At 42.6% G+C, this 144179-nt stretch overlaps 5 protein-coding genes, 1 long non-coding RNA gene and 1 pseudogene across 11 annotated transcripts in view; 6 read left to right on the top strand and 1 right to left on the bottom strand.

Moving 5' to 3' along the window:
* The first annotated feature begins 21439 nt into the window (after nt 1-21439).
* On the top strand, nt 21440-29472 carry LOC139535579 (eukaryotic peptide chain release factor subunit 1-like). Its single transcript, XM_071335134.1, has 11 exons — nt 21440-21593; nt 21941-22049; nt 24554-24729; nt 24939-25078; nt 25357-25495; nt 25582-25772; nt 25901-26030; nt 26176-26358; nt 26475-26539; nt 26771-26918; nt 27801-29472. The coding sequence occupies exons 2-11, from the start codon at nt 21964-21966 to the stop codon at nt 27881-27883; spliced, it is 1341 nt and encodes a 446-aa protein (XP_071191235.1). The 5' UTR covers nt 21440-21593; nt 21941-21963; the 3' UTR covers nt 27884-29472.
* Nucleotides 29473-32107: 2635 nt separating this feature from the next.
* On the top strand, nt 32108-64119 carry LOC139535568 (F-box and WD repeat domain-containing 11-B-like). 3 transcript variants are annotated; one of them, XM_071335102.1, is made up of 13 exons: nt 32108-32265; nt 43843-43902; nt 44408-44630; nt 50233-50419; nt 50623-50713; nt 50825-50962; nt 51143-51261; nt 51405-51654; nt 58360-58478; nt 58633-58743; nt 61983-62061; nt 62153-62317; nt 63176-64119. In XM_071335102.1, the coding sequence occupies exons 1-12, from the start codon at nt 32227-32229 to the stop codon at nt 62312-62314; spliced, it is 1578 nt and encodes a 525-aa protein (XP_071191203.1). In that variant the 5' UTR covers nt 32108-32226; the 3' UTR covers nt 62315-62317; nt 63176-64119. The 3 variants fall into 3 exon arrangements, with proteins under 3 accessions (XP_071191203.1, XP_071191221.1, XP_071191212.1); XM_071335111.1 differs by lacking the exon at nt 32108-32265 and adding an exon at nt 38687-38809; XM_071335120.1 differs by lacking the exons at nt 58633-58743; nt 61983-62061; nt 62153-62317; nt 63176-64119 and adding an exon at nt 57676-57889 and having other exon boundaries at nt 58360-58476.
* Nucleotides 64120-67584: 3465 nt separating this feature from the next.
* LOC139535584 (fibroblast growth factor 18-like) lies at nt 67585-69523 on the bottom strand. Its single transcript, XM_071335148.1, has 3 exons — nt 69360-69523; nt 68099-68205; nt 67585-67980 (listed from the first exon to the last, which is right to left on the bottom strand). The coding sequence occupies exons 1-3, from the start codon at nt 69469-69471 to the stop codon at nt 67699-67701; spliced, it is 501 nt and encodes a 166-aa protein (XP_071191249.1). The 5' UTR covers nt 69472-69523; the 3' UTR covers nt 67585-67698.
* A 19080-nt stretch (nt 69524-88603) lies between these two features.
* On the top strand, nt 88604-95541 carry LOC139535602 (uncharacterized). The gene is made up of 2 exons (XR_011667162.1): nt 88604-88829; nt 92508-95541. It is a non-coding gene; the product is annotated as an uncharacterized lncRNA (long non-coding RNA).
* LOC139540005 (protocadherin-10-like) lies at nt 89836-93203 on the top strand (annotated as a pseudogene).
* A 13376-nt stretch (nt 95542-108917) lies between the features above and the next one.
* On the top strand, nt 108918-117692 carry LOC139535592 (protocadherin alpha-C2-like). Of its 3 annotated transcripts, none has more exons than XR_011667159.1 (3): nt 108918-111546; nt 113324-113385; nt 114671-117692. XR_011667159.1 is itself a non-coding variant. In XM_071335171.1 (3 exons), the coding sequence occupies exons 1-2, from the start codon at nt 109093-109095 to the stop codon at nt 113333-113335; spliced, it is 2466 nt and encodes an 821-aa protein (XP_071191272.1). In that variant the 5' UTR covers nt 108918-109092; the 3' UTR covers nt 113336-113360; nt 114671-117692. The 3 variants fall into 3 exon arrangements, 2 of the variants coding, with proteins under 2 accessions (XP_071191272.1, XP_071191264.1); XM_071335171.1 differs by having other exon boundaries at nt 113324-113360; XM_071335163.1 differs by lacking the exon at nt 113324-113385.
* An 18167-nt stretch (nt 117693-135859) lies between these two features.
* LOC139535608 (protocadherin alpha-C2-like) overlaps nt 135860-144179 on the top strand; it is a 71589-nt gene continuing 63269 nt past the window's right edge. Inside the window, exon 1 of one of the 2 annotated variants that reach the window (XM_071335203.1) lies at nt 135860-138430. In XM_071335203.1, coding sequence (XP_071191304.1) covers nt 136046-138430 — 2385 coding nt within the window. In that variant the 5' untranslated portion in view covers nt 135860-136045. Of the gene's footprint in view, nt 138431-141808 lie in introns of those variants that run through there. The other variant, XM_071335220.1, reaches the window with a different exon arrangement.

The raw sequence follows: 144179 nt of genomic DNA on the forward strand, positions 1-144179 counted from the left end.
GTTTCATTGTTATCTGGTAAATATTGTATATCTAATAAGGTGAAAGAAGTATCATACAAACTCATTCATAGAATCTACCCTGTAAAGACTTTATTATACACAGATTTAAAATAGCTATTGATAACAAATGTGTATTTTGTGATTGTGACCCAGAGACTCTTGACCATTTCATTTTGGTACTGCTCTTATGTCAGAAGATTTTAGTGTGAGTTAGAAGATTTTATTTTAAAAGAAACAACTATTAATGTTAATTTGAAAGACTCTGATATTATGTTTTATTTTGAACCAAATGATACGGACACTGATTTAACTTTCATTGTTAATTTGTTTATCTTTCATGGAAGATTCTTTGTCCATAAAATGAAATGGGCAGAGAACAAACCCCCTTTCACATTATTTAAGATAGAATTAAAATATTATTTTGAAATGATCAGTAAATGTAAAAACAAAAAAGCAATATGCACCATAAAAGTATTTACTTACTTACTTACTTTATTGTCCCCATGGGGAAATTTTGTTGCAGTGTCATGTACACATTTAAAGTGGCGTTAAATACAAAACAAGATTGACAATACAACTTTCAATAACAGTCACGCACCAATAAATAAAATAAAATTTAAAATTTAAAATTTAAAAAAGAAGAAAAGACTAGCATGCTGGCCTTACGGGGTCAATGGGAACATTTGCCCGAGCTATTTAAGAGGGATATCACACCTGGCACAAATGATTGTCTCGTTCTATTTTTCCTGCTGAGGGGTGCCCTATACCTGCGCCCAGAGGGGAGTAATTCAAAGTCCAGGTACAGGGGGTGACTTGGGTCTAAAATGATTTTGTGAGCCTTACGGAGGGCCCTGACCTTAAAAATCTCATCCAGGCCTGTCTGTTTGACTCCAAGTACCTTGCTTGCTGTGGTAATAATCCTTCTCAGCATGTTTCTCTGACTGACAGTGGCATTGCCAAACCAACAAACAATACAAAAAGTTAAAATACTCTCAATAAAGGATTTGTAAAACAGAGTCAATATAGTACAGTCTATATTAAAAGAACCCAACGTTTTTAGAAAGTACAGTCTCTGTTGGCTCTTTTTGTAGATCTGGTCTGTACATTTACTCCACTGAAGCTTACTGTCCAAAAAGACACCCAGATATTTATATTCCTCTACAATTTCTATGTTCTGACCTCTGATAGATGTTGCAGAGGTAGGTGTTGTACGCTTCCTGAAGTCTATGCACATCTCTTTGGTCTTGTTGGTATTGAGGACCAAGTGTGATTCCTCACACCACTCTACAAAGTCATCTAGGACCGGGCCATGATGTTCCTCGTCATCATGCAACAGGCTGATCAAGGCAGTGTCATCAGCGAACTTAACGAGGTGTCTGTCAGTATGGGAACTAGTACAACTATTAGTGTACAAGATGTACAGAAGTGGGGACAAAACACATCCCTTTTGGCAGTAGAATTGAATTTAACAAATTGAAATTAACAAATAGAATTAGAATTAGATAGAATTTAACAAATTGAAAATGAATCTTGATATGTAATACCCGTCTGTTAGGTTTATGTATTCTTGTTTGTATATTTCAGTTTTTTTTGTATTTGTTGTGTTCATCAGTTTTTTTTTAAGAAAGAAAAAAAAGAGGATGAACATGTGAAGAAAAAAAAAACATGACCAAAAGTATGTGGACACCTGCTCATTGAACATCTTATTCCAAAATCATGGGCATTAATATGGAGTTTACACCACTCCAGCCAACGCTTGGCATTGCGCAAGGCTTGTGTGCGGCTGCTCGGCCATGGAAACCCATTTCATGAAGCTCCTGATGAACAGTTCTTGTGCTGACGTTGCTTCCAGAGGCAGTTTGAAACGTGGTAGTGAGTGTTGCAACCGAGGACAGATGATTTTTATGCTCTTCAGCAGTCCCGTTCTGTGAGTGTGTGCAGCCTACAACTTTGTGGCTGAGCTGTTGTTGCTCCTAGGCTTTCCACTTCACAATAGTAGCACTTACAGTTGACCAGGACAGCTCTAGCAGTGCAGAAATTTGATGAACTGACTTGTTGGAAAGGTGGGATCCTATGACGGTGCCACATTGACAGTCACTGAGCTCTTCAGTACAGGCCATTCTACTGCCAATATCTGTCTAAGGAGATTGCATGGCTGTGTGCTCACATTTATACAGCTTTCAACAACGGGTGTGGTTGAAATAGCCAAATCCACTAATTTGAAGGGGTTTCCACATACTTTTGTATACAGTGGGGAGAACAAGTATTTGATACACTGCCGATTTTGCAGGTTTTCCTACTTACAAAGCATGTAGAGGTCTGTCATTTTTATCATAGGTACACATCAACTGTGAGAGACGGAATCTAAAACAAAAATCCAGAAAATCACATTGTATGATTTTTAAGTAATTACTTTGCATTTTATTGCGTGACATAAGTATTTGATCACCTACCAACCAGTAAGAATTCCGGCTCTCACAGACCTGTTCGTTTTTCTTTTAGAAGCCCTCCTGTTCTCCACTCATTACCTGTATTAACTGCACCTGTTTGAACTTGTTACCTGTATAAAAGACACCTGTACACACACTCAATCAAACAGACTCCAATCTCTCCACAATGGCCAAGACCAGAGAGCTGTGTAAGGACATCAGGGATAAAATTGTAGACCTGCACAAGGCTGGGATGGGCTACAGGACAATAGGCAAGCAGCTTGGTGAGAAGGCAACAACTGTTGGCGCAATTATTAGAAAATGGAAGAAGTTGAAGATGACGGTCAACCACCCTCGGTCTGGGGCTCCATGCAAGATCTCACCTCGTGGGGCATCAATGATCATAAGGAAGGTGAGGGATCAGCCCAGAACTACACGGCAGGACCTGGTCAATGACCTGAAGAGAGCTGGGACCACAGTCTCAAAGAAAACCATTAGTAACACACTACGCCGTCATGGATTGAAATCCTGCAGCGCACGCAAGGTCCCCCTGCTCAAGCCAGCGCATGTCCAGGCCCGTCTGAAGTTTGCCAATGACCATCTGGATGATCCAGAGGAGGAATGGGAGAAGGTCATGTGGTCTGATGAGACAAAAATAGAGCTTTTTGGTCTAAACTCCACTCGCCGTGTTTGGAGGAAGAAGAAGGTTGAGTACAACCCCAAGAACACCCTCCCAACCGTGAAGCATGGAGGTGGAAACATAATTCTTTGGGGATGCTTTTCTGCAAAGGGGACAGGACGACTGCACCGTATTGAGGGGAGGATGGATGGGGCCATGTATCGCGAGATCTTGGCCAAAAACCTCCTTCCCTCAGTAAGAGCATTGAAGATGGGTCGTGGCTGGATCTTCCAGCATGACAACGACCCGAAACACACAGCCAGGGCAACTAAGGAGTGGCTCCGTAAGAAGCATCTCAAGGTCCTGGAGTGGCCTAGCCAGTCTCCAGACCTGAACCCAATAGAAAATCTTTGGAGGGAGCTGAACGTCCGTATTGCCCAGCGACAGCCCCGAAACCTGAAGGATCTGGAGAAGGTATGTATGGAGGAGTGGGCCAAAATCCCTGCTGCAGTGTGTGCAAACCTGGTCAATAACTACAGGAAACGTATGATCTTTGTAATTGCAAACAAAGGTTTCTGTACCAAATATTAAGTTCTGCTTTTCTGATGTATCAAATACTTATGTCATGCAATAAAATGCAAATTAATTACTTAAAAATCATACAATGTGATTTTCTGGATTTTTGTTTTAGATTCCGTCTCTCACAGTTGAAGTGTACCTATGATAAAAATTACAGACCTCTACATGCTTTGTAAGTAGGAAAACCTTCAAAATCGGCAGTGTATCAAATACTTGTTCTCCCCACTGTATGTAGCATATCTAATGTTAAATGAGTAATATATTTTCCGGCAGCCTAAACTGACCACTGCAAACAATATATACATATGTATCTATCTACATTCTCCCAAGATAAATGTGTATACATTTTGTCCAGTCGGTGACCATCAAAGTGTTTTTTGATTTCTTATTCTGGTCGCAAACTTGTTGAAAAGGGGTGGAGTTTTTTTAAGGTATTTTTACTGACCAGAATATAGGACGTATTTTGGCCATAACTGTGACCTCTATCTGACCAGCTTGTCATAATTCTGACCACTATATTATGTGCTATATTATGTAGCCTACCGGTCATAGTTAAGACCGCATCATAACCTGGTACTGACCACCTGAATACAGCTTACACTCTTAGAAAAAAGGGTTCATCGGCTGTCTCCATAGAATAACCCTTTTTGGTTGCAAGGAGAAGCCCTTTTGGTTCAACGTAGAATCCTTTTGGTTTCCATGTACAACCCTCTGTGGAAAGGGTCCTACATAGAACTCAAAAGGGTTCTACCTGAAAACAAAAGGATTCTACCTGGAACCAAAAGGATTCTACCTGGAACCAAAACGTTTTTTTTAAAGGGTTCTCCTATGGGAACCGCCAAATAACCCTAAGGTTCTAGATAGCATATTTATTTCTCAGAGTGTACTGCAAAGTTTTTGCAGAGGATAAAGTTGGATATTGAAAACATTGTTCATTGCATTTCTATTGGTTTTCATAGTCACCAATTAAAGTTAATCTGCAACATATTCTTACATTTAATTTTTTTTTACAACTGCATACAGTAATTGTTTCATAATTCACCCACCGATATTACATGCATAGAAAGACTGGGACAGGGTAAATACAGGCCCATAGCTTTATTTGAGTAATGACTAATAAGAGTGGTATGATGGGATAAATACTCATCAAGGACCTCTGAGCGCAGAAGGTGATCTGGAGCGTAGTGGCCCTCTTGAAAAGTTGTGTGATGGGTCAGATCTGCAGTGAAGAGAATCAGCACTTTACAACTTTATCGAACTAGAAAAGGGCATTATTGAAAAAACTTCGTGGACTCTGCTGGCGAAAAGTATTTCGATGGTACTAGTTGACGAATGTTGTGGCAGCTTAGTCCATACTCTGCGTCCTTCTCCACCATGGCGGTCAGGGGTATATTTTATTACTTTCCAGAGGGCCCGCAACACATCGACCTCCTGAGATTTCTGACTTTTTATGATACTTACTGTAAGAATAAAAAGAGAAGAAAATAAACGATTGGCATAATGTGGGCATGCAGGACACGACAGAACAGTAATACACAGTAGAATCTCCCAAAACCTGCGGGCTCTCCTTCACTGCAGCCAATGTGAGTAAAACATTTAAACGTATTAACCCTCGCAAGGCTGCAGGCCCAGACGGCATTCCCAGCCGCGTCCTCAGAGCATGCGCAGACCAGCTCGCTGGTGTGTTTACGGACATATTCAATCAATCCTTATCCCAGTCTGCTGTTCCCACATGCTTCAAGAGGGCCACCATTGTTCCTGTTCCCAAGAAAGCTAAGGTAACTGAGCTAAACGACTACCGCCCCGTAGCACTCACTTCCGTCATCATGAAGTGCTTTGAGAGACTAGTCAAGGACCATATCACCTCCACCCTACCTGACACCCTAGACCCACTCCAATTTGCTTACCGACCCAATAGGTCCACAGATGACGCAATCGCAACCACACTGCACACTGCCCTAACCCATCTGGACAAGAGGAATACCTATGTGAGAATGCTGTTCATCGACTACAGCTCAGCATTTAACACCATAGTACCCTCCAAACTCGTCATCAAGCTCGAGACCCTGGGTCTCGACCCCGCCCTGTGCAACTGGGTACTGGACTTCCTGACGGGCCGCCCCCCAGGTGGTGAGGGTAGGTAACAACATCTCCACCCCCTTGATCCTCAACACTGGGGCCCCACAAGGGTGCGTTCTGAGCCCTCTCCTGTACTCCCTGTTCACCCACGACTGCGTGGCCATGCACGTCTCCAACTCAATCATCAAGTTTGTGGACGACACTACAGTGGTAGGCTTGATTACCAACAACGACGAGACGGCCTACAGGGAGGAGGTGAGGGCCCTCGGAGTGTGGTGTCAGGAAAATAACCTCACACTCAATATCAACAAAACAAAGGAGATGATTGTGAACTTCAGGAAACAGCAGAGGGAGCACCCCCCTATCCACATCGACGGGACAGTAGTGGAGAGGGTAGTAAGTTTTAAGTTCCTCGGCGTACACATCACGGACAAACTGAATTGGTCCACCCACACAGACAGCGTTGTGAAGAAGGCGCAGCAGCGCCTCTTCAACCTCAGGAGGCTGAAGAAATTCGGCTTGTCACCAAAAGCACCCACAAACTTCTACAGATGCACAATCGAGAGCATCCTGTCGGGCTGTATCACCGCCTGGTACGGCAACTGCTCCGCCCACAACCGTAAGGCTCTCCAGAGGGTAGTGAGGTCTGCACAACGCATCACCGGGGGCAAACTACCTGCCCTCCAGGACACCTACACCACCCGATGTCACAGGAAGGCCATAAAGATCATCAAGGACAACAACCACCCGAGCCACTGCCTGTTCACCCCGCTATCATCCAGAAGGCGAGGTCAGTACAGGTGCATCAAAGCAGGGACCGAGAGACTGAAAAATAGCTTCTATCTCAAGGCCATCAGACTGTTAAACAGCCACCACTAACATTTAGTGGCCGCTGCCAACATACTGACTCAACTCCAGCCACTTTAATAATGGGAATTGATGGAAATTTATGTAAAAGAAATTCACTAGCCACTTTAAACAATGCCACTTAATATAATGTTTACATACCCTACATTACTCATCTCATATGTATATGTATATACTGTACTCTATATCATCTACTGCATCCTCTATATCATCTACTGCATCTTGCCATCTTTATGTAATACATGTATCACTAGCCACTTTAAACTATGCCACTTTATGTTTATATACCCTACATTACTCATCTCATATGTATATACTGTACTCTATACCATCTACTGCATCTTGCCTATGCCGTTCTGTACCATCACTCATTCATATATCTTTATGTACATATTCTTTATCCCTTTACACTTGTGTGTATAAGGTAGTAGTTGTGGAATTGTTAGGTTAGATTACTCGTTGGTTATTACTGCATTGTCGGAACTAGAAGCACAAGCATTTCGCTACACTCGCATTAACATCTGCTAACCATGTGTATGTGACAAATAAAATTTGATTTGATTTGAAAAGTGAGAAGAATAGTTGGATAATTACAAATTTGAACTAATCTCTAAATAGTAACCTTATGCTTAATCCTAATACATGTTATAATATTCAAACAACTTTTTACAAACACACCGCTCCATAATCCTGAGGACGTTGTACCTGACAGAGGTTCCCCCAATTGAGGACAGCTTGCCAGTCTTAAAAAAAGAGAGCTAAATGCAAAAATGTAGGTATGTGTAAAGCGGCAATAGAGACAATAAAATATTATCTTGTTCAAAAGTTGTCTGTCATATCATTCCTGCAACAAACATTGTTAAAAATGTATGTATTTCGCACATTTCTTCCTCTTCTCTGCAACTGTGCACATGTGTGAGTTTGAGTGAGCGACAGGGAGAATGAGCAAGAGAGAAATGGGAGAAACCTACATTACTTTATTTATTTTATTTCACCTTTATTTAACCAGGTAGGCCAGTTGAGATCAAGTTCTCATTTACAACTGCAACCTGGCCAAGATAAAGCAAAGGAGTGCCGACACAAACAACACAGAGTTACACATGGGATAAACAAACGTACAGTCAATAACACAATAGAAAAATCTATATACAGTGTGTGCAAATGTAGTAAGATTAGGGAGGTAAGGCAATAAATAGGCCATAGTGGTGAAATAATTACAATTTAGCATTAACACTGGAGTGATAGATGAGCAGAAGATGAATGTGCAAGTAGAGATACTGGGGTGCAAAGGAGCAAATAAATAAATAACAAAATGGGGATGAGGTAGTTGGGCGGGCTATTTACAGATGGGCTGTGTACAGGTGCAATGATCGGTAAACTGCTCTGACAGCTGATGCTTAAGTCATTGCCGAAGTCAAGGATCGGTAGGATAGTCAGTTTCACGAGGGTATGTTTAGCGGCATGAGTGAATGAGGCTTTGTTGCGAAACACACACATTGAAATTATATGATGTTTTACCCTGATGCCTGTTTATTCATAAAAAGCAGAAGATGGTAAATAACATTCATTACAATAGTTAGGCTATGCAAATGAATAGGAATAAATGTATTCTAATTGGTAACAAATATGAAGTGGGGGAAAGTCAGGATCCTAGTCAGGCTTTTGTTTGTCAAATCCAGATTAAATATAGGTCTTCATGTATCAAATCTGGAGGCGATTGTGGGCTAAATCAATGACAAACAGCTGAAATGTTCAGGCTTGATCATGATCTGTAATCAAAACAGGCTGGGGTGTTTTCGGTTCCGTTTAGTCTAAGGATATGCATAAGAACGCAAGTGCACTGAAATGAATAGCCTGATTCAATGGGATTCTCCAGAATAATAAACGTTTTTTATCTGTTAAGCTGTTAGGTCTATGAATAGACCCATACCGATTCTAACTTTTTGGTGTTTTGCAGTAGGCATAGCTCTAAATCGCAGAGCATTTAATAAACCAACCACATTTTCCTGCGATGTTGAGTCTGAGCAAGACCTATAGGCTAGTAGACTATGCGGAAGTAATTGTGGAGTTAATCATTGTTATAGCCTAGATCGCTTTATATAATCTGGAACGTTGCTTTTCCTATGGCTAAGAAAACAAGTGGTAGCATATGCTTTTTGCCGGTCTCTATAACAAGGGTTAGGTCTATATCCTCACATACCCCCTCAATTCGAACCCTGCTTTTAACCATAAGACATCTCCACAGAAATGTATAGCCTAAGAATTGCATGGTGACAGTAATTGTGTCTATTAATCCGGTAAACTGGGGGGAAAAACGAGGTCAAATCATGACATCAGTGATTTGAAGGTCAGAGAAAGATTCTGAATTGGAATTCCGAGTTGGATGACCGTTCAAAATACAAAAAAATCCAAGTTTGAGTTTGAGTTCCCGGTTGTCTTGAACGCTCCTTAGTCGGAAGTCAGAGATTGACGACTTCCAGGATGATTTGAATGCTCCACTAGAGACCTAGGTTACCTCTTGTTTCTGAATAGGGCTACCTACAACAAAGAAGCCCTTGTGTCTGTATTGATGTGAGAAATAAGCATATCTACACAGTAGTGGTGGCTGGCTGCGATATCAACTAGCCTAATAAGTTTTGTATTGAGGTGATAGCCCTATTTTTGCTAAATCAACAAATGAAATTGATTAGATTACTCTAGCAGTGAAAAATATGTTTTGCAAAATCATGTACATGTAGATGTTTGTAAGCCGTTCATGGTAAGATCTTTAATAATAAACTAAACAGACACTTAAACACGTGATGCGTAACACATGTAGACGTTTTTAAGGCATTAATGGTAAGATCATTCATAACAAACTTACACGCAAACTGACACGTGACGTGTCAGTGACACGTTACGCGACGTGAACACCATGTCTACATGACGTGTATCTGTCACGTGACGTGAACGCATCGGGAGTCTTGACGCAAACTTCCCAGCTAGCACAGTGGATCTGGGCTGATTCCGGCTGAGAGTCGGGGCAGTCGGCTGAGAGTCAGACCCGGCCGACGTCATGTGGCCCGAGTATGGGCCGCCTTCAGCAGTATTACTTATGGTTAGGATGCGTGGATGGAGCTCGGGCCCATTCCGGTGTGAGTCATCTGGCCCAAATGTATATATTACTTGGGGCTCGGGCCGATTCCGGTGAGAGTTATCTGGCCCAAATGTATTACTTTGGGGCTCGGGCCGATTAGGGCTACTCTCTGGCAGATGATTACACGGGCTGCTTTATATAATTAACATTTCATTATTTATTTTTCCATATTTTCTCATTGTTTATGTGATCAAAAAATACAATGGACATTTAAATTAAATTCTTTAAGAGTCCTGTGTAGTATTTTGATACTTTGTGCAAGGAAATTGATAAGCATTAAAAACTTTGTGGATGGAGCCTCCCGAGTCCGCAGTGGTCTAAGACACTGCATCGCAGTACAAACTGTGTTGCTACAGATGCTGGTTCGAGTCCCGTGCCGGCCACGGCTGGGAGACCAATGAGGCGATGCACAATTCGCCCAGCGTAGTCCGAGTTAGGTGAGGGTTTGGCCGGCCGGGATGTCCTTGTCCCATCACGCTGTAGCGACTCCCGTGGCGGGCCAGGTGCATGCATGCTGACATGGTCAGCAGGTATATGGTGTTTCCTCCGACACAACATCTTTTTTTGTGGATGGGTATAATTTGTATGTATAAAATGTATAATACTAATATTTAAAATTACTAAATTGGGTAATTTTGTATACATTCATTTAAATTTGCATCGGGCCACTGTACTTGGGCTGATTCTGGGCAGTCATTGATTTTGATTCTGGGCCGAGTCCCGACACCCGATTCTGTCCCGATTCAATCAATTCCTGCCACCCGGAAGAGGGCCGCTTCTGGTCCAATTCCTCATTGCTAGCTGGGTTGTCTCCATTGACAGTCCATGTTAATTCATGGTGGTATTTTATGGCGCTAGGAAGACATTAGGTGACTTGAGAGGTATCAGTAGCTTCACGAGGCTTAATTCTGGCATTAATCACCCCCCACAGAATCCTACTAGAAAGGCTACATTTGTGTTCTAGAGGACTGGCATGAGCATGATACTGCCCATTTCTTCATGAACTTAGCCTATAAAAGGCCTATTTTGTTTCAATATAAAAGGTGATGTGTAGGAAATACAATATTTCAGTGATATTTCTGCTGTTTCCAGCCTTGTTAGATCCCTTGGTTTGATGCCCAGAAGCCTATGCCTAGGCTGATAAACCTATTATATGCCATGTTATAGCCCCTGGTATTACTAAAGACGTTGGTTATGTCATTATCCAAGCATGTGCATTATTCCAGAGAATGATTCACACAGGATTAATTTTTCCAAACTGCCCCCTGTAATTTTTTAAAAATTTAATGAACTTTTATGACGGAAGCCTGGAGGTTTTTACTAGGCTTGAAGATATATCAAAGTCATGTCAAAACTATAATAGGCGACACTGATAACTCGTGCTTGGCTGCCAAATGTATAGGTGTCCCCATAATATTTAAATGATGTGTGATCATAATCATTATTTTAGCGATCCATGGTAGACGTCATTCCCCTAATAACAATGCCCCCAATACTGTTGATTTGAGCTGCTGAACCGTATTTCCACTTGACATGCGTTTATATGGATGAGAAGGTGAATTTGACATTCCTAAAAAGTTTAGCCGCGATGCCCTGTTTTGCGATCTATTGCCAAGGACAGGCCTTGACCATCCGGTTCGGGGAGAGCTACCATCCGGTAGGTTTTCACTCCAATCCTAATCTAGCGCATCTGATTAAATAATTATTTGATGATAAACTGAATCAGGTTAGTTATCCTGGGGTTGGCGCGAAAACCTACAGGAAGGTAGCTCTCCACCCTGACCTAGGACATAAACAGTCAGTGTTTCATTAAATAAGCAGGGTTGGGTAGGTTACTTTCTAAATGTAATCCGTTAAATCAAATCAAATCAAATCAAATTTATTAGTCACATACACATGGTTAGCAGATGTTAATGCGAGTGTAGCGAAATGCTTGTGCTTCTAGTTCCGACAATGCAGTAATAACAACAAGTAATCTAACCTAACAATTCCGCAACTACTACCTTATACACGCAAGTGTAAAGGGATAAAGAATATGTACATAAAGATATATGAATGAGTGATGGTACAGACGGCATAGGCAAGGTGCAGTAGATGGTATAGAGTACGGTATATACCTATGAGATGAGTACTGTAGGGTATGTAAACATAAAGTGGCATAGTTTAAAGTGGCTAGTGGTCCATGTATTACATAAGATGGCAAGATGCAGTAGATGATATAGAGTACAGTATATACATATACATAAGAGATGTGTAATGTAGGGTATGTAAACATTATATTAGGTGGCATTGTTTAAAGTGGCTGGTGGTACATTTTTACATAATTTCCATCAATTCCCATTTTTAAGGTGGCTGGAGCTGAGTCAGTCTGTTGGCAGCGGCCGCTAAATGTTAGTGGTGGCTGTTTAATAACCTCTACTGCCTCAGAAACCCGGATCCGGGAGCACCCCCCACCCCCCACACACTGATTAGCATAGCTAGCATAGCTTCACAAGTAGATAGTAGCATCTAAATATCATTAAATCACAAGTCCAAGACACCAGATGAAAGATACAGATCTTGTGAATAAAGCCACCATTTCAGATTTTTAAAATGTTTTACAGGGAAGACAAAATATGTAAATCTATTAGCTAAACACGTTAGCAAAATACACCACTATTCTAACTCCATCAGTTTCTTACTCCTTCAGGTGCTATCACCAATTCGGCTCAACTAAGATATTGATAGCCACTAACCAAGAAAAAACCTCTTCAGATGACAGTCTGATAACATATTCATGGTATAGGATAGTTTTTGTTAGAAAAAAGTGCATATTTCAGGTAGAAATCACAGTTTACAATTGCACCGACCATCACAAATCGACTAGAATTACTAGATAGAGCAACGTGTATGACCAATTTACTCATCATAAAACATTTCATAAAAATAGACAAAGCATAGCAATGGAAAGACCCAGTTCTTGTGATTTCAGACCATATTTCAGATTTTCTAAGCGTTTTTCAGCGAAAACACAATAAATCGATAAGTTAGCATACCACATGTGCAAACGTTACCAGAGCATCGATTCCAGCCAAAGAGCGCTATAACGTAATCACCGCCAAAATATATTAATTTTTTCACTAACCTTCTCAGAATTCTTCCGATGACACTCCTGTAACATCATTTTACAACATACATATACAGTTTGTTCGAAAAGGTGCATATTTAGCCATACAAAACCGTGGTTATACAATGGAAATAGTCACAACTCAAGCCTCAAAATGAGGAACGTCAGCTTTCAGAGTGATCTAGTTTAATCGAAAGCTAATCATATACTTGACTAAAAAATACAGGGTTGACAGGAATCGAAAGACAAATTAGTTCTTAATGCAACCGCTGATTTACATTTTTAAAATTATCCTTACTTTTCAATACAGGGTTCGCCAAGTGAAGCTATACCAAACAAAATGGCGAAATATGCGTTTAAAATATTTCGACAGAACAGCGATTTATCATATTAAATATTGCTTACTTTGAGCTGATCTTCCATCAGATTCTTGGGCAATGTATCCTTTCTATGTTATAAACGTCTTTTGGTCGATAGATGTCCTCTGTCCTTCGAAATGTCCACCACCAACGACCGACACCCCGAAACGTTTCCAAAGCTAAAAAGTGCACGACAAATAAATTCCTCAGAATCGCACTAAACGGATATAAATTGCTATAAAACGGTTCAAATTAACTACATTATGATGTTTTTAACAACTATAACGACTGAAAACATGACCGGAGAACTATAACTAGTTACATAACGATTTGGAATGAGGCAGGTCCGAAGTCCATCTTGCTTGTGGCGCGCGGAGAGAGAGAGAGGTCATCCCACGTTTTGTGGTTTTATATGGGCTGGGATTGTGCAATAGACTCCATTCAAAACGTGATGACGTACAGACACCCAGAGGAAGACGTAGGCAGTGTCGGTTTCTTCATAGCATTCACTGTCGCCTTAAAAACAGACTCCAGATCAGGGGTAAAAATTTCTGGAATCTGACCCCTGTCATGAAAAGTGCTGTAGATATTGTTCTGTACCACTCAGAGACAAAATTCCAACTTCTATAGAAACTAGAAGGTGTTTTCTATCCAATAATAACAATAATATGCATATTGTACGATCAAGAATTTAGCACGAGGCAGTTTAATTTGGAGACCCAAATATGCTAATGCGGAACAGCACCCCCTATAGTTCCAAGAAGTTTAACAGTCTGATGGCCTTGAGATAGAAGCTGTTTTTCAGTCTCTCGGTCCCTGCTTGGATGCACCTGTACTGACCTCGCCTTCTGGATGATAGCGGGGTGAACAGGTAATGGCTTGGGTGGTTGTTGTCCTTGATGATCTTTATGGCCTTCCTGTGACATCGGGTGGTGTAGGTGTCCTGGAGGGCAGGTAGTTTGCCCCGGGTGATGCGTTCTGCCGACCTCACTACCCTCTGGAGAGCCTTACGGTTGTGTGCGGAGCAGTTGCCGTACCAGGCGGTGATACAGCCCGACAGGATGCTCTCGATTGTGCATCTGTAGAAGTTTGTGAGTGCTTTTGGTGACAAGCCGAATTTCTTCAGCCTCCTGAGGTTGAAGAGGCGCTGCTGCGCCTTCTTCACAACGCTGTCTGTGTGGGTGGACCAATTCAGTTTGTCCGTGATGTGTACACCGAGGAACTTAAAACTTTCCACCTTCTCCACTACTGACCCGTCGATGTGGATAGGGGGGAGCTCCCTCTGCTGTTTCCTGAAGTCCACAATCATCTCCTTTGTTTTGTTGACGTTGAGTGTGAGGTTATTTTCCTGACACCACACTCCGAGGGCCCTCACCTCCTCCCTGTAGGCCGTCTCGTCGTTGTTGGTAATCAAGCCTACCACTGTAGTGTCGTCCGCAAACTTGATGATTGAGTTGGAGGCGTGCATGGCCACGCAGTCGTGGGTGAACAGGGAGTACAGGAGAGGGCTCAGAACGCACCCTTGTGGGGCCCCAGTGTTGAGGATCAGCGGGGTGGAGATGTTGTTACCTACCCTCACCACCTGGGGGCGGCCCGTCAGGAAGTCCAGGACCCAGTTGCACAGGGCGGGGTCGAGGCCCAGGGTCTCGAGCTTGATGACGAGTTTGGAGGGTACTATGGTGTTAAATGCTGAGCTGTAGTCGATGAACAGCATTCTCACATAGGTATTCCTCTTGTCCAGATGGGTTAGGGCAGTGTGCAGTGTGGTTGCGATTGCGTCGTCTGTGGACCTATTGGGTCGGTAAGCAAATTGGAGTGGGTCTAGGGTGTCCGGTAGGGTGGAGGTGATATGGTCCTTGACTAGTCTCTCAAAGCACTTCATGATGACGGAAGTGAGTGCTACGGGGCGGTAGTCGTTTAGCTCAGTTACCTTAGCTTTCTTGGGAACAGGAACAATGGTGGCCCTCTTGAAGCATGTGGGAACAGCAGACTGGGCTAAGGATTGATTGAATATGTCCGTAAACACACCAGCCAGCTGGTCTGCGCATGCTCTGAGGACGCGGCTGGGAATGCCGTCTGGGCCTGCAGCCTTGCGAGGGTTAACACGTTTAAATGTTTTACTCACCTCGGCTGCAGTGAAGGAGAGCCCGCAGGTTTTGGTAGTGGGCCGTGTCAGTGGCACTGTATTATCCTCAAAGCGGGCAAAAAAGGTATTTAGCCTGTCTGGGAGCAAGACATCCTGATCCGCGACGGGGCTGCTTTTCTTTTTGTAATCCGTGATAGACTGTAGACCCTGCCACATACCCCTTGTGTCTGAGCTGTTGAATTGCGATTCAATTTTGTCTCTGTACTGGGACTTAGCCTGTTTGATAGCCTTGCGGAGAGAATAGCTACACTGTGTGTATTCGGTCATGTTTCCGGTCACCTTGCCCTGGTTAAAAGCAGTGGTTCGCGCTTTCAGTTTCACGCGAATGCTGCCGTTAATCCACGGTTTCTGGTTTGGGAATGTTTTAATCGTTGCTCTGGGTACGACATCGTCAATGCACTTCCTAATGAACTCGCTCACCGAATCTGCATATTCATCATTGTTGTTGTTGGACGCCGTGCGGAACATATTCCAATCCGCGTGATCAAAGCAGTCTTGAAGCGTGGATTCAGATTGGTCGGACCAGCGTTGAACAGACCTGAGCGCGGGAGCTTGTAGTTTTAATTTCTGTTTGTAGGCTGGAATCAACAAAATGGAGTCGTGGTCAGCTTTTCCGAAAGGAGGGCGGGGGAGGGCCTTATATGCGTCGCGGAAGTTAGTATAACAATGGTCCAGAGTTCTGCCAGCCCTGGTCGGACAATCGATGTGCTGATAGAATTTAGGGAGTTTTGTTTTTAGATTAGCCTTGTTAAAATCCCCAGCTACGATGAATGCAGCCTCAGGGTGTGTGGTTTCCAGTTTACAGAGAGTCAGATAGAGTTCGTTCAGGGCCATCGATGTGTCTGCTTGGGGGGGAATATATACGGCTGTGATTATGACCGAAGTGAATTCCCTTGGTAGATAATGCGGTCTACATTTGATTGTGAGGAGTTCTAGATCAGGTGAACAGAATGACTTTAGTTCCTGAGTGTTGTTATGATGGTCACACCACGTCTCGTTAATCATGAGGCATACCCCCCCGCCCCTCTTCTTACCAGAAAGATGTATGTTTCTGTCTGCGCGATGCGTGAAGAAACCAGCTGGCTGCACCGACTCCGTTAGCGTCTTTTCAGTTAGCCATGTTTCCGTGAAGCAGAGCACGTTGCAATCCCTGATGTCTCTCTCGAATGTTACCCGTGCTCGGATTTCATCGACCTTATTCTCAAGAGACTGGACATTGGCGAGTAGTATGCTAGGGAGTGGAGCGCGATGTGCTCGTCTCCGAAGCCTGACCAGGAGACCGCTACGTTTGCCCCTTTTTCGGCGTCGTGTAGCTTCGCCGGCTGGGATCAGGTCCATTGTATTGGGTGGAAGGCAAGACACTGGATCCGTTTCGGGAAAGTCATATTCCTGGTAGGAAGGGTGGTTAGTTGACGTTAATCGTATATTCAGTAGTTCCTCCCGGCTGTATGTAATGAAACTTAAGATCACCCGGGGTACCAATGTAAGAAATAACACATAGAAAAACAAAATACTGCATATTTTCCAAGGAACGCGAAGCGAGGCAGCCATCCTGTTCGGCGCCGGAAGTCAGGCGTTAGTTACTAGTTACCTGTCCAAAATTGAAATCAGTACTCAGAACTCAGTAACGTAATCTAATTGCATTCCATTACTTTTAGATTACTTTCCCCTTAATTAAGAGACATTAGAAGAAGACAAACATGTATGTTACCAATTGAACGACATCTATTGCAGGATAAATCAATGTTAAAGTTTACATAGCTGGCCATATATGGATGTTACATTTTACTTGATGGGTTGGTTATGTAGGCTTCTTCTAACCCATCGCTTTCTAATACATATATTATTAAATTATATCTGTACATTAAAAAACAAAAAGTCTATCAGAATTCCAGTCATTCCAATAAATGTTATACCCTTTGATTTTTAAGAATTGAACTTGGAAATATGGAAGTATAGATTAGCCAAATAGTTTTACCTGAGCATAACACAAAAACTAAGGACTTATTAGCCAGCCCTACTCTGTTGTTTATGATTTTGTTGTCATGGAGGACTGATTGGGCTCATTGATTCGAGTTGTTTTTTTCAGAGTTCCCAGTTGTCTTGAACTCACTGAAGTCTGAGATTTCACAGTTCCGAGTTTCCAGATATTTGAACGTGGCAGAAGTCATGCTGGATTGACAGCATGGCCAATGTTGAATGTTTATCCTTTTAAGCTTGGAAAAGAGACCCTTAAACCCAGATTTAAATCACACACCTACTCCACTGAATAGCAGGCTAGTGATTGATTTGCAATGAATGCTTGCAGTTAGCCACTGATTCCTTACAAAACACTCATTGTTGAATTTGATTTCCAACTTGTTGTGTAATGTTTTTGTCCAATGAGCACCGTTTGGTTTTATCTATAATTTCTCTTCATATGACAAGGGTTGAAAAGGATTTGCCAGTAGATTGTCGACTTGATTCATGATGATGACTGCTTGACTAGCTAAGTTTTGAAAGTATGATGTTGACATGATCAGTCCAATCAAAACTACAGTAGATATAACGTGATTCAACGTAGTTTTATCTGTGGCCAATGACCTTGAGCCTTCTTGGATGGGCACTTCTAATGTAACTCTATGGCAGCACCCAAGGGGCTTGAATTTAAGCTCTCCCGGTAGGTTTTGCGTTGACATAGTGTTCTGTCACTCATGGGGATACTGAGCCAATCAGTGCAACTAGAGATCATTAGCAACCCCTACGCTCTGTATTTTCCTCTGGCTGCCCCACCACCACAGAAAGAACTGAGATAGGCTGAAACACCTGTATTTTGGAGCTGCCTTAATCAAGAAAGCAAAATAGAGACCATGTTTGTATGCAGCTTTATTAAGTCAGTGATTTTATTTTTTACATTGTATGCAAACTGATGTGACACATATTAATGCAAAAATATCACGCAAAACAGGCAACAACAAAAAAATATAATAACATACAGTATCAGTCAAAAGTTTGGACACACCTACCCATTCCAGGGTTTTTCTTAATTTGTACTATTTTCTACATTTTGGAATAATAGTGAAGACATAAAAACTGTCAAATAACATACATGGAATCAAGTAGTAACCAAAAAAGTGTTAAACAAATCCAAATATATTTTATATTCTTCAAAGTAGCCACCCTTTGACTTGATGACAGCTTTGCACACTCTTAGCATTCTCTCAACCAGCTTCATGAGGTAGTCACCTGGAATGCATTTCAATTAACAGGTGTGCCTTGTTAAAAGTTAATTTGTGGAATTTCTTTCCATCTTTATGTGTTTCAGCCAATCAGTTGTGTTGTGACAAGGTAGGGGTGGCATACAGAAGATAGCCCTATTTGGTAAAATACCAAGTCCATATTATGGCAAGAACAGCTCAAATTAGCAAAGAGAAACAGTCATTACTTTAAGACAAGAAGGTCAGTCAATGCGGAAAATTTCTTTGACAGTTTCTTCAAGTGCAGTCCCAAAAACCATCAAACGCTATGATGAAACTGGCTGTCATGAGGACCACCACAGGAGAGTAAGACCCAGAGTTACCTCTGCTGCAGAGGATAAGTTCATTAGAGTTACCAGACTCAGAAATTGCAGGCCAAATAAATGCTTCACAGAGTTAGTAACAGACACATCTCAACATCAACTGTTCAGAGGAGACTGTGTAAATCAGGCCTTCATGGTCGAATTGCTGCAAAGAAACCACTATTAAAGGACACCGATAAGAATAAGATACTTGCTTGGGACAAGAAACACAAGCAATGGACATTAGACCGGTGGAAATCTGTCCTTTGGTCTGATGAGTCCAAATGTGAGATTTTTGGTTCCAGCCGCCGTGTCTTTGTGAAACACAGAGTAGATGAACGGATGATCTCCGGAAGTGTGGTTCCCACCGTGAAGCATGCAGGAGGAGGTGTGATGGTGTGGGGGTGCTTTTCTGGTGACACTGTCAGTGATTTATTTAGAATTCAAGGTACACTTAACTAGCATGGCAACGACACCATTCTGCAGCAATACGCCATCCCATCTGGTTTGCGCTTAGTGGGACTAACATTTGTTTTTCAACAGGACAATGACCCAACACACCTCCAGGCTGTGTAAGGGCTATTTGACCAAGAAGGAGTGATGGAGTGCTGCATCAGATGACCTGGCCTCCACAATCCCCTGACCTCAATCCAATTGAGATGGTTTGGGATGAGTTGGACCGCAGAGTGAAGGAAAAGCAGCCAACAAGTGCTCAGCATATGTGGGAACTCTTTCATGACTGTTGGAAAAGCATTCCAGGTGAAGCTGGTTGAGAGAATACTACAATGTAGAAAATAGTACAAATAAAGAAAAACCCTTGAATGATTAGGTGTGCCCAAACTTTTGACTGGTACTGTATATATAAATTGTTTTATTCAATGTTTTGCTAAATAGGTGGGGCTCAAAACAGGTGGGGCTCTGCCGCACCTGCCCTGAATGACTAGTTGCCACTGACTGTCGACAGTCTGAAAAAAAAGCTAATAAGAAATACACATTAACCTTGGCTAGGCTACTGTAGGGTCGTAAGTAACCACAGCCACAAAGTTATAAAATACGCCCATTTATTAAATGTAGCTTATTAAAATTGTACTTTAACCTAACCACACTACTAACCTTATGCCTAATCCTAACCTTAAATTGTTTTCATACATTTTGACGATATAGCCAATTTTGACTTCGTGGGTGTGCTATCTAATGGAAACCTGTGGCAAGGCTGATACCTTGGATCGCAGTTGTCTTAAAGGGGCAGCGTCCTATTATTCTCAAAATTACATACTTCAGAAACAAAGCTGAATGCAACTAATGCAATTTTTCAAAACATAGATGTATGGCTAAATTACATTAAACAGCTAATACATATCATAACCAAATATAGCCTATTAATAACTGCATATAGAGAGAAAGGATGCCAACGTAGAGCTTGACAGCTTGTAGTTCTAAAAAACGGAAATTAGTTACCTCTGGTTCGTTCAGAGGAAAGAATAGGTTTTGGCATTAACGCCGAAAGACAGGCTTAGGAGATCTTATACGTTTAATTCTATGAGATAATATCAGTCAGCAAATATGACCTTTAAGAAATGTAAATCTCAGTGGAGGCTGTTTAAAGGAGGATGGCTCATAATAATGGCTGGTAAGGTGCAAATCGAATGGCATCAAACACATAGAAACCATTTGTTTGATACCATTCCACTAATTCCACTCCATTTTCAGCCATTACAACGAGCCTGTCCTTCCCAATTAAGGTGCCCCCAACCTCCTGTGGTAAAGCCTTGTGTTTTATTTGATTACATAAATGCTTCAAAATTCACATAAGTGACCTTAGCTGATGAAGATGATCTCATAGATCAAAACGTATCAAATCTCCTAAGCTTGTGTTTACCACAGACCTTATTTTTAGGCTATTATCCAAAAACCCTACAAAAACTCCATTCATTTCCACATAGGCCTTGGCCAACAAGCCTTTGTGGATTTAGTATCTACAAAAAGACGCCATTACTATTGCTCTCTATAGGCCCTTCATGATCCCAATGCATTTAAAAACTACAACATGTCAAGTCTAGTAGAAATTGTGATTGGGACAGTGAGAAAAACAGTTAACATTGGACCCTGTCATAGCCTATGAATAGAACACAGAGTTTTACCTTACCAGGTCAAGAGAACAGGAAAAACTCCAGCCCCCTGAAAAGACGTATGAATTTTGCACAATCACTTTTGAACCTGTGGTGCCAACTCTGAGTCGGTTGCTTCAGCGTTACCACGCAAACGAGCGCATTGATTACTCTTCTTAACATTGGGTTTTAAACCTAAACCTGACCTCAACCCTAACTTTAACCACACTACGAACCTTATGCCTAACCCTAAACTTAAATTAAGCCCAAAAAGCACATTTTTGTTTTCATAAATCTTTACCATTTTGCCAATTTGACTTTGTGGTTGTGGTAGCTAGTGGAAACCATTGGTATTGGTACTTATTTTTTCTCTGCTCCACCCACCCACTGTTTAGCCCAATGAAAAATCTCCAAATCAACCGTAACTATGGCGTTTCCAGGAAGTGATCCCCAACCGGAATTATTCCAACCGCCTCCCCAACATGACATGAGGGCCCATCGCACCATGCGTACTAGCAAGAACAAACCGGCTTGAGTAGAGCTACTACTCAACAACGTCAGGGCTGACGACAACTACTAAATAGCTGTCATTTGAGAGATAAAGTGCAGACAGAACGGCGCTTTGGGGCAAGTACAGTTGCGTGTTTTTGAGTGGTCATTTTGGGGATTTGGTGTTTGGTCCATATGCATCATTATCTTTCTAATAACTTTGACATTATTCTGCAATACTTGAGCAGGTGGACTCTAGGGCCTGAGTAGGATTTTAAAGCCAGGACATTTTCCAACCGAGACAGACACATCACCCGGTTGCTGACTAGATCAATGTGACCAATATTATCGTCCTTGCAGTTGTGGAAATAGTTAGATTTTTTTTAAATGTTGCTATATTTGTCTTGAGCCTTACCACAAGTCGCCCGTGTTTACTCGTTATCGCAGTCCATCTTTTAATGCTGCTACTACTACTACCCTTCCAGGTCCAGAATAGACAACGGAAGAAATGGCGGACGACCCCAACGCAGCGGATAGGAACGTGGAGATATGGAAGATAAAGAAGTTGATCAAAAGTCTGGAAGCTGCTCGGGGGTACGTGTGGACATGACAAGTGCATGGGGTTGTCAGTGACTTGATTCGTCTCATTGAACCACTAAACAAGGGGCTAACTTAGTAGCTAACTAGCTACTACCTATGTAGAAGCTAGTACAAGGCCCATACAAATTAACGTTATCTAGCTAGCAAATGACGTTAATAGTTATAGTATTTAGTTCAACGCATAACTAGCTAGTTAGCTAACCAACTAGATAACTTGGCGTTGATCTACGTTACGTAACGTTAGCTAGCTTGCTATTAGTTGTGTAACTAGAATGACTTCTTTACCTTCAGCTACCAAGCTGGCAATGCGTACTAGGGGTATCTGACATTCACAGTTCGCTAGCTGATAATACAATCTGAATCTACACTTTTTTTGATTTTAACAATGTCATAGCTGATGGCCAACGCTATCTAGCTAGTCTTTACATTAAAACAATTAGTGACAGTGGGCAATTTTGCTGCTTTAAAGTAAAATGTGATGTAATTTCAGGCAGGTTTTTGCTGACCAAGTCTTTACCAGTCAGTGTCACATAAATAGCCCTTTATTAGCTGGCAATAGACCTGTCACCCAGCCAGAGTAGCTGACAATGTAGTTTAATTTAGAGCAAAGGGTCAAGCAATTCCTAAGCATAACTTTGACCTGCTTGACCCTGCATCCAACTCGGGAACTTCGCTTAGCCAAATTCCACACCTGACCTGTGCATGAGCACTCTTTCGCCCTGGGTGGTTATCTATATAGTCCAGTGGGTCAAATTGTTTAATGAACTCAGTCAGTGTACAGAATAATGTGACCTTCACCACCTTGACTAGGAACAGCAACAAGTTTGTATTGTCAACATGGTGGGCAAAACAAAAATGTGGAAGTATGAAGACTGGGAAGGTCACGCTCCCATTAGGCCTGTAGTAATGTCCTCATCTGAACCTGCCATAAGAACTCGCCTTAGAGCGGTCGGGTTTGATGCTATAGTTGAATAAAAAGGACATGCCTGGCTTGCTTGGAAAAACAGGATATATCTACATCTAGGGCAGGTTAAGCAAGTCATGACCTGTGGTTTCTGTATAGCCCAGTGGGTCAAGTTGTTTAATGAGTTTACTCAGTGCACAAACTACTGTGACCTTCACCCTCTTGACTAGGTACAGCAACAAGTTTGTAATGTCAACATGGTGGTCAAAACCCAAAAAACGTGGAAATACTACTTGGGCAAGGTCACACTCTCACTATAAAAACGTCCGTATCTTTTTACAATCAGGGCCAAGTCTTAATGCTGTGTATGTTTTTGTAGGTATGTGTTAGTGCTTTAATACAGTACTAACAAGTAATTGTTCAAATATCGGTCATGCAAAAAATCTCTGGTTGGTAATTAAGTCAGGCTGGACGCGCACACGCGTGCATGTCTGTACATACGCGTGCATGTCTGTACATACGCGTGCATGTCTGTACATACGCGTGCATGTCTGTACATACGCGTGCATGTCTGTACATACGCGTGCATGTCTGTACATACGCGTGGGAGATATGACGAGGAGGAAAATCGCTGCTGGGCTTAGATATGTTCCCTGCAAGCTTGATCTGATTGATGTTAATTATCTTGTGTTGAGTTCACCTTGTGTAGAACTACCTGATTTCAAAAGCATTTGCAGAAACCTAATATATTAAAACTGCTCACATTCTTGTGTTGAGAACATTTGTAAGGCTGTAAAAAAATATAAAAAAAATATGTAGATGCTAGCCATGGTGTGACCTTCACCTACTTTAGTAATTTCCTCAACTGAAAACCGGTCTTAAGAACTTGCAGTCCGTTTGATGCTATACTTGTATGAAAAGGACATGCTTTGCTAAACAGGACTCTACATGAAAGGCAGGTTAAGCAAGACAACCTGTGGTTCCTTTTTGAAAATATATTTATATATTGTTTTTGTGTGTACTTTTTTGTGAAATCCAATTGGTAGTTAGTCTTTTCCCATCGCTGCAACTCCCGAACAAACTCGGGAGAGGCGAAGGTAGAGAGCCATGCGTCCTCCGAAACACGACTCTGCCAAGCCGCACTGATTCTTGACTCCGTGCTCGCTTAACCCGGAAGCCAGCCACACCAATGTGTTCAAGGAAACACCGTACAACAGGCGACCGTGTCAGCATGCATGCTAGAGCTCGATGGGACAAGGACATCCCGGCCAGCCAAACCCTCCCCTAACCCGGACAGCGCTGGGCCAATTGTGCGCCGCCTCATGGGTCTACTGGTCGCGGCCGGCTGTAACACAGCCCGGGGTCGAACTCTAATCTGTAGTGACGCCTCAAGCACTACAAATCAGTGCGTTAGACCGCTGCGTCACTCGGGAGACCCATGTTCCCTGTTTATACAAAGTTGTAAAATGTAAATAAATAGCTTGCAGACATAATTTTGCCTGAGTTACTTTGCAGCTTATTTTACAACTCAAAGGAAGTGTTAGAATATGCCTTGTTTTTAAAAGTGGGTTTAATGCAATTGATCTCCTCTCAGGAATGGCACGAGTATGATATCCCTGATCATCCCGCCAAAGGACCAGATCTCCAGAGTGGCCAAGATGTTGGCTGATGAGTTTGGCACTGCATCCAACATTAAAAGCAGAGTCAACAGGCTCTCTGTGCTTGGAGCCATCACCTCTGTACAGCAGAGACTCAAACTCTACCATAAAGGTGTGTGAAGTCAGGTTGTAACTACTATCTCTCCTGTATGAAGTAATTTGGGGTGGTCCTGGCTGGGTTATGGCCATTTCTCCATTCATTCTAGTGGTCTAGAATACAAGCATTTCGCTACACCCGCAATAACATCTGCTAAACACGTGTATGTGACCAATACATTTGATTTCATCTCTGAGCTCCAACTTATTTTTTTTACCCTGCAGTGCCTCCCAATGGCTTGGTTGTGTACTGTGGCACCATTGTGACTGATGAGGGCAAAGAGAAAAAAGTCAATATCGACTTTGAGCCTTTTAAACCCATCAACACTTCTCTGTATCTCTGCGACAACAAGTTCCACACAGAGGTAAGGTTGTTCAACACCCCTCTGTCCATTATTTTCCCACCTCACTATATATTTCTCATTGGCCTATTTGACTGGGAAATACGGAGTATTGCATTGCACTATCGAAACAACACTTCTGACGGTATCAAGATTGTGTTGCTTGTTTTGGTGAAGAAACTTGGCTTTGTGTGTGTGTAGCGTGAAGTTAGGTATAGCCAAAACAGTCAAAATATTGACCACCTTTCTAATTAGATTTTTTTTTTTTATGATATTACATGCATCTTCCGTCTCTCTCCCAGGCTCTTACAGCATTGCTCTCAGATGACAGCAAGTTTGGTTTCATTGTGATTGATGGAAGTGGCGCCCTCTTCGGAACCCTACAGGGCAACACCAGGGAGGTGCTGCATAAGTTCACAGTGGACCTACCCAAGAAGCACGGTAAAAGCCCTACATTCACATACACTCATGAACACAATTACAGCCTGTCCCCACACAACCATGTATAACAAACAGTTTTCTTTCAGGCAGAGGAGGACAGTCTGCCTTGCGTTTTGCTCGTTTGAGGATGGAAAAGAGACATAACTATGTGCGGAAGGTGGCAGAGACGGCAGCCACGCTTTTTTTGTGCAACGACAAGGTCAATGTAGCAGGCATGGTCTTAGCTGGTTCAGCTGACTTCAAGACGGAGCTCAGCCAGTCAGACATGTTTGACCCGGTCAGTAAATCCAGACCCACCATTCCAGGTCTTTCTGGTGCCATTGTCAGCATTGCCATTGTAGCATTTATATGGCTGATATGTGATCTGTTTGTTGACTGATGAATGTCTGACTTGTGTCCATTCAGAGGCTTCAAGCAAAGATCCTGAAGCTGGTTGATATATCATATGGTGGGGAGAATGGGTTCAACCAGGCCATTGAACTGTCCGCAGAAGTGCTTACCAATGTCAAATTCATCCAGGAGAAGAAACTAATAGGTACTTGTATTCAATACAGCTGATCTGTTGTTAATTTGCATGAATGTCTACTCTGATATCTGTCATGAGTGCTTGAGTGTCTCTCTGGCATAGACATGATCCATCCTGTTGTCATATTGATAATATAGAGGACCTTTTCTCCCAGGACGATACTTTGATGAGATCAGCCAGGATACGGGGAAGTACTGCTTTGGGGTGGAAGACACACTGAAAGCCATGGAAATGGGTGCTGTTGAGATCCTGATTGTTTATGAGAACCTGGATACCATGAGATACATCCTACGTTGCCACGGAGCAGAGGGACTTGCTATGGCGGAGAAGGGTACCGGTATGTAAATGTGCTCGACACGCACTACAAAATGCATCCAGTTGAGGGATTCTTGTCTTAACATGTTTTTATTTCTTGCCCCTTTCTGTTCTGTTCAACCCCTTCTACTGATCCAGATGAGAAGACGTTGTATTTGACGCCAGAGCAGGAGAAAGACAAGTCTCACTTCACAGACAAAGAGGTCAGTGAGGAGTCATTCTCTTTCCATAACCAACACAAGTGTATGAAGGAATTTCTGTTGTGGTCCCAGATTTTCTAGAGGACCTTGTAAAATGTGATGTAAGCAAAATTGAAAAGAAATTACATCTACTTCCTGTGTTCGCATCCACCACTTTTACATGGAGAATTCTCATCACAAAAGGATCTCCAATTTTTCCTGTTCGACTTTTTGATTGTGGGTTTATTTCTACAGACTGGTCAGGACCATGAGCTGATCGAGAGCTTGCCATTACTTGAATGGTTTGCCAACAGCTATAAGAAGTTTGGAGCCTGTCTGGAGATTGTCACTGACAAGAGCCAAGAAGGATCCCAGTTTGTCAAAGGCTTTGGTGGAATTGGTGGTAAGGGTTTAAGTATACATTCATAACTAAATGCTTTTACTATTTTGGGTGGGTTTATTCTCGGTTCATGCAAATGAATAAAAATGTCAGTGTAGATTGGCAGTGTAATGCACCTCTGCAGAACAATTATACTGAACAAAAATATAAATGCAACAGTTTCAAAGATTTTACTGAGTTACAGTTCATATAAGGAAATCAGTCAATTTAAATGAATACATTAGGCCCTAATCATGGATTTCACATGACTGGTAATACAGATACCTTAGAAATGGGCCTCTCAAAATGCAATTGTTTTTGTTGTCTGTAGCTTATGCTTGCCCATACCATAACCCCACCATGGGGCACTCTGTTTACAATGTTGACATCAGCAAATCACTCGCCCACACGATACCATACACGTGGACTGCGGTTGTGAGGCCTGTTGGACGTACTGCCAAATTCTCTAAAACTACGGAGGTGGCTTATGGTAAAGAAATGAACATTCAATTCTCTGGCAACCGTTCCGGTGGACATTCCTGCATTCCGCATGACAATTGTACGCTCCCTCAACTTGAGACATCTGGCATTGTGTTGTGGAACAAAACTGCACATTTTAGTGGCCTTTTATTGTCCCTAGCACAAGGTGCATCTGTGTATTGATCATGCTGTTTAATCAGCTTCTTGATATGCCACACCTGTCAGGTGGCTGGATTATTTTGGCAAAGAAGAAATTATCACTAACAGGGGTGTAAACAAATTTGTGCACAACATTAGAGAGAAATAAGCTTTTTGTGCGTATAGATTTCTGGGATCTTTTATTTTAGCTCAATAAACAAGGGACTTTACATGTTTGTTTATTTTTATTGTAAGACTGACTATTCCTTTTTAATTTAATTTTTACAGGGATCTTGCGGTACAGGGTGGATTTCCAGGCCATAGAGTACCAAGGAGAAGACGATGAGTTATTTGATTTGGATGACTACTAGGTAGTTGAGACTGACGCGAGGGGGAAAAATTATTCATCAATTGGAAGGCTTTCCCTGATTTGACCGAGACTGGTGGAGGGAAAGCAAGTCGTCAGGAGAGAGACCTAGACCTTCAAACAAAAGAGATAGACGTGATACCGTATATCAATGGATCCCTGACTTGAAGCAGTGACTCCATCTCCTGTTTGGAGGGAGCTTATCTTGGTTTGTTTCTCTCCACTTAATGACGGATTCAAAGTGACTGACAGCAAGGCCATGCTCCTCCTGCCTGCTTGGCCTGCTTTAGGCCACACTGATAGAAACCTGTTTTTCTCATCACTCCCTACTTTCTTCTTACCAACTCAATTTCCTTATCTATCTTTTTGTCTTTTTTTACTGGTACTTGCTGCTGTTGTGTTTTATGAGATTCTGATTATTTAGTTTTCCTTTTTTAAATAAAATGTATGTAGTGGGCAGGGGAAAAAAATAATTCAATTGGAACTGCTTGACTTCCATATCCTGCCTCCTATCTTTAATTCAGTACCTGCTTTGTTTTGTCCCATTTTCCCCTCTGGTAATTGATCCACTGTTACAGGTGCTGTACTCTGAGCCTATACTGTTCTCTTGTACCTGTTTTCATTTCGAGGACCTGTGTCCTTTATTACTCATACAGACTTCCCAGAGCTGAGATTTAGAATTGTACAGCTACATCGTCTGTTTTTATATTGCCTTGTACACTACACACCCTCACCAATCTGTCTCATTCAGTATAATGAACCATGCCCTCAGTGCTGTGCACCATGCATACTTTCATGTTCCCCAGAGGCATCTGTGTCCAATGTTAACTGTGATTGATTGTCTGAATTGCACAGTGACAGAAACTGACCAATCTGAGAGCTAGTGTGGTTGTTGTCAGGCAGTGTTGTGTGTGTGGCTTGACTTCCAGGCATATTACTGGTATGAGTAATCCTCTAGTACTATCGACATAAATTGAAACCTGTCCAGTTTTATTATTTTGAGTATGATTGTACTGGATGTGAACTGTACTGGCTCTAATTGTCTGAGTTTTGTTGATTGGCTATCCTAATTTGAATGTGGATACTGCCAATACAAAAGTTGAGTGCAGCCCCTGAACACTGTGAGAGACACAGGAGCCCCCCTCCCCCCCCAAGAACATCTGAACACTGTCTCTCATCTTTCCCCTACTGTTGCATACTGTTGGGTTGGAAGACTCCTGCCTAGCTCTGTTTCTTCCTACCAAAAAAACTTAAGTCACAGAACATTTTGGTCAGAGGCACTGGATGTTTATTTGGGGGTCTTTGTGGCTTGCATGGTCTAAAAAAAGAAATTGTCAGCCTGAATGTGAGCTATATAAAAAGAGAAAAAAAAGCTTTAAGTACCTTGACTATTGTCTGAATCTGGCACGTAAGAATGGTGTGTTGTGATGGTTCTCCATAGTTCCTTTTGGGGCACAGTGAGCAGTTTTATCTAGTTATGAATGTGATGTCTACTTTGCAACATCAAGCCCATATTATGACATTTTCTAGATTTCATCTATTCATCTGTCACCATTTTGTATGAGATGTATTAAATGTCCTCATTGTTTGCAAGTCTGGTGTCAAGACTTTTGGTTGTCCCAGTGGATGTCCTATATTTTCAGAAAATTAAGATTGTGGGAGCTATTTCTGTATATTACCATTTTTTTTAACCTTTATTTTAGACAAGTCAGTTAAGAACAAATTCTTACAATGACTGCTTACCCTGGACAAACCCTAACCCAGATGACGCTGGGCCAATTGTCCGCTGCCTTATGCGACTCCCAATCATGGCCAGTTGTGATACAACCTGGAATCGAACCAGGGTCTATATTTTTTTCCCACCTTTATTTAACCAGGTAGGCCAGTTGAGAACAATTCTCGTTTACAACTGTGACCTGGCCAAGATAAAGCAAAGCAGTGCGACACAAATAACACAGTTACACATGGAATAAACAAACATACAGTCAATAACACTATATATACAGTGTGTGCAAATGAGGTAAGATAAGGGAGGTAAGGCAATAAATAGGCCATAGTGGAGAAATAATGACAATTTAGCAATTAAACACTGGAGTGATAGATGTGCAGAAGATGAATGTGCAAGTAGAGATAATGGGGTGCAAAGGAGCAAAAAAAAAACAGTATGGGGATGAGGTAGTTGGATTGGCTATTTACAGATGGGTTATGTACAGGTGCAGTGATCTGTGAGCTGCTCTGACAGCTGGTGCTTAAAGTTAGTGACGGAGATATGAGTCTCCAGCGTCAGTGATTTTTGCAATTCGTTCCAGGAGGAATTGGCTTTGGGGGTGACCAGTGACACCTACTGGAGCGTGTGCTACGGGTGGGTGCTGCTATGGTGACCAGTGAGCTGAGAGAAGGTGGGGCTTTACTTAGCAAAGACTTAGATGACCTGGAGCCAGTGGGTTTGGCGATGAATATGAAGCGAGGGCCAGCCAACGAGAGCATACAAGTCGCAGTGGTGGATAGTATATGGGGCTTTGGTGACAAAACGGATAGCACTGTGATAGACTGCATCCAATTTGCTGAGTAGAGTGTTGGATGCTATTTTGTAAATTACATCGCCGAAGTCAAGGATCGGTAGGATAGTTTTACGAGGGTATGTTTGGCAGCATGAGTGAAGGATGCTTTGGTGCGAAATAGGAAGTCGATTCTAGATTTAATTTTGGATTGGAGATGCTTAATGTTAGTCTGGAAGGAGAGTTTACAATCTAACCAGACACCTAGGTATTTGTAGTTGTCCACATTATTCTAAGTCAGAACTGTCCAGAGTAGTGATGCTGGTCGGGCGGGCAGGTGCGGGCAGCGATCGGTTAAAGAGCATGCATTACGTTTCTACTTGCATTTAGGAGCCGTTGGAGGCCACGGAATGAGTATTGTATGGCATTGAAGCTTGTCTGGAGGTTATTTAACACAGTGTCCAAAATAATGGCCAGAAGTATACAGAATGGTGTCGTCTGCGTAGAGGTGGATCAGAGAATCATCAGCAGCAAGAGCGACATCATTGATGTATACAGAGAAAAGAGTCGGCCCGAGAATTGAACCCTGTGGCACCTCCATAAAGAGACTGCCAGAGGTCCGGACAACAGGCCCTCCGATTTGACACACTGAACTCTATTTGAGAAGTAGTTGGTGAAGCAGGCGAGGTAGTCATTTGAGAAACCAAGGCTGTCGAGTCTGCCGATAAGAATGTGGTGATTGACAGAGTCGAAAGCCTTGGCCAGGTCGATGAATACAGCTGCACAGTATTGTCTCTTATCGATGGCGGTTATGATATCGTTTAGGACATTGAGCGTGGCTGAGGTGCACCCATGACCAGCTCGGAAACCAGATTGCATAGCGGAGAAGGTACGGTGGGATTCGAAATGGTCGGTGATCTGTTTGTTAACTTGGCTTTCGAAATCCTTAGAAAGGCAGGGTAGGATGGATATAGGTCTGTAACAGTTCGGGTATAGATTGTCTCCCCCTTTGAAGAGGGGGATGACCGCAGCAGTTTCCCCTTTGGGGATCTCAGATGATACGAAAGAGAGGTTGAACAGGCTAGTAATAAGGGTTGCAACAATTGTGGCGGATAATTTTAGAAAGAGAGGGTCCAGATTGTCTAGCCCGGCTGATTTGTAGGGGTCCAGATTTTGCAGCTCTTTCAGAACATTGGCCAAATTGAGTAGTGACACCGCTAGCCCTTTCTTGTGTTTACTTCAGGGGTGTGCTGTTTAATTCAGAGCTTATTCAGTACACACCAAGTAAATATTGCCTTTTGCATTGTTTTCAATAGAAATTGTTCAGTGTATTTGTACATCACTGATCTTTGAATAAAACACTATTCTCTTCACTGCTAAAAGGGAAATGTGTTATATTAATCAATGTCCAGCCCTTGCCAACATAATAATTGGTAAGTAGAATACATCATTATACTACTATAGCTATAAAGAGTTAAGCCAATTTGTATTTATTTAATGATCAATCATCTCCCCAATCCCAGGCGCTACTCTTTACATCCTGAAGGATTGTTGTAACTAGTCTTTTCGAAGTGGAAGTCATTTATAGATCACACAATCTGCGCAGCACCATGCTCAGGTAGACCCTCGAACAAGCACACAACATCTATGGCTTAGCAGCAGAAAAGAGCCAACCACGAAATAGCACATGACAACAACACCTTCATTATAATGTTTCGACCAACCAAGTGCATCTATGCTTGAGTGAACCCCTCCCCAATCCTGTCTTCTGTGACGTCATATCAGCTGCAGGCCGACGCAGGGCTGGGTTTCCATTTTTCGCAGCGAGTGAGTTTCGGGGAACAAGAATATGGAGCTGGAGATGGAGGACAAAACGTTGGAGCAGATGGTGAGTTTTGAATCGGATTACTCGCTGCCTCATATTTATGTGAACGTGTGTCGGAGGACGTAATATGGTAGTATCACCCGAGAGCGGTTTCGATCGAAAGGATTTGGAACCGACCGGAGGGTCGAGATGACAGACAAAATAGATGCTAACTAGCGTTAGCTAGTAGTTACCTAGGCTAGCGAGCAGAGGTAGGGCCCAATGTCCGTGATCTAACATTAACCAGTGGCTTATGATTAATTATTCTAGTTAACAGCATAATGTTTTTGGGAATGACTGGGAACCGAGTGATTATCATCCGAATGGTAATTTAAAGGTCGACATGACGAAGATTGAGTCGGCAAGTAATAATAGAGAGGGCCGTGAAGTGGCCCCGTCAGATGCTAGCTAGTTACAGTTAACCAGTTTAACTCGTTATTTAGGAAAGTAAACTAGGCGATTGGATCTCACGGAGTCTCCGCTGCGCCATTTGTCTGGCTCAAACAAGTTAACGTTAACCACAGCACAAGTTATCAGATCAAACCTAAAGTTAGGCTTCAGATTAATGTACCGGTTATTGAGCACCTAACTAACGATTTGTCTCGTTAGGTAAGATAGCTACTCAGAAATGTATTACTTGCTAATCTTAGCTTAAACAGACACTGTCCACCCGAGCACTGGAGTTCAGTATCTGGCATTGTGAATAAGTGGCATTTTAAAGCTGCGCAGAAGGAAGTAACGTTGGTTAACTACCAGTAAAGCGAACGTCAATTAACTAAGTCACTACTACGTTATGTTGAAGCAAACGGACGGAGTTACAGCTACATTTTACGAGTAGGTAGGTAGCAAGTCCGTATGACAATCTTATCAGGGAAAAATTAGCAAGGCTAACTGGGTTTGTTATTCAGAATGATACAAAGGGTTATTTGGATCGTGGATGTTGCTTGTGGGACAACTTCCGCCGCCATACCAGCCGACGACGTGGTATGTCCACTTTCCCGCAGGAAATTCATAATTTTCACCGGAAAAAAGCGTCTACACAATATTTTTTCCATACTACTATTTGGTTTGCAACAGTTGGGTTTGTCTCAACCTACCTGTTTATCACTACGACCTTTACATACGTGTTCTCTCCCACTGCAGTAGGCAAGCTAGCCCAAGAATGAAGGTGAAACTAATAATTCGAAGGGCCTGGACACCAGTATCTCAATACTATTTAGTATAGTGATACTATTTAGTATCGCTCCAACAAAGCGGATGTGGATTTAACTTCTTTAGGAAACAGCCCTATGTTGTAATCTAGGCTGCAGTCCATGCACTTAAAAGACACCCTATCCCCCCAGCCCTCAAATTAAGTGGAGACTTCTGATGACGTCTGACGAGTATACACTTGCAGAGGGAGGAAGGAATGATCAAAAAAATGTATTAACAAATATCAACAGATAAAATGAATACTCACATGCAAACAAGCATACATACAACATATTTACATTGCCAGGAATCATAAACAAACAAATCATATTCATTAATAATACAATAAGTTTTACTTGCCTTTTTGTTTTTCATTTTAGTTAAAGTAGTGCTTAGTAGTGCTTAGTAGTATTGTTTAAATGAATTTATATAGTGAAAAAAGTTAGGTTTTGAATTGGACCATTTGCATTTATGAATATGAAATTTACCTAATATTATTAGCAGTTCAGTTAAATATACTACATCTTTATCAATGTCAGAATTTCTGAAATAATCATATCAAAACCATTAACTTGTACAACCAGTCCTATTTAAAAATAAAAATTCTATGTCAATCCATAAAAATCTACAATGAATACAGGCAAAAAAACAAATGCAAAATTGTATCCTTCTCCATTCCACAGAAATCACATTTATAGTCAATATTCAGCTTGAATCTTTCCAAAACATGTTTCACAGGATAAATTCTATGTATCAATTTAAATGAAACTTCTTTTACCTTGTTACTGATACAATATTTGTTAGCAATTTTCCATGCTTTCCCCAATTGTATATCACCATAGATATTTGACCAAAATAATCTTGCTGAGGGAATTGTAGTATCACAAACAATATTCCTAATCTGTATATTACTACATTTATCTTTGATGTTAATATTGCCAATTCATTTATTTTTATGTAAATCTATGTTACTTACATCAACCACAGAGGAATTCAAAAATATACAACCCCCCCCTGGGAATCGCATCAAAAGCAATTGCATATTTTTTCAGGGGTTTTGGAATTTTAAACTTATCAAGAAATTCCCCATATGAGAGTGGATATTCATCCTCATTCAGTAACTGACCAACCAAAATAATTTTTTCTCAAACCAGTTATGGAAAAAAATACTTACTTTTAAATCGTATATCTCTGTTGTTTCATAGAAAGTATCTGTGAGGGAGAAAATTGTGTTTATCTGCTAACATCCAAGCTAAAATTGCCTGCTTATGGAATTTGGTCAATTTTACTGGGATTTTATCAACATCAAAATGACATTGAAGCAAAAATTCTAAGCCACCAACAGAGTCAAATAAATACTTAGGGAAGACATTCCAAATACTGTTCTGGTTCTTAATATACTTCAGAATCCAATTTATTTTAAAAGTATTATTTAGAGTATTGAAATCTAAAACCTCAAGACCTTGTTCTTGGGTATTAGTGATAATATCTTTCTGTAGATAGTGAGGTTTGTTCCTCCAAATAAAATTATAAAGAATCTTATCTAAGTCCTTTACAATTTTAGGGGATAATTCAAGTGATAACGAGACATAAACCGATCTGGATAACCCTTCAGCTTTAGACAATAAAAACCGACCGTATAACAAAACATTTCTCAGTAACCAGAGGTTCAATTTCTTTTTAGTTTTTTTCAATAGGGTTAAAGTTTAATTCACTCCTTTGTTTTTCATCCTTGCATGTAACAATTCCAAGATAAGTAACCTTATCTTTAATTGGGATACCATATACTACCTGTAAAACACAATCCTTCAGTGGAAATAAGACTGACTTATTGATATTAATTTTCAAACCCGAAACTAAGGAAAAGTCTTCAATACAGGAAACTGCTTTAGAAACCTCATTCCTGTCTCAAAATATGGTGGTATCATTAGCCAGTTGATATAGTTTAAATTCATTGGCAAGTGCTGAAACGCCTTGAAAATTCCCTTTCTTGATATGAAGAGCCATAATTTGAGTAACCAATACAAATTGACTAATTGGGCAGCCCTGCCTAATACCACGCCCAATATTACATATTTTGGATGTCCCGTGAGCTAATTTTACAGAGCTAGTACAATGACAAAATAAAGTTTGGACTGCTTTCAAAAAAAAGTCACCAAACCCCCAAAAATCGTAGAGCTTTGAACATAAACTCATGTTCTACAGTGTAAAAAGCTTTATAAAAATCAACAAACATAAGAAAACTATCATCAAGGATGAGGTCATTTTAGTCAATCATATCTAAGATCAACCTGATGTTATTACTAATGTGTCAACCATGCATAAAACCAGATTGTTCTTCATCAATTATGATGCAAGCCTTGTTTCAACCTATTAGCAAATACAAGGGCAAATTGTTTCCCATTATTCAACTAATGGGTCTCCAGTTGTCTATATAAAGACTATCCTTATTAGGTTTGGGAATCAAAGTAATTACACCTTGCTTTAAGGAAGCCGGTAACTCCCTTTTTTCTATTGATTCTTGGAACATAGCAAGAATGAAAGGGATCAATTTATCATTGAATGCTTTATAAAACGTGCTTATTAAACCATTTCCAGGGGACCTATTGTCCTTAAGGCTTTTAATACAGTCTCATCTCAATTTCAGATAACTCTTCACAAAAATCCCTGAAATCATTATCTATCTTAGCAATGTTCACTATATTGTCTAAGAAAATATCCGTATTGGAAGTTGACTGGGCTGATGTATCCAGATTCTGATAAAACTGGGCAACATGCTGAGAGCTTTCTTTTGGATTTTCATTGGGAGTATTATTGATCAGTAATTTACATATGGAAGTCTTTTTGTCTGCCCTTTTTTCTAAATTAAATAAATATTTTGTATTTTTCTCTCCCTCTTCCATCCAATTTTGTCTTTGTCTTACAAACGCTCCCCGGGCCTTTTCCTTGTAGATACAGTCTAACTGCATTTGCAATGATGATAGCTCCAGTAATTCCTGATTAGTTCCGTTTTTTTAGTATAATCCATTATTCCCTTTTATGATGTCATATTCTCTCTCGGCACAAGCAATTTCTTTCCCCATTAAAATAGCCAAAAGCCTTATATCAAATTTCATTAGCCCACAGTAACTTCTAAACGTATTCATAACACAGGCACAATTCCAGTATTTATCAGGAATTCCTGCTACATCCTTCTTAAATACTTAATTCTCTAGAAGTCTTATTCATTTTCCAGTAACCTTTACAAACTATTTTTTGTTTACAAACCATGCATCTTTATTGAGATCCTTTTGTGGTCTGTTAAAATCGATGGTTCAATTGAGTCTGTATCAACCTTGTCAGCCAAATCTTCAGATATCAGCCAGAAATCAATACGGAATCTTTGGTACTCCATGTAAACATCATCTTATCTGGGTTCTTAGATCTCCAAATATCTAGAACACCTAACCGTAGACGTATATTCCTTGTCTCACAAACAGAATTGCTATCCTTAGGAGGCCATCTATCTAGATTATCATGTAATACTGTATTAAAATCTCCACCCTTTTACTTTGGCCAATGGAAATTTAGACATAATTGTACTTATTTTCCTCTCAATGTCTCTAAATAAAATAGTTACTTGACTTGTTATTGGTAGCATAAATATTTACAACAATGAATTGAATGTGGTTGACACCAATAATATAATCCATCTCATTATCTGCTTCATGACTCAATATATCACCCTTAAAGTTGCTTTTTAAAATAGCGACACCGGCAGACCGATTAGTACCAAATATCATTCCCCCATTGACACTTCCAAAACACAGTATCTGTGGAACAGGCATGAGTTTCTTGAATGAAATACAAGTCGGCACTCGTACCCTTACAATACAAAAATAAAAATGTCCTTTTCCAAATATTATGGATTCCCCTGGCATTAATAGAAAAAACAGAAATGGACATTTACTATTACAGTGACTATATGAAGAATATTAAACTTGTATAGGTTCACATGAAGCGGGTTCTCACAAAGAAAAGTTCTTACTAGTTGCAAATAAAAACAGTCCTTTGCGTGGTTGACCTACATTTTATATATATATATATATATATATTACACACATACATACAGTTGAAGTCGGAAGTTTACATACACCTTAGCCAAATACATTTAAACTCAGTTTTTCACAATTACTGACATTTAATCCTAGTAAAAATGTCCTGTCTTAGGTCAGTTAGGATCACCACTTTATTTTAAGAATGTGAAATGTCAGAATAATAGTAGAGTGATTTATTTCAGCTTTTATTTCTTTCATCACATTCCCAATGGGTCAGAAGTGTGCATACACTCAATTCGTATTTGATAGAATTGCCTTTTAAATTGTTTTACTTGGGTCAAATGTTTCAGGTAGCCTTACACAAGCTTCCCACAATAAGTTGGGTGAATTTTGGCCCATTCCTCCTGACAGAGCTGGTGTAACTGAGGCAGGTTTGTAGGCCGCCTTGCTTGCACTCGCTTTTTCAATTCTGCCCACAAATTTTAAATGGGATTGAGGTCAGGGCTTTGTGATGGCCACTCCAAAACCTTGACTGTGTTGTCCTTAAGCCATTTTGCCACAACTTTGGAAGTATGCTTGGGGTCATTGTCCATTTGCAAGGCCCATTTGTGACCAAGCTTTAACTTCTTGACTGATGTTTTAATGTTGCTTCAATATATCCACATAATTTTCCTCCCTCATGATGCCATCTATTTTGTGAAGTGCACCAGTCCCTCATGCAGCAAAGCACCCCCACAACATGATGCTGCCATCCCCGTGCTTCACGGTTGGGATTGTGTTCTTCGGCTTGCAAGCCTCCCCCTTTTTCCTCCAAACATAACGATGGTCATTATGGCCAAACAGTTCTATTTTAGTTTCATCAGACCAGAGGACATTTCTCCAAAAAGTATGATCTTTGTCCCCATGTGCAGTTGCAAACCGTAGTTTGGCTTTTTTATGGCAATTTTGGAGCAGTGGCTTCTTCCTTGTTGAGCTGCCTTTCAGGTTATGTCGATATAGAACTAATTTTACTGTGGATATAGATACTTTTGTACCTGTTTCCTCCAGCATCTTCACAAGGTCCTTTGCTGCTGTTCTGGGATTGATTTGCACTTTTCACACAAAAGTACGTTCATCTTTTGGAGACAGAACGCGTCTCCTTCCTGAGCAGTATGACGGCTGCGTTGTCTCATGGTGTTTATACTTGTGTACTATTGTTTGTACAGATGAACCTTCAGGCGTTTGGAAATTGCTCCCACGGATGAACCTGATTTGTGTAGGCCTACAATTTTTTTCTGAGGTCTTTGCTGATTTCTTTTGATTTTCCCATGATGTCCAGCAAAGAGGCACTGCGTTTGAAGGTAGGCCTTAAAATACATCCACAGGTACACCTCCAATAGACTCAAATGATGTCAATTAGACTATCAGAAGCTTCTAAAGCCATCACATCATTTTCTGGAATTTTCCAAGCTGTTTAAAGGCACAATCAACTTAGCGTATGTAAACTTCTGACCCACTGGATTTGTGATACAGTGAATTATACGTGAAATAATCTGTAAACAATTGTTGAAAAACATAGTTGTGTGATGCACAATGTAGATCTCTTAACCGACTTGCCAAAACTATAGTTTTTTAACAAGAAATGTGTGGAGTGGTATAAAAACAAGTTTTAATGTCTCCAACCTGAGTGTATGTAACCTTCCGATTTCAACTGTAGATATACATATTTCCATACAATTGCAAATAACGTTGTGCCATTGATTGGTGAAACGAATAGCCATCAAGCTAACATTAAGTGTCGGTGTGAATTCCCCTGCCATAAAATAAACACTTGGCTCACACGAACAATGCTCTTCCTCAAGAAATATAAAGTTTTATCAGATGCAAATAATACTCAGTCCTGCACAACTCACTTGATAAATCCAGTAGTCAACAAGCTAGGCGTCAGCGTGAATTTCCCTTCCATTAACAAAATCCTTGGCTCCCGCAAAGTAAGCACTTTTCCCCTCCTTCCTTGTTCTCTCAATCATCGGCCACAGACGATTCCGAGCTTCTTTGTCAAATGCTGTCAGATCCTCCTTGAACCTCAGCTTGTTGTTCTTTAAATAGTAATTTTCCTTTGCACTTTTCCGTGTCGGATTCCTCGCTGTCCTGGAGATGAATCTCATGATCACTGGTCTTGGTGGCTGGTTGTTTTCCCTATCTTTTAGCCTATCCAGGCGGTGCACTACATCCAGAGAACCTGCAACAACGTTTTGCCCCCTCCTCCAGGACTATTGCCCAGCAAATGTCCTTCACTCTTGCTTTGATGTTCTTGTCAGAGTTTTCTGCTATTCCATAAATTCGAAGATTCCGTCTCCGACCATACCGGTCATTCCCGTTTACCTTTGACTCCATTTCAGTGAGTTTCTGCTCCTGATTTGCAACCTGAATTTTCAATGTTGTGTTCTGCTGCTTCAGAGTTTTTACTTCCTCAGCATTGAAATCAATTGCTTTCTTCAGGTTAACGATGCTGATAGTCTTCTTTTTCACCAAATCCATGATCTTTGATTTTTGCCCTGAGGACGCGGACGATGTTGTCCTGTAGCTGGCTCAGTGATGGTTCACTTCTCAGCTTCTTTGGAAGTTGCTCCTTGGTTGGGGTATTCGGGTATGAATCACACTCACCCCCCTTTTTTACACTGCAAGCATATGAGTGAGTTTCAGCAATGTCTCTTTTCTCCTTGGAAGTTTCAACATCCATTATCCCAGCAACAGTTTGGTCATGTCCTGATTCCATGATGCTAGCTAACTTAACTAAACATGCTGAAACTTTTCGATAGCTATTTTGTTTGTTGGAAATCGTCAAATATATTTCAATGGTTTGATTAAGTACAAAATTATTCAAATAGCTACATTGTATGGCTAGACAAAAAAATGCAGCTGAGAGAAGCCTAAAATTGTTCCTCAGCTAGAAATGTTACACCCTCTCATGCCGGCATCTTGAGCCCCCTCAAGGAATGATTTTTAAATGGACCGCCCTTGCTCAGAAATTCGTCACTCGTTCATCCCGCGATGATTGTGTTTTCAGCCACTGGTAGCTTGTGGGTGCTTTCTATGCGCTACAGTCAATTATGATTGCATGTCTACTTATTTACTATATAATTATTAATATACTCCTACTGTATGATAGCTAACTAACGTTATTCTGCCTAGCTGGAACTTCTGAAGAGAAATGTTTTATTTCTACAATTTCCGAAAGCTAACCAAACATTACTTTTACGAGACGTATTTGTGCATTAGTAGCACAATTTCTAACCTTTTTTACATGAGCTTTTACTAACACTTGTATGTTGTCTTCTCCATTGATGTTATTTAAAAAAAAATATTTAGCAGATGTTCCATTGTTGCGAATTGAATTATGGGCCGTTTCAGGCCCCGGAGTGAACATAATTGTACACTCGCAAACTCTACTAAAAACGAGGGCTAAGGGGCTTACGTTGCAAACTTCCCTTGCTTGGCTAATCATTTGGACCGCCCTACAAGATGGTGATGGGGATTCCCCCAAGGGCATAAGGCGAGGGTAAGTTGACGAGGTTGGGTCTTTTATGAGTTTCAACCACTGCCCCAGAGTCATATGTTGGCAGGAGTTTGGTTGCTTCGTGTTTACAATTTAGCCCTGGAAAGAATATTGCATTACTGCCATCCCCCTACCCCTAAGAAACCATGAACACTCAGAATTCCATTTTATTAATTAACCAGCACAGTGCATCCTGTGTAGGCCTATTGGATACGATTAGAATGATTTAGAATTAATGACTGGGTCAAAATATGAGAAAATAACTAACGACCAGCCAGCTTGGGTCGCAACTTCAGAATCCAAAATGTATCCGATACGGGCCTGGAGGCAAGGGAAATAATGTCTGAGTTTGTGTTAGAGCTCACTTAATAGTTATTGGCAGCCCCTAACATGGAGATCGGAACGTGATGGAGTACCATTTTAGCTGGCAATGGTATAAGTGGGACATTCCATTCTGCGCCAAAGAAGAGGCAAGTGCTGGCTGTCACCAACCAGCTTCAGTACCATGGATAGTTCTTCCAGTTTTGTGCCATCAATGGAAATGTCACTAACCTCACCAACTAGCTTGGTTAGTTCTGACTCGCTAACCGTAGTTGTTGCCTATGTAGGCCTATTGGAAATGTATTCTATCATTATATATTGAAGTTCTTGTCTCATCATTGAATCTCTGCTAGCTAGCGACATGACAATGATTTGTTTAGCATAGCAATGTTGAATGAATACAATTAGAATTGGATCAAAACATGAGGAAATAACTAGCGAGCAGCCTGCTTGGTTAGCAACTTCAGAATGCAAAAACAAATTTTACCTTAACTTCTCACTTGGTGGGCAAGAAATATGCCGCCTGCTGGAGAAGACAGATTTTGGGCCCAGTTATCTCTCTCGCTTCACCTCTTCCTCTCTAACAGCTAGCTAGTTTATTTTAGGCCTGCTATGTTAGGTTAGCCAGGCATTAATATTAGCTAGCTACCTGTAGATAATATTTTTGATTTAGCCATCCATAGATTGCTGTCATCCACGTATATTATAATCTAGCTAGCTACTGACAGTGGTTATGCACCTCCATCGGTGTGTTTGTTCCAGCCAGTGTTCTATTTTCTCACCTTAGAAAATCTTTGTCCATGTCGATCATTCCTCTGTTTCCACACAATATGTCACTGGCACTATCTTAGAAAGTAACGTTAGCCGCCTAGTCCGGTGCTTTTGTATTGGACAGAGCATGCCAGTCTAAGCTTGTGACATATGTTAGGCTAGTGTCATATGACACTCAGTTGCAATATGTAACTTTTTTGGGGGGCGACCTGACCAAATTCACGTAAAAATGTGTTATAGAGCTGTCGTTCTCATTGAAAGAAAATCTAAGTGGTACATCTGTTCTATGTGCACTATTTCTATGCTTTGCGTTAAGTTTCATTTTTGCATCTTACTTTTGGTTTTGTACAAAGCTTCAAACAGCTGAAAATACATTTTCCGTAACCAAAAATATTGTATTTCACAGCGGTTTCGATGGTACATTGATACTTTACACTATACTTGCTTGTTTTGTCACAAACTGAAATTAGGCTAACTATTTGATTTATAGCAACCAGGAAATGGTGGCGCGAATTATTATTATGATTTATTTTATTTTTTATTTTTGTGGATACAGGCAGGAGTAATGTATGCAACATCAACTGCATGTGTTTTGGCAACACGCATATACTGGGAGGGTCAGTTGTAGGTCATTTGTCGCTCCAGACAAACACCTTCACATTTCTTAGGAGGACAGTGAGGCTAATAACATTTAGACACAGCCAGGACACACACACACACTCATAAAAATGGGGTGGAGGGGCCTCCCGGGTGGCGCAGTGGTCTAGGGCACTGCATCGCAGCGCTAGCTGCGCCACCAGAGTCTCTGGGTTCGCGCCCAGGCTCTGTCGCAGCCGGCCGCAACCGGGAGGTCCGTGGGGCGACGCACAATTGGCCCAGCGTCGTGAGGGTTTGGCCGGTAGGGATATCCTTGTCTCATCGCGCTCCAGCGACTCCTGTGGCGTGCCGGGCGCAGTGCGCGCTAACCAAGGGGGCCAGGTGTACGGTGTTTCCTCCGACACATTGGTGCGGCTGACTTCCGGGTTGGAGGCGCGCTGTGTTAAGAAGCAGTGCGGCTTGGTTGGGTTGTGCTTCGGAGGACGCATGGCTTTCGACCTTCGTCTCTCCCGAGCCCGTACGGGAGTTGTAGCGATGAGACAAGATAGTAATTACTAGCGATTGGATACCACGAAAATTGGGGAGAAAGGGGGGTTATTTTTTAAAATAATAATACTTTTTTAAAAATGGGGTGGCAATGAAACCCCTCAGGATACAAATGTTGCCATCCATAGCATTTCCCAGTTGTCCATATATTTTTATTGTATATTTTAAATGCTGTTATTATCAGTCCATCTGGTATTATTAGGCTAAATCATAAATTACCTTGCACAGCCAACCTAACAAGGTCTGAGTTCATGTCAATCTTTTGAATACAGATTTCAGATTGACATTGCTTTGCAGGTCTAGAGAAGGGGCAGCTGTTGACCAGCCATGGATTCTTCCCTCTCCCTCATATCCAAAAAGCATCCCCTAACATAAATTCAATCCAGCTCCTGACGCTCAAGGAGTTAGTTTACTTTGACTGACAGTTTCTTCAGATGAGAAATTATGGCAAGCCTCCTAGCCTGGCATTGTAATTTGGTCCCCATAGTAAATTGGATGTTGTGCAGTTTGGACCAGCACGTTTGGGCTGGCTGTTAATGAATAGTATGTGTCTCTTGATGTACTAATGGCCTGTGTGTCTCTCTCTCTCCTCCCCCTCAGAACTCCACTTTCATGGACTCCCAGACAGATGAACGATCAAAGAAAACCATATTGTTCAAGGTGAGCGAACTGTCCACGGCCAGACAGTCATTCACTGAAGTGTAATGGAAGCTTATTAGCCTAGTCCACCTCAAAGAGCACATACACTAATGGTTTATCCACACTTTTTTGTCTTCATACTTCTCTTAAAAGCGTGCTATCAATTTTGACAATCTAGCCATTGTTTACAGTGCTCGGTGAAACACTGAGTGTACTAATGCTAGACTACAGTGTAGCCCTTAGTCAGAAAAACACTTTTCTCATAGCACAATGTCTTCTTAGCCAGCGATTTGAAAAGGCAATCCACATGTACCAAAACCATACTCAACATATAAAGCCAGTTTCCCAGACACAGATTAAGGCAAGATCTGGACTTAAGAATGCACAATAAGATTGTCAGGGAAACCGGCCCACAGAATTCTGTACACTGTTTAGCAGGATTAAGGCCCAAAGCCCATCCCTCATTTGACAAGAGAGCCATGTAGACTGAAGCTCTGGTTTATAACCTATCCTCCTCTGTGTTCAGACGATCACGAACGGTCCGATGACGGGCTCAAGGAAGCGACCATCGGAAGGGAACTATGAGAAGGAGAAGGAAGTGTGCATCCAGCTGTTTGACCAGTGGTCTGAGGCTGACCAGGTGGAGTTTGTGGAACACCTGATCTCACGCATGTGCCACTACCAACACGGCCACATCAACTCCTACCTCAAACCCATGCTCCAAAGGGACTTCATCACTGCACTGCCAGGTATGGTACACACTTGCTCTCGAGAACCCATGATGCCTTATGGGACCATGTGAACTACAATCCCGACGCTCTGTTTTAATGTTTAGAAATGTCAGTCATTGCTTTCCATACGTTTTTCGAAACGTATGGAACTAATCTTTCATATCAGTGAGAAATAATCTTTCAAATAAGAAATATACACTAACTGTAGCAGGTTTGCACAGATCCATACGGCTGTGTGTACCTCCAGCTGACGAACTACACTTCTCCAGTTACGCTTACACATAGGTGTTCATGCACGCTAGATTGCTATTTAGCACAGGTTGTCGCCTCTGTCTTCCTTAAACAAGCAATATAACATGGAGATATGTCCGTGTGGGAACCCTATAAAGGTGTTTGTAGTAATTAGGGCTGACCCCCAATTAGTTGACTGGTCGATTGTTTGGTCGTTAGGCTGTTGGTCAACCGAGATTTGTTTTAGTCGAGGAGTAATATATTTAAGCAATAATGCACGAGGTGTGGTATATGGCCAATAGTGCCTGCATACAGCCCTTAGCCGTGGTATATTAGCCATATACCACAAACCTCCGAGGTGCCTTATTGCTATTATAAACTGGTTACCAACGTAATTAGAGCAGTAAAAATAAATGTTTTGTCATACCCTTTGTATATGGTCTGATATACCACGGCTGTCAGCCAATCAGCATTCAGGGCTCGAACAACCCAGCTTATAAATAAATATATATCGCACACACACACTCCACCGGTCAAACGTTTTAGAACACCTACTCAGTCAATGGTTTTTCTTTATTTGTACTATTTTCTACATTGTAGAATAATAGTGAAGACATCTCAACTATGAAGTAACACATATGGAGTCATGTAGTAACCCAAAAAATTGTTAATCTAAATATATTTTATATTTGAGGTTCTTCAAACTAGCCACCCTTTCCCTTGATGACAGCTTTGCACACTCTTGGCATTCTCTCAACCAGCTTCACCTGGAATGCTTTTCCAACAGTCTAGAAGGAGTTCCCACATGCTGAGCACTTGTTGGCTGCTTTTCCTTCACTCTGCGGTCCAACTCATCCCAAACCATCTGAATTGGGTTGAGGTTGGGTGATTGTGGAGGCCAGGTCATCTGATGCAGCACTCCATCACTCTCCTTCTTGGTCAAATAGCCATTACACAGCCTGGAGGTGTGTTTTGGGTCATTATCCTGTTGAAAAACCAATGATAGTCCCACTAAGCCCAAACCAGATGGGTGGCATATCGCTGCAGAATGCTGTGGTAGCTATGCTGGTTAAGTGTGCCTTGATTTCAAAATAAATCACTGACAGTGTCACCAGCAAAGCACCCCCACACCATAACACCTCCTACACATGCAGATACACATGCAGAGATCATCTGTTCACCCACACCGTGTCTCACAAAGACACGGCGGTTGGAACCAAAAATCTCAAATTTGGACTCCATACCAAAGGACAAATTTCCACCGGGCTAATGTCCATTGCTCGTGTTTCTTGGCCCAAGCAAGTCCTTCTTCTTATTGGTGTCATTTAGTATAGGTTTCTTTGCAGCAATTTGACCATGAAGGCCTGACAGTTGATGTTGAGATGAGTTTGTTACTTGAACTCTGAAGCATTTATTTGGGCAGCAATTTGAGGCAGGTAACTCTAATTAACTTATCCTTTGTAGGGGAGGTAACTCGGGGTCTTCCTTTCCTATGGCGGTCCTCATGAGAGCCAGTTTCATCATAGCGCTTGATGGTTTTTGCAACTACACTTGAAGAAACTTTCAAAGTTCTTGAAATGTTCCGTATTGACTGATCTTCATGTCTTAAAGTAATAATGGACTGTCGTTTCTCTTTGCTTATTTGAGCTGTTCTTGCCATAATGTCGACTTGGTCTTTTACCAAAAAGGGCTATCTTCTGTATACCACCCCTACGTTGTCACAACACAACTGATTGGCTCAAACGCATTAAGAAGGAAAGAAATTCCACAAATTTACAAGGCAAGGCACACCTGTTAATTGAAAAGCACTCCAGGTGACGACCTCATGAAGCTGGTTGAGAGAATGCCAAGACTGTGCAATGCTGTCATCAAGGCAAAGGGTGGCTATTTGAAGAATCTGAAATATAAAATATATTTGGATTTGTTTTACACTTTTTTTGGTTACTACATGATTCCATATGTGATATTTCATATTTTTTATGTCTTTGTTGTACAATGTAGGAAATAGCAAACTTGACTGGTTTTGTGTGTGTTATTATTATTTGGACTCATCTCAGTGAACTAATCCATTGCGGAGGCCTAGACATAAAGCAAATGTATTCTTGATTCGAAAATGTGGTCTGAGGCTCCATATGGAGGGTGTGATGCAATTGCTGAGGCATCCGGAGGCCAAATCGAGCTCTGTACTGCATTGCCATGCGCCTCCCAAATTTTGTGTCAATGTGGCTCTATAGCTCCACATTGACATGATTGGTTGATGGTAGGTGGGGGCGGTATGTCTTGTATGAACACGCAGTCACTTCCTTGACAACAGCTCTGCACTGCTCTGAGAAGCGCAAGAAATATGAATGCCCTGACTTCTGCTGAGGCCATATCACCGAAAATGCTGCATGGCCAATGCAGATGTCGGATTGACCATGGGCCCAGATGCACAATGCACTTCTCTCCAGAATGGGATTTCTCCAATTTGTGCATATTCAATGTTTCATAACTTCATTGTGGGAATTGTTGGTTCATATCAATTCCCCATTACATATATTACCAGTAGTACATTTACCTTTTAATTCCTATAATTTCTCATCTACAATGTTTGTTACTTTATTTACAGTTATTTTAATGCATTCAATATTATTATTCCTGTCTTCCTGTACTCATTGACTGAGTGGACACATTGTTTGCTGAGTGCACAACCTATGCTACACTTCTGAGAAACAAGTTTTGTTTTTTTAGATTCCATTTATGGATTCTGTCAATTTGGTCATTGTCTTTTGTTTGGAGCACTCCTGTCAATGTTGAGTAAGGACGCCCACGCATAGAAGTAGGTCTATAGGCTACCTGGCCTGCGCGCACATGTAGGCATATAAATGTACCCATTTGAGGATATGTTAGCATTTCTGATTAGCTTAACGCACTATTGAACTGTGGAGCCTCGCAAAGTAATATTTTCTTCACCTCAAACACCAAGCAAACAAAGTCTCTATTTTTACATCCATTGAGAAATACAATAGTTCCTCAATATATTTGAAAAATCTTTCCAGCTCTCTTTCTTTCGATAACCACTCAGCGTGAAAGGGATAAATGTGAAGCTCTGATCCAGTGGAAAAGTCATAAAATAGGCTTCTTGTCAGTTCTTGACTTGGACTGAAATATGTTCCGGTACTCCTTTTGGGTGCCTGTACTGTTTTATATTTAGGTTCAGGAGCTCCACAATACTTTTGAGCTAATATTCTAAAAGAGGAAGAGGAGCTCACAGTAGAACATTTGAGGTGCCGGTACTCTGCTTCGGTGAGCTCCTGTCCAAGTCAAGCACTGCGTCTTATCCCTTGCGCAAATACCCTACAGCTGCGCCTGTCCTGAGCTCACTGGTGCAGGGAACTTTGAGGGCCCAGAATATTTTATACAATGTTGCAAGCTTTGGGCCTGAACTAAGTTAATAGTTGATACAATGTTTCAAGTTTGGCTAGACATGGCCTGTCTGCAACAATGTGATTTATAGGATATTTTATTTTTCAGGATATTTTCTACCTGCAGGCTGCAATGTTTTTATTTGTTGGCTATATGGAGGCTATTTTTACCTAGTTGGCAATATAAGTAACTTTTTAGGTTAATAGTTTATTTGGATAGAATATTGATTAATCACATGACAATGATTTTGTGAAATGAAGATGTTATTATACATTTAAATCTGTTTCATGAAAATGTGCATATTGAAAACCATAACTGTCACGCAGATCGGTAGAAATTGTAAGACAAATTGGCATTCCACATGAGAAAGGTTACTGCACTACTGGCAACTTCAGGAGAGTAATGGCAGAATCTCTGAAAGCCAGCAGGAGAGAGAGGAGAATAGTTCAGTTAAGTGTTTTTTTTGTTTTTTTATTCTGGTTATCTAGATCTCTGGTGGCCTCCTTGAGGTATCAAACCATAAGCTGAGAGCACCAGACAAACTCAGTGCATCTAGTTGATTTTCTTAAAACACATATGGTGTGTCTATATTTGGAAAAATACGCATTTAAAACTTCTTATTTTTTAAAGTCTGGGACAGCCCTAATAGTAATTTAACTGTTTGTTTTTAGAACATTTATTTCTTGCTGATATGGAAGATGCATTCCTTATGTTTCCAAAACCTTATCGTGCATGATGCGTGTTAACCTTCAGACCCTTAACAGAAAAAACAGCTAGAAGATACCTTCGTGAATAAAGATGGTATGAATGGGCTTGGTACACACTGCAGTTTTGATATTGCGTTGTTAGCATTACCATATTATAGCTAGGGCTGTTAAACGATTCAAATAATTGAGTTAATCCCATGGTTTTCTGTAGTCAACTACGATTAATCATGTTTTTTATTGTTCAAATCTGACCTTAATTTAACTAGGCAAGTCAGTTAATTAAGAACAAATTCTTATTTTCAATGACGGCCTAGGAACAGTGCCTTGTTCAGCGGCAGAACGACAGATTTGTACCTTGTCAGCTCGGGGATTTGAATTTGCAACCTTTCGGTTACTAGCCCAACGCCCAGATTATTAACGATGTTTCAATTTTAAATCACATCATGTTGGTTTGTAGGTAGTACCTATTTGGATTATAAGGGAAGAAAACAGAAAATAAACTCTTCTAAGACAGTAGATCAGCCAGGTTGATGAAAAATATCATACCACTATTAGATCTAGTCTTGGCTACTTCTCATCCATGTTCTTCAACATGAACAAGTCAAGCTGCTGCCTGCTACTAGTATTGGGACAAGTTGCTTAAAACTTGACCTGAGAACTACAACAAAAACTGTAGCTAAATGGAATGTTAAGTTCTGTTTTTTTTATTTTTATCATGTGAATAATAGAGTTGAATCTCTAGAGGCATTCAGCCATGGTATTCTAACCATTCTCGTTTGGTTAGGAAGCTAGCTAACATTAGCATAACTAACTAGTTACTTCTGTGCAAATAATTTTTCCTGTTATCTAAAGAAATGCTTGTGAATGTGTTTTATGGTTGAACTTTCTGTAAGTTTTCCTTCAAATGTGTTATTCAAAGCTGCGCACATAGTGGATGTTTTAGCACCACAAGAGACTGTAGCTACTGCCAACGAAGAGGACAGAGTGCATTGTGTTGCGCTTAAAAGGGTCCGTGTGGAAACAGACTTTTGGGTGAAAAAATGGAGATGGAATTAAAAGTTTATTTTTATTTTTATAATCACTCAAGACTTTCAACAGCTAATTGTATTTAGTGCCCCAAATTAATGCACATACACATAATATATAACCTCACCACCACTGCATGCTCCAAGGGAAACCGCTTTACAGACTCGGTTCATCCAAACATTCGCAATACACACATGTACTTCTAATCATTGTGTTAAACTGTGTTGCACTGTCTCTCCTTGTGGTTATAGCTCAGGGTCTTGACCACATAGCGGAGAACATCCTGTCGTTCTTGGATGCGCGTTCTCTCTGCTCGGCAGAGCTGGTGTGTAAGGAGTGGCAGAGGGTCATCTCAGAGGGAATGCTGTGGAAGAAACTCATAGAGCGTATGGTCCGTACAGACCCCCTCTGGAAAGGCCTGTCAGAGAGGCACCAGTGGTGAGTACGGACTGGGACCACTGGCTGGGCCACCATGGATCACAATATCTTTCCATTTGTTCTCAAGAACCTACATGATAGACTGTTTCCAAAACTGTATCCAAGTGTCTTCACCTTAGAAAAAGACAATTTATGTTGTTGAGATTAATATATTTGTGCATTTAAAAAACAAAAATTCATAGTGAATGTGTTCTCTCTCCTAGGGAGAAGTACCTGTTCAAAAATCGAACCACAGAAGTCCCACCAAACTCCTACTACCGCTCCCTTTACCCCAAAATCATCCAGGACATAGAGGTGAGTTCTGCTGCTGTTCCCCTTGCCCACTCTCATTAACCTTACTCTCACTGATCTTTCCTGTGGTTCCCATTCACTGACCTGGCTCCACGCCCCTCTCCCTCCATGCAGACAATCGAGGCTAACTGGAGGTGTGGTCGGCACAATCTGCAGCGGATCCAGTGTCGCTCAGAGAACAGTAAGGGGGTTTACTGTCTGCAGTATGACGACGACAAGATCATCAGCGGCCTCAGAGACAACTCCATTAAGGTTGGTGTTCCTGTTTATTCTTGACTGAAGGGGGGGAAATATTCTAATGCCTACTGGATATTTTGAATACAAGATCCATATTTTGAACACAGTGCCTTAGAAAGTGTCATTACAACGTCTAGTCAATTTTTTATAGATCATATTTTGGGATAAAAACATCTCACCGCCTTGTCTGTGTAGATCTGGGATAAGCAGTCTTTGGAGTGTCTGAAGATCCTGACGGGTCATACAGGCTCAGTGTTGTGCCTGCAGTATGATGAGCGGGTCATCGTCACCGGCTCCTCAGACTCCACCGTCAGGTCAGCACCACTTCCTCTCTTCTGCTGTTGTCCTCTGCCCTCTTATCTGTGCTCCGGAAGCTCCAAAACTTTTTTTATCGAAGAGGAGTGGCATATGCATGTTGTATATTGTGTTTGATATTGATGATTTCTCTTTGTCTCAGGGTGTGGGATGTGAACACTGGGGAGGTGCTGAACACTCTGATCCACCACAATGAGGCGGTCCTCCACTTGCGGTTCTGTAACGGTCTGATGGTGACATGTTCTAAGGACCGTTCCATTGCCGTGTGGGACATGGCCTCACCCACCGACATCAGTCTGCGCCGCGTGCTGGTCGGCCACAGAGCAGCAGTCAATGTGGTGGACTTCGATGACAAGTACATTGTGTCAGCATCCGGTGACCGTACCATCAAGGCAAGTCTGCCCCGAAGACCCAGGGTCAGCTCACTAGAGCCTCAAGCATGTCACCATCTCAGCAAGCATATGTTCTAGTACTTTTGCGGTGACACAAGACTTGGTCTTCTTCGTCCGTATTGGGACCTAAGACCTCGATCTCTGCCACTAGTCTCTTGCTATAGCTTGGGTCCCCTGAGAGATCCAGCTCAGCCACCACTGTCTGTCGCCACATTGTCTTTGGTGTGCCTTGTATTTTACAGTTGGTGTCCATTTGTGCGCTACTTTATGGATCCTTTCTTGAGACATCCTCAGCACCTGTCCAACCCAATGGATCCTGTGCATCTGCATCTCAACAGCCATATTTTTACATCCTGTCTTACATGCTTTAGAGATCTTGTTCGGCCAGTAAATGTTGCAGATCTTGCAAAGACAAGCGTTTGGCATCAACCCTGTTCATGTGTCTTAGTGATCCTCCAGCACTCTGCTAAAGCATTGTAAAGTCACTAGTTTTGTATGGTTCAGAGTCTACTGACTGCACATCCTGCCTTATATTTAACCAGGCTTTAATTTTTTGGGCTTGTCATATAGTGTGTATGGTACTTCCTGTAAGTTAAATTGATGGGGGGCTTTAGTTCTTTCCCCCTGCTCTGTATGTGAGCATGGCTGTTTTAATCCAAAGCTAGTTACCTTCCCCATCACTGCTTGTCATCATTCATTCACAGAAGATACTTGAATTAAAAGCCAGCCATGCTTATGAAGTGCCCCCTACCCAAACTTACCAAATCCTCTCATTCTAGTTGAGTGCAGTTGTTCTGTGAAGTGTCCAGTTGAGTACAGTATAGAGGAGATAGCCCACCGTGTGATGCAGGCTGTGGGAAGCACTGACTAAACCCAGAGTTCAGAGCTGACGTCTCTCCTCCTCCTAGGGCAAAACTGTGGGCCTGTCTCCTCACCTCAGCCCCATCCCCAGTCTCAGCCACAACCCTAGTCTTAGCCCCAGCTCCGGCCCTGTACCTGCTTGCCCCTGTCTTCCAGACAGTGGATTTGTGGGCAGCCAGGAACAAAGAGACCCTAGTTAGCCCACCCATGGCCCTGGGAGACGGGCCAAGGCATTCCGTACTGAGCTGCCTCCCACACACAACGTCCCAGTGCTCTGAAAACATTCCCCAATAAATAATTGAGGGACTGCAATATGTGTGCGTTTAGGAGAGTGAATGTTACTCTACACCCAAAATATGGGTGTTCCTATTATACCTACAGTACCAGTCAAAAGTTTGGACACCTACTCATTCCAGGGGTTTTTCTTTTCTTTTTACATTGTAGAATAATAGTGAAGACATCAAACTATGAAATAACACACATGGAATCATGTAGTAACCAAAAAACTGTTAAATCAAAATATATTTTATATTCTTCAAGGTAGGCACCCTTTGCCTTAACAGCTTTGCGCATTCTTGGCTTTTTCTTAAACAGCTTCATGAGGTAATCATCTGGAATGCATTTCAATTAACAGGTGTGCCTCGTTAATTTGTGGAATTTATTTTCTTCTTAATGCTTTTGAGCCAATCAGTTGTGTTGTGACAATGTAGGGGTGGTATACAGAAGATAGCCCTATTTGGTAAAATACCAAGTCCATATTATGGCAAGAACCGCTCAAAGCAAAGAGAAACGACAGTCCATTATTATTTTAAGTCAGTCAATCCGGAAAATTTCGTATTGAGTGCAGTCGCAAAAACCATCAAGCGCTATAATGAAACTGGCTCTCATGAGGACCGTCACAGTAACGGAAGACCCAGAGTTACCTCTGATGCAGGATAAGTTCATTAGTTACCAACCTCAGATATTGCAGGCCAAATAAATGCTTCACCGAGTTCAAGTAACAGACACATCTCATCAACTGTTCAGAGGAGACACTGTGAATCAGGCCTTCGTGGTTGAATTGCTGCAAAGAAACCACTAGTAAAGGACACTACGTCATCAGAACGCAACATGTTTTTTGTTACACGCTGGAGAACGCTGAAACCTGAACTAACGACCTCGGTTTAAAAGCTGACAGTATTTTTCTATACTTTTATTTTATTTTGAAACCTTGGGCTCTGTTGTGCAAAATTGCTCTGAGCGCTGCTATCTGTCCCAGGATCCTGCCAGATTCCGTCTAGATAGATAATACCTTTTGATGATACAGTGGTAGCAATGCATGGTTAGAACATCTACCGAAAAGACAGAAATGCCAACGAGGCGGTGTTGCGGTCTATATTCAGAACCACATTCCTGTAACGTAATATGGCTACAGGTTCATCTGCCTCACCTAAAGCCCATTATTGTGGGAAGCTATAGACCACCAAGTGCTAACAGTCAGTATCTGGATAATATGTGTGAAATGCTTGATAATGTATGTGATATCAACAGATGTATTTTTTCTGGGTGATTTAAAAAATAAATAGACTGGCTATCATCAAGCTGTCCACTCAGGAAAAAAATTAAAACTGTAACCAGTGCCTGCAACCTGGATCAGGTTGTCAGTCAACCAACCAGGGTAGTTACAAACAGCATAGGAATTAAATCATCAACATGTATTGATCACATCTTTACTAACGCTGCAGATATTTGCTTTAAAGCAGTATCCAAATCCATCGGATGTAGTGATCACAATATAATAGCCATATCTAGGAAAACCAAAGTTCCAAAGGCTGGGCCTAATATAGTGTATAAGAGGTCATGCAATAAGTTTTGTAGTGATTCATATGTTGTTGATGTAAAGAATCTTTGCTGGTCTGTGGTGTGTAATGAGGATGAACCAGACGCTGCTCTTGACGCATTTATGAAACTACTAATTTCAGTTACTAATAAGCATGCACCTGTTAAGAAAATGACTGTAAAAACTGTTAAATCCCCTTGGATTGATGAGGAATTGAAAAATGGTATGGTTGAGAGGGATGAGGCAAAAGGTATGCCAATTAAGTCTGGCAGCACAACTGATTGGCAAACGTACGGCATATTGAAGAAATCATGGGACTGAACTAAATAAAAAAAACTACAATATGAAACAAATACATTATATAAAGAATGATAGTAAAAAGCTTTGGGGCACCTCTTAGGGATTGCGGACCGCTAGCGGTCCACCTGTGACAACATCCGGTGAAATTGCAGAGCACCAAATTCAAAATAAGAAAATCGAAATATTAAACATTCATGAGCATACAAGTGTCTTACATCATTTAAAAGCTTAACTTCTTGTTAATCCAACCGCTTTGTCAGATTTCAAAAAGGCTTTATGGCGAAAGCATACCGTGCGATTATCTGAGGACAGCGCCCCACATAAATACTTTTTCAACCAGCACCGGTTTCACAAAAATCACAAATAGCGATAAAATAAATCACTTACCTTTTTGAAGATCTTCCTCTGTTAGCAATCCCAAGGGTCCCAGCTACACATTAATGTTCGATAAAGTCCTTCTTTATATCCCAAAAAGTCAGTTTAGTTGGCGCCATTGATTTCAGTAATCCACTCCTTCAACATGCATACAAAGGAATCCAAAAAGCTACCGGTAAACTTCGTCCAAACAAGTCAAACAATGTTTCTAATCAATCCTCAGGTACCCTAATATGTAAATAAACAATATTTCAGATGGAATGAACAGTGTTCAATAGAAAAGGAAAATAACGAAGAGCGCGCCCTCATTCACGCTGGCCAAAAGCCTACCTTTCCTGTTGAGAACACCTTGGATAAACTACACCTACTTGTTCGTTTTTCAAGAAACAAGCCTGAAACCATCGATAAAGACTGTTGAGATCTAGTGGAACCCATAGGAACTGCAATCTGGGAGCTATTTTTTTTGTATATCCCATAGGCTTGCATTGAAAAGGCCTGTGACCTAAAAAAAAAATAATAATAATCTGGATGGATGGATTTTCCTCGGTTTTCACCAGCCATATCAGTTCTGTTATACTTGCATACATTATTTTAACAGTTTTAGAAACTTCAGTGTTTTCTATCCAATTCTACCAATTATATGCATATCCTAGCTTCTGGGCCTGAGTAACAGGCAGTTTACTTTGGGCACATCAGTCATCCGGAAATTCAGGATACTGCCCCCTAGCCTTAAGAAGAAGAATTACATTTTTTGGGGAAAAAGCCACTCTGCTCCATTCATTGAATCAGATGGCTCATTCATCACAAAGCCCACTGATATTGCAAACTACTTTAATGACTTTCATTGGCATGATAAGCAAAGTTAGGGATGACATGCCAGCAACAAACGCTGACACTACAAATCCAAGTATATCGAACCAAATTATGAAAGACAAGAGTTGTACTTTTGAATTCTGTAAAGTCAGTGTGGAAAAGGGGAAAATTGTTGTCTATCAACAATGACAAGCCACTGGGGTCTGACAATCTGGATGGAAAATTACTGAGGATAATAGCAGATGATATTGCCACTCCTATTTGCCACATCTTCAATTTAAGCCTACTAGAGAGTGTGTAACTTCAGGGGAAGCTGAAGTCATTCCGCTACCCAAGAATAGTAAAGCCCCCTTTACTGGCTCAAATAGCCGACCAATCAGCCTGTTACCAACCCTTAGTAAACTTCTGGGGAAAAATGTGTTTGACCAGATACAACGCTATTTCACAGTAAACAAATTGACAACAGAATTTCAGCATGCTTATAGGTAAGGACACAAAACAAGCACAGCACTTACACAAATTACTGATGATTGGCTGAGAGAAATTGACAAAATGATTGTGGGGGCTGTCTTGTTTAGACTTCAGTGCAGCTTTTGACTCTATCAATCATAATCTGCTGCTAGAAAAACTTGTGTTATGGCTTTACACCCCCTGCTAGAATGTGGGTAAGGAGTTACTTGTCTAAGAGAACACAGAGGGTGTTCTTTAATGGAAGCCTCTCAAATATAATCCAGTTAGAATCAGGAATTCCCCAGGGTAGCTGTTTAGTAAAGCCTATGTATGCGACTCTACACTATACACGCTACTACAGCGACTGAAATGACTGCAACACTCAACAAACAGTTAGTTTCAGAGTGGGTGGCAAGGATTAAGTTAGCCCTAAATATTTCTAAAACTAAAAGCATTGTATTTGGAGCAAAACACTCACTAAACCCTAAACCTCAACTAAATCGTGTAATAAATAATGTGGAAATTGAGCAAGTTGAGGTGACTAAACTGCTTGGAGTAACCCTAGATGGTAAACTGGCATGGTCAAAACATATTGATGCAGTAATAGCTAAGATTGGTCTGTCTAATAATTCTGTCTAATAATGCCATGCGCTGCCTTAACAAGGCAGGTCCTACAGGCCCTAGTTTTGTCGCACCTTGACTACTGTTCAGTTGTGTGGTGAGGTGCCACAAAAAAAGGGCTTAGGAAAATTGCAAATGGCTCAGGACAGGGCAGCACGGCTGTACACAGAGAGCTAATATTAATAATATGCATGTCAATCTCTCCTGGCTGAAAGTGGAGGAGAGATTGACTTCATTGCTACTTTTATTTATGAGAGGTATTGATGTTGAATGCACCGAGCTGTCTGTCTAAACTACTGGTACACAGCTCAGACACCCATGCGTACCCCACGAGACATGCCACCAGAGGTCACTTCAGTCCCCAAGTCCAGAAGAGACTGTGGGAGGCACACACTACTACATAGAGCCATGACTACATGGAACTCTATTCCACATCAAGTAACTGACACAAGCAGTAAAATTAGAATTAGAAAACAGATAAAAAAACACCTTATGGAACAGCGGGGACTTTGAAGCACAAACATTGGTGCACACACACACACGATAACATACGCACTATACATACACATAGATTTACTACTGTAGACATGTGGTTGGGGCCTGAGGGCACACAGTGTGTTGTGAATGTATTTTTTTATTGTATAAACTGCCTTAATTGTGCTGGACTCCAGGAAGAGTAGCTATTGCTTTGGCAGCAGCTAATAGGGATCCATAATAAATACAAATGAGGACAAGAGACTTGCTTGGGCCAAGAAACACGTCTATAATTTGTTTTTCAACAGGACAATGACCCAACACACCTCCTGTCTAAGGGCTATATGACCAAGAAGGAGCATGATGGAGTGCTGCATCAGATGACCTGGCCTCCACAATCACCTGACCTCAACCCAATTGAGATGGTTTGGGATGAGTTGGACCGCAGAGGGATTGAAAAGCAGCCCACAAGTGCTCAGCATATGTGGGAACTCCTTCAAGACTGTTAGAAAAGCATTCCAGGTGAAGCTGGTTGAGTGCCAACAGTGTAAAGCTGTCATTAAGGCAAAAGGTGGCTACATTGAAGAATCTCAAATATAAAATCTATTTTGATTTTAACACATTTTTGGTTTCTACATGATTCCACGTTATTTCATAGTTTTGATGACTTCACTATTATTCTACAATATATAAATGAGTAAAAATAAAGAAAGGCCCTGGAATGAGTAGGTGTGTCCAAACTTTTGACTGGTGCTGTATATGTGTTTACATTGTGTTCATCCAGCAGCACGGTATCATTCTCTCTGACATGTGAGTGTGTGTCCAGACAGTGACTAGTACAGATGCATTCTAATGAAGGAAAACCAGAAGGATGAGGTTTCAAGAGATGTGAAGTTTGTCGACATGAAGGATTATGTAGGCCAAATGCCTGTTTGTGTTGGCCCCATGGGGTTGTGTGTGTTCACTCATGTTTTGCCTTGTCTCCCCTGCAGGTGTGGAGCACCAGCACGTGTGAGTTTGTTCGCACGCTGAACGGCCATAAGAGAGGCATTGCCTGTCTGCAGTACAGAGACCGACTAGTGGTCAGTGGCTCATCTGACAACACTATCCGGTGAGTGTGTATGTTTGTTCATGAGGGCGAAATCTGTCAGCTGTGTTGATACACTGGTCTATATTTATAGAACTGTAATCTGGAGTTGAACATAATTTGTCATGACTGTTCTCTCAAATGTTACTAAACTAACACTGATTATTTTTCTCCTCAGGTTGTGGGATATTGAGTGCGGGGCATGTTTGCGCGTATTGGAAGGCCATGAAGAGTTGGTCCGCTGCATTCGATTCGACAACAAAAGGATCGTTAGTGGAGCCTACGATGGGTGAGAGGCTTTATCCCTTTGTGACAGGCGTTAGCCTGAGCTGATGTCTCACTACTAATGGAGATCTGACCCTGAATGGGTTTATTCCCTCACTCTAATCCTGCACTTGGCCATTGTTTATCCTTGTTATTCTCTCACTGCTAATCTGACTCTTGGTCTCCCAATATCAATCCCAGTCTCGGCCAGTTAATCATAATAAATCCCTTAGGCTGTTAGTCAAACTTTTTAAAAGGACAGAGTAAGGGATAACAACTTCGTCTCAAGTCTATTGCGTACAGCTCATAAACTCAGCAAAAAAAGAAATGTCCTCTCACTGTCAACTGTGTTTATTTTCAGCAAATTTAACATGTGTAAATATTTGTATGAACATAACAAGATTCAACAACTGAGACATAAACTAAACAAGTTCCACAGACATGTGACTAACAGAAATGGAATAATGTATCCCTGAGCAAAGGGGGGTGTCAAAATCAACAGTAACGGTCACTATCTGGTGTGGCCACCAGCTGCATTAAGTACTGCAGTGCATCTCCTCCTCACGGACTGCACCAGATTTGCTAGTTCTTGCTGTGAGATGTTACCACACTCTTCCACTAAGCCACCTGCAAGTTCCCGGACATTTCTGGGGGGAAATGGCCCTAGCCCTCACCCTCCGATCCAACAGGTCCCAGATGTGCTCAATGGGATTGAGATCCGGGCTCTTCGCTGGCCATGGCAGAACACTGACATTCCTGTCTTGCAGGAAATCACGCACAGAATGAGCAGTATGGCTGGTGGAATTGTCATGCTGGAGGGTCATGTCAGGATGAACCTGCAGGAGGGGACCACATGAGGGAGGAGGATGTCTTCCCTGTAACGCACACCGTGGAGATTGCCTGCAATGACATCAATCTCAGTCGGATGATGATGTGACACACTGCCCCAGACCATGACGGCCCCTCCACCTCCACATCGATCCCGCTTCAGAGTACAGGCCTCGGTGTAACGCTCATTCCTTCAACGATAAACGCGAACCCGACCATCACCCCTGGTACGCGAACCCGACCATCACCCCTGGTGAGACAATACTGCGACTCATCAGAGAAGAGCACTTTTTGCCACTCCTGTCTGGTCCAGCAACGGTGGGTTTGTGGCCATAGGCGACTTGTTGCCGGTGATATCTGGTGAGGACCTGCCTTACAACAGGCCTACAAGCCCTCAGTCCAGCCTCTCTGACAGTGAGCACTGATCGAGGGAATGTGCGTTCCTGGTGTAACTCGGGCAGTTGTTGCCATCCTGTACCTGTCCCGCAGGTGTGATGTTCGGATGTACCGATCCTGTGCAGGTGTTGTTACACGTGGTCTGCCACTGCGAGGACGATCAGCTGTCCATCCTGTCTCCCTGTAGCGGTGTCTTAAGCATCTCACAGTGCGGACATTGCAATTTGTTGACCTGGCCAAATCTGCGTTCCTAATGCCTCCTTGCAGCATGCCTAAGGCATTTTCATGCAGATGAGCAGGAACCCTGGGCATCTTTTCTTTTGGTGTTTTTCAGAGTCAGTAGAAAGGCCTCTTTAGTGTCCTAGGTTTTCATAACTGTGACCTTAATTGCCTACCGTCTGTAAGTGGTTAGTGTGTTAACGACCGTTCCACAGGTGCAAGTTCATTTAATTGTTTATGGGTCATTGAACAAGCATGGGAAACAGTGTTAAACCCTTTACAATGGGTATCTGTGAAGTTATTTTGATTTTTACGAATTATCTTTGAAAGGCAGGGTCCTGAAAAAGGGATATTTCTTTTTTTGGTGAGTTTGTAAGCCTGCAATCTCAACCACTCAATGTTGGCCTTAGTAGGAGTGACCAGAACATTCTATGGGAGTGACCTACTGTGTAAAGTATTTGTCATGTAACTTTAGCAAATCGCACGACTGCAAGGCGTGGCTCTGTTCTTGTGGTGTGCTAGCGCACGGGGAGGGTTAGGCATTGGCTTAATCTACCACAACACCTTTATCCCATCTCCCAGCTCTCTGTATTGGCAAACGAAGGCCAAGTTTGACTCGTTGGTCCACCAGACTCTTCGCATTTGGGCAGAGGTGTCTGGGAATGAGATTATCCACTGACAAGACTTGGGAGACTGTTGTTCAAATCAAATTTTATTTGTCACATACACATGGTTAGCAGATGTTAATGTGAGTGTAGCGAAATGCTTGTGCTTCTAGTTCCGACCATGCAGTAATATCTAACAAGGAATCTAACCTAACAATTTCACAACAACTACCTTATACAAGCAACTACCTTACACAACTACCTTATACGCACAATCCCTCCACTACTGTCCCGTCGATGTGGATAGGGGGCTGCTCCCTCTGCTGTTTCCTGAAGTCCATGATCATCTCCTTTGTTTTGTTGACATTGAGTGTGAGGTTATTTTCCTGACACCACACTCCGAGGCCCCTCACCTCCTCGCTGTCGGCCGTCTCGTCTTTGTTGGTAATCAAGCCTGTCGTCTGCAAACTTGATGATTGAGTTGGAGGCGTGCATGGCCACGCAGTCATGGGTGAACAGGGAGTACAGGAGAGGGCTGAGAACGCACCCTTGTGGGGCCCCAGTGTTGAGGATCAGCGGGGTGGAGATGTTGTTACCTACCCTCACCACCTGGGGGCGGCTCGTCAGGAAGTCCAGGACCCAGTTGCACAGGGCGGGGTCGAGACCCAGGGTCTCAAGCTTAATGACGAGTTTGGATGGTACTATGGAGTTAAATGCTGAGCTGTAGTCGATGAACAGCATTCTCACATAGGTATTCCTCTTGTCCAGATAGGTTAGGGCAGTGTGATTGCGTTGTCTGTGGACCTATTGGGGCGGTAAGCAAATTGGAGTGGGTCTAGGGTGTCAGGTAGGGTGGAGGTGATATGGTCCTTGACTAGTCTCTCAAAGCACTTCATGATGACGGAAGTGAGTGCTACGCGGCGATAGTCATTTAGCTCAGTTACCTTTGCTTTCTCGGGAACAGGAACAATGGTGGCCCTCTTGAAGCATGTGGGAACAGCAGACTGGGATAAGGATTGATTGAATATGTCCGTAAACACACCAGCGAGCTGGTCTGCGCATGCTCTGGGGATGCCGTCTGGGCCGGCAGCCTTGCGAAGATTAACACGTTTAAATGTTTTACTCACGTTGGCTGCAGTGAAGGAGAGCCCGCAGGTTTTGGTAGCGGGCCGTTCAAATTATGTTAAGGTAGTATGTCTGTGTTCTTTCTTTGTAGTAAAATCAAAGTATGGGACCTGCAAGCTGCTCTGGACCCTCGTGCCCCTGCCAGCACCCTCTGTCTGCGCACACTGGTGGTGAGTCTAGCCTGGATCTAGAACATGGCAATTGTGGCAATGATTATAAGGATAGTTATTGTAGATGATACTGATGAATGTTGTTTTTCAGGAGCATTCTGGGCGTGTATTCCGACTACAGTTTGATGAGTTCCAGATCATCAGCAGTTCCCATGACGACACCATCCTCATCTGGGATTTCCTGAACGTGTCGACCAATGGACAGACTGAGGGCCGGTCGCCCTCTCGCACGTATACATACATCTCCAGATAGCAGGTATTCATGACTTGCACACATTCAGTAGAGTACACACCTGCATACACTCACTAGAACTAACACAAACTGGAGATGAAAACAAAACATTTGTGATTTTTATTTTTATTAACAAGATTTGGATCTGATTCAAAATGTGGCATTTCAATAGATGTCTAGTATGCACGCTTATGTCTTACTTTATTTGGCTGGATATGTTAAAAAATAATCAAAAATAATCTGAAATGTAATAGATTAATCTATTGGCCCTAGCAACCATCAACTAATCGATTTTTAAAAACTTGAACTCATCCCCAACACGCATGTTGTCCTACAGACATGTAAATGAAGTGACACACCAACAGGATCAATAGTGCAAATGGGGTGCACACGCAAAAAAATACAAGTTGCCTTTTCTGAGTGTCTTATTTGTTGACACTCATCAATATGCCATTGCCAGTAGCAGCAGGATGAACTGCAGATATTTCAGATGGGTGCGATGCAAGACGTAAAAAAATATCTGTGCATGATAGCTGTGGGTCCATACCAGCCTCTCAATTTGTATTATTTCCGTAAAAGCCAATTTATACTTGATCCGAAAAGGGGATCGGAGGCTTCGTATGGAGGGTGTGATGCAATTGCGGAACATGCAGAGACCAAAGCCTTTAAGTCTGCTCTATATTTCTGTTTACTTTATACGTTGATGACTCTACCTTTTTAAGGCAGCCATCCTATTTATTCTATTGATCTTCTTTGGGTAAGCTCTGCAGCTCATGTACAACTCCAAAATGTTTTGCTTGGTGGCGGGACTACTGACCTAAATCTAATACACCTACAAGAATACATGAATAGTGTGCTGAGTGTGTGCGTCTCTCTCTGCAGGGCAGGCCCGGTGGCGTGTGTGTGTGTGTCCGAGGACAGTCCTGATTGCCAAGTCAATGTGTCAGGGTCAGAGGTCAAGGAAAGGACCCACCCTCCCTTCCCCATTCCTCCATCATTCTTTTTGCACCATCTCTGTCGTCCTCCTGGTGTTCATGTGGAGGGGTCATCCATCCCCATTCGGCCATTCAGTGCTCAAACACACTTCCCCTTACCCCCCTGAAAATCACACAAACACACATACTCTCACACACAGAGCGGAGTCTATTAGGTCACACTCTAAGCCCCACCTCCCCTTACTCTGCTCCCTCAAGACAGAGGCCTGGACATGAAGGAATCTGAACTGAATAGCTGAAGGAGGGGGCTGGAGATGGCCTGTTAAAGATGCCCTGGGGTGGAAAAAAGAGGCGGTCCCGGGGCTCAACTCTTCTCATCCTGACTGAGTGACAGATACCTCAGGCCTGCCCCTTGGACCCAAGGACTGTATCAATATTGTTATTTTCTCATTTTGTTTGGTGGAAGAAAGAAAAAAGACTGGAAGAGAGAATGCTGACGTGTACATTACTTTACTGCATGGATGAATGATGGGACAACCGTGTGCTAGTGACCTTTGTTTTTCTAACTTTTACTTTTTATTTGGGACTTTTAATTTAGCTTTCTTTGTTACATTGTACTAAGAATTGTAGTTTCTCTTTCCAAACCCCTCTCAAATTAACCCTCTCATATCCCTAGTTCTCTACCTTGCGTCCCTCTTTCACTTTCTCTCCCTGTCTTGTTCTGTCCTCTTGCTGTCTGCCTGTCTAGGTTCTGAATGACCCCTAACTGAGCGGACATTAGTTGTAAACAGCATTGTCTCGTCTAAAATGGTGTTGTATATTGAAATGATTTTTTTAAAGAAAGAAAAACCATTAATACAAATAAAGTACTTGACTGTGAAGGAGTGTAAACCAGCGTGTATGAGCAGTGTTTGTTCAATATCATGTAATTATGCCATCGGTACTGTATGTACAGACCAAACCACGACTCTGACCTCATTGTTAGTCTATTTAAAAGAATCCTGATAAAGTCCTGGTCTGAGAATGACCGAAGCAGGACTTGTGTGTAGCATTTTGAGTTTAATGAGTGTGCCTCTGGAAATTGGCCAGAAACTAGTGAATTGAGGATATATTTTATTAACTCTGAATTGGTGTGTGTAGTGCAGTGTTTCCCAAACTCGGTCCTGGGGACCCAGGGGGTGCACGTTTTGGTTTTTGCCCTAGCGCTACACCTCTGATTTAAGTAAAGCTTTTAGATGAGTTGATTATTTGAATTGGCTGTGTAGTGCTAGGGCAAAAACCGAAACGTGCACCCCTTGGTATCCCCAGGACCGAGTTTGTGAAACACTGGTGTAGTGTATCGAGGGGAAAATCATTGGTTAGTCTGCAGACGGGGAATTCTGGAGCACAAAAAGGTGATCAGGAATGCACTGGAACCCACATTCCTCTACACATCCAGCCCATTCTCTGCCTTGCACACATTGAGGTGGTTCGATTAATCTCGCCCGGGCGTGTTTTCTCACATGCAAAAGTGATTGCTTTTGAGCTTTATCTGCCATTGAAAACTAGTTAAATTCAAACATAAATTTTATGGGAAATAAATGTATGTTTCTAGACGATGCACCATGCTGACCGAGTGGCACAGATTACTGTTCCATATGAGAAGGGAGCTCCTCCCACCCCACTTTCGCCCAATGACGTAACGGCCTTAGCCTGTTGCTCCGCATAATCGAATCCTCCCATTCTCTCAAGGAAATGTTCTAGTCAGTTGCATATTAGAATGCATTCAACTGAAATTGGTCTTCTGCATTTATCACGACCCCTCTGAATCAGAGAGGTGCAGTGGGCTGCCTTAATCAATGTCATCGGCGCCCAGGGAGCAGTTGTTGGGGGTAAACTGCCTTGCTCAAGGGCAGAACGTCAGAGTTTTCCACCTTGGGAATTCGAACCAGTGATCTTTCGGTTACTGGCCCCATGCTCTTAACCACTAGGCTACCTGCCACAATGAGAGGCTGTACCTCTTGCCCCTCCCTCCTCAGTACTACAGGGCAGAAATTGAAGAGAACACAAGGGGGGTGGAATAAGTAGACCAGAGCAGGCTGTTTATTGGGCAGTTTCACACTGAAAAAAAATCCTGTCTAAATGGGACGTTCCCTCTCTCGCGTGAGCATGCCAGAGATTATGGAGGAACTGTGAGCGAGGGAAAGCTCACTTACACAGACACGAACCGTGATCATTTATACAACATCTTCATTTATCCACCATATTTGCCACAGGGCACACATGCCTGTGAGAGTCCCAGCTGCAGGAAATGATCATGATTATGGATGTGGCCCTCAATGAGGCCACCATCCAGTTATGGAAGGCTGCACTGCTCACAAGTAGATACATCTATAACACACTAATATGTTAGTGTATAGGTACTCTCTGTTTAAGCTCATTTCCCATTTATCAAGACTTTAGTAGTTGTCGACTAACCTGATCACCATTGATTCTACGTATTGGCAGGTGCATCCCATCCGAGAAAGTCTCCATAGGCTCAGCTCGTTTTCCAAAGGAAGAATCAATTGACTTAATCCTGTGGTTTGGCACATATTCTGTGTTCCGTGCAGATGCTCCCAGTGACCACCAAATGGAACTTGTATACTTTTTTTTATTTGTATGGAACACAGCAGCAATGACTCCGAGCATGGTGCCAGCAATGTCTAGGTTATGAGTTGTCCACGGACCAATTTCAATTATTTTGGGGGGGAACTCAGGTCTTGGCTCCACTTACTGTTGAGAGATAGAATACACAAGGTGCAATCTAGAAATTTGGTTGTGCATCAGCAGTCACTCAATTAGCCCACGTCAGCTAAATGTTTTTAGATTGCTGGCAGCTAGACTAATTTACCAATCTAAACTAGTAAGCATGGTCGAACTACTGACCAGGGTGGGGCCTATTGATTATCAGATATAATTAAAAACTGCAAACATTTGCCTCTGCCCCATGACAAAATGAGTAGAATTGCATGAAATGAGTTATAAAATTGCCAAATGTTCTCTGCATCATGGCAAAATGTGTAGAATTGCAGCAAACTTGCTATAAACCTGCAACATTTTCTCTACTCCCCATGGCAAAATGTGTAGAATTGCAGGAAATTAATTTTAAAAACGTAAAATGTTTTCTCTGTCATGAGGTGGGCCACAAATGTCTTGCTCGCAAGCTGGGGTGTATGGATGTGGGTACGCAGATCCACAAGCCACTGCGACCCCTCATGATGAGATCTGTTTTTTTGTGGCCCCCACCCCCATCAAAGTTGACCATCCCTGACATAGACTGACCAGGTGAAAGCTTTGATCCCTTATTGATGTCACTTGTTAAATCCACTTCCATTGGTGTAGATGAAGGGGAGGAGATGGGTTTAATAAGGATTTTTAGGCCTTGAGACAATTGAGACATGGATTGTGTATGTGTGTCAAGAACTGCAACGCTGCTGGGTTTTTCACGCTCAACAGTTTCCCGTGTGTATCAAGAATGGTCCACCACCCAAATGACATCCAGCCAACTTGACACAACTGTGGGAAGCATTGGAGTCAACATGAGCCAGCATCTCTGTGGAACGTATTCGATACCTTGTGAAGTCCATGCCCTGATGAATTGAGGCTGTTCTGAGGGCAAAGGGGAGTGCAACTCAATATTAGGAAGGTGTTCCTAATGTTTTGTTCACTCAGTGTATGTATTCAATTAAGGCAATACCATTGGTATAAAATAGCTGTCATACCATCAAGTTGAATAAATAATTGTAATAACGATAACGATTGTAATAAAATCCATTATATAATTTTTCAATTTCTTGTTAAATATTTTCCAATGAGTCAAACTGAAGATATTGTACTAACTACGTTACAGCAGCTTTCTGTATTGAGTGAATAGGCAGCAACAGTAGTTCCTGAATCAAATATGAAGAGAAACATACAAGAAATGTCTTGGGGAAACCATGACTGACCCTCTGTGTTGGCTACACATTATAGTCCAGTCGTCTTTGGTGGTTCTTGTGTTTGTTACTGAAAGGTTGACCATTCATCTTTGGGATGTTCAAAACATGAATATTTGGTATGGAATGTTATGGTTTTTGTCATCATTGGGATGTTCAAGACATGAATATTTGGTATTGAACTCTGGTTCAGTTGTCTTTGGTAGCACATCTTTAACCCCTGTGGTAGCAAACAGTGAATTTAGCTATCTTCTGTAGCCTAACTAGAATGGTTGGCACTGTAAATTGTAATTCAACAGACTTTGAAACAACATTGTGTCTTTGGAATGGGGAGGAAGAAGGCAAGGCCATTTTTCCCTGGTCACTTCCACAGCACCAACCACTGACATCATGTGGTCAGATTGTTTAATTCCAAGTCTTTTGATGTACATTCTGTATACACCAATAAGCTCTTTACCTGGGCTCAGCCAAGCAAACTAACATTCTATTCACTGGGGGAAGGACAGTTGACTATCTAGGTGCTGTAGTTGCTGTTGGTCGGGTCCCTCTCACTCTCTTTTTCCTCTTGCTGACTGGTGAAGCGGAAGGGCTGCAGGTCCGGTTGCTCCCCGGGGGGCAGGCGCTTCATGAAGTGAACGTTCTGCTGGTTGGGCAGTGTCTGAGGGCCTCTCCTGGGGCGTCCCCTCTTGGTGAAGCCCACGTACCATCCCGTATAGCATGCTGACCTCAGAGCTGTGTAGTGGTTCTCCAATACCATCTCAATGAAGACACAGTCTGCACTGCGATTACTAGCCTTCTGGGAGACACACATACATGATCATGTCAATACAAGATGAAAGTGAATAACTCCAGGTTAAACTCCACATTGAAAGGAAAGTATAGCGAGTCAGAATAAAAAATTGTGTTTGTCTCACCTTCCCCACAAGCTTGCCTCGACGGTTCATGCACAGGTAGAAGTTGGTTTCTTTACCACGGATTCTCACCTGACTTCCAAAGGTATCAGCCTCCACAACAAGCTGGGCTTGGAAGGAGACAGAGGCCCAAAAAGACAGATTGTAAGAGGGCATAGAAATTGAGAATATACTGTAGGACGGGATGGGGGGATTGTTAAATGCAATTAGATCATTGATGTAGCCCAACAACATAATGCAGAGGTCAAACCCAATCAATAACATACATTTCTTCTCTATCTCCCTCTCACTACCTACCCCAAACCCCATCGATCCCCCTCCAACAAAGCAGGGTAAATGGAAAACCGATGACCTTATCAATGGCGTATAGTGGGACTGAGTCTAACACACAGAAACTGCTGCTCCATCTTTTTCCTCTTTCTATTTCTCATGTTAGGGTCTGTTAATCAAATCAAATTGTATTTGTCACATGCGCCGAATACAACAGGTATTCACCTTACAGTGAAATGCTTACTTACAAGCCCTTAACCAACAATGCAGTTTTAAGAAAATACCAACAAAAACAAAAGTAAGAGATAAGAATAACAAATAATTAAAAATAAGAGTTAAATAAAAATTGTGGGGCTATATACAGGGGGTACCGGTGTCGAGGTAATTGAGGTAATATGTACATGTAGGTAGAGTTATTAAAGTGACTATGCATAGATAATAACTGAGCAGTAGCAGCAGTAGTAGCAGCATTGAAGAGGAGGGGGGGCAATGCAAGTAGTCTGGGTAACCATTTGATTAGCTGTTCAGGAGTCTTATGGCTTGGGGGTAGAAGCTGTTTAGAAGCCTCTTGGACCTAGACTTGGCGCTCCGGTACCACTTTCCGTGCTGTCATCAGTAGCCAAAGGGCTTGTCTGTCCATTTGATAGTTTATGAATTTGAGGGCCATGTACTGTAGATATGATAACATACAGGGAATTACTGTTTGGTTCTAGCTGATTCTGATTTGTATTGGAGTGTTCTGTATATTCATGTGAATGTTAAATATGTTAATAGGAAGTACACTCCTAGGAGAAAAAAAAGGTGCTATCTAGAACCTAAAAGGGTTCTTCGGCTGTCCACATAGGAAAACCCTTAGAAGAACCCTTTTTGGTTCCAGGTAGAACCTTTTTGGGCTCCATGTAAGAACTCTTTCCACAGAGGGTTCTACATGGAACTACTCCTATGGGGACAGCCGAAGAACCCTTTTTTCTAAGCGTCTACTATTATATCTTACCATATTTATCCCCATCGTCTCCCTTGGCACTGATTCTCCTTCCCATCACCTGCACGTGTTTGCCGCTTGTCCTGCTGTACAGCTGGTACACTCTGTGCTGCCGACGGCTCATGGCGTCTCGACCTCGTGTCTGATTCTCCACGTATACGCTGAAATTAACATTGTCCACAGCTAAGACCTGTACCACCACAAAACATACAGGCATGTGGTTAGAATGAGAGACTTTATCCAGAATTGGATATAAAAAAAACTAAATGGATACAATTCTATACACACATTTACCTGCAGGGGGCTGCAGACCACTAGTAAAGCCTGGACAGATCTGAGAGAAGGGGAGAATGGATCTGCCTTGAGATTACATGTGGTATTTTTCATCCCAAAAGAATACAAAAGCAGTCTGGCTGCCATGTTCCTGCCTCTTTTCTGCCTCCACCACCAATTTTAAACCAGTCTCTATGCCTCCCCAAAAATTATTTTTTAGATCAAACCCTCACAACAAGAGACAGTGGCCATGCTGTCTCTCTCTAGGGACGGCTGCTGAGCTCAGCTCATATCTATGGTGAGCTAACAGGATATCAATATTCACTAATCCATCCAGCAATCTATCTAAGCACTTTAAGTTCTTATCCTTCTCCGGCACACACAGCACATGCATAGATACATAGATTGCATTACAATGCTGAACTCCATCTTAAAATAGAGGGGGGAGAGCAGGAGAAACGTTACCAGTAGAGTGTTGGTTCAGCTTCCCAGTACCGTCTGGCTGTGTGCTCATTAAGAGACCCCTATACCCCCTGTGCTGTCCAGATGCCTGGAACACAGCCTACAGCTGGTGCAAACTGCACACAGATGTCTGCTGCTCCACTTCTGCTCCTCATCTACTTTTGTTCTATCTCCGTGTTACCTCTAAAAACCTGACCTCTTCTCTGTTTGAGAAGTGGAGAATAAGTTTGAGAGATACATGACCAAAATGGGGTTGACAGGGACACTTTACAGAGGGAAACGGGATCGTTTTTAACAGTAAATGGAAGACTCGTTAACAAGTCTGATAGAATTGCTTTATGCTTGGTTAAAGCGGATTGGTGCCCAAATTTGGGGAAGAGGTAGTTACTGATTATCCACTTAACTAATCACAATCCTGTCAAACACCCAATCAAAGGCACTAATAAGGTACAGTCATACTGTATTCCTCTTGTTAATTCATAACCTGTTAGCAGACCTTTTGTCAGTGACAAACGGCTGGTCTTTCAGTCTGGGGAGAATAAAAAGAGGTTATGGGACATGGTTGAGTGACCAGAGGAGCAATGCTGCAGGAGCTGACATGATAGTTTTATAGGCTGTATGACCATGTGGAACAGCCTCAGAGGAATTGCACAGATAAAAAACACAAGATTCCACCACCACATGGTATTGGAAAAACAGAAGCATGCATATGCAATTTCTATACCATAGTTAGCTGTCCAGATATATATTTTTTTATTAATCAAATGTCTAAAGGAGAACGTGGACACTATCTGACGTGTCTAACACCACACCTGTTAACAGGTGCTGGAATGATAGTCAGAGCATGCATGAAGAGAAACACATGTGCACAGACACACATACACACACACCATTCATGTAACACGGGCTACTTGCACTCGTTTCACTCCAGAAAATCTTAAATTGCGCATCAAGGGTTACTGCGCATCAAGTGTTACTGCACATTTAACTTACAACACCACCAGTGTAGAGAGGAGGTAACTCATCTCTCATCCCGCGCAGTTACCCGTGCCAGGGAAAGTCGGGCACCGTCAGGATCTCTCAACTGGTACTGTCTGCAATCCGTTCGTTGGGGGAATGCAACAATTCCCGCGAGCATCAGCAGAGCACTCCGGGCACATCAGTTAGGATGCTGGCGGAGGGGAATGGGTTTTCTCTGGTATCGTATAGCCAAAATGTGAGCGAATACGCGCAGGGTATGTTCCGTTTGTCCAACACCTCATTTCGCCGAAATCATGACAGGTGTTGGGCAAGATCGCAGGTTTGCCTTTTTTTTTACTTGATCTGTTTCTAAAACTAGGTCTACAATGTTTATATAAGAAACATTTAAAATATGCTTAATTATTCCCATTGTCCATTAGTTTCCCTTGTCTTCTTTAATTTCTTCTGTAGGCTTTATTAATTTTCTTTTTCCGATAATCTATGTCAATTGATCAGTTATAGTCGTTCAGGGAAACATCCATTCCCAGTGTTACGGAAAGTCTGTATTTAGAGAGTGAGTGTGGGGCATGAGTGGAGTAGCGGCGGGGAAGGGGTAGGCGATACGCGGCTCGTATAATCCAAGTAATGATCTAGGTTGGTCCCACGGTAAACGAGACCGCTTGGCAGGGTCATAGAAATACCAAGTAGATCAAGGAGTCCACAAGCAAGGGCAATGCGACTTTCAGAGAACCCAGTGAGATAGCAGACTGTCCATTGATTGTGAGGGTGGGGTGAAAAGTGGTTTAGGCATCACACTGTGAACTGGACATCCTTTCCCCGCTAGACGTCCTTTTTCCAGTACGCTGTACTAAAATGTCTGTCAGCATAGACTGAGAAGACCAGCCCAATACAATGCAGACACCTTTACTTCAGGTGTTCTACAGGTGAAATGAGACACCTGCCTGGTGCCCTTCTAGCCTGGCTGACGCGCAGCCCACGTGACTAAACAGCGAGCTAGAGAGGCTGGTGTTAGCAAGACTAGTGCCCTTCCTCCATATAGTCTGGATGTTGTTTTGGTAGCCTACCTGACCAACCTTTCCCTCTCCTATAGACCTTAAAGATTTCCATATGTGTGTGTGAAGTGTGGTGATGACTGGAGAGTAAGCCTCCATTGCATTTGCACTACACAAACATGATGGGTACATTGAAGAACTGTTTATGGTTTGTCTTATTTCGTTTTAAGTTCCATTAAGATTATACATAATGGAAAAGGAAAGGGAATGGGAACATTGGAAATGAGGGAGGGAGGGAGGGTGGGTGTGCATAAGGTATGTAAGCAAAGAGTGGGATCCAAAATGAACATTTCTCAGGGATTTAACAACACCGCCAGATATTCATTCACCACAGAACCGCAGACATATGGTCAGCCAACCATACTAACCCCTACTACGCCCCCCCCCCTCTCTCTCTCTCTCTCTCTCTCTCTCTCTCTCTCTCTCTCTCTCTCTCTCTCTCTCTCTCTCTCTCTCTCTCTCTCTCTCTCTCTCTCTCTCACACAGACAGAGACAGACAGACAGACAGACAGACAGACAGACAGACAGACAGACAGACAGACCGACCGACCGACCGACCGACCGACCGACCGACCGACCGACCGATCGATCGATCGATCGATCGGTTTTCCCCCCTCACTTTAAGGATGACGAACTCTCTTAGCTGGCATCTGAGGTAGAGGTCAGTTCAGGGTCAATAGAGTTTATGTTACACATTTCATTCTATCCAGAGTTTTTGAGTGTAAAATGAGTGAGTATGTCATGCACTCCCAGATCCATAATATTCAAATATTCAAATGTGTCTTGTCTGTAGGTGTCATTCCAACATATCCTTGTAATATTTATATTTTTATTTATTTAACCTTTATTTAACTAGGCAAGCCAATATCCAGTGCATGGTCTCATTTGGTTAGAATCTTAGGCATATTGGGTCCATAGGAGAAGCCATCTTGTTCTGCTGCAGTAGTGTAGACTATGCAGACTGCTTTATGGCAGATTTATGCCTTACCGAGCATTTTAGTCACAAAGCGGGCGGCTCCTTGTAGTGCACTCCAACATTCGACGTACTCCCGTGCCACAAGAAAATTGTAACGTGCCTTATCATTCCTTGCGTAGCTGTGGGAGCATTGTTGTGTTGGCAATGAATCTCGCTTGGTTCCTTGATCTGATCTATAGGCTATGCATCAAAGTAGCCTAGTTTGCATTGATAAGAAAATATAACCTCAGCTACTGTTCAAACAATAAACCAAACAGCATTGTAGCCTTATTAGAATCCTCCTCAAAAAACATTTAATTTAAATTTGAGTAATAACTAGTGATTCCAGGCTATTGGTAAAACCAGCTGCGAGATACAGATACCAAAACATGATGACATTCTATTTTTAACTGATATGGGAATGAATATATTCAAGCAGCATATCAAACTGAGATAAAGTTGTAGGTTACTCTGGCAAATATACAAATATTTGCCAGGGCATAATAGGCTATCTGATTATTTCACATGGCGATATGGGAAGCTAATCAACTTCAAAATCACTTCAACTTCAAGATTGCTGTCTTGGTTTAGCTTGGCATGATAGTGGAACTGACAGTGTTTTAAATACTTTGCAGTTAAGAAACAAACATAAAATCATAATATCAGTAAAAAAAAAAATCCCAGTTTATGCTACAAAACCAACTTCATAAGAGGTTTTAAAATAGGTTCTATTTGACTCAACATTCCATGATGTACACTAAGGCATTGTTGGCAGAATAGATGGATGCATTTCAATGCATGATTAAATAATTAACCAATACATTTCTTGGTGGTCCAAAACATATTGCTCAGGTTGTAAATCACAGCTGGCCTGGTACATTGTTTGCTGCCTCCATTCAGGATGCACTGTTTCAGTTTCAGTTACTCAGTATTTTGGACGAATGTAACCAAGGCTAGAAATGTCAAATTCAATACAATCAAACTAGCAAGGGCAATGATCACAAGTCAGTCATAACGTGGCTAATATTCTAGCCTATCTCCTTTTTTTCTCTCTCTCGGAGGACCTGAGCCCTAGGACCATGCCTCAGGACTACCTGGCCTGATGACTCCTTGCTGTCCCCAGTCCACCTGGCCGTGCTGCTGCTCCAGTTTCAACTGTTTTGTCTGTGGCTATGGAACCCTGACCTGTTCACCTGACGTGCTACCTGTCCCAGACCTGCTGTTTTCAACTCTCTAGAGACAGCAGGAGTGGTAGAGATACTCTGAATGATTGGCTATGAAAAGCCAACTGACATTTTCTCCTGAGGTGCTGACCTGTTGCACCCTCGACAACCACTGTGATTATTATTATTTGACGCTGCTGGTCATCTATGAACATTTGAACATCTTGGCCATATTCTATTATAATCTCCACCCGGCACAGCCAGAAGAGGACTGGCCACCCCTCATACCCTGGTTCCTCTCTAGGTTTCTTCCTAGGTTCTGGCTTTTCTAGGGAGTTTTTCCTAGCCACCGTGCTTCTACACCTGCATTGCTTGCTGTTTGGGGTTTTAGGCTGGGTTTCTGTACAGCACTTTGTGGTATCAGCTGATGTAAGAAGGGCTTTATAAATACATTTGATTGATTGATATCTATTTATGTAGCAAGCTAATAACACAGAGCCTAACATTAGCTAGCTAGCTGCTAGGAGGACGTCATTTCATTGGAGGAGTGGGTGAGTGACTTTTTCCCCTCGTTTCGTTTTTCAGTGGCTACACAGTTGGAGATGCACGTGTCATTTGGTTAGCTAGCAAGAAATGTGAATCACTTTGCTAGCTAGCTATGCTGAATGACCGTTATCCAGTTATCATATCTCTTGCGTTTGCAAATTCATTCTGACTAGCTATCTACTCCAATTTCAAAACACTCTTGTCTTGTCTGAGTGTGGCAGAGAGCAGAATAAGGGATGAATTTACGAACGCACAAGACCCGCTGAATATGACCAGTGTCAATAAACGTAGGCAAAAAAAGTAATAGTTAGTCACAAACGCTCTAGATAACATGTAAACAGCCTAACCAACTCTGCTAGGGTGAGTAAAATGGTCAGTGAGGTATTCTCTCATTTGTGTCTGGAAGTAGCTAGCTAGCAAGCTAGCCAACTCTTGCCAGTTAGCTTGGTTGGGACAAAGGATGAGCAGCCTATTCCCCATCATTTATCAGTGAAATTTTGACGCCCAACTAGCTAAAAAGTTTGAGAGGGTTTATCTAATGTTCCTTTGTTAGATTTTAGTTCATCCTGCTATGGCGAGAATTAGTTGTTGTTCTTGATGTGTAAATAGGGAAATATAGCCTACCTTTTTATGATTGTTTACCAACTGGCAAGTGTCTTCACTGACATTTTCAACCTCTCCCTGTCTGAGTCTGTAATACCAACACGTTTCAAACAGACCACCATAGTCCTTGTGCCCAAGAACACTAACCTGCCTAAATGACTACGGACCCGTAGCACTCACATCTGTAGCCATGAAATGCTTTGAAAGGCTGGTCATGGCTCACATGAACACCATTATCCCAGAAACCCTAGACTCACTCCAATTTGCATACCGCACCAACAGATCCACAGATGATCCAATCTCTATTGCACTCCACACTGCCCTTTCACACCTGGACAAAAGGAACACCTACAGTGGGGAGAACAAGTATTTGATACACTGCCGATTTTGCAGGTTTTCCTACTTACAAAGCATGTAGAGGTCTGTCATTTTTATCATAGGTACACTTCAACTGTGAGAGACGGAATCTAAAACAAAAATCCAGAAAATCACATTGTATGATTTTTAAGTAATTAATTTGCATTATATTGCATGACATAAGTATTTGATCACCTACCAACCAGTAAGAATTCCGGCTCTCACAGACCTGTTAGTTTTTCTTTAAGAAGCCCTCCTGTTCTCCACTCATTACCTGTATTAACTGCACCTGTTTGAACTCGTTACCTGTATAAAAGACACCTGTCCACACACTCAATCAAACAGACTCCAACCTCTCCACAATGGCCAAGACCAGAGAGCTGTGTAAGGACATCAGGGATAAATTGTAGACCTGTACAAGGCTGGGATGGGCTACAGGACAATAGCCAAGCAGCTTGGTGAGAAGGCAACAACTGTTGCACAATTATTAGAAAATGGAAGAAGTTCAAGATGACGGTCAATCACCCTCGGTCTGGGGCTCCATGCAAGATCTCACCTCGTGGGGCATCAATGATCATGAGGAATGTGAGGGATCAGCCCAGAATTACACGGCAGGACCTGGTCAATGACCTGAAGAGAGCTGGGACCACAGTCTCAAAGAAAACCATTAGTAACACACTACGCCGTCATGGATTAAAATCCTGCAGCGCACGCAAGGTCCCCCTGCTCAAGCCAGCGCATGTCCAGGCCCGTCTGAAGTTTGCCAATGACCATCTGGATGATCCAGAGGAGGAATGGGAGAAGGTCATGTGGTCTGATGAGACAAAAATAGAGCTTTTTGCTCTAAACTCCACTCGCCGTGTTTGGAGGAATAGAAGGATGAGTACAACCCCAAGAACACCATCCCAACCGTGAAGCATGGAGGTGGAAACATCATTCTTTGGGGATGCTTTTCTGCAAAGGGGACAGGACGACTGCACCGTATTGAGGGGAGGATGGATGGGGCCATGTATCGCGAGATCTTGACCAACAACCTCCTTCCCTCAGTAAGAGCATTGAAGATGGGTCGTGGCTGGGTCTTCCAGCATGACAACGACCCGAAACACACAGCCAGGGCAACTAAGGAGTGGCTCCGTAAGAAGCATCTCAAGGTCCTGGAGTGGCCTAGCCAGTCTCCAGACCTGAACCCAATAGAAAATCTTTGGAGGGAGCCGAAAGTCCGTATTGCCCAGCGACAGCCCCGAAACCTGAAGGATCTGGAGAAGGTCTGTAGGGAGGAGTGGGCCAAAATCCCTGCTGCAGTGTGTGCAAACCTGGTCAAGAACTACAGGAAACGTATGATCTCTGTAATTGCAAACTAAGGTTTCTGTACCAAATATTCAGTTCTGCTTTTCTGATGTATCAAATACTTATGTCATGCAATAAAATGCAAATTAATTACTTAAAAATCATACAATGTGATTTTCTGGATTTTTGTTTTAGATTCCTTCTCTCACAGTTGAAGTGTACCTATGATAAAAAATTACAGACCTCTACATGCTTTGTAAGTAGGAAAACCTGCAAAATTGTCAGTGTATCAAATACTTGTTCTCCCCACTGTATGTGAGAATACTATTCATTGACTACAGCTCAGTTTTCAACACCATAGTGCCCTCAAAGCTCATCACTAAGCTAAGTACCCTGGGACTAAACACCTCCCTTTGCAACTGGATCCCGAACTTCCTGACAGGCCGCCCCCAGGTGGTGAGGGTAGGTAACAACACATCCGCCATGCTGATCCTCAACACGGGGGCCCCTCAGCGTTGCCTGCTCAGTCCCCTCCTGTACTCCCTGTTCTCTCATGACTGCACGGCCAGGCATGACTACAACACCATAATTAAGTTTGCTGATGACACAACAGTGGTAGGCCTGATCACCGACAATGATGAGACAGCCTATAGGGAGGAGGTCAGAGACCTGACCGTGTGGTGCAAGGACAACAACCTCTCCCTCAACGTGATCAAGACAAAGGAGATGATCATGGACTACAGGAAAAGGAGGATCGAGCAAGCCCCCATTCTCATCGATGGGGCTGGGGTGGAGCAAGTTGAGAGCTTCAAGTTCCTTGGCGTCCACATCACCAACAAACTAACATGGTCCAAGCACACGAAGACAGTTGTGAAGAGGGCACAACAAAGCCTATTCCCCCTCAGGAGACTGAAAAGATTTAGTATGGGCCCTCAGATCCTCAAACGGTTTTACAGCTGCACCATCGAGAGCATCCTGACGGGTTGCATCACTGCCTGGTATGGCGACTGCTCGGCCTCCGATCTCAAGGCACTACAGAGGGTAGTGCGTACGGCCCAGTACATCACTGGCACCAAGCTTCCTGCCATCCAGGACCTCTATACCAGGCGGTGTCAGAGGAAAGCCCTAAAAATTGTCAAAGACTCCAGCCACCCTAGTCATAGACTGTTCTCTCTGCTACCACACGGCAAGTGGCACCGGAGCGCCAAGTCTAGGTCCAAGAGGCTTCTAAACAGCTTCTACACCAAGCCTAAACAGCTAATCAAATGGCAACCCGGACTATTTGCATTGCCCCCCACCCCACCCTCTTTTACGCTGCTGCTACTCTCTGTTATTATCTATGCATAGTAATTTAATAACTCTACCTACATGTACATATTACCTCAATTACCTCGACACGGGTGCACCTGCACTTTGACTCTGTACCGGTGCCCCCTGTATATAGCCCCGCTATTGTTATTTACGGCTGCTCTTTAATTATTTGTTATTCTTATCTCTTACTTTTGTTTTTGTTTGTATTTTCTTAAATCTGCATTGTTGGTTGAGGGCTTGTAAGTAAGCATTTCACTGTAAGGTTGTATTGTATTCGGCGCATGTGACAAATACAATTTGATTTGATTTGTTTGATCAATAGGACTGTACATTTCCTAAATTTAAGAGGACTCCCATGGTATTTAGCTATATAATTGCAGAAATCCATTCAAGTGTATTTTGTGGCTTTTGCCGAATGCGATCTAATGATCTAAGGTTGTGCTGTTGCAACTGCCTGTAAACACACAGTCAAAATGAATGATGGCATGCCCTTCTGGTAAATTGCTTGTTTGCATATAAGCCTACTGTACCTCTGATTGGCTATGGTGCACTTGTCTGCGTAGAGTCCGGTCCTGGATGAGACAGATGTTTTTATTAGGTTTTATTTACTGCAGTATTAGCACATACAAACGCATTGAATAATAGTTTCACAACATGGAACAACAGATAGTCCCCCTCCAAAAAAATCTAAAGGAAGTTTGTTCTGAAGTGTCTTTCCTTTCTTATCCGAGAGATATAAGAAAGATCAGGAAACAATTATTATTATATCATTTTTTTTTTACATGTATTTAACCCATTATTTTTGGAATTAAACCGTCTCCATATATACTTCCATTCATTTTTTCAACTGGTACTGGGGGACCTTCAGACGAGTCTTGTGAGGTCTGTGGGCATCCTAGAGCAAAGCACAATCGTGCTCATGAGAGTCTCACCTTTCCGCAGAGGGGTCATATTAGTGTGTAGCACAAACTGTTCGGACGCTACAGACCATTATGTGAGAAGGCAAATTTTTGGGATGTCTCACAGTCTGACCAACACCGCTCTAGCTCTGTCAGTTTTCACCGCAGATGCGGAAGTGCGACATCGGTGGATGTGGTCTATTGAGATGCATCCAATGCAAAACAACACATATCTCTAGTTTAAATTGACAGATTTTTATGGGGATTTTTTTTATTATTCGATTTCCGAAATGGGAAGACGACCACAAGAAAATCTCTGCTATTTCCCCCTTGCAATAGCTAGGCTACAATATCACATCAAATGAATGTCCGTTGGGGTAGACCTAAACTGTCAAATGAATGTCCGTTGGGGTAGACCTAAACTGTCAAATGAATGTCCGTTGGGGTAGACCTAAACTGTCAAATGATATTTACTGTGCTTAGATGTTTGTCCTCGGGGCCTTTGTTTGCAAGTAAGTTTGGATGCAGTAGAGATGATCTGTGTAGATCAGATGTTATTTCTGATGGTGAACCCCTCAGATGAAATACATAGTTGTATGATTAACAGGGCTTGGTGGCATTAAGCCTATGTTCAGAAACCAAGACTACCCACCCAGTACCCACAGACTGAAGGACTTCTAGAGGCCTAAGCACTATTAATGTTATAAACCAAAATCAGGTTTGACCCTTTTGTAATTTTAATATGTTTCTCTATTAGGTGAACATATGCCATCTATTAGCCTATTTGCAGAAACAGTTATTTAGCCTTTTACCTTTGACTCAATAAGAACAAGGTTTCAGTTTCAGATGTAGGATGAGATATGGTTCTGAATAAAAAGCAGAATCAGATATACACCTCCATCGCCACTAGCCATAATATACCAATGAACTAGTGCATCAGTATAAGTGTGCTGTGAGAGACTCATGGTCTTAAAAGGTTCCATATGGGGCTGCTGGGCCTGTGACAGACTGAGCTGATACACAGTACTGGGCCTGGCACCACCAACACACTTTCTGTCTTCTTTCATTTGAGCTGTCATGCTTTACCTGACACCTGTGCTGTGATTGGATAACCTTTTGTCCCGGCGAACAAATGATACTTTTCACCTTTGCCTCGCCCTCCCTATGTCTGTCTCTGTGTGTGTTCAGTAGTAGTCTCACGCTCCAGACACTGTTATTTTTGTAAATGTTGAAATATGGATAAAAAAACAAAACAATGGAAAACTGGACCCATTTTAAACAAGCTCAATCTCCACAGTGCAAAGAAAGATGAATGCTCTTTTTTTTCTGTTACAGTGTATAAGCCATTGTTCTCCATTGTGTTACCTCAGAATAGTGTACATTATGCATATAATGTATGTCAGGCCGAGCACAGTATCTATCTCATAGAAGAGTTTTATGTTTTACATGTGTATGTTGGTATCTAGTAAGATGTCCATCTCATCTCAGTACATATGTTCAATATCAATATATACTGTATCAGCATACTCAGCAAGTCCCTGTGCCAGATAACTGTGTTTCAGGTTATTGTTGGGATACATGGGCAATTCTCTCTCTCTCTCTCTCTGTCTCTCTGTCTCTGTCTCTGTCTCACTCAATGTCTCAGACACGTGCACAAACAAACTGTCTTGGCTCATACTCTGTCTTTCCAGACTTTGAAGGGAGTTCAGACGTCTAATATAAGACAGGTCCCCACCAAAACAAAATATCAAACTTTGAGTTAGAATAAATAATATCTCTCCCACCCTTTCTTTCTGCCCCCCACTCCCATTTTTCTTTCTGTCCCCCACTCCCATTTCCCTTCTCTGTGTTATTTCTTTCTTGGCTGGAGGAGAAGTATGTGCACTTATTATGTGTTTTCCATGGTAGCCTTCCCTCTGGAATAGATTAGCAACAGAGAGTGAAAGGGTGAGCTGAAGTGACAGAGAGACATAATGAGGTATAAGGAGACTAGGGAGACATTGGGCTGAAAGAGATGAACTTATCTTACCTGACTATTCTGGTGGAATACTTCTCTATATTAACTGCCTAGTTTCAAACACACCTTCCTTGTACTTAGATACATCTATTGATTGGCTTTCTACTGACAATCTTTTAACATACCTGTCTTCCCTGCCATGTCCAACTCTTTCAACTCTTTCATTCTAGCTGGCTGTCATTATAATACACACACACACACACACACACACACACACACACACACACACACACACACACACACACACACACACACACACACACACACACACACACACACACACACACACACACACACACACTGGCACTCCTGGACTAGGGGTGAGAAGTCTATCAGCAGCAGATGAATGATAAGTTGGTTAGTGTGAGAGATATGAAAGAGATAGGAGATTATGTTATGAAATCTAAGTGTGGAACCGTGCGTTTGCCTCTGCATGACCATGACAAGAGGAATAAGCTGGACTGATCTAAACCAGCCGGTTAGGCAGGAACACAACCCAATCTAATGGAAGGATTTTACTTGCTATTTGCTATTTATCTGTTGGAGTAACTTCAAACAAAAAGGAGAAGGGAAATATGTATTTTATGAATTGCAAAAAAAAAAGTGTAGTTTCTTTGAGCTTTGTGGGAAATGTGTTTAACATTCAGACAGGGATGTCTACCATGGCAGCTTGAATTCCCTGACCCTGTTTGGTCTTGGCATAGAGGCCTTTTGTCAGTCATCTTATTAGAGCCACAACATGATTGGCTAAGGGCCGCTGGCACCCGCCCAGTAGAGGAAGAAGTGCAGTGCTGCTGGGCTGTGGAGCTGTGTTGTTGAACAGCACTGTGCTCGGGGGTTGTGTTGAAGGCCTGTGTTGTGGCAGAAGGTTGCCCTGTGTGTTCAGGAGGTGGTGTGGGCTTGGTCTACTGGGAAAGAGTACAATACTCTGCCACTGTGTGGTTGGCCTCTAGGGTTGTAGTGTGCTCAGGGAGTTGTGTTGCTGGACTGTGCTGGGCTGTTTTGTTGCCAGTGCTGTGATCTTTGGTAGAACAGAGACTTTTATACAGATGTAGGATCTTAATTTGACCTGTATTGTTGCAGCAAAATAATCCTGCAGCAACAGGATGTTACAGTTTAGTCCATAATGTTGCTTGATTGATGGTTAGGCTATTAGCTGGTCAAAAGGAGGCTACATGAAAAGTGGAATACTGTTTATATAATCAAATGTGTTTTAGTGCAGATTTTCAGTGAATTTATGTAAATCATCAAGCTCTGCATTTTGTTGCTGAAAATTCTCAGCAACAAAAGAGTGATCAAATTAAGATCCTACATCTGTAGGCCAACACGTACAATATACAGAGCGATGTATGCATATAAATAAATAAATAATGGCATTTAGCACACGCTTTTATCCAAAGCGACAATCATAGAAACACGGACTGACACAGAGATACTGTAGGCAGATGGATATCGTAAAAGGGATGAATGAGAAAGAAATTAGTGTGAATAGACAATGCAAATTAAGTTTCTGATTTCCCCAGAAACAAGTCCATTGCAAATTATCCCATTTGGAGCAGTTTAGCTGTCACGCCCTGACTTTAGTTATATTTGCTTTCTTTATTATTTGGTTAGGTCAGGGTGTGACAAGGGTGGTTTGTTTAGTTTTTGTCTTGTCTAGGGTTTTTTGGTTATCTATGGGGATTTTGTATTGTCTAGGGGTATGTAGGTTTATGGTGGCCTGAATGGGTTCCCAATCAGAGACAGCTGTTTATCGTTGTCTCTGATTGGGGAGCCTATTTAGGTTGCCATTTTCCATGTTGGTTTTGTGGCTAGTTGTCCATGTTTAGTTGCCTGGATGCACTACGTTGGTGGTTGGATATTTATTGTTTTGTTGGCGACATCGTTAAATAAATAAAGAAGTATGTACGCTCAAACCGCTGCGCCTTGGTCCACTCCTTTAAACGGCCGTGACATTTGCGGTATGTAATATTGGAAAAAGAAGAATGAGTGAGTACTACATATAAACAACACTCACCTCTTATATACAAAGCATGATGTACTAGCATAATCAAGCACTGTATGCTGATGGTGGTTTGCAGTTGGTCATTACAAAATGGGGCAGTTCAACTTAACCACCTGAGGTAATTTGCAAAAAATACAGTGTGAGAAAGTATGAATGACTGCGTGGTTATTTTCTGTATCTTAGGTCGATTTAATTTCACATCTGTACTGTAGCATTCAGAACTTGAGGAACACCCACGCACACCCACACCGTGCAAACCCAAGGTCACTTTTGATCCTGCTCTATACCTTCCCCCTCTTTTGTTGGCACTGAGCAATATGTTGTTTATGATGCCTCCACCTGGGTAGGCACTCATCTCTCTCCAGGAAGACTGTAAACCCCCAACCAACACACACCATTGTTTTTTTTAAGGATATATTCACAACACTGAAATGTAATTTGTGTCAAAGGTAACATCTACAGTGGCAAGAAAGTATGTGAACCCTTTGGAAATACCTGGATTTCTGCTTAAATTGGTTATCAAATTTGACCTGATCTTCATCTAGGTCACAACAATAGACAAACAGTCAATTTAAAACTAACACACAATTACATGTTTTAATGTCTTTATTGAACACACCATGTAAACATTCACAGTGCAGGGTGGGACAAGTATGTGAACCCTTGGATTTAATAACTGGTTCACCCTCCTTTGGCAGCAATAACCTCAACCAAATGTTTTCTGTAGTTGCGGATCAGGCCTGCACAACGGTCAGGAGGAATTTTTGACCATTCCTCTTTACAAAACTGTTTCAGTTCAGCAATATTATTGGGATGCATGGTGTGAACTGCTCTCGGTCATGCCACGGCATCTCAATAGGGTTGAGGTCAGGACTCTGACTGGGCCACTCCAGAAGGGGTATTTTCTTGTGTTGAAGCCATTCTGTTGTTGAATTACTTTTGAGTCATTATCCTGTTGCATCATCCAACTTCTGTTGAGCTTCAATTGGTGGACAGAGCCTAACATTCTCCTGCAAAATGTCTTGATAAACTTGAATTCATTTTTCCGTCGGATAGCAAGCTGTCCAGGCCCTGAGGCAGCAAAGCAGCCCCAAACCATGATGCTCCATCCACCATACTTTACAGTTGGGATGAGGTTTTGATGTTGATGTGCTGTGGAGAAAAAAAGCCACGTGTGTTCCTTCCAAACAACTCAACAGTAGTTTCATCTGTCCACAGAATATTTCGCCAGTAGTACTGTGGAACATCCAGGTGCACTTTGGCAAACTTCAGACATGCAACAATGTTTTTTTTGGACAGCAGTGGCTTCTTCCGGGGTGTCCTCCCATGAACACCATTCTTGTTTAGTGTTTTACATATCGTAGACTTGTCAGATGTTAGCATGTTCCAGAGATTTCTGTAAGTCTTTAGCTGACACTATAGGATTCTTCTTAACCTCATTGAGCATTCTGCGCTGTGCTCTTGCAGTCATCTTTGCAGGACAGTCACTCCTAGGGAGAGTAGCAACAGTGCTGAACTTTCTCCATTTTATAGACAATTTGTCTTACCGTGGACTGATAAACATCAAGGCTTTTAGATACTTTTGTAACCCTTTCCAGCTTTATGCAAGTCAACAATTCTTAATCTTAGATCTACTGAGATCTTTTCTTCGAGGCATGGTTCACATCAGGCAATGCTTCTTGTGAATAGCAATCTCAAATTTTGTGAGTTCTTTTTTTTTTTTATAGGGCAAGGCAGATCTAACCAACATCTCCATTCTCGTCTCACTGATTGGACTCCAGGTTAGCTGACTCCTGACTTCAATTAGCTTTTGGAGAAGTAATTAGACTATGGGTTCACATACTTTTTCCAACCTACAGTGCACTGTGAATGTTTAAATTATGTATTCAATATAGACAAGAAAAATACAATTTGTGTTATTAGTTTAAGCACACTATTTGTCTATTGTTGTGACTTAGATGAAGATCAGATTGAATTTGATGACCAATTTATGCAAAAATCCAGGTAATTCCAAAGGGTTCACATACTTTTTCTTGCCACTGTTGTTTCTCAGAGCAGTGAAGATATTCTTACCTGAAATGAGCTCAAAATAGAACAGGAAAAGAGAAGATGGATTGGCAGGACCAAGGAGAGAATAAGGAAATGGACAATAGAATATCGGCGTATAGAAGGCCTTCAATGTCTCCAGTAACTTATTCCCTGTTGTGTCCAACTTCAGCATGTGCAATAACTATATCATTGCTGTGCAGACACAGTTGAAGTATGAGCCTAGTAGTGAAGGATTATAGTTGAGCTTTTGGGTAAAAACACACAACTGTTGCAACTGGAAACACACTCAGACATCAGATGGGCTATTGCATGTAGCCCTTGTTTGAACACAGGAGTTTGAGACATATTCCATGGTGCATGTTCTCCGATGCACCATGGGTGTTATTCAATCATGTAACATTTCACAATCCTCATTTTTCACACAAACATAGGCTGCTGTGGATAAAAAGTGTGGTGGAAAAATGCACACAACAGTAAGGGAATAGGACAACAGGTGAGCATTTGACCTTGGATAATAATCTCTAATCTGTGGCCTTGATCAGGGTTCATTGGAATGCCTTAGTGTCAAAGAGTACATTAAGGTCACTACACTGTAGTTGCGTTGGAGTACCAGGAAGTGATATTAACATGAGATAATGAACACTGCTGACAAACAGCCAGGTGAGACTGTAGGCATCAGTGCTGCCACTTTGAGGAACACAGTGGAACTGCACATCAATTAGCCAACCATCCAAAACTACTGTAGTTCTGCAAGCCACACCATTTTACAGTATGTTATGCCAGTCCTTTAGAAGTCTGTCCATATTCTATCTAACCCTTCCCATATCTTTAACTAATTTCTAGTTCGTTAATATATCTTTATGAACTAACCCAGCTGTCATCTGTACTTCACACAGTGACCTTAGGCCATCTTTTACATAACACATGTTTTGATCCACCACCATACACTCTGACTTCGTGTGCGAGCTCTGACTGTGAAGGGGTGAGACAGACGTTCAGCACTTTCCTATTTGTATACAGTATATGCCCTTCTGTGGGAATCCTCTGGTTTACACAACTGAGTAACAGGTGCTGTAGCTGCCCCTATAGTCCTCTACCCTCTATCCCCTCCTTCCTTGCTCTCTCTCTCCCTTCTGTACTCTTCATCTTCCCCACTGCTTTTGCCATCACCCACTATCCTTCTCTTGCCCTCTGCCTCTCCCTCTCTCCTTACCAAGGTATCTCCTTGAGGTTCTTCTCTTTTCAGACACCCTCTTCCCATTAGCCACTGACATGACAGCATACATTGAACATGAGTGTTAATCCTGACATTCCCTGTTTGTGGCACCCTGCTCCATCTCTGCAGAGAGAGAGAGAGCATCCCATTGACTCAGACTAATTATCCAAATCTAAAGTCTCTGTCTCTCTCTACTGGCCTCCACATGTACTGAAACAAAATACTGTATCATGCATTTGCATCTACCCTTCCTGTAAATTCCTTCAAAGGTAGGCTGTACTGCTTTTTGACTTTGATACATCAGATGGCGCAGAGACAATCGTATCCCCCTCGCATTTCTCATGGCAAGTAACACACTACCAGCCAGTAAAACGTTGGAAGTATTGATGAGAATTTCTATAAATATAATTTGAAATTTAAAGATTAGGATTTACACTGATTTTACCCGGCTTACCACGTCTGCAGTTTTATAGGTTTTCCATAATTAGGACCAAGACCAGATGGGTTGATCCCCCGCTTTACTTTTTGTATTTGTTTCAACGTGTGTACAGTGCCAGTCAAAAGATTGGGTACACCTACTCATTCAAGGGTTTTTATTTACTATTTTCTACAATGTAGAATAATAGTGAAGACAATAAAACTATGAAATAACACATTTGCACATTCTTGGCCTTCTCTCAACCAGTTTGAGGTAGTCGCCTGGAATGCATTTAAATTAACAGGTGAGCCTTGTTAAAAGTTCATTTGTGGAATTTTTCCTTAATGCGTTTGCAAAAACCATCAAGCACTATGATAAAATTGCCTCATGAGGGCCACAGGAAAAGAAGACTCAAAGTTACCTCTGCTGCAGAGGATACGTTCATTAGAGTTAACTGCACCTCAGAAATTGCAGCCCAAATAAATGCTTCACAGAGATAAATTAACAGACACATCTCAACATCAACTTTTCAGAGGAGACTGCGTGAATCAGGCCTTCATGGTTGAATTTCTGCAACGAAACTACTAAAGGACACCAATAATGATTAGACTTGCTTGGGCCAAGAAACACAAGCAATGGACATTAGACCATGTGGAAATCTGTCCTTTGGTCTGATGAGTGCAAATTAGAGATTTTTGGTGCCAACCACCGTGTCTTTGTGAGACGCAGAGTAGGTAAACGGATGATCTCCGCATGTGTGGTTCCCACCGTGAAGCATGGAGGAGGAGGTGTGATGGTATGGGGGTGCTTTGCTTGTGACACTGTTAGTGATTTTATGTAGAATTCAAGGCACACTTAACCAGCTGGCTACCACAGCATTCTGCAGCGATACGCCATCCCATTTGTTTAACACTTTTTTGGTTACGGCATGATTCCATATGTGTTATTTCATAGTTTTGATGTCTTCACTATTATTCTACATTGTAGAAAATGGTAATAATGAAGAAAAACCCTTGAATGAGTAGGTTTCAACTTTTGACTGGTACTGTATATATATTTTTTATTTTGAATACACGTTTTGGTTTACTTTAGTTGGATATTACTTATTTGAACTTAAAATATATCGAATTTCCATGTTCCAATAGTTATTCGTTGTAGCCAGTAATTTCACTTTAATAGGCTATTTGAATGAAGGTGCTGCAGTAGGCCTAGCCTATGCTGTGCAACCTATTGGGATAATTGAGGATCAAATAAACATGATCCATATTTGTAACTCAACCCTAAAATGTAAATGAAACTTTTTGAAATATGAAATGCTATTACAAATGTCCCATGGACAATACAGGCTAATTGTCTTTTAACCTTCACAGATATACATTAGTACAATTGAACTGAACTATGATAGCCTGTCATTTTATCTCCCGTCCTGTAGAATTTGGGCTAAATAACACTTTCGCTGGATTTTATTAGTGAAAAAGATTATGGTGGTGAGGTGCTCAAATTGGAATCAGAGCAGTTGTCGATTCTCCCTATCGGAATACTGGGATTGAGCCAATTAACACACACATACGTACACACACGCACACACACGCAAGCGAGCATCACAATGCTGATCAGAGACAGCAACCTCCTCCCCACACCCCTCCTTCTTTCACTCACACTCAGACACTCCGCTAGAGCAAACACAACGGCTCCACTTTGTGAAGGAAAGAGGACAATTCAGATGATTATTTAAAGAAAAACATAGATGTAAAAGTGGCTATTTTCTAACTGAAACCCTTTTTGGTTATGGAGTGCGTTTTGGTCATGGACTGCGCATTTTTGTGTATAGTGCGTCGCTCAGATGGACCTCCGAGGCGCGAAGAAACGGCTGTCGGGGACATGGCAGGTGACATGCCTAGCTCTCATCGTATGTTTCCTGGATTTTGTTTGGTCTCAGAATCGTTATTCAATCCCTGAGGAACTGGAACATGTGGTTTATGTTGGAAATATAGCCGAGGATTTGGGCTTGGGTTTAGACGTGGAGAGACTGTGCGCAGGTTCAGAATAGTTTCGGGCACAAAAAAAATACTTTGAGGTGAATTTAGAAAATTATTTTATTTGTAAACGAAATAATTGATAGAGGAGCTGTGTAAACAGTCTCTCTTGCTCTTTCCATTTGCCATGGTAATCGAAAATCCTTTGGAAATATTCAGGGTTGAGGTGGATATTTTAGATGTAAACGATAACTCTCTCTGTTTTCCGTGGAGCGAGTTTAATCAAGATATATCCGAGGTGGCGGTACCCGGGTATGGGGTCAATTTGTATTGAATTCAAAATAAAATAGACAAACCGTTTCTCAAACTAGCGGACCAATGGAGACTCATTGTCTAGGCTTCCCTCAACCCCGCCCTTCACGGAACAACATGCCAACAACTCGCAATCAGAAAGAATGGCAGTGAAAGCAAAGAAACAGACATCGAAAGCTAAGATACGAGTAGCGTAACAAAGGTCGTACATTTTATTAAATGTTGTAAAACTTTATTTAACGAGGCAAGTCAGTTAAGAACAAATTCTTATTTATACATGCAGGCAAGAGCGTAAGCAAAATGTATTCAATAGGATTGGTTGCTGGGAAAGTTTAACCGAAAAAATTGCATTCGTTTTCAAATAAATGATAAAAATATATGTTATAGTTTTGTTCTCGCTTTAAAATGATTTGCGTACAAGTTTTTGGGTTGCTTTTGATATCTTACTTTTGTTTACAGTTCTATACTTTTTGCTTTACATTTTTGGGTTTTTGATTTCAACATCCATTATTTCACCCGTCCTCGACAATGTTTACATTCTCAACTTTATTTTTCATGTTCACGATTTATTTTATTTTGAATTCAATACATATGGCGTGAAATTGACCTCATACCCGGGTCCCGTTTCCCCCGCTGGAGAGTTCGCCGGACTTGGACGTTGGCAGCGACTCTTTCCGCTCCTATCTGCTGACTGTGAACGGCCATTTCGTCCTGGACACCCAGACGCCTAGCGTTAGCAGTAAGTTTGCGGAGTTGGTCCTGGAGAGCCCGTTGGCCACAGAGCAGCAGAATACGCACCAAATGGTGCTGACGGCTGTGGATGGAAGCTCGCCAGAGGTCCAGGACAGCGCAGATCAATATAACAGTTAAAGATGCAAATGACAACGCGCCTGTGTTCGACCAGTCTTTCTACAGAGGGAAGCTTGTGGAAAACGCACCGAAGGACACTGTTGTGATTAAACTAAACGCATCGGATTTGGATGAGGGTCCAAACGCGGAAATCACATACACTTTCAGCGGGCATGCACCCATTTCTGTGCGCGAGATTTTCAGCATGGATTCGCGCACTGGAGAGATCAGAGTGAAAGGGGTCGTAGATTACGAAAAAGACAGGATGCATTAAATATATGTGCAAGCCAGGGACAAGGGCTCCTCGGCAGTGGCCGTGCACTGTACGATTCTGGTGAATATCATAGATGTGAATGACAACCTCCCGGAGGTGATTTTGACATCAGTGTCCACACCTGTCCAAGAGGACGGACCACCCGGGACTGTGATTGCTGTCATAGACAAGGACTCAGGTGAAAATGGGAACGTTGACTGTGAAATTCCAGATCATGTCCCAGCTCCACTCTTTTAAGAATTATTACACTTTGGTAACTTGTGATTTTTTGGGGGGGACCAAGAGACCATTCCTGACTACAACATCACTCTCACAGCACGGGAAATGGGCGCGTCTCCCTTGTTCACAAGGACAACTATTTTAGTGCAAGTGTCAGACATGAATGACAACGCACCCCGATTCAAGCAGCCATCATACACCGTATATTTGAGAGAGAATAACGCACCAGGAGCCTCAATTTGTTCGGTTACTGCCCTGGATCCAGATTCGGACAAATGCCTATCTTTCTTACTCTATTCTGGAAGGTGATATACAGGGGTGATATACAGGGAATGCCGGTGTCCACCTACGTCTTCATAAACTCAGACAATGGAAATATGTACGCCCTACGTTCTTTTGACAATGAGCAGCTAAGAAACTTTCACATTTTAGTCCAAGCACAAGATGCCGGTTTCCCTCCCCTGAGCAACAATGTTACTGTGACTGTCTTTATTTTGGACCAAAATACGCGGTGCTTAGCGCCCAGAGACACTACTATCTCGTTCACGTTTCTGATGGCTATTATCGTTTTGGCCCGGATAAGGGCATACAGACCTTCCATTCGAGGATTTAATTTCTCTGAGTGGATGCTGTGTGTTCCGATCTGAGGCTACCGCTGATGTGATTAAGAAGTCCAACCTGAATTTGCAGATAACCACAGGCGCCAAATGATCCACGAACTGCGATGAGGCAAACATGCAACGGCCCCCTTTCACAGGCATACTACTTCAAGATGTGTCTGACCCAGGAATCATCAAAGAGCGATTTCATGTTCCTAAAGCCATGCAGCCCGATAACTGCAACTCCACAGAAGGATAACGCCAAGGGCGCAGACTACATCGAGTTGGAACGCACAGGACCTCCGCAACCTGATAGTGATCAACGGAGCAAATACTCCGAACGATGTATACTGTTTCAAACTTAATCACATCAGACAGCCACATTTTAAAATTGTAATGCATCATTTTATTTGTATCCGATTTCGGTCATTGTCATGCTTTTTCAACAAATAAGAAGCATTGCAAAGATGGGATAAAACGAATGGAAAACAAGTATGCATGAGTCAGAAACGCTGTAGTTATGTAGACTGATTTTTATTTTTATTTTTTAGAAGTCATACTATTAGAATTATGCGTGAAGATTCTGTATTGAAGAAAATAGCCTACTATCAGGAGCGAGTGAGTAAGCATCAGGAGCGAACGAGACTCGAGTTTAATCATGGGCCTAGACCTAGATAGTTCATGGGTAGCCTATCCACTAATAATTTGAATATAATATAATTGTGTATTTTATAGATTTATATAAAGAGGTCATGTGAAGTATTCCGTGTAATAAGCAAAACAATGTAGTGTATAGTTATGCTAATTACCTCAACAATCCAACAATATCAATTTGTTTGCTGAAGAATAAACTGACGTTGCAAGGCCTTTCGAGTTAGTAGTGCATGACGTGTGGAACTCATACATTATAGATAAAATAATGAATGCATCCGAATAAAAGTAATTCAAGTACTACATCATTTAAAAAAAAAATACAGATTTGCATACATATATTTGCAATTACTGACTGGGGATGGTGTCTCACTTGCAACTTTAGATAATCTGCCTCTTCCTAGGGATGCTCCATTGTGCCGCAGGGGGGCAATAGCTGCATACATGGGTATATTAACTGTAGTGTATTGCAAGAATGAAACGACTCTACTGCCCGTTTTTTCCGATTCATTGTAGTACTAGTGTGTGTTTCTTTCTTCCAAATAGCAATTTAAACTATCCACTGCATATTAAATAATGTAATGTTTCTCACAATCAAATTTATTTTCTGGCAATTATATGTAATTAATGTGGTCTATCATTTCTGCTGTATTGCTAACCTTACTGTTTCAATTTCTCTGCTCAAGCAAGCGAACATTGACTGAACATTCAGCACATGGCTACTGCACACTGAAGCCTGTGCCCAGAGGAGAACTGAACTCATTTTCTACATTTGGAAAGAAGAGGTCCGTCTCTAGCTATGACCCAAGCTTGAGCAGAGAGAGGACAATCTGATCAACAGTGACTTTTCTGAATGTATAGTGGGACAGACTGTGCATACAATTCAAGGTCATTTTTTTGTGAATGCTTACTAACTATTAATATCAACAACCCATAAATCATAACCCTCTGTGAATAATGAAAATGAAAATATTTTGTCTGTTTGAATCCATGCTCATTCGAACGTATAATTTACAACATTACACCATAGTATTTTGTCTCAATACAGCCGTGTCTGTCATAATGCTATCCCTTTTAATTCATATGTCCAATCCTAGTTTAGGATGAGGGTGGTGATGATGATTGTAATGGCAATTATAGCCACTTGTGGTGAAAATGATCTGAGGATATTCCATCTACAGATTATGCATTGCATTCTGATGCAATTATTTACAGGTATGCACAGTGCCTTCCACATGTTTTTACATTACAGCCTTATTCTAAAATGTATTTTTTTTAAAAATCTCATAAATCTACACACAATACCCCACATTGACAAGGCAAAAAGAGGTTTGTAGAAACTTTTGCAATGTATTAAACAAACAACTGAAATATCACATTTACGTAAGTATTCAGACCCTTTACTCTATACTTTGTTGAAGCACCTTTGGCAGCAATTACCGCCTCGAGTCTTCTTGGGTATGATGCTACAAGCTTGTATTTGGGGATTTTCTCCCGATCTTCTCATGCTCTGTCAGGTTGGATGGGGAGAGTTGCTGTACAGCTATTTTCAGGTCACTCCAGAGATGTTTGATCGGGTTCAAGTCCGGGCTCTGGCTGGGCCACTCAAGAACATTCAGAGACTTGTCCCGAAGGCACTCCTGCATTGTCTTGGCTGTGTGCTTAGGGTCGTTGTCCTGTTGGAAGGTGAACGTCCGCTCTGGAGCAGGTTTCCATCAAGGATCTCTGTAATTTTATCCGATCACCTTTGCCTCGATCCTGTCTAGTCTCCCAGTCCCTGCTGCTGAACCCCCCCCCCCCCCCCCCACAAGCATGATGCTGCCACAACCATGCTACACCTTAGGGGTGGTGCCAGGTTTCCTGCAGATGTGACGCTTGGCATTCAGGCCAAAGAGTTGAATCTTGGTTTCATCAGAGCAGAGAATATTGTTTCTCATGGTCTGAGAGTCTTTAGGTGCCTTTTGGCAAACTCCAAGTGGGCTGTCATGTGCATTTTATTGAGTGGCTTCCGCCTGGCCACTCTACTATAAAGGCCTGATTGGTGGAGTGCTGCAGAGATGGTTGTCTTTCTGGAAGGTTCTCCCATCTCCACAGAGGAATTCCAGAGTTCTCCGAGTGACCATCGGGTTCTTGGTCACCTCCCTGATCAAGGCCCTTCTCTCCAAGTTGCTCAGTTTGGCCGGGCGGCCAGCTCAATTAAGAGTCTCTGTGTTTCCAAACTTCTTCCATTTAAGAATGATGGAGGCCACTGTGTTCTTGGGGAACGTAAATGCTGCAGATATATTTTGGTACCCTTCCCCAGATCTGTGTCTTAACATAATCCTGTCTCGGAGCTCTACGGACAATTCCTTTGACCTAATGGCTTGGTTTTTGCTCTGACGTGCACTGTCAACTGTGGGACCTCATATAGACAGGTGTGTGTGCCTTTCCAAATCCTGTCCAATCAATTGAATTTATCACAGGTGGAGTACAATCAAGTTGTAGAAACATCTCAAGGATGATCAATGGAAACAGGATGCACCTGAGCTCAATTTGGAGTCCATAGCAAAGGGTCTGAATACTTAAGTACTTTTATTTTTTTATAAATGATTGAAAACATTTCTCAACCTATTGTGTGTAGATTGCTGAGGAATTTTTGCAATTTAATCAATTATAGAACAAGGCTGTAATGCATCAAAATGTGGAAAAAGTCAAGGGATCTGAATACTGTTTGAAGGCACTATGTCATTGTTTTCCTTTATACCTTATGTTTGGCTTCATAAACATTTCTATCATGTATACAATCAGATGTATGCTGATTTATTTTGATCAATGTGTTAGGTCGGGTATACTGGACACACACACAGCCTTATGATTCAGTCTGGGACGTAGACCTGCAGTGTGGCGCTGTCCATGCGATATGGTGCAGAATTTACTCATAGACAATTGCTGTGACGTTAACATCTGAGATTATTGCATCAAAAGTTAGTAATTCTATTATCTGTTGCCTTGGGATTCACAGACATCCCACTGGGCACATTTCAATGTGGAAATTTGGGGGTAACACTTTATTTTAAGGGTCAGTAATAAACCATTTATAACGCAATTATAAGGCATTTACAAACAGTTTGATCACCATTTATTAATCATTTGTAAATGCTAGTTAGCTAGTGTCGTGGAAAATCGGTTCAAATACAACGCTTACAAGAACTTGTGAAATCAAAATAGGCTTTTAATACAGAGTATAGACAGCCTGGAATGGTCCGCGGAACACACACCTTCCCAGAGCCCCGGCTCCTCTATTTATCCACATATAGCATATGGGTCCAACCCATATGTAAATAATCATTATTCCCCTAATTCTCCTGCCACCATTATCTTTTAGTTCAGGCTTCCTGCTTGTTCACGCCCAATAACGCCCATATCTGCTTTCAGTTAGATTATAATGGTGGCAAGACCCTTGCTTGTCCTAAAAATAATATATGTCCATCTATCCTATAGGCCTATGTCTTGAACCTGTATTTAGCTCAGTGTCTCAGTGTGTTCTCTGGTATGTGTGCCCTTATTAGGATCAGCAGACTATGTGTCTCCTCTATCCTTAGTGTGTCCAGTTGTCCTAGGCGCCTATGTGTCGCCTTCTCTTCGTGTGGTCTGTTTTTAATGTTCAGCTGTCCTATATGTCTGTCTCATTTACTCCTACACTAGTTATTCACACATGTATATAAAGTTACTTAAACATCCTGTGTTGTGTGCTTGTTTTTTTTTTTTACCAGGTACAGAAGGAATGTCTACCAATGGCAGGTTTATCTTTTTGACTTTAAACATTTACTAATCATTAGTAATGAATAATAAATGGTGAACTCAATTTACTAATGGCTTAAGTGATTTACGACGGACCCTTGATATAAAGAGTTGCCAATTTGGATAATATTTGGTTGAAACGTTTATCAATGCGATAAAAAGCACAATAAAGTACAACAATTCCAATTGAAAGACTTTATTTTTATTTTTGGTGTAGTAGTCATTTAAGTGTGTTATCACTGCACTTTCAACCATTTAAAAGCAAAACAATGTTCAAATAATACAATATCTGATATTTTGTATTTATACAACTTAATATGCTATCACTGTGCTTCATCTAATAGCACAACCACATGATCTGGATTGCAGTTGAAATTACATTAAGTACATAGTGCAATTGATCAATGTTTGAGATTCTGCGCAGATTATTATAGCAGTTGTGAAGATGTCCACGGACCTGTGAGCTTTGCATGATATCTTGAACATGCACGTCTTGTGAATACATAAGAAGAATTTGAAAGGTACAGTAACCCCCCCCTCCAGGATCAATGTGTAATTGCTGACACAAAAAATATACGTTTGGAGAAAATACATGTAGGTGGATGATGGCCATGCTTAGGGTAACAAACTAATAAAGAAAAAAAATGGTTTCATTTGACAGATTTTTGGTTATTTAATAAAAAACATTTTATTTAGGATTTTTTCCCTGCTACCTGTGTAAGATGCCCACCTTTTCCTTACACTCTTATGTACAGTTAAAATAAACTCGTCATTTGAATAAGCAAGATTTTAAATCCCATAAATCTTTTAAATTCAAGAGCAAATGGTTCCCACACACACACACACACACAGCAAATGAATCCCATCCCAGTTACATTTGAGCATAGCTCATGAGCCCACCTGTGACGCTGCTCGCTCCGTATCCAGTCCCCACAGCTAACAGAGCTCGATACAGAACAAGCATTCTGCATCCTTCTTTTAGGGTGTTTGTGTTTTTTTTTAACCCGGACAACCTTTTTCAGTGGCTCCACATTTACAGTGGGAATATATACAGTGGGATGAAAACATATTTGAACTGTATAGAATTACCTGGATTTCTGCATAAATTGGTCATACATTTTTTTCTGATCTTTATCTAAGTCACAACAATAGACAAACACAGTCTGCTTAAACTAATAAAACACAAACCATTACAATTTTTCATGTCTTTATTGAACACACCGTGTTCACATTGCAGGTTGGAAAAAATATGTGAACACTAGGATTTAATTTATCTTTATTTAACTTGGCAAGTCAGTTGAGAACAATTTCTTATTTTCAATGATGGCCTAGGAACTGCCTTGTTCAGGGACAGAACAACAGATTTTTTACCTTGTCAGCTCGGGGATTTGATCATGCAACCTTTCGGTTACTAGTCCAATGCTCTAACCACTAGGCTCCCTGCTGCCTCTAATAACAGGTTGACCCTCCTTTGGCAGCGATAACCTCAACCAAACAATTTCTGTAGTTGCAGATCAGACCTGCACAAGTCAGGAGGAATGTTTGACCATTCCTCTTTACAAAACTGTTTCAGGTCCAGAATATTCTTGGGATGTCTCTCTTGAGGTCATGCCACAGCATCTCGATTGGGTTGAGGTCAGGACTGACTGGGCCATTCAAGAAAGAGTATTTTCTTCTGTTGTTGATTGACTTCTGTCTTTTAGAGTTGTTGTCCTGTTGCATCACCTAACTTCTGTTGAGCTTCAATTGGCGGACAGATAGACTTACATTCTCCTGCAAAATGTCTTGATAAACTTGGGAATTCATTTTTCCATCAATGATAGCAAGCTGTCCAGGCCCTGAGGCAGTAAAGCAGCCACAAACCATGATGCTCCCTCCACCATACTTTACAGTTGGGATGAGGTTTTGATGTTGGTGTGATGTGCCTTTTTTTCTCCACATGTGTTGTGTGTTCCTTCCAAACAACACAAATTTAGTTTAATCTGTCCACCGAATATTTTGCCAGTAGCGCTGTGGAACATCCAGGTGCTCTTTTGCGTACTTCAGACATGCAGCAATGTTTTTTTTGGACAACAGTGGCTTCTTCCATGGTCTCCTCCCATGAACACCATTCTTGTTTAGTGTTTTACATATTGTAGACTTGTCAACAGAGATGTTAGCGTCTTCCAGAGATTTCCGTAAGTCTTTAGCTGACACTCTAGGATTCTTCTTAACCTCATTGAGCATTCTGCGCTGTGCTCTTGCAGTCATCTTTGCAGGACGGTCACTCCTAGGGAGATTAGCAACAGTTTTGAAATTTCTCCATTTATAGACAATTTGTCTTACCGTGGACTGACTTTTAGAGATACTTTTGTAACCTTTTCCAGCTTCATGCAAGTCAACCATTCTTAATCTTCGGTCTACTGAGATCTCTTTTTCTCAAGGCATGGTTCACATCAGGCAATGCTTCTTGTGAATAGCAAACTCAAATTTTGTGAGTTTTTTTTATAGGACAGGGCAGCTCTAATCAAAATCTCCAATCTCGTCTCCTTGATTCGATTCCAGGTTAGTTGACTCCTGACTCCAATTAGCTTTTGGAGAAGTCATTAGCCTATGTGTTCTCACAGTTTTTCCAACCTACACTGTGAATGTTTAAATTGTGTTCAATATAGACAAGAAAAATACAATAATGAATTACTTTTTCTTGCCACTGTATTTCCGAAAATGAGTGCTGAGCAAGGTCACTGGAGATCTGTGGGTCCTGGGTAGGCTGTGGGGTGGAGGTTGTGGTTGTGGCAGGTGTACTGTATAGGTCATGTGTGGGTAAAGCCAACAGCTCGAGCCAGACTGGTTGCTTGTGGGATACGGATGGGTAATTCTGGGTGCCGCTTCATAAAACAAGTCTATGTCTGCCAACCGACATTCTTTATTGAATGTGTTTTGGATTCCCATCCCCTCCGCCAGGTCAAAGGCACGATTTTGGATATCCCATGACGTAAGTCCGAAAAGGGCTCTTTCCATTTTTGGGATATGACTCAAAAGGTCACATTCAAAAGAGCCAGTGAAGACCGGTAACCCACCCAAATGGCTGTAGCCTGGGGTTTTGACCTGCTTGTCTCGGTGGTGCCTCAGGGTTTTGGGTGGCACAGTAAAAGCACAGGCAGCTGCTTTAATGCCCTCCCCATTTCAATAGCATTCAGGGCACAACGAAGAGCCTCTTCGTCATAGACACCACAATCATATATTTTCTTGTAAAATCTCATCTGAAAAGAAAAATATGAAAAGTATTTTAGGAACGGTGGAGAACCGACCCCTAATCTAGCCCTAACCCTGACTCCTGTTCTGACCCTAACCCCTATTCTGACCCTAAGCCTGGCCCCTACTCTAAATCTGACCCCTAACCCTAATCCTGCTAACTGGGGATGCTAACAGACATTAACTTATGTTAACTAGCTGGATAGCATTTATTTCACCTGAAACTTTGTGCACATATTGAATCATGTGTTGTTATATATACACACATATATATATATATATATTAGTACCAGTCAAAGTTTGGACACACCTACTCATTCAAGGATTTTTCTTTATTTTTACTATTTTCTACATTGTAGAATAATAGTGAAGTCATCAAAACTAGGAAATGACAAATATGAAATCATGTAGTAACCAAAAAAGTGTTAAACAAATCCAGATATATTTGAGGTTCTTCAAACTAGCCACCTTTTGCCTTGATGACAGCTTTGCATTGTTGGCATTCTCTCAACCAGCTTCACCTGGAATGCTTTTCTAACAGTCTTGAAGGAGTTCCCACATATGCTGAGCACTTGTTGGCTGCTTTTCCTTCACTCTGCGGTCCAATTCATCCCAAACCATCTCAATTGGATTGAGTTCAGGGGATTGTGGAGGCCAGGTCATCTGATGCAGCACTCCATCACTCTCCTTCCTGGTCAAATAGCCCTTACACAGCCTGGAGGTGTGTTGGGTCATTGTCTAGTTGAAAAACAAATGATAGTCGCTGTTCCTTTTAGAAGATCCGTCATCGTCATACAGACAGAGGCTAATAACTGTGGCCAATAACTGTGGCTTGATATCGACATCGAGATTTATAATCACATTCTGGTGCATCATTTAAAACCGTAGCCTAAATCTTACAATAAATATCTGCATGCTCCATTTCTGAAAACAATAAGTGGGCTACATCTTAAAATGTTTAGATTTATAAACTTGGTGCACGCCCTAGACGCCATACCAAAGATGGTCTATTATCCAGACAAGATATTTTGGTGGATAAATCTTGATTACTGTGATTGGGTAAGCAGTACAATTTTTGCTATGAATGTGCATGAGAGAGTGAATGATTAGTATTCATAACTAGTAAAACATGAAAACAACAAATTATAAAATGTCTCGATGCCTTAAGATGGATGTCTCAATACATTGGTATTTCCAAGATGTGTCTATAGATGTCTTCATTTTTATGTCTGAAGACAAAATGTCTCAAGACATGGTGATGGCTGGGTATGCAGTAGTAGCATACATACTTCAAAGTAAAAGATCAACTGTCTTGGTGTTCACCTGTTAAATTAGTCTGTAGGCTAATCCGCATTGACTATGCGATCACATACAGAAAACTAGAAATATATAGCCTATCTATTTACATAGGCTCAATTGAATGAGAGACGCATGCTAATTTGTTGTACGGTTACTATGGGAATATGAACCCATCACGGCCAGAAAAGGTGAGGAATTTATTCTTCAAGGGTTCTGAAAATAAAATAAATAGGAAATAGAATCCCACGTCCAATTATTTTAGATTGGGGGGCCTTAATGAGGAACTCGATCTCAGACCTTTATTTTATGGCCATGCTGATTTATTTTTTCTGAATATTGTTTTGCCTTTTGAACAAGTCATGGGAGCATTGCTTTGAAGAAAATGGGCCCCATCTACAATACATGGCCAAATTAGTAGATTCGGCTATTTCAGCCACACCCATTGCTGAAAAGTCTATAAAATCGAGCACACAGCCATGCAATCTCCATAGATTAACATTGGCAGTAGAATGGCCCATACTGAAGAGCTCAGTAACTTTAAACGTGGCTTTGTCATTAGATCCACCTTTCCAACAAGTCAGTTCGTCAAATTTCTGCCCTGCTAGAGCTACCCCAATCAATTGTAAGTGCTGTTATTGTGAAGTGGAAACTTCTAGGAGCAACAAGTGGTAGCCCACACTTGCTCACAGAATTAGACTGCTGAGTGCTGAACCGCGTAGCGCATAAAAATCGTCTGTCCTCGGTTGCAACACTCACTACCGAGTTCCAAACTGCCTCTGGAAGCAAAATCAGCACAAAAGCTGTTCAATGGGTGCTTTATGAAATGGATTTCCATGGCCGAGCAGCCGCACACAAGACTAAGATCACCATGTGCAATGTCAAGCTTCGGCTGGAGTGCTGTAAAAGTGGGGAGAGAGGTGCGAGAAAGAGTGTTAAAGACAGAAAGGGAAAGAGGTAAGAACAGAGGAGACAGCATATGATTCATTAATTACAGTGCTACAATTCTCTCAGGTCATCACAATTACATAACAGTGTCTCTAGCGGTGTCTCCTAACCAGCCTTGGGCCCCCAGTTGGCCTGAAGGTTATCTTAAGAGTGAGGTGGCGATGATGAGACTGGGGGTTGGCATCCTCTCTCACATCAAAACATATCTGCAGACAAGAGAATTAAAAAAAACACAAGGCTTAATCATACTATCACTGCCAGTCATCAATCATCACAAAACTGACCTTGGATCATTAACTCTGGGAATACTACATCTCTATCTGTATTTCAATGTAAAGCATCTCTTTAATAATACTTCCTGTTGACCCGACCAAGTGACTTCTCACCTCTGATCAAATCAAATCAAATCAAAATTTATTAGTCACATACACATGGTTAGCAGATGTTAATGCGAGTGTAGCGAAATGCTTGTGCTTCTAGTTCCGACAATGCAGTAATAACAACAAGTAATCTAACCTAACAATTCCACAACTACTACCTTATACACACAAGTGTAAAGGGATAAAGAATATGTACATAAAGATATATGAATGAGTGATGGTACAGAACGGCATAGGCAAGATGCAGTAGATGGTATAGAGTACAGTATATACATCTGAGATGAGTAATGTAGGGTATGTAAACATAAAGTGGCATAGTTTAAAGTGGCTAGTGGTACATGTATTACATAAAGATGGCAAGATGCAGTAGATGATATAGAGTACAGTATATACATATACATATGAGATGGGTAATGTAGGGTATGTAAACATTATATTAAGTGGCATTGTTTAAAGTGGCTAGTGGTACATTTTTACATAATTTCCATCAATTCCCATTTTTAAAGTGGCTGGAGTTGAGTCAGTATGTTGGCAGCGGCCGCTAAATGTTAGTGGTGGCTGTTTAACAGTCTGATGGCCTTGAGATAGAAGCTGTTTTTCAGTCTCTCGGTCCCTGCTTTGATGCACCTGTACTGACCTCGCCTTCTGGATGATAGCGGGGTGAACAGGCAGTGGCTTGGGTGGTTGTTGTCCTTGATGATCTTTATGGCCTTCCTGTGACATCGGGTGGTGTAGGTGTCCTGGAGGGCAGGTAGTTTGCCCCCGGTGATGCGTTCTGCAGACCTCACTACCCTCTGGAGAGCCTTACGGTTGTGGGCGGAGCAGTTGCCGTACCAGGCGGTGATACAGCCCGACAGGATGCTCTCGATTGTGCATCTGTAGAAGTTTGTGAGTGCTTTTGGTGACAAGCCGAATTTCTTCAGCCTCCTGAGGTTGAAGAGGCGCTGCTGCGCCTTCTTCACAACGCTGTCTGTGTGGGTGGACCAATTCAGTTTGTCCGTGATGTGTACACCGAGGAACTTAAAACTTTCCACCTTCTCCACTACTGACCCGTCGATGTGGATAGGGGGGTGCTCCCTCTGCTGTTTCCTGAAGTCCACAATCATCTCCTTTGTTTTGTTGACGTTGAGTGTGAGGTTATTTTCCTGACACCACACTCCGAGGGCCCTCACCTCCTCCCTGTAGGCCGTCTCGTCGTTGTTGGTAATCAAGCCTACCACTGTAGTGTCATCCGCAAACTTGATGATTGAGTTGGAGGCGTGCATGGCCACGCAGTCGTGGGTGAACAGGGAGTACAGGAGAGGGCTCAGAACACACCCTTGTGGGGCCCCAGTGTTGAGGATCAGCGGGGTGGAGATGTTGTTACCTACCCTCACCACCTGGGGGCGGCCCGTCAGGAAGTCCAGGACCCAGTTGCACAGGGCGGGGTCGAGACCCAGGGTCTCGAGCTTGATGACGAGTTTGGAGGGTACTATGGTGTTAAATGCTGAGCTGTAATCGATGAACAGCATTCTCACATAGGTATTCCTCTTGTCCAGATGGGTTAGGGCAGTGTGCAGTGTGGTTGCGATTGCGTCGTCTGTGGACCTATTGGGTCGGTAAGCAAATTGGAGTGGGTCTAGGGTGTCCGGTAGGGTGGAGGTGATATGGTCCTTGACTAGTCTCTCAAAGCACTTCATGATGACAGAAGTGAGTGCTACGGGGCGGTAGTCGTTTAGCTCAGTTACCTTAGCTTTCTTGGGAACAGGAACAATGGTGGCCCTCTTGAAGCATGTGGGAACAGCAGACTGGGATAAGGATTGATTGAATATGTCCGTAAACACACCAGCCAGCTGGTCTGCGCATGCTCTGAGGACGCGGCTGGGAATGCTCTGAGGACGCGGCTACATCATGCTGTGCCCTCTATGTGTCAGCCAGTTCAGATGCAGGAGGGGTTCACCGACACAGCTGATATAACCTAGAGGATTTAGGGAGAAGGGGGAGAGGGATGAAGTGAAGGAGAGAGACTGTTATTGAGAAAATAAGGTAGTTACAGAGACTGTTCAACAGGAATGTGTGTGTGTGACCTCACCTGGTGTCCACACTCAGTGGCTGCAGAGTACATTATACTGAAAAACATGCAGACACGCGAGGCAAACAATATGGCAGAGTTATATAAGTAGAAATAATGAAGTGTCTAACTATTCTCCATGGTTGGTCCTCTTGCCTATTATTTGAAGTTGGAAGGAGCCACAGTTATACAACTGAGCCTGCTTGTTATACAACTGAGCCTGCTTACTGCACAACACAACACAATCCATCCATCAGATTGATACACGAATGCATAGGTGTGGGTTATAGGGTGTCTAATTGTTCTAAATCTTTTCAATATGGGTGACTCTTAAAATAGCCTGTTTTGTTTTTGTACAGACATCACCCTTACCTAAACAGCACCCTCACCTGAGAAGTAGAAATCAATGGGAGATAAACTGGGAATTGAATAACTGCAGTTAACATAGCTAAGTAAATTAAAGAATACTCTTATTGCAATGTGGATGGCTCTTAAAATAACCTTTGGTTGTGCATAATGTAGTCTATGGTGTTGCCAGGGAACAGCACCCTATTTGAAAAAGTAGGAGGTGAATATCTCCCGCACACGGATTGCCTCCCGTGCGGATTGCCTCATTGTTAGCCCCCATCCTTGAAACATCTCGCAGAGCAGCAGACCTCTCCTCTGGCACATGGCGGCAAGCTGCAGATCCCCTCCTGGTCCTCATGTCCATCCTCATGAGTTATGCAGGACACAGGTAGCCTTCACACACGCCTGATTTCCCCCACGAGGCCGTCCCAGATGGCCCTGCTCACCCAACTGTGCAGTGCCCTACACTAGCTTTAGGCAATCGTTTTGAAGGAATCTCCAGTCTGTAGGAATATGGAAGATAATGTCATTATTAGACTTTTACATCACCAGGTCATTGTGGACTACTAAACTATAATGTCTCTTATAACAAATCATGATAACATTTGATAGATAGATGCATGTGCACATACATGCATGTGTAGCATGTGAAGAGAGCAGGATCATATCAAGGATAGCATCACAAATTAATACATACATACCACTTGCAGTTTGGAACTACACAACAGTACCTGCCCTATCCAGAATATCCTACTCTCTCCCTTCTTTTACAGTTGGAGCGGCTATCCTTTCACCCTCCTCCATGGCTGTTAGCTACCTACCAACAAATGCATTTGGAGTTTATTTTTTACAATGATAAATACATCAAGATAGTTAGCTAATATGAAGTTAGGTAGCTGGTGATATTTAATTCACCTAGCTAGCTAGCTATCTTTGCACCTAGCTACCTAGCTAGCTAGCCAATCCTGATGTCCTTGCCGTGTCCGAATCCTAGCTTAGGAAGGCCACCAAAAATTCTGAGATTTCCATACCCAACTATAACACTTTCCGTCAAGATAGAACTGCCAAAGGGGGAGGAGTTGCAATCTACTGCAGAGATAGCCTGCAAAGTTCTGTCATACTTTCCAGGTCTATGCCCAAACAGTTCGAACTTCTAATTTTAAAAATTAATCTCTCCAGAAATAAGTCTCTCACTGTTGCCGCCTGCTACCGACCCCCCTCAGCTCCCAGCTGTGCCCTGGACACCATCTGTGAATTGATCGCTCCCCATCTAGCTTCAGAGTTTGTTCTGTTAGGTGACCTAAACTGGGATATGCTTAACACCCCGGCAGTCCTACAATCCAAGCTTGATGCCCTCAATCTCACACAAATCATCAAGGAACCCACCAGGTAAAACCCTAAATCCGTAAACATGGGCACCCTAATAGACATTATCCTGACCAACCTGCCCTCCAAATACACCTCTGCTGTCTTCAATCAAGATCTCAGCGATCACTGCCTCATTGCCTGTATCCGCCACGGGTCCGCGGTCAAACGACCACCCCTCATCACTGTCAAACGCTCCCTAAAACACTTCTGCGAGCAGGCCTTTCTAATCGACCTGGCCCGGGTACCCTGGAAGGATATTGACCTCATCCCGTCAGTTGAGGATGCCTGGTCATTCTTTAAATGTTACTTCCTCACCATATTAGACAAGCATGCTCCGTTCAAAAAATGCAGAACCAAGAACAGATATAGCCCTTGGTTCACTCCAGACCTGACTGCCCTCGACCAGCACAAAAACATCCTGTGGCGAACTGCAATAGCATCGAAGAGCCCCCGCGATATGCAACTGTTCAGGGAAGTCAGGAACCAATACACGCAGTCAGTCAGGAAAGCAAAGCCCAGCTTTTTCAAGCAGAAATTCGCATCCTGTAGCTCTAACTCCAAAAAGTTCTGGGATACTGTAAAGTCCATGGAGAACAAGAGCACCTCCTCCCAGCTGCCCACTGCACTGAGGCTAGGTAACACGGTCACCACCGATAAATCCGTGATAATCGAAGACTTCAACAAGCATTTCTCAATGGCTGGCCATGCCTTCCTCCTGGCGACTCCAACCTTGGCCAACAGCCCCGCCCCCCCCGCTGCTACTCGCCCAAGCCTCCCCAGCTTCTCCTTTACCCAAATCCAGATAGCAGATGTTCTGAAAGAGCTGGAAAACCTGGACCCATACAAATCAGCTGGGCTTGACAATCTGGACCCCCTATTTCTGAAACTGTCCGCCGCCATTGTCGCACCCCCTATTACCAGCCTGTTCAACCTCTCCTTCGTATCATCTGAGATCCCCAAGGATTGGAAAGCTGCCGCGGTCATCCCCCTCTTCAAAGGGGAGACACCCTGGACCCAAACTGTTACAGACCTATATCCATCCTGCCCTGCCTATCTAAGGTCTTCGAAAGCCAAGTCAACAAACAGATCACTGACCATCTCGAATCCCACCGTACCTTCTCCGCTGTGCAATCCGGTTTCCGAGCCGGTCACGGGTGCACCTCAGCCACGCTCAAGGTACTAAACGACATCATAACCGCCATCGATAAAAGACATTACTGTGCAGCCGTCTTCATCGACCTGGCCAAGGCTTTCGACTCTGTCAATCACCATATTCTTATCGGCAGACTCAGTAGCCTCGGTTTTTCTAATGACTGCCTTGCCTGGTTCACCAACTACTTTGCAGACAGAGTTCAGTGTGTCAAATCGGAGGGCATGTTGTCCGGTCCTCTGGCAGTCTCTATGGGGGTACCACAGGGTTCAATTCTCGGGCCGACTCTTTTCTCTGTATACATCAATGATGTTGCTCTTGCTGCGGGCGATTCCCTGATCCACCTCTACGCAGACGACACCATTCTATATACTTCCGGCCCTTCCTTGGACACTGTGCTATCTAACCTCCAAACGAGCTTCAATGCCATACAACACTCCTTCCGTGGCCTCCAACTGCTCTTAAACGCTAGTAAAACCAAATGCATGCTTTTCAACCGTTCGCTGCCTGCACCCGCACGCCCGACTAGCATCACCACCCTGGACGGTTCCGACCTAGAATATGTGGACATCTATAAGTACCTAGGTGTCTGGCTAGACTGCAAACTCTCCATCCAGACTCATATCAAACATCTCCAATCCAAAATCAAATCAAGAATCGTCTTTCTATTCCGCAACAAAGCCTCCTTCACTCACGCCGCCAAACTTACCCTAGTAAAACTGACTATCCTACCGATCCTCGACTTCGGCGATGTCATCTACAAAATAGCTTCCAACACTCTACTCAGCAAACTGGATGCAGTTTATCACAGTGCCATTCGTTTTGTTACTAAAGCACCTTATACGACCCACCACTGCGACCTGTATGCCCTAGTCGGCTGGCCCTCGCTACATGTTCGTCGTCAGACCCACTGGCTCCAGGTCATCTACAAGGCTATGCTAGGTAAAGTGCCGCCTTATCTCAGTTCACTGGTCACGATGGCTACACCCACCCGCAGCACGCGCTCCAGCAGGTGTATCTCACTGATCATCCCTAAAGCTAAAACCTCATTTGGACGCCTTTCCTTCCAGTTCTCTGCTGCCTGCGACTGGAACGAATTGCAAAAATCTCTGAAGTTGGAGACTTTTATCTCCCTCAACAACTTTAAAAATCTGCTATCCGAGCAGCTAACCGATCGCTGCAGCTGTACATAGTCCATCTGTAAACTACCCACCCAATTTACCTACCTCACCCCCCATACTGCTTTTATTTATTTACTTTTCTGCTCTTTTGCACACCAGTATCTCTTCTTGCACATGATCATCTGATGATTTATCACTCCAGTGTTAATCTGCTAAATTGTAATTATTCGATTTATTGCCTACCTCATGCCTTTTGCACACATTGTATATAGATTCTCTTTTTTTCTACCATGTTATTGACTTGTTTATTGTTTACTCCATGTGTAACTCTGTGTTGTCTGTTCACACTGCTATGCTTTATCTTGGCCAGGTCGCAGTTGCAAATGAGAACTTGTTCTCAACTAGCCTACCTGGTTAAATAAAGGTGAAATAAAAAATAAAATAAATAAAATAAAAAATACAGTATGTAAAGTTGTCTATATAACTAGCTAGCTATATTAGCAGCTCATTTTAGTTAGCCTGCACTGTAGATAGTTAGCTAATAATACATCTTTCTTTTTTTTTACATTTTCGAAAAGTATTTACTTACTTGAATAGGTTCTCCAAAACATGTGGAGAACCTATTAATTTAATAACCAGACCTTCATACAAATGTGCTATGCTTTATTCTTGATGCACAACCAACTGCTGCTAACTATTTGCTGCCATATTCTGCCAGCACGGCCACAAGCGAGCCATTATGGGCGGTCGAAGCGGCACGCAGCAATTTACCGTGTGCTAATGTACAGGAGCCGTAAAGTGGTGGCTTTGAGGTGCTGATTATCACAAATTGCAGATTTTTAAGATATGAGGGTATGCAGAATAATTGCAATGCTATACTTTCACTTGTTTAGGCCTATTTGTTTTGAATGTTTTATAGACCAATATTGGACACTGTGCTAATGCTCCTTCATCACACTAGGCCATACTAGTGGAAATAACTTTGGCTTTCTACTTCAATATTAATAACACTTCTGGTCATTATAGAGTTCCCCATTCAAACAATATTTTTTGAAGGCATGCTGTGTGGTGCTAAAATTACTATTGAGGACTTGCGTTGGATTTGTTGTACTTCATTAAATTGGTATTCATACATTAGTCGAAAAAAGAGAACAACCAAAGAATTAGAGTGCAACCACAGAATCTCAGACAATGTGCATCTGCAAACTTTTTAAACAGGCAGCCGTTAGTGCCTCACATAGGAAATGGTTTACCAGGGCTTATTGCAATAACCTTTCGAAATATTACTTTTCGTCTGTAAACATTAATTAACGTTACGTTCGTAACCATAACATTCATAATAAGGTACAACCATTTTACATAGCACACATCATGTCGCTGTTCCTTTTCAATGACGACTACCCAGCAGACGTCATCACGATTGGGAGAGCAGCGCACCGCAGTTGTACGGCGTGGAAGCTCGGCATGAATTCCCCGGTGCAGAAGAGAAGGCTACGGATTGTTTCTCACGTAGGCAATAGCTCGTAGATGTAAAGTTATTCGTCTTTAACGGATTGCTTCAAGTATTGACATAATTTACCATATTTCTTTGCAATAATGGCGCTTTCCATTGCAACTGTATGGACAAGGTGCGTCACCGTTCTCTTTGTATTCAGCGCGATGTGGGGAATTGCTTTGTCCATTAATCGCTACTCTATTCCCGAGGAAATGCAAGAGGGTTCCGTTGTTGCAAACCTGGCTACAGATTTGGGACTTGACCTTCGCACTCTGATAACACGCAAGGCAAAGCTTGATATCATCCACAGAAACAAATATCTGGACATTAACAAAGAAACGGGAGACCTGTTCATACTTGAAAAGATAGATAGGGAATATATATGCTCGAGCAAGACAACGTCTTGTTTTCTGAAAATGGATGTCATATTTGAAAATCCCATTCGAATCTTTAACATTGAGCTTGAAATTATGGACATAAATGACAATGCACCGGTCTTTCGAAGGGAGACAATGCACTTGGATATTTCAGAATCTACCGCTGCAGGAGAGAGATTCTCTTTGACAAATGCTGTGGATGCAGATGTCGGTGCGAATTCTATTAAGACTTACTATTTAAGCGAAAGCAAGTCTTTTACAATTGACATACAGACGGGAAGCGATGGATCTAAATACGTAGATTTGGTTCTCAACAGTAATTTAGACAGAGAGGAACAGGCGGTTCATCATTTAATACTAACCGCTGTAGATGGCGGGGTCCCTGCACGCTCAGGCACAGCCAGCATCATCGTTAGGGTTCTGGATATCAATGACAACGCCCCTTTTTTTAACCAGCCGATATATGCTATTAATGTAACTGAGAACTCCCCAATTGGAACTCTAGTAATGACCTTGAACGCAACAGACTTGGACGAGGGCACTAACGCAGAGATGATATATTCATACACGTTATATACATCCGAGAAGACACAAGAAAAGTTCTCTCTAAATTCGAATACAGGGGAAATAAAGGTTAAGGATGTGATTGATTTTGAGGAGAGCCACAGTTTCGATATATATATTCAAGCCAGAGACCAAGGATCTAATTCGTTATCCGGAGATTGTAAAATAATGGTATTTATTACCGATCTGAATGACAACTATCCCGAGGTTACCATTAAATCTTTTAAAAGCACGCTCAAGGAAGATGTTGCCATAGGAACATTAATAGCAGTGATCAGTATAAGCGACAGGGACTCCGGGGACAACGGTGAAGTTGAGCTCACTTTGAACCAACAAACATCCCTACCCTTCGTTCTTAATAAGTCTTCGGAGGATTACTTTGCTCTGCATGTTTCAGAACCACTGGACCGTGAGACAATTCCAAGATATGAAATCACTTTCATAGTCACAGACAAAGGAACACCTCGCTTATCTGACAATGAGACAATCACCTTGGAGATACTGGATGTCAACGATAACTCGCCAATATTCCCCCAGTCGTTCTACACAATCCACGTTGTAGAGAACAACGTCCCCGGCGCACTGTTGACGTCACTCAGTGCTTTCGACCCGGACCTCCATGAGAACCAGTATCTGGTGTATTTTATCATGGAGAAGGAGATCATCAACACATCTATGTCCATGCTTTTCTCCATTAATCCAGAGAATGGCAACCTTTACGCTCTAAAGACCTTTGACTTTGAGAGGGAGAGGGAGTTCCTTTTCCACATAGAGGCCAGAGACTCTGGGGTACCTCCACTGAACAGCAATGTGACAGTTCACATCATCATTCTGGATCAGAATGACAACACCCCGCTCATAGTGTCACCTTGGCGTGCGCAGGGCTCGGTTATTGAAGAGGTGATACCGAGGTCCACTGAGAAAGGATTCCTAGTTGCCAAAGTAATCGCCATTGACGCAGACTCATTACAGAATTCACGGGTCACATATCAGCTTCTACAGATCAGTGACTCTAGCCTCTTCAGTCTAGATCAGTACAATGGGGAGATCCGTACCACGAGAATGTTCAGCTATAGGGACCCCCGTCATCAGAGGCTGGTTGTTGTCGCCAAAGACAATGGAGACCCCGCTCTTTCCGCTACAGTCACCATCAAGATATCAACAGTAGAACACATGGTGACGCCATTCTCAGAAACTACTGAGGTGCCTTTGGAATATGACTTGTTCACAGACTTAAATCTGTATTTGGTCATTGGTTTGGGCTCAGTATCCTTTCTGCTATTGATCACCATATTGGTGGTCATCGTGCTGAAGTGTCAGAAACCGAAGCCCATGAAGATGCCTCCTGCTATGAATATGAATCTGAACAGTCTAAACAGGAACAGTGTGATCAGCAGAAACAGTATCATCAGCCAGAGGAGCTCTACCATAGCCGATTCCACCCTCATCTCCAGTGATGCCTACTGGTACAGCCTGTTTCTAGCAGAAACCAGGAAAGGCAAGGTGGTTGTCCGACAGCCTATAGTACCGAAGGGAGCAGGCTACTTTGTGTCCAGTATACCCAGAAGCACAGGGCCTACAGAGACCAGCGACTCAAGAGCATCCACGCTACAGGTATGTGCGCCTCGGAGATGGAGGCCCGGAGCAGTTTTCCTCTGACATATCCTTCCTTATATGAAATGCACACTCTTCCATCCTTCATGTAATCACACACCTGACAAGGTTGGATTGATGAAAGCAGTAGCCTTTCTTTCATAGTGACTATCATGTAGTCACTGATTACGTGAATGAAGGACCCATTCAAATACTATTCAAACAGGGCCTTGTTTTGTAAAAAAAATGTTTTTATACCAGAGCCACCTCTGCATTATTTTTGAGACCAAAGCCACCTCTGCCGGTTTCTATGCGTTTCCACTGCGCATCCTTCAGACTGACTGACCGTTTGACCCATTTTACACTATCATATTCCTCTGAGGAGGAGCCTATAGACCCTGTGTCACCTCGGTGCAGCTCTCAGCCTTTTATGTTTACTGACAGGTTACACTCCAGTTAATGAACAAATACAGTGTACTGTACTACTTATAACTACTTATCTGACAGGTTACACTCCAGTTAATGAACAAATACAGTAGTACTGTACTACTTATAACTACTTATCTGACAGGTTACACTCCAGTTAATGAACAAATACAGTAGTACTGTACTACTTATAACTACTTATCTGACAGGTTCCACTCCAGTTAATGAACAAATACAGTGTACTGTACTACTTATAACTACTTATCTGACAGGTTACACTCCAGTTAATAAACCAATACAGTAGTACTCTACTACTTATCTGACCAGGGTTGATTTTGGTTTGTTTAATAAATCCTCTATGTATTTTGCCGAAATGTCCTCTATCTATAGGATATCCGCAGGTTCTCTAGTGTTTCGCTGAGGGATACTGTGAGTAGCATTGCTCCTGTACCTGTAGAGTTCCGGTAATTGCACTACCGCTAGTTAGCATTGGCCCGTGGAAATACCGCTAGCTTCCTTTATACAGCACACATAAACATAGTGTTCACAAGACTCTGTGAAAGTAGATCAAGAATATCACAGTATCCATTTAAGCTCTGTTCCAGTCCTGTGGTGTATGAACACAGCTAGGCTATTACTGTGAAAGTGTTATGCAGACATAACAGAAAAACTTCTTTGCTTTTAATTTGCCCTGCAGTCATTCACTCTACTGGGGTTTGGCTCAGTTTGCTTATTTAAGTCATTGAGCCATGCTAATTCCCAAGTCATGTTAGTGCCACTTCCTTTCATTCTTTGCTTGCAGTTCATGCAATTTTAATAACAAAAAATAGCTTTCCAAGAACGTCTGTCTGCTGTTGTCTCAGACACTACAACTCTCTGAGCTGAATTGCAAAAACCAGGACCGGGGTTTGTGTAATAATAAAACTAACCTGGGGGAAAATAATGGACTGATGTGAGCTCTATACAGTACAATGGGAATGCCAGTGTAGGCTAAACATTGTATGACATTGTTAGTTTATTCTAATTCCTTTTGTGTTGATGTGTTTGTCTGTGTGAATTTTCTTTTCCAGGTCCAATAAGAGGCTAACCTTGTCTAACTGAAGTACTGTTTTAATTTTAGCTCTGTCTTAGGGACAAGGCAGTCTCCTCTCTATTGTACTGACATGACATGAAAACAAACAACAGATTTGGATTGGATTAGTGGATCTTGTGTTTTGGAAAAGTGTGTGTGTGTGTGTGTGTGTGTGTGTGTGTGTGTGTGTGTGTGTGTGTGTGTGTGTGTGTGTGTGTGTGTGTGTGTGTGTGTGTGTGTGTGTGTGTGTGTGTGTGTTGGACTCTGACCATTGAACCTGTCTCTTTTTCTGTTCTAAAGTACTCAAAATGAAAGGAAGCCCATTCTACAGCTGGAGGTATGCTGGTTGCTGGTAACATGATGTAGGAGCACTGTGATTGGTGTAGCTCAATCTAGAATTGTGTTTCTCACTGTTTTTTTGTGTGCAAGTGTCGCTGTCCTGCTCTAATGATAGGTCTAATTGTCACTTTATCACCCCTAATGTGGGTTTGACTCTGTGTGGGCAGAGTCCAGTCTCCTTTGTAAAAGGGGGCATGGATTATAAAATGTCAGCAAAGAGCCGACATACATTGATTTCCAGAGAGGATGCAGAGAGAGGGTTGAATTCCTGGTCTCTTTCTTTATCCCTTTCCCTATTTGTTTTCTGTCCCCCTCCCCTGACACACACTGCACACTCTTCTTCCCATTGACCTTCATTGTGATGCATCTGTGATTAGATTGGGAAATCTCTGTAAAGCGGGAAACCAATCACTGACAGCTGAGATTAGGCCCAAAGTGGCTGCCAGGTCAGAGCAGTAATGACAATATGTGGTTTGTTTGGCAGAGACTCAGGGTAAAGTGCTAACCAAAGCTCAGTGTGCACACCACCTTCAGAGCAGCGGCTGCATCCAGCCCCTCTGTCACACCCACACACATCCCTGCATATTTTGGCTCTGCCCCTGCTCCCCAGCAGCCATATCTTATCATTGGCCCAATACAGGGAGAAATAATGAAATGATGAGCTGCTCAATACCTGTCGGCCACTGTCTAACACAGACTAACTGTGGCCTCCATAGACATATTACCTTTAGCCCTGCACGTATGCGCACACGCACACGCACACACATACACATACACACACACCACACATAAACAATTGCACTAAAGTAGTTCAAACACCAGCCTGCCTATCCCTCACTCCTACAGACTGTGATGTGCATGTCTCTATGGTACATCTCCCTTTCTGTTGCCCTATTTTTGTCATTTTTTTGGTTTTATTCAAATTTCACTTGCTTGCTTTTTAATCTGACCTAGATGCACATCATAGATCCATTCTGCAATTTGGCCATTCTGTAATTTCTCAATTCCTGTGGGGACAATAAAAGATAATGATTTGAGAAATAGCCCATGTAGATAATTTTATAGAATATACCATGCACACCTCCTTGCATAATCCAGAGGCATGTTAATTGTTTATGACCGTAAAAGTAAACAACTTGGTATCTAATGCCCACCCATGTTTGATTGATGGCGGAAATAACCAGTCAAGCCCCAGTTGGAGATCTTAACAGTTGCATGAATTGTGACTCCTTATAGGCTGTCAGTCAAGCTGATCCCCCTCCTCTCTCCACCTCCTATTGGCTGACTGTGTTTTCTATTTATTGGCAGGATTCCAGAGCCAGCAGTGACCTGCCATGATGTCCTCAATCTGGGGTATTCGGCTGCAGAACGTTCAAAGAAGTTAAGAGTGACCAACACCCCTCCTTCAATCACTGGGATCCAACAGTTACCTCTGGGGACAGCTCGTCGAACCTTCTGCCCAAACATACCACACCAACCACCTCAGCAACTATAGACTACCTTTATCATCTTCCATCAAGCATGAATCTGCATGGCTACATCAACAGGTACTTGTATTTAGAAAATATCATAAAGAAGAAAGGAACATCAAACATAAGGTCTTTCAGACAACTTTGGACTGATGTCATTATGCATAGCACCCTCCCTGGGACTTTTGACTGTAAATGTGGGACCAGGCACTCAATATCTTCCAAAATCCTACCTTACCTCTCCAAGAAACACATTACACAAAAGGGATATTCTGTTTAGTTCTTGTGAGGGTTCCTCATCATTGTGATGTCAATGCATTAGGGGTATGTGTGAGAGGTCACAATATGGTCAATGCCATAACTCTGTTAGCTAGTGAAATAACTATCTTTGTTCATCTGTGAATGTGTAGTGTGCATAGATAACTTTTGTACATTTTGTTTAGAAATAAGACTAACATTTTTCATCATTTGGCTTTCTAGACCTTAACAATTTTCTTGAATGTGTTGAATTATGTTTTTGACTCTGAACATCAGCCTATGTTATGGGATTATTTATCTCCTGAGACATGGTATGGGATGTGCATGTTGAGTTGGTCACAAGATAGATCAATACCTCATACCTGTCATTCAATGAGCCAGGTAGGCGAGAAGTACCCCATCTTACTCCACTTCACATTGCAGACAGAGATAGCTAATATATTCTCACGGTTCAAATCTTCATGATCACATTTGACACTGATGCTATATTTAGTATATTTTGATGAGAAACATTTCCTGCTCAGCATGTATATATAAAGCACAGACTAGAATCCATTTTTTGTGTGAGAATCATGTCCAAGGAAAAACTCAGGACAGCGAGAAATACCCAGATTTAGTTCCTACCTGCCTAAGCAGGACAATATGAGGGTCAAATGTAGCCAACACTGTATGTAGAATATCCGAGGCACTAAAGGGGTTCACTTTACAACAATTTATCATACCTCTGTCTGAGCCTTCTCAACTAAACTGCACAGGCCTCTGCCAGGTTTCAATCACTGTAACACTTACTCCATCCCACACTCCCAGTGTCCCTGCCACTGTGAACAAACCTCAGATCATCAGCTAAAGGAGAATTCAGTGTTAAACAGGAAGCTTAGAGGAAGAAACCATGTGTACTTTATATAAGAAATGTTACTATATTCACTTAAAAAAATAAGACTGTTTAAAAAAAAGTATTTATTGTTGTATATTTGAAATGTATTTATGTTGGCATGGTGCAATACAATACTCTGGCCATGTTTTTAAAGTTTACAATGTTTTATGAATTGTCATGTTTTTATTGGATATTTTGACCTAACAATTGTTAACACTGCTTTTTATGTGACTTATTCAAGTGCATTGTGTAGCCTACTGTATGACATTTGTATTGCAATACATCATTCAAATCTTTTATCTGATACAGTGTACAGACAAACAATCTAAATTATTTTATGAAATTTGAATGTAGCGCTCCCCTGATCAAGAATTTAGCCAAAATGTTATTTTACATTTATAGATAAACAGAGTATATCTTCTCCCAGCAATGCCCTGAAGTGCAGAGATTTAATGCAAGGCATTAGGTCTTAGAAATGAGAAACTAGAACAGACAGCAGTATATACACGTCACAATGAAGGGAAAGGGCCAAAAGAAGGAGAGAGCGATAAGGAGAAAGAAACTGAAGACGAGTGAGACAGAAAGGGGGTTCCTTTGACGTCAGTGCATGCATGACCTTATAGGCCCTGCACTCACAATCCATCCAGTCTTCATTTGAAATGAAATACTGAACTTAAATACTACTGTATATATCTCAATCATGTAGGTTTAATGGGAAAAACAATAAGCTATTCCTATTCACAGTGATTTCCACTGAATCCAGATCTGGCTACACCACTCCTCTACCACAGGCTGCAGTGCAGTCATAGTTTGAAGTTGTAATTAACTCTCCAACTCTTTATCGCTCTCTTCCTATTTAAAGCCCTGTGTGAATCATGACCTCACCTCCCGTCACAATGTGAGGTCACTGTCACTGTGTGGGTCTGAGGGCTGATGGTGTTGGACACACAGCTGTCTGATTGCTACACTAATGATGTGGGCACTGCCTGCTCTGCCTGTGGGGAGAATATGCTGCCTGAGCCTTGTATGAAGACACATTTATTACACATTTAGGTAACAGAAAATATGAAACTAAATTCAGACGTCATGAGCTCTTTATGGGTCTCCTGCATTATACCAATACATGTGACTTGAGGAGAATGAGATGATGGTTCTAAATGCAGATTCAAGTCATGATGATTGCAAGGGATAAGATGTCATCTGGATTCATTTAGATCCCAGGCATTTGGAGAAAATCTCCCAAGCAGCCAGTGGCTGGGTGATTGTGTGATATGACCTGAGACCTTAAGCTCTACTTTGACAGTGGATGGGGTTTAAAACCTGTATCGGCGTATCTACTTTGTACTTTTTTAAAAATACAATATACTTTTTATATCTGATGTGATCTCTGCACTTGGCTTGATGGTACAGGAGGGTGTCTGTGGTGCTTGCTTAAGTATCATGCAGATCATGTCTGTCTCTGTTGTGTAGCTACACTGCTTATTCCTGCATTATGATTCTATGGTCTGACTGTATCTGCCTCCCTTTCTGTAGGGCTTCCTGTGTTATTTATAGGTGGGTGGGGGCGGGGACACAATGCACAAACCTGATTGGCAGATGCGAGTTAAAAAGTGAGTGAGAGAGAATGGCATTGCTTACATTTTTTATTCAAAAACAGTTTGGATGTTGTTTCTGTTGCTTAAATATCCTGCTTCTAGATGCTGGTGTCAATAAAGCTTTAAGATATGTGGTTCTGTGGGTTCCTGTCTTTCTGAAGGCCATTATTGAAGTTACCGGTGTTGTTAGGATACTTAAATCGTCAGACATTGATGATGACCCAGTTTCTCACTTCGGTACTCCATGCTAAGTCAGGGAGATTGAGTATTAAACTGAGGGAGAGGTTAATATGAAGGAAGTATCAGGTAGAAACACAGATTTCCTGGTCATTTTCTTCTTGTCTTAAAGACTGCCCACACTGCACAGTATAACACTGATGGATGATCTCCATTGTGACGGCACAGAGACAGCCTCTACCCTGCAGTCCGCTGCAAACGATTGATAGGAGTGGCTGGTTGCCAGGAACCACCCGGCACCTAGGAAATGGTTGCTATGACAACCACACCACCTTCCTGTGATTACGGAGGAGGGGATTATCATGAACACCCTGCTTTCTATTTTGTCTCCATCATTCCCTCTCTCCTTTTGGCTGTTCTGTCCCTCGCGCTCTCTCTCTCTCTAATTGAATGTTTCTGCCATGTGATTGTCTTTGCACAAAATATTTCTGAAATCATGACACAATCTCTTGGGCACTGATAATGAAGTAACCTTCAATTCATACTAACTATTGTTTGACACTCCAGTATTTCAGTAATCATATTCTAACCCCTGCAGAGTGCTCCAGTTACAACGATCAGCACCTTTTATCTGTAGTACCAACCCCCACAAACCTCTGCTCTCTTGCTCTCCCTCCCTCTATCGCCAACCATTCTCAGTCCCTCTCTCTCATACATACATATGCATGTGCACTGACATACACACCAATATGCTGACGTGCACATGAGCAAGTACGTGTGTGCCCACACACACACTTACATTCCTCTATCTATCGGCAGCATTTTCCTCAATGATAGCTCTTGAGGTTCAGCACCATGGATAGCGACCCACCTCAAACTCCTATTGCTATGGAGACAAGCTGTGCTGCAATAGAGATCGAGAGAGAGCACGAGGGAGAGGTCATATCTCTCATTTTTCACAAGAAGTCAGCAAGACATCATACATTAATTGAAAGGAACATATACCCTGCCAACCCCAAATTTAAAAATGTCCATGCCTGAAAAATGTTACATAGTCACACATACACGCAAATAATAGGCTAATTTTCTAGCAACTGAAGAATTAATTGTTGTTTTTCTTACACTGGACAAAGATAACTACATTATGACAACAGATTACTCTATTATATACAGTACAGTGGCAAGAAAAAGTATGTAAAATTTGATCTGATCTTCATCTAAGTCACAACAGACAAACGGTCTGCTTAAACTAATAACACACAAACAATTATCATTTTTCAAGTCTTTATTGAACACACCATGTAAGCATTCACAGTGCAGAGTGGGAAAAGTATGTGAACCCTTGGATTTAATAACTGATTGACCCTCCTTTGGCAGCAATAACCTCAACCAAATGTTTTCTGTAGTTGCGGATCAGACCTGTACAACGGTCAGGAGGAATTTTCGAAGATTCCTCTTTACAAAACTGTTTCAGTTCAGCAATATTCTTGGAATGTTTGGTGTGAACCGCTCTTTTGAGGTCATGCCACAGCATCTCAATAGGGTTGAGGTCAGGACTCTGACTGGGCCACTCCAGAAGGGGTATTGTTTTTCTGTTGATTTACTTCTGTGTTTTGGGATGTTGTCCTGTTGCATCACTCAACTTCTGTTGAGCTTCAATTGGCGGACAGATAGCCTTACATTCTCTGGCAAAATGTCTTAATAAGCTTGGGAATACATTTTTCCATCGATGATAGCAAGCTGTCCAGGCCCTAAGGCAGCACAAACCATGATGCTCCCTCCACCATACTTTACAGTTGGGATGAGGTTTGTGCTTTTTTCTCTCCACACATAGTGTTGTATGTTCCTTCCAAACAACACCTTTAGTTTCATCTGTTCACCGAATATTTAGCCAGTAGCATTGTGGAACATCCAGGTGCTCTTTTGCTAACGTCGGACGTGCAGCAATGTTTTTTTTTGGACAGCAGTGGCTTCTTCCGTGGTGTCCTCCCATGAACACCATTCTTGTTTAGTGTTTTACGTATCGTAGACTCGTCAACAGAGTTGTTAGCTAGTTCCAGAGATTTCTGTAAGTATTTAGCTGACACTCTAGGATTCTTCTTAACCTCATTGAGCATTCTGCGCTGTGCTCTTGCAGTCATCTTTGCAGGACGGCCACTCCTGTAGCAACAGTGCTGAACTTTCTCCATTCATAAGCAATTAGTTTTACCGTGGACTGATGAACATTAAGGCTTTTAGAGATACTTTTGTAACCCTTTCCTGCTTTATACAAGTCAACAATTCTTAATCTTAGGTCTTCTGAGATCTCTTTTGTTTAGAGCCATGGTTCACATCAGTCAATGCTGCTTGTGAATAGCAAACTCCAATTGTGAGTGTTTTTTATAGGGCAGGGCAGCTCTAAACACCATCTCCAATCTCGTCTCATTGATTGGACTCCAGTTTAGCTGACACCTGACTCCAATTAGCTTTTGGAGAAGTCATTAGGCTAGGGGTTCACACACTTTTCCCAACCTACAGTACACTGTGATTGTTTAAATTATTTATTCAATATAGACAAGAAAAATACAATAACTTGTGTGTTATTAGTTGAAGCACACCGTGTTTGTCTATTGTTATGACTTAGATGAAGTTCAGATCAAATTTTATGACCAATTCATGTAGAAATCCAGGTAATTCCAAAGGGTTCACATACTTCTTCTTGCCACTGTATACAGTGCCTTGCAAAAGTATTCATCACCCTTGGCGTTTTTCCTATTTTGTTGCATTACAACCTGTAATTTAAATATATATTTTTTATTTATTTCATGTAATGGAAATACACAAAATTGTCCAAATTGGTAAAGTGAAATGAAAAATAGAACTTAAAAAAAAACAATATGGAAAAGTGGTGTGTGCAAATGTATTCACCCCCTTTACTATGAACCCCCTAAATAACATCTGGTGCAACCAATTACCTTCAGAAGTCACATAATTAGTTAAATAAAGTCCACCTGTGTGCAATCTAAGTGTCACATGATCTGTCACATGATCTCATTATATATACACCTGTTCTGAAAGGGCCCAGAGTCTGCAACACCACTAAGCAAGTGGCACCACCAAGCAAGTGGGACCATGAAGACCAAGGAGCTCTCCAAACAGGTCAGGGACAAAGTTGCGGAGAAGTACAGATCAGGGTTGGGTTATAAAAAAATATCTGAAACTTTGAACATCCCACGGAGCACCATTAAATCCATTATTAAAAAATGGAAAGAATATGGCACCATAACAAACCTGCCAAGAGAGGACTGCCCACCAAAACTCACATACCAGGCAAGGAGGGCATTAATCAGAGAGGCATCAAAGAGACCAAAGATAACCCTGAAGGAGCTGCAAAGCTCCACAACGGACATTGGAGTATCTGTCCTTTAAGCCATACACTCCACAGAGCTGGGCTTTACGGAAGAGTGGCCAGAAAAAAAACATTGCTTAAAGAAAAAATAAGCAAACACGTTTGGTGTTAGCCAAAAGGCATGTGGGAGATTCCCCAAACATATGGAAGAAGGTACTATGGTCAGATGAGACAAAAATGTAGCTTTTTGGCCATCAAGGAAAATTCTATGTCTGGCGCTAACCCAACAGCTCTCAGTACCCTGAGAACACCATCCCCACAGTGAAACATGGTGGTGGCAGCATCATGCTGTGGGGATGTTTTTCATCAGCAGGGACTGGGAAACTGGTCCGAATTGAAGGAATGATGGATGACGCTAAATACAGGGAAATTCTTGAGGGAAACCTGTTTCAATCTTCCAGAGATTTGAGACTGGGACGGAGGTTCACCTTCCAGCAGGAAAATTACCCTAATCACACTGCTAAAGCAACACTCAGGTGGTTTAAGGGGAAACATTTAAATGTCTTGGAATGGCCTAGTCAAAGCCCAGACCTCAATCCAATTGAGACTCTGTGGTATGACTTAAAGACTGCCGTACACCAGCGGAACCCATCCAACTTGAAGGAGCTAGAGCAGTTTTGCCTTGAAGAATGGGCAACAATCCCAGTGGCTACATGTGCCAAGCTTATGGAGACGTACCCCAAGAGACTTGCAGCTGTAATTGCTGCAAAAATTGGCTCTACAACGTATTGACTTAGGGGGGGGTGAATAGTTATGCATGCTCAAGTTTTCTGTTTTATTGTCTTATTTCTTGTTTGTTTCACAATGAAAAAGATTTAGCATCTTCAAAGTGGTAGGCATGTTGTGTAAATCAAATGACACAAACCCCCAAAATATCCATTTTAATTCCAGGTTTTAAGGCAACAAAATAGAAAACTGCAAAGGAGGGTGAATACTTTCGCAACCCACTGTATTTCAAGAACTCCAATAGTTTGCCCAGCACTCACTGTCTATATTAGCTTCCTCTTTGTGGGGGTAAGCCTACACATTGGGAAAGCTACTTTGTCATATCTTAATTGTCTAAGTTGAAGCCTACCAATTATTGTATTGAACCAATGATTTATGACCTGACAGGTTGCTGCTCGTTGTACATAATTTATGTAGCCACATATTAAAATGACAAAAGTTGCATATGACATGCCCACTGACTTGTATATTTTTCTGGGTTTTGGATGTTTGAAACTCCTGTATTGACTTGCACTCAGCATCTGAGGAGTTGAAGCAAAAAAGTGGACAGGGATTGTGGTAAAGTCAGCACATATCTTTTTCTACAGTTTCTCTTCCTCTAACTTTCCTCACATTCTATTTTCCACTCTCTTCTTTCTGTCTACCTTACTCCACCCTCTCTTCTCCCCCCCTCTCTTTCTATAGGTAATTTCCTATGTCTGACTCTGACCCAGACATATGCTCTTCATCACCTGGATGTTTACTCATTAAACTGTTCATCAAGCTAACCATGCATGCTTTAAAACGTACACTGAGTGTATAAAACATTAGGAACATCTTTCTAATATTGAGTTGCACCCCCTTTTGACCTCAGGACAGCCTCAATTTGTTGGGGCATGGACTCTACAAGGTGTCGAGAAGCATTCCATAGGGATGCTGGCCCATGCTGACTCCAATGCTTCCCACAGTTGTGTCAAGTTGGCTGGATGTATTTTGGGTGGTGGACCATTCTTGATACACAAGGGAAACTGTTGAGCGTGAAAAACACAGCAGCTCTGCAGTTCTTCACACACTCAAACTGGTATGCATGGCAGCTACTACCATACCCTGTTCAAATGCACTTACATCTTTTGTCATGCCCATTCACCCTCTGAATGGCACACATACACAATCCATGTCTCAATTGTCTCAAGGCTTAAAAACCCTTATTTAACCTGTCTCCTCCCCTTCATCTACACTGATTTAAGTGAATTCAACAAGTGACATCGATAAGGGAGCATAGCTTTCACCTGGATTCAGCTGGTCAGTCTATGTCATGAAAGAGCAGGTGTTCCTAATGGTATGTTCACTCAGTGTATATGCCTTCATCATGTACTGTTTGCATCTATGCAAACAATGAGCCACTAGGGGGACCTCTTGATCCGTCGTCTGCCTCTCCACGTGTGTGATCATGGAGCATTAGTTCAGTGTCGGGCGGTTGGTGCCGTTTAAGATTAGGGAGGACATATTTTTGTTCTTCTATTACAACATATTGGATGACTTCATATTCCATTCACCCAGCTCAATGTAACATAGATAGGTTTAGGCTACATGATACTCTAATTTGCCCTACTCCCATCATGAGGTTGCTACAACCTAGCCTACCTAGCCTACAAGTGCACAAGTCGAGAGACAAATTGGAGTAATCAAGGTGAGAGACAGTGGCACATTCAATACTGCCTTGCACACTCTTGCCTGCTTCTATCTGATCAGGAGTGTAATCATTAGTCAAGACTAAAACGAGAATTTCTATTGGACAAATTCAGCCAAGACCCTCCCCGTTTCATTCCGTTTGCTTCTGTTTAAGAAAGGTTTTGCAACAGAATCGGCTGAATGACTACAACCCTCATCACCCACACACACCGTTCACTTTCATAGCAGCCACATTGCATCAACGCGCTCTCCTTCCCTCACCTTTTCCCTTCGCATGTGGACTTCAGAGTACAACACAACAGCTGTCTGTCACCAGGCAAAAAACCCTCTACAAGCCAAACCTTCATCCCATAACCACTAACCACTACACAGCCTACATCGTTGTCACCATATTAACGTCATAATCAACAAACTAGAACTAATGCGTGAGTAAACCCTCAATGCAATCCATGTGTACAATCACACAATACAGTGCAGTAATCAGTTTAGCAGTTATACCAGTGGGCCCCGGTGGCAAAAAATTAACAAGACCAAGAGCTTACCTTGACTTGGAAGAGTTGCAGTGTTGGATAGCCTTAGCCAGCTGACTAACATAAATATCATTCCTCTCAGAAGAAAAAAAATACTAGAAAATATAGCTAGCTCTCTCTCTGCTACTTCTTAAGAATTGTATTTGTTCAAAACTGTTCAACTATTGTGTTTCTCTCTCTTTGAGTCAACTACTCACCACACATTATGCACCGCAGTGCTAGCTAACTGTAGCTTATGCTTTGAGTATTAGATTCATTATATCTAAAAAGGATAATGTTTCTAATGTTTGACTATTTATATGAAATTCACTGAGTAGGATGGTCCAGGGCCGGCGCCAGAACGAATCAGTTGGATTGGCCTTTGATATCCATAGGCGGGCACGTTTTTTCACGGGACCTCCTATTTGTGCTTGCGCATGAGTGTTCACAATTAATTTTATTTTGTGTTATAGTAAAGACCATAGGCAGCTTGTGAGTTTCAAGTTTGGGGAAGCTTACAATTTATACTACCATTTCTACTGATCTGCGTGACAGATATGATTATTTTTAAATGCGCATTTTCGTGGAAAAGTTTAATTTCAATAATAACAGTTTAGTTTGTCAAAGTCATTGTCATGTGGTTAATCATACACATCTGAAGTAAAATAATAAGCCTCTGCCATTTGGACACATATTGGTACACTGCGGTCCATTGGCGGCTAAAGCAATGAGTGCATAGAACTCAGAGATCGCCTATAGGCCAATGCAGCAGTAGGCCTATAACTTCCATGGCCAACTAAATAAAATACATAGGCCTAAAACCGACAAATAAAAACTTTAGAAAATATCTTGATGAAAATTCTGGTTCTTTCAATCACATTAATCTCTCTACTCCACCTTCCTGCCTCCCTTTAAATTGAGCAATTGCTAGTGAAGTGCAACATTGTGTCAAATCATCAACTGGGTCTGGCCAGAAGCTGTTGCTAGCTAACTTACAACATTGTATCAACTAGCCTAATTGGGGCCCTCAGAGTTTCCCACACCAGTGAGCTCAGGACAGACAGCTGTTTCCACTGGATATATGGGATCATCAGATCATAATATTTTGCTCTTTCACACAAAGGCTTGATCATTATCGAGGCCGAGAGTGTTGGAAAGATTTTCAAATACTGAGGAACTATCATTTGCAATGGATGTAAAAAAAAGCAGACTTTGTTTACAACGTGTGAGGTGAACAAAAAATTACTGAGAAATTAGTGGTGGACGTGGTGAGTTAAGACAACCAGAAAACAGACATTGCCAAATGGGCACTTTCCTACATTTGCACGCAGTAAGCCAGGTAAATTCATTTAATTAATACATGCATTAACAGAAATCTATGTAACCAAATGACGGGATTTCCAAATAGGCACTTGTGATGTGAAACAATACACAGCTATTTAGAAGAAAAGAAGATAATGATCCTTATGTGACCAAGTCATGCTCTCTGGTGAAGTATTTTGAATGATTTTATTTAGATAGGAGTAATTATATAATGTGGGCTAAACATCCATTTACTTTAAGGCAGGTATTCCAAAACTGAGGTACGCATAACCCCAAGGGTACATGCAATGCCATCGTGGGTACGACAAATAAAAATGTAATTCACAATAAATTAATTAATAATAATAATAAATGACTCACATTTTCAAACAGTCCATTTATATTTTCCAACAGGACTATACATTTGGGTGAGGTTTTTTTCTCGCTTGAGTAGCCTCGTTTCACTGCCATTTTTTTTTTTTAACCATCTCGTGTTTAGCAAAATAATAACACAATGTCAAATACAGGTAGCCTAGTCAAATAATTATCATCCAATCACATTAATCATTACTCTCTCGTGGGAATTCCACTTACGGTCCGTATGTAGCCAAATGTAGTTGCTGCTCATTCCGTTTGCTCGAAAATAGATAAATAGTTCAAAGTGCTGCTACTTCCAGCAGTACTGCACCTGTCGACGACACAAGTTGTTCTGCTTCCACGAGCACATCCAATGCTAGGATCAGTAATTCTACATTTGTTGTTAGCCCAGCTAGCATGGACACTGACTGTTGTGAATCTGATGCAGCCTAAGAGCTACTGCCCCCTTACCCGGGAAAGCACCGAACAACAGACTGGGACGTTGGACCATCGAAGAGGCGCAAATATGATTTGGAGTTCACTTATATTGGGAGTATTGCCTTTCCTCAGCCACAGTGTGTTATATGTGCAGAAGTACTATCTGACAACTCGATGAAACCTTCACTCTTGCGCAGACATTTAGAAACAAAACATGCCAATTTGAAAAATAAGCCACAGGAGTTTTTGAGCGACAATTAAGACGACTTTTGAGTCGTAAGACAAGTATAAAAGCAACAGATACAATTAATAAGAAGGGGCTAGAAGCGTCTTATATGGTGAGCTACCGAGTGGCTAGGACAGGCAAGCCCCATACTATTGTGGAGGATTTAATTCTTCCAGCTGCCGTGGATATGGCTGGGACAATGCTGAGGGAAAATGCCAAAAAACTACAGACAATGCCTTCATCAAACAACACGTTTTCATGACACATCAGTGACATGGCAGGAGATGTTTTGAAACAATTACTGCTTTGCATAAAAGCCAGTGAATTCTATGAGTTACAGCTGGATGAGTCAACGGACGTGGCGGGCCTGGCACAGCTCCTGGTGTCTGTCCGTTACGTTTATGGGGGGTCAATTAAGGAAGACATCCTCTTCTGGAAACCAGGACAACAGGAGAGGATATTTTTAAAGTATTGGACAGCTTTGTGACATCAAATGGACTTTGGTGGTCAAGATGTGTCGGTATCTGTACTGATGGCGCAAAAGCCATGACAGGGAAACATAGTGGAGTGGTAATGCGCATGCAAGCAGTTGCTCCCAACGCCACTTGGGTACACTGCAGCATCCACCTAGAGGCTCTTGCTGCCAAAGGAATGCCTGACAGCCTGACAACGTGGACACTACAGTGAAAATGGTTAACTTTGTTAAAGCAAGGCCCCTGAACTCTTGTGTATTTTCTGCACTATGCAATGATAAGGGCAGTGAACATGTAACAATTTTACAACATACAGAAGAGCGCTGGTTATCAAGGGACAAAGTATTGACACATTTTTTTAAATTGAGAGATGTGCTTAAAGTTTTCTTTACTGACCATAATTTTCACTTGTCTGACCGCTTGCATGATGACGAGTTTCTCACACGATTGGCCTATCTGGGTGATGTTTTTTCTCGCTTGAATGATCGAAATCTAGGATTACTGTAACGACCTGGGTGTCGGGGAGGTGCGAAGTCAGACGCAGGAACAGCGGAGCTTCAATATGTGAGTCTTTAATACCCAACTGGCAAACAAAATGTCCAACACGGACGTACTGGGTGTCACACAACGGTCCAACGACACGATAAACAAACCCAGTCCACAATAATAATCTCCACTCCCGAAATCCAAAAAGCTACAATGTAACAATCCCGCACAAAGAAGCGTACGGGCTGGCTGACTAATAAAGCCACACTAATAAACAATTAACTAAACACAGGTGATACAAATCAACACATAAGGAGGGGGAGGAAAAAGAGTCAGTGGCAGCTAGTAGGCCGGTGACGACGACCGCCGAGCGCCACCCGAACGGGAAGGAGAGCCTGCCTCGGTTGAAGTCGTGACAGTACCCCCCCTCTGACGCGCGGCTCCCGCAGCGCGCCGACACCGGCCTCGAGGTCGACCCGGAGGACGAGGCGCGGGGCGATCCGGATGGAGGCGATGGAAATCCCTTAACATAGATGGATCCAAAATGTCCTCCACCGGTACCCAGCACCTCTCCTCCGGACCGTACCCCTCCCAGTCCACGAGGTACTGCAGGCCCCTCACCCGGCGTCTCGAGTCCAGAATGGCCCGTATCGTGTACGCCGGGGACCCCTCGATGTCCAGAGGGGGGGAGGGACCTCCGGCACCTCACCGTCCTGCATGGGACCAGCTACCACCGGCCTGAGGAGAGACACATGAAACGAGGGGTTAATACGATAATAGGAAGGGAGTTTTAATCGATAACACACCTCGTTTATTCTCCTCAGGACTTTGAAGGGCCCTACACACTGCGGCCTCAGCTTCCGGCAGGGCAAGCGGAGGGGTAGGTTTCGGGTCGAGAGCCAGACCCTTTCCCCCGGTACAAACACGGGAGCCTCACTGCGGTGGCGGTCAGCGCTCCTCTTCTGCCTCCTAGTAGCTTGTTGAAGGGACTCCTGGACGGCCCTCCAGGTCTCTTTGGAGCGCTGTACCCACTCCTCCACCGCAGGAGCCTCGGTCTGGCTCGGATGCCATGGTGCCAGGACCGGCTGGTACCCCAACACACACTGAAAGGGGGACACATTAGTAGAGGAGTGGCGTAGTGAGTTCTGGGCCATCTCGGCCCAGGGAATGTATCTCGCCCACTCCCCTGGCCGGTCCTGGCAATAGGACCGCAGAAACCTACCCACCTCCTGGTTCACTCTCTCCACCTGCCCATTACTCTCGGGGTGAAAACCGGAAGTCAAGCTGACCGTGACCCCCAGACGCTCCATGAACGCCCTCCATACTCGGGACGTGAACTGGGGGCCCCGATCAGAAACGATGTCCTCCGGCACCCCGTAGTGCCGGAAGACGTGAGTGAATAAGGCCTCCGCAGTCTGTAGGGCAGTAGGGATACCGGGCAACGGGAGGAGACGGCAGGACTTAGAAAACCGATCCACAATTACCAGAACCGTAGTGTTTCCCTGAGAAGGGGGAGATCGGTCAGGAAGTCCACGGACAGATGAGACCATGGCCGTTGTGGAACGGGGAGGGGTTGCAACTTCCCTCTAGGAAGGTGCCTAGGAGCCTTACTCTGAACGCATACCGAACAGGAGGAGACATAAACCCTAACGTCCCGAGCTAAGGTAGGCCACCAATACCTTCCCCGAAGGCTCCCCACTGTCCTCGTCACCCCAGGGTGACCCGAGGAGGGTAGGACATGAGCCCACCGAATCAGTCGGTCCCGAACACCAAGCGGTACGTACTTACGGCCCGCCGGGCACTGAGGAGGCGCGGGTTCCGCCCGTAACGCCCGCTCGATGTCCGAGTCCACCTCCCATACCACTGGTGCTATCAGCCTCGAGGCGGGGATGATGGGAGTGGGCTCAGTGGTCCTCTCCTCCGTGTCGTAAAGGCGAGACAGTGCGTCAGCCTTTACGTTTTGGGAGCCGGGTCTGTAGGACAACGTGAACCTAAACCGGGTGAAAAACATGGCCCACCTTGCCTGACGCGGGTTCAGTCTCCGAGCTGCCCGAATATACTCCAGATTCTGGTGGTCGGTCCAGATGAGAAAGGGGTGCTTAGCCCCCTCAAGCCAGTGTCTCCACACCTTCAGAGCCCTGACCACCGCTAACAACTCCCGATCCCCCACATCATAGTTACGCTCCGCTGCACTGAGCTTACTAGAGAAGAAAGCGCAGGGGCGGAGTTTTGGTGGCGTACCCGAGCGCTGTGATAGCACGGCACCCACCCCAGCCTCGGACGCGTCCACCTCCACTATGAATGCTAAAGAGGGATCCGGATGCGCCAACACGGGAGCATCCGTGAACAGAGCCTTCAACCTGTTGAAAGCTCCGTCCGCCGCCGCTGACCACCGCAACCGCACCGGGCCCCCCTTTAGCAGTGAGGTAATGGGAGCCGCTACCTGACCAAAACCCCGGATAAATCTCCGGTAGTAGTTGGCAAAACCCAAAAACCGCTGCACCTCTTTCACCGTGGTTGGAGTCGGCCAATTACGCACGGCCTTTATGCGGTCATTCTCCACCACCACCCCCGAGGTGGAAATGCGATAACCCAGGAAGGAGACGGCTTGTTTGGAGAACACACACTTCTCAGCCTTGACGTATAGGTCATGCTCCAGCAGTCTGCCAAGCACTTTGCGCACCAGAGATACATGCGCGGCTTGAGTAGTTGAGTAGATCAGAATGTCATCGATATACACAACTACCCCCTGCACGTGCAGGTCCCTGAGAATGTCGTCTACAAAGGATTGGAAAACAGCTGGAGCATTCTTTAACCCATACGGCATGACGCAGTACTCATAGTGGCCCGATGTGGTACTAAATGCGGTTTTCCACTCGTCTCCCTCCCGAATACGCACCAGACTGTACGCGCTCCTGAGGTCCAGTTTTGTAAAGAACTGCGCTCCGTGAAATGATTCCACCGCCGAAGCGATGAGAGGTAGTGGGTAACTAAACCCCACTGTGATGGCATTTAGACCTCTATAATCAATACACGGACGCAAACCTCCCTCCTTTTTCTTCACAAAAAAGAAACTCGAGGAGACGGGTGAGATGGAGGGCCGAATGTACCCCTGTCCCAGAGACTCCGCGACATATGTCTCCATAGCCAACGTCTCCTCTTGGGACAAAGGGTACACGTGACTCTTGGGAAGCGCAGCGTTAACCTGGAGATCTATCGCACAATCCCTACCCGGTCGATGTGGTGGTAATTTCGTCGCTTTCTTTTTACAGAAAGCGATTGCCAAATCGGCATACTCGGGGGGAATGCGCACCGTGGAACCCTGGTCTGGACTCTCCACCGACGTGGCACCAATGGAAACTCCCAGACACCTTCCAGAACACTCCTCTGACCACCCCTGGAGAACCCCCTGTCTCCACGAAATCTTGGGATTGTGCCGGGCCAACCAGGGAATACCCAGCACCACTGGAAACGCAGGCGAATCAATAATAAAGAGACTGATACGTTCCCTATGATTCCCCTGCGTCACCATGTCCAGGGGAACTGTGGCCTCCCTGACCACCCCTGACCCTAATGGCCGGCTATCTAGGGAGTGCACGGGAAAGGGAGAATCTATCGGCACCAGCGGAACGCCCAACTCTCGGGCGAGTCCGCGATCCATAAAGTTCCCAGCTGCACCTGAATCGACTAGTGCCCTATGCTGGGAAGAGGGGGAAAAATAAAGGAAAAAAATTGAGACAAACATGTGACCAACAGGGGGTTCTGAGTGAGTTTGGTGCTGACTCACCTGGGGTGATCGAGAAGCGTTCCGCCTGACATCTCGACTCCCAGACAGACCCCCCCAGCACCGATCGGCCGTGTGTCCTCTCCGACCACAGCTGGTGCAGGGGAGGCCTCCTCCTCCGGTACCCCTAGGCGCGGCCCCTCCCAACTCCATTGGGATGGGAGCCGGGGCGCTGGGTGGTGGAACGCACAGGACCCTCTCCGAACGCCCGCGGGCAGCCAGCAGATTGTCCAGTCGGATGGACATGTCGATAAGCTCATCCAAAGAAAGAGCGATGTCCCGACACGCTAGCTCCCTGCGGACGTCCTCCCGGAGACTACACCGGTAGTGGTCAATAAGGGCCCTGTCGTTCCACCCTGATCCCGCGGCCAAGGTCCGGAACTCCAGCGCGAAATCCTGTGCGCTCCTCTTCTCCTGCCTAAGATGAAACAGTCTCTCACCCGCCGCTCGGCCCTCTGGGGGGTGGTCGAACACGGCACGAAAACGACGGGTAAACTCCGGGTAGTGCTCCTTCGCTGAGTCCGGGCCATTCCAGACTGCGTTGGCCCACTCCAGAGCACGACCCGTTAGGCAGGAGACGAGGACACTCACCCTCTCCGCTCCCGAGGGAGTGGGGCGAACAGTGGCCAGGTATAGCTCCAGCTGGAGTAAAAACCCCTGGCACCCTGCCGCCGCTCCATCATAATCCCTCGGGAGCGTAAGACGGAGCGCGCTGGAGCCGGGGGATGGAGAGTCCTGAGGAGGGGGAGCCGAAGGTGGAGAGAGGAGCCCACTCCTCTCCCATCGCTCCATTCTCTCCATCATCTGGTCCATGGCTGATCCGATCCGATGGAGGACGGTGGTGTGGTGGAGAACCCGTTCCTCCATCGATGGGAGAGGGTTGGCTGCTGCTCCTGCTGACTCCATGGTTGGTGCGGGATTCTGTAACGACCTGGGTGTCGGGGAGGTGCGAAGTCAGACGCAGGAACAGCGGAGCTTCAATATGTGAGTCTTTAATACCCAACTGGCATACAAAATGTCCAACACGGACGTACTGGGTGTCACACAACGGTCCAACGACACGATAAACAAACCCAGTCCACAATAATAATCTCCACTCCCGAAATCCAAAAAGCTACAATGTAACAATCCCGCACAAAGAAGCGTACGGGCTGGCTGACTAATAAAGCCACACTAATAAACAATTAACTAAACACAGGTGATACAAATCAACACATAAGGAGGGGGAGGAAAAAGAGTCAGTGGTAGCTAGTAGGCCGGTGACGACGACCGCCGAGCGCCACCCGAACGGGAAGGAGAGCCTGCCTCGGTTGAAGTCGTGACAATTACAGTGACTCTCCTCAACCATATTCAATGTGTGGGACAAATTTGAGGCAATGATTAAGATATTGGAACTCTTCTCAGTCTGCATTAACAAGGACAACACACAGGTCTTTCCATCATTGTATGATTTTTGTGTGCAAATGAACTCAAGCTTATGGACAATGTCAAATGTGATTTAGTGAAGCACCTGAGCAAGTTGGGTGCGGAATTACGCAGGTACTTTCCTGAAACGAATGGCACAAACAACTGGATTCGTTATCCCTTTCATGCCCTGCCTCCATTCCACTTACCGATATCTGAACAAGAGAGCCTCATTGAAATTGCAACCAGCAGTTCTGTGAAACTTTAATTTAATCAGAAGCCACTGCCAGATTTCTGGATTGGGCTGCGCTCAGAGTTTTGCCTTGGCAAATCGCGCTGTTAAGACACTGATGCCCTTTGCAACCACGTACCTATGTGAGAGTGGATTCTCGGCCCTCACTTGCATGAAAACTAAATACAGGCACAGACTTTGTGTGGAAAATGATTTAAGACTGAGACTCTCTCCAATACAACCCAACATTGCAGAGTTATGTGCATCCTTTCAAGCACACCCTTCTCATTAACCTGTGGAGAGTTATTCGCAATTTTCGAAAACAAATAAAGTTTTATATGTAAGATGGCTAAATAGAGCAAAATGATTGATTATTATTATATTATTATTTGTACCCTGGTACTATAAGAGCACTTTGTCACTTCCCACGAGCCGGGTTGTGACAAAAACTCACACTCATTCTTATGTTTAATAAATGTATCGTATAGTGTGTGTGGCAGGCTTACAATGATGGCAAAAAAACAAAACATTTAAGAGTGCGCTGACCCTGGAGCTAGAGGGGGTACGCAGCTGGAGGTTGAATGTTTGAAGGGGTATGGGACGATAAAAAGTTTGGGAACCACTGCTTTAGGGGAAGCCAGAACCCTAACAGTGCACGGTGCGTGCACTCGCCAACTTTCCTTTCCAATTCCCAAGAGGCTAAAAGCAGAGATCTGTATATAATGACAATGACAATGTCTTCACCCTAACAATTGGAGTCGTTGTCCAAAAGGTGTGAAGGCAGACGACATGCTTAGGTCTGCATATTATGCGCATAGAAACATATTGGGCTTATTCTGGACAAATTCTGGCGAGAGTGAGTCCTTCCTTGCTGCTGAAACTTTATCACCGGATAAAGCATCCGAGTGAGCGAAACAGCGCCCCCTCTGTTTTACTATATGTAGCCCATATATCTGATGCTGTCTGACCAGAAATAGTATAACATGCCATACTCTTTTGGTCCAGACAGCATCAGATACATGGCTACACGGACTGAGAAAGAGGAGCGCTGTTTCGGTCAAATAAATTATCAACATTTCAATGTTTTATTTGGATGGGCAAGTAGGTACGGTAGGGCGGGACAGGCCCTCTAAGACCCACCCATAACGCCAGCCCTGGAATGGTCCTCCCCTTCCTCCTCTGAGGAGCCTCCACTGGAGTCTTGTGCATTTTGCACTAAGTGTAATTATAAACTGGGTGGTTCGAGCCCTGAATGCTGATTAGCTGACAGCGATGGTATTAGCTGACAGACCGTATATCATGGGTATGACAAAACATTTATTTTTACTGCTCTAATTACGTTGGTAACCAGTTTATAATAGCAATAAGGCATCTCGGGTTTGTGATATATGGCCAATATACCACGGCTAAGGGCTGTGTCCAGGCACTCCACGTAGCGTTGTGCATAAGAACAGCCCTTACCTGTGGTATATTGGCCATATATCACAAACCCGAGGTGCCTTATTGGCCATATACCACACCTCCTCTGGCCATATTGCTTAAATATACCCCTAAGCTCTTACAGTGCACCATTGCTTATTCATTCCATTGTATAGCTGATGGGGAGACTTTTACTGTGTCTGTGTCTCAGCTCTCTGTTTTATCTGAATGCTGCCCTCTCTGGGTCTATGGCTCAGCTCTCTCCCACCCTCTCTCTCTCTCTCCCTCTTCCTCTCTCTTTATCTTCTGCTGATGAGGCTCTGGCTGATGCCTGACCTACATAAAGTGAGCAGGCAGCAGCCTGGGTATAGTCTGCCCTGAGGAAAATCTGAACACTACTGATAATCTGATCATCACTACAGTACATCATCATACTGACTTGAACCTTTCAGAAAAGAGACTCAAGAAACACTCATAGAGCGAAATATGCTCCTCAGACTAGAGAGGAAGCCCATCCTCATGGTAGATATTTAGAACAAATCTGACTAGCAAAAGGAAGGAGTTAAGTGAAAACATAAACAATAATTAGGAGTTGGCTACCTTGGTGATACTTCGACAGTGACCATGTTACATTATGTTCGTTCCTATGTGAGAATTCTAGATTTGAAAGAGATGTCCTATGATTGATGAATTTTACTGAGTAATTAAAGGTTAGTATGAGGAAAAACCCGTGCGTGTGTTTTTATCCTGTGCGCTCTATCCTGTGTCTGCATGTTTGTGCGACTACAGTATTAACATTGCATGTATAAACTATATAACGCAATACGGGATTAATGATGGCTATGTGTGCTTACATTGCTGTTTGCGGTGTTGTTTCTATTGAATGGGTGGAATATTCTCCATGTAGAACTGTGTGCTTGTCCTATGGCGCGATCATTTACTTATCTGGCCTCTGAGCGCCGCTCCTGTGTCCTGGTTTAACCACAATCTGACTGTGTATCAGCAGAGAGGAAGAGGCGAAGCGAGAGGTTTCACTCTCGCCAAAGTCTTTCCAAAAATAAATCCAATGCGTTTCTATGGGCTTATTTTGGACCTACGCCTATCGTCTGGCTTCCCGTCTTTGGGACAACGACTCCCATTGTTAGGGCAGAGACATCTCGTCGTTATTTACAGATCTCTGGAACCAGGAGCTGTCTATGGTTCTGAATTCCGATTCCCGCGTAACTCAGAGTGGTTTCTTTATTTAAGACGTTTTCTGGGGGAGTTCTTCATTTTCATTAGTCATATTTTATTTCCCCTTTCTCTTCCACATATTTTTTACAGTTCATAGCCACTAGACATTTATTTAGGACATTAAAGTGAGAACGTCTCAAATATCAAGTGAATTGTGTTAGGGTACAATCATTGCATAACATATTTTACTGTAGCCTATATTTCCCTGAGAGTTATAGAAATCTATTTCAGCCCTGGACACTTATCTTTCACTAGGCTATGTGCCAATTAGTTTATTATACCTCATCATTTCCCCTTTCATGCGAATTTACAGTGATTTGTTGTGCAGAAATGCTTTTCTGTCTTCCCTTTCTAGTCTATGCCAGTTTTTGAGTCTACGGTTTTCTTGCATGTACGCTCTTATGTCGGACCAGTTCTTATTCACACGGTGTCAGTGTCTACCAGCAAGACCAATTTACTCTTGAACTCCACCTAGATCCTGGCACAATAGCAAACATCCCACTTATCGCCGACTGTCAGTGAAATCTTAATGAGGTGGCGCACGGACATATGAGGATTATGTTTCTCTTTCTTTAAAAAAAAAAAAATCCATTGCTTTACTTGGGTTCTCTTTGTTCTCCGTCACATTCTATGGATTACATTCTAAAAAGGATTATTTAACAATGGCTGTACTCGAGAACCGTGAGTGGGGTTGGATTGTGAATATATTTTGGCTGTTGCTTTGTTTTCGGGATTCTGTTTCTAGACAAATTACCTATTCTATTTCCGAGGAGGTAAAACCGGGGACATTTGTTGGGAATTTGGCTAAGGATTTAAATCTAAAACTGATTGAACTGGAGGCACGCAGGATTCAGATTGAATCTGGATCATATAAGAAACATTTTGAGGTCCATTTGAAAACTGGCGTTCTCTTCGTTAGCGAAGCCATAGACCGAGAGAAGCTTTGTCCCAACAGCCTTGTTTGTACTGAAAGCTTGGAGGTTATTGTTAATAATCCTTTACGAATGTACAATGTTGAAGTAAATATACTAGACATAAACGACAACGCACCACAATTTCCTGTGAAATCCCAGATTATTCGTATTTCTGAGCATACTTCACCTGGAGCAAGATTTCCTCTGTCTACAGCTGACGATATGGATGTAGGGAGCAACTCTATTGACGCATATAAACTCTCCACAAATGCCTTTTTCAATCTAGACATACACACTGAGGCTGATAGTGGTCCATCAGCAGAGTTAATTCTAAATCAAGCTTTAGACCGAGAGAAACAGCCTGTGATCAAGCTAACACTGACCGCTATTGATGGAGGAAAGCCTCCCAGATCAGGGAGTACAGAAATCATTGTCAACATACTCGATGCAAACGATAATGCGCCAGTGTTTTCCAAAGCCCTGTATAAGGCAAAAGTCTTAGAGACTGCGCCAATTGGCACTGCTTTTCTAAGGCTTAATGCAACAGACCTAGATGAAGGCTTGAACGGTGAAATAATGTATTTGTTCAGCAAACAAGGACAAAAGGGGGGTTATGGTACATTTGCAATCAATCAGAGCAATGGGGAAATGACAGTAGCGGGACCTTTAGATTATGAGGTGACCAGTGCGTATGAGATTCGTGTAGAAGCCCAGGACCGAGGCCACTCACCTCTGGCCTCACATTGCAAAGTGTTGGTAGAGGTAGTTGACGTAAACGATAATGCCCCGGACATCAAACTCTCATCGCTTTTGGAGAATGTGAGAGAGGACGCAAAGAAGGGTACGGCAATTGCGCTAATCACGATTATTGATAAGGATGGCGGTAAAAACGGGAATGTGCATTGTACCATATCTGGTGTCTCGCCGTTTCTATTGGAGTCATCTCAGGGTAAATACTACTCCATGGTCCTTGGAGAAACGCTGGACAGGGAAATCAACTCTCAGTATAATGTCACAATCATAGCCAGAGATGAAGGGACCCCTCCTCTGTCCAGTATTAGCATTATTACTGTCCATGTTTCTGATGTCAATGACAATACGCCACGCTTTCCAGAACCCTCTGTTAACGTGTTCTTAAAAGAAAATAGTCCAGCAAGATCTGTGATATCTTCTGTGACTGCGCTGGATCCAGATTCAAAAGCAAACGCTCAGATAACATATAATTTACTAGAGCCCAGAAATAGGCCTACAGCTTCGCAGACACCTGTCAATGTGAATTATGCCACAGGTGAGATATATAGCATGCATTCAGTGAACTATGAAGAAGTGAAAAAGTTCCAGTTCCAAGTTCAGGCCACAGACTCTGGTGTTCCTCCACTAAGCAGCAACGTCACTGTCAACGTTTTTATCCTGGATGAGAATGACAACAGTCCTGTGATTCTCCCGCCCTATTCTGACCACGGCTCCGTTAATTCTGAGAACATTCCTTATTCTGCTGAAGCGGGATACTTTGTGGCCAAAATCAGGGCTGTAGACGCCGACTCTGGATATAATGCGCTGCTTTCTTATCACATCTCTGAACCAAAGGGGACCAATCTATTCAGAATAGGAACCAACAACGGAGAAATACGGACTAAGAGACGCATGAGTGACAATGACCTAAAAACTCACCCGTTGGTCATTCTGGTGTCTGATAATGGAGAACCTTCCCTGTCTGCGACTGTGTCTGTTGATGTTGTGGTCGTTGAAAGTACAGGTGACACACAGACAACTTTCAGACAACTGCCTGTAAAGGAGGAGAGTTTCTCTGATTTAAATCTGTATCTGCTCGTAGCCATTGTGTCATTATCAGTGATATTTCTACTGAGCCTCATCAGTTTAATAGTTGTAAAATGCCACAGGACAGACGGCAGTTTCAGCAGGTGCAGCGCCCCAATGATCACTACCCACCCTGACGGGAGCTGGTCTTACTCCAAATCTACTCAGCAGTATGACGTGTGTTTCAGCTCTGACACAATGAAGAGTGACGTAGTAGTTTTCCCCACGCCGTTTCCACCTGCTGATGGTGAGTTGATCAGTATTAATGGAGGAGACACTTTTCAAAGGACACGAACGCTTCCCAACACAGATAAGGTATGCCGATAACTTTATTATGTCTAATTCTATATTAGCCTATTGTATATTTTTCTACAAATGTTGTTTTGAAACAGTTTAAATTCCATTTCGATAGACAATGTGGTTGTTGTGTTGTGGTTGTCTGTCTTTGTATATTCCACTTTCCACTTTGTACATTAGAGGGTCATGGGTATGTCGGGTCATGGGTCACTGGTAACTTGTAGGCTATATATGCAGACAGGTCACCAGTGAGAATGGATGTAGGCATGGAGAGCATACTACCGTGCTCATCGTTTAAACATTGGAGGTATGGATTGCGCCTAAGGTAGTTTGCCTGTAAGGATTAATGGTATGTCATATCTTTACTGCTAATTAATGGGCAAATGATCCAATTTTGGACAGTGGTTTGTTTTGCACGTGTATATTAACTTTTGCAATCCCACCTGTGCCAGAGTGGCTATCAGGAACTAACTTGGTGGGGTAAAAACGTTTTATTTCAGATATTTTTAAAATTTTGGTATAAATACCACATGGTCAACTTCATAAAAACATGTTTTCCGTCTCAAGAGGTTAAAAAAAAGAAGGAAAAAAAGACGATAGTAAGTGCCTACTAAGTGCCAAATAAGGTAACATGGTTGGCGATTTCAACTTAAATCAGCCATAAATTCCCCTGTGACAGGGGGAATGGAAGGTTGCTGTGTGGAACAGGGAGGGGCAATTAAATGCAAGCTTCACAAAAATATTTATATTGTTGAAACATTTCTAGCTTGTCTAGCTGTGGGTGACAGGCTTGACGTGTCACCCGCTAAGTTTCCCACCACAAAACATCAGAAAATGGCCAAAAATAGTAGAATCAGCTCACCTGCTTTTACGCTAGGATTTTACTATTAGATGTTCAATATTTATTTTGAAAATATTATTTAACCCTCATACTGCCGACTGGGGTCATTTTGACCTCAGAGGATTTTTTAAAATCATAGCCTGGAGTCTTCTTGGGTATGACGCTACAAGCTTGGCACGCCTGTATTTGGGGAGTTTCTCCCATTCTTCTCTTCTCAAGCTCTGTCAGGTTGGATGGGGAGCATCGCTGCACAGCTATTTTCAGGTCTCTCCAGAGATGTTTGATCGAGTTCAAGTCCGGGCTCTGGCTGGGCCACTCAAGGACATTCAGAGACATTTGCCCCGAAGCCACTCCTGCATTGTCTTGGCTGTGTGCTTAGGGTCGTTGTCTTGTTGGAAGGTGAACATCCGCCCCAGTCTGAGGTCCTGAGCGATCTGGTGCAGGTTTTCATCAATGATCTCTCTGTACTTTGCTCCGTTCCTCTTTGCCTCGATCCTGACTAGTCTCTCAGTCCCTGCCGCTGAAAAACATCCACACAACATGATGCTGCCACGACCATGCTTCACCATAGGGATGGTGGCAGGTTGCCTCCAGACGTGACACTATTCATGCCAAATAGTTAAATCTTGGCTTTATCAGTCCAATCTTGTTTCTCATGGTCTGAGAGTCTTTAGGTGCCTTTTGGCAAACTCCAAGCAGGCTGTCATGCATGTGCCTTTTACTGAGGAGTGGCTTCCGTCTGACCACTACCATAAAGGCCTAATTGTTGGAGTTCTGCAGAGATGTCCTTCTGGAAGGTTCTCCCATCTCCACAGAGGAAATCTGGAGCTTTGTCAGAGTGACCATCGGGTTCTTGATCACCTCCCTGACCAAGGTCCTTCTCCCCCGATTGCTCATTTTGGCCGGGCGGCCAGCTCTAGGAAGTGTCTTTGTGGCTCCAAACTTGTTCCATTTAAGAATGATGGAGGCCACTGTGTTCTTGGGGACAGTAAATGCTGCAGAAATGTTTTGGTACCCTTCCCCAGATCTGTGCCTCGGCGCAATCCTGTCTCGGAGCTCTACGGACAATTCCTTCGACCTCGGCTTGGTTTTTTGCTCTAACATGCACTGTCAACTGTGGGACCTTATATAGACAGGCGTGTGCCTTTCTAAATCATGTCCAATCAATTGGATTTACCACAGGTGGACTCCAATCAAATTGTAGAAACATCTTATGGATGGTCAATGGAAACAGGATGCACCTGTTTCTGAATACGTATGTAAATAAGGTATTTCTGTTTTTTGTTTTGAATACATTTGCAAAAATGTCTAAAAACCTGTTTTTGCTTTGTCATTATGGGGTATTGTGCTTAGATTGCTGAGGAAATTTTTTATTTCATCAATTTTAGAATAAGGCTGTAACGTAAACAAAATGTGGAAAAGTCAAGGGGTCTGAATACTTTCTGAAGGCACTGTAAATATCAGTGTTCCTACAATATTATATATGTGGAACTTATGGCATTTGGGTTGCTATAACATTTGGTTTGAAGTGACTTTGAGTATTTGGGCATTATTTTTTAAGCGTACTGCCTTAGGCCCTACCACTCCTATTGTTTCGCTAGCAGCAATGTAATGCTTGCTGTGGGGTAAGTAGATAAAGGAAACTAAGCCATATTTTTAGTCATTGCCTCTCAGAATCAATTAATGAATCACTTTTTGTCAATAAAATTAAGTGTATTTCACATTTTTGTGTACCACACCTTTAAATGGCAGTCATTTTTACCACATTAATTAGTATTTACTTAAAAATTCTAAAAACGAAGTGATACTACAATCAAATGATGGTCAATCAGCTTTTTAGTACTTATATGGATTTTATTGGTCTTTGGAAAAAAGCTGCACTTTATGAAACATTTATATTTTTGTGTTGCAAAATATGCAAATTAACTGTAATTTTGCTAAAATATCTGTCTGTTTTGGTTATTTTTTATTTATTTCTGATAACTTTATTTACACATCTAATTATGTTTTGAAAATAATTAAGTTTATATTTGACTAATTGTTGCTTTTTTTATTTGTTTCTTCTTGGGGTCAAAATGACCCCAGTTGGTATGTAAAATATGTTGGTAGTGTGAAGGTTAAAAAAATGTAGTTTCACTATATTAAAATATGAGTTCAGTTCACGTAACAGGGTTGACCTTAAAATGAGAGTCAGGTTTATTTCTCCTTAAACTGAATCACTAATCACATGAAATAAATAATAATCTCCAGAAATGACTTTGTCAAAGCAACAAAATAACGAATGCTTTACAATGATGGTGAAAAGGACTTTTAGGGCTTAAGTGATTTCAAATCTTCCTAGAAGTCACAGAGGGTACACAGAGGGACATAGAAAGACCCACAGGCTGTAACTATTATTTTCACATTGAAGTGTTTTTACATTTTTTCTGTTCAGCAATGGGTTACCATTATTGTGTTTCGACGCTGGGAGACGCTGTTGTCCACGATAGAAATGCACCTGATTTAGAAAGCCAGGGCTCCTCCTATCCTTTGCTACAGGGTGTGTAGATCTAGGCTAGCATAGTAGTGAGGCTTTGTTTAAGAACACATTGGAATACCTTGCAGCACAGATAAATCGGCTGGGTGGAATGTCGCGGATTTCTCCTAGGCCTACCAATTTGATCAGTTTGGGATTAATCTGGATTACAGTGTCAAGGAACTGAGCAGCGATGGATTTGTGTGACCGTAGAATACATGTTTGGATACAGTGTTTTGTATTGCTTTGTTCATGTGGATTGTCCTCGGGACAGATCGTCTACATGGTGTCAGAGGAGGTGGATAAAGGCACAGTTGTTGGAAATATAGCCAAAGATCTCAATCTAAATGTTCAAGATCTGGAATCGAGAGGAGTTGAGATTGTAACTGGATCGAATAAGAGGTATTTTGACGTAAACCGGAAGACTGGGCTTCTGTATGTCAATGAAATAATCGACAGGGAGATGCTGTGTCAGAATTCAGTAAAATGTTTTGTAAACGTTGAAGCCATTTTGAAAGGTCCAACACATCTCCACCGCATAGAAATCAATATTTTAGACATAAACGACAATGCACCATCATTCCGAGAGACAGTTCATATTTTTAATATTACTGAGTATGCCTCTCCAGGAGAGAGATTTTCTCTGCCTGAAGCCCAGGACATGGATGTTGGCAGTAACTTGGTGAAAGCCTACAAGCTGAGCCCAAATGAACACTTCTCTCTGGATGTACAGAGCAGTGGAGAGCAGGTGTCTGCTGAGTTGGTGCTACGGAAAGCTTTAGACCGAGAGAAACAGGCTGTTATCAAGCTTGTGCTGACTGCCATTGATGGAGGAAAACCACCTAGATCCGGGACATTACAGATTATTGTCAACATTATTGATGTAAACGATAATTCCCCATCTTTCAGCAAACAACTCTACAAAGTTCAGATTCCTGAGAATGTCCCAAGTGGAACGACAATTCTTATTTTAAATGCGACTGATTTTGATGAGGGTGTAAACGGAGATATAATGTATTCCTTAACGGCAAAGGGAGATGCAAAACATGCTGAAATATTCTCCATTGATCCGAAGTCGGGAGTTATCGCCTCTAAAGGCAAAATAGACTACGAGGAAAGTACAGCATTTGAGATCCGTGTACAGGCTAAGGACAGAGGCGTCCCTCCTCGAAGCACGCAGTGTAAAGTCTTGGTTGAAGTGCTTGATGAGAATGACAATGCCCCTGAGTTAGCTGTAACATCACACATGGGCGCAGTGAAAGAGGACTCTCCAATTGGCACTGTTGTCGCATCTATAAATGCATTAGATAAAGATGGAGGTAAAAATGGACGTGTTTTGTGTGCCATAGTCGGAGAAGTTCCCTTTAAACTTATCTCTACTTATAAGAACTATTATTCTGTAGTAGTGGGTCGACCTCTGGACAGAGAGAGCGCATCGCAGTGCAATGTCACCATCATTGCTAAAGATGAGGGAACACCTCCTCGCTCCAGTACCAGTGTTATAACAGTAGACATCTCTGATGTGAATGACAACCCACCTCACTTTTCAGAACCCACAATAAACATGTTTCTAAAGGAGAATAGTCCTGCGAGAGATTTAATTGCAAGCTTGACTGCAATTGACCCCGACGTCAATGGCAATGCTCAAGTTACATATTCAATGCCAGAAACTAGCAACAACCTTCCAATGTCTACGATGATAAACATAAACTCTTTAACTGGTGAGATATATAGCATGCAGTCATTTAACTATGAAGAAGTAAAACAGTTCCAGTTCCAAGTTCAGGCCACAGACTCGGGTGTTCCTCCACTAAGCAGCAACATCACTGTCAACGTTTTTATCTTGGATGAGAATGACAACAGTCCTGTGATTCTCCCGCCCTATTCTGACCACGGCTCCGTTAATTCTGAGAACATTCCTTATTCTGCTGAAGCGGGATACTTTGTGGCCAAGATCAGGGTTGTAGACGCCGACTCTGGATATAATGCGCTGCTTTCTTATCACATCTCTGAACCAAAGGGGACCAATCTATTCAGAATAGGAACCAGCAACGGAGAAATACGGACTAAGAGACGCATGAGTGACAATGACTTAAAAACTCACCCGTTGGTCATTCTGGTGTCTGATAATGGAGAACCTTCCCTGTCTGCGACTGTGTCTATTGATGTTGTCGTCGTTGAAAGTTCAGGTGACATGCAGACAACTTTCAGGCAACTGCCTGTAAAGGAGGAGAGTTTCTCAGATTTAAATCTGTATCTGCTCGTCGCCATTGTGTCAGTATCAGTGATATTTCTACTGAGCCTCATCAGTTTAATAGTTGTAAAATGCCACAGGACAGACGGCAGTTTCAGCAGGTGCAGCGCCCCAATGATCACTACACACCCTGACGGGAGCTGGTCTTACTCCAAAT

Source organism: Salvelinus alpinus, chromosome 1 (genome assembly GCF_045679555.1).
Source record: "Salvelinus alpinus chromosome 1, SLU_Salpinus.1, whole genome shotgun sequence".
Taxonomy (NCBI): Eukaryota; Metazoa; Chordata; class Actinopteri; order Salmoniformes; family Salmonidae; genus Salvelinus; species Salvelinus alpinus.

What these genes read in the sequence shown, in the direction of transcription:
- LOC139535579 (XM_071335134.1), top strand. Translation starts at nt 21,964, where the DNA reads ATGGCGGACGACCCCAACGCAGCGGATAGGAACGTGGAGATATGGAAG. An exon ending in ACTCAAACTCTACCATAAAG is followed by an intron (nt 24,730 to 24,938) that starts GTGTGTGAAGTC and finishes TTTACCCTGCAG; the next exon opens with TGCCTCCCAATGGCTTGGTT. An exon ending in GGACCTACCCAAGAAGCACG is followed by an intron (nt 25,496 to 25,581) that starts GTAAAAGCCCTA and finishes GTTTTCTTTCAG; the next exon opens with GCAGAGGAGGACAGTCTGCC.
- LOC139535568 (XM_071335102.1), top strand. Translation starts at nt 32,227, where the DNA reads ATGGAGCTGGAGATGGAGGACAAAACGTTGGAGCAGATG. An exon ending in CTGTCAGAGAGGCACCAGTG is followed by an intron (nt 50,420 to 50,622) that starts GTGAGTACGGAC and finishes TCTCTCTCCTAG; the next exon opens with GGAGAAGTACCTGTTCAAAA. An exon ending in TCATCTGACAACACTATCCG is followed by an intron (nt 58,479 to 58,632) that starts GTGAGTGTGTAT and finishes TTTTCTCCTCAG; the next exon opens with GTTGTGGGATATTGAGTGCG.
- LOC139535584 (XM_071335148.1), bottom strand. Translation starts at nt 69,471, where the DNA reads ATGAGCCGTCGGCAGCACAGAGTGTACCAGCTGTACAGCAGGACAAGC. An exon ending in AGACGATGGGGATAAATATG is followed by an intron (nt 68,206 to 69,359) that starts GTAAGATATAAT and finishes TCTCCTTCCAAG; the next exon opens with CCCAGCTTGTTGTGGAGGCT. An exon ending in GAGGCAAGCTTGTGGGGAAG is followed by an intron (nt 67,981 to 68,098) that starts GTGAGACAAACA and finishes TGTGTCTCCCAG; the next exon opens with AAGGCTAGTAATCGCAGTGC.
- LOC139535592 (XM_071335163.1), top strand. Translation starts at nt 109,093, where the DNA reads ATGGCGCTTTCCATTGCAACTGTATGGACAAGGTGCGTCACCGTTCTC. An exon ending in CAAGAGCATCCACGCTACAG is followed by an intron (nt 111,547 to 114,670) that starts GTATGTGCGCCT and finishes ATTTATTGGCAG; the next exon opens with GATTCCAGAGCCAGCAGTGA.